At 30.0% G+C, this 144,179-nt stretch overlaps 6 protein-coding genes across 6 annotated transcripts in view; 2 read left to right on the forward strand and 4 right to left on the reverse strand.

Annotated features, from left to right (window-relative positions):
* LOC136985223 (TBC domain-containing protein kinase-like protein) overlaps positions 1–10,420 on the reverse strand; it is a 19,285-nt gene extending 8,865 nt beyond the window's left edge. The window contains exons 1-9 of the mRNA XM_067282456.1: positions 10,300–10,420; positions 10,155–10,228; positions 9,935–10,073; positions 9,747–9,816; positions 9,568–9,629; positions 8,625–8,686; positions 8,395–8,543; positions 3,046–3,175; positions 2,878–2,977 (exon numbers count right to left, since the gene is read on the reverse strand). Coding sequence (XP_067138557.1) covers positions 2,878–2,977; positions 3,046–3,175; positions 8,395–8,543; positions 8,625–8,686; positions 9,568–9,629; positions 9,747–9,816; positions 9,935–10,073; positions 10,155–10,192 — 750 coding nt within the window. The 5' untranslated portion in view covers positions 10,193–10,228; positions 10,300–10,420. The remainder of the gene's footprint in view (positions 1–2,877; positions 2,978–3,045; positions 3,176–8,394; positions 8,544–8,624; positions 8,687–9,567; positions 9,630–9,746; positions 9,817–9,934; positions 10,074–10,154; positions 10,229–10,299) is intronic.
* A 12,474-nt stretch (positions 10,421–22,894) lies between these two features.
* LOC136985218 (NF-X1-type zinc finger protein NFXL1-like) lies at positions 22,895–70,259 on the forward strand. Its single transcript, XM_067282452.1, has 18 exons — positions 22,895–22,945; positions 31,683–31,870; positions 32,362–32,535; positions 33,985–34,097; positions 35,892–36,025; positions 39,854–40,032; positions 43,161–43,322; positions 43,411–43,511; positions 49,196–49,310; positions 51,343–51,458; positions 53,023–53,154; positions 54,183–54,273; positions 54,357–54,477; positions 59,862–60,024; positions 62,087–62,197; positions 62,491–62,622; positions 66,119–66,355; positions 69,159–70,259. The coding sequence occupies exons 1-18, from the start codon at positions 22,926–22,928 to the stop codon at positions 69,585–69,587; spliced, it is 2,718 nt and encodes a 905-aa protein (XP_067138553.1). The 5' UTR covers positions 22,895–22,925; the 3' UTR covers positions 69,588–70,259.
* Positions 70,260–76,477: 6,218 nt separating this feature from the next.
* On the forward strand, positions 76,478–94,116 carry LOC136985226 (autophagy-related protein 13-like). Its single transcript, XM_067282459.1, has 6 exons — positions 76,478–76,952; positions 86,986–87,318; positions 87,486–87,712; positions 88,678–88,848; positions 90,737–91,034; positions 93,586–94,116. The coding sequence occupies exons 1-6, from the start codon at positions 76,797–76,799 to the stop codon at positions 93,796–93,798; spliced, it is 1,398 nt and encodes a 465-aa protein (XP_067138560.1). The 5' UTR covers positions 76,478–76,796; the 3' UTR covers positions 93,799–94,116.
* A 14,318-nt stretch (positions 94,117–108,434) lies between these two features.
* LOC136985170 (nicotinamide N-methyltransferase-like) lies at positions 108,435–109,691 on the reverse strand. Its single transcript, XM_067282378.1, has 2 exons — positions 109,540–109,691; positions 108,435–108,858 (listed from the first exon to the last, which is right to left on the reverse strand). The coding sequence occupies exons 1-2, from the start codon at positions 109,689–109,691 to the stop codon at positions 108,435–108,437; spliced, it is 576 nt and encodes a 191-aa protein (XP_067138479.1).
* A 4,196-nt stretch (positions 109,692–113,887) lies between these two features.
* LOC136985153 (nicotinamide N-methyltransferase-like) lies at positions 113,888–119,043 on the reverse strand. Its single transcript, XM_067282361.1, has 4 exons — positions 119,038–119,043; positions 116,876–117,053; positions 115,900–116,107; positions 113,888–114,350 (listed from the first exon to the last, which is right to left on the reverse strand). The coding sequence occupies exons 2-4, from the start codon at positions 117,021–117,023 to the stop codon at positions 113,921–113,923; spliced, it is 786 nt and encodes a 261-aa protein (XP_067138462.1). The 5' UTR covers positions 117,024–117,053; positions 119,038–119,043; the 3' UTR covers positions 113,888–113,920.
* A 24,217-nt stretch (positions 119,044–143,260) lies between these two features.
* LOC136985171 (nicotinamide N-methyltransferase-like) overlaps positions 143,261–144,179 on the reverse strand; it is a 3,403-nt gene continuing 2,484 nt past the window's right edge. Inside the window, exon 3 of the mRNA XM_067282379.1 lies at positions 143,261–143,684. Coding sequence (XP_067138480.1) covers positions 143,261–143,684 — 424 coding nt within the window. The remainder of the gene's footprint in view (positions 143,685–144,179) is intronic.

Consider the following 144,179-nt stretch of genomic DNA (forward strand, 5'->3'; position numbering starts at 1 on the left):
TTAGGCCCTGAGAATAGTTTTTTGTCTTTTTTATGCTTAAATAATTTTTCCTTCATGGCTCTCCAATGATTCTCATTTTGTCAACTGTAAATCTTTTACCAGCTGCACAATTTCCAATTTCTTTGCTGCACAATATAACTTTTCTTTTGAATTCAGCATCATATGTAAACTGTTTTTCCATTATCAGTGAGAATAAATAATAAAAAATTTAAAATTCAATTCTATATAGCTGCTATCAAACACAACTGGATTAAATCAGAAAAGTGCAAACGTGGAACACCAAATAAACTATTATCAATGGTTGTAATACTATGTGCATGCATAGAGTGTAAAGCAAAGGCAAAGTGTTGGGAAGAGGGAGATTAGCAGAAATAAGAAGTTAAAATATTTGCTGTGAATTTTGTCTTAAAAATCGAAATAAAAAGCTGCTAAATTTGAAGTAATAAGGTAATTAGTTGTCAATTATTTTATTTCTACAGAAAAAAATCCAGAACATTAGCATTTTCTAGAATATGATCTTAAAAACAAATTATCTGCCTTTGGTGAGGGGAGCAGTTGATAACATTTAAAAATTAAATAGAAAAATTTTTAACATGAAGCATGAAACATATTTTAACATAATCAACAGGCATGTAAGTATATGTAGTAATAATAATAATAATAATCATTTATTAAAATAGGCAATAGCCTATTTAGCCTAAATATTTATAGGCAATAGCCTATAAATATTCTATTATTATCATAATAGGCAATAGCCTGTTATTACAGGGAGTTATAACATAGAATGAACATTGATCATAGTAATAATTATAACATATTCAGTTTTTATCAGTTAGTATTATTACGTACAATGTTCGGATCAATTCAAATTCTTTCACCCTTTTAAGGATTGATTACAAAAGATTTTTGTATAATTATATAATTTGTAAATCATAGCAGTATTTGCACCTTGGAAGAAATGATACATTTGATTTTCTTCTGAAATGAAATTTAGTTGGTTTAAATCCATTTTAATTCTTAGTTCATAGCCTTTTTTACATCAACAGAAAACGTGAAACTTAGTGAATTATTCTTAACATCTTGGACAGCTACTTTTGGAAATTTCGTAGATTCTATTATTAATTATAACCATATTACTATTTAATCTCAGTTGAATGAAAAACTTCTTGACTGTAAATGACATATTAGATAACGTATAGTTATTATTGAAGGAGTAATTTAGCAATATTTTATACCATTTAGGCTCTCTTCTCTTATATATTTCTTCGATATCTTGAGCTAATGAGATTTCTAATGCATTATGTATTAGTTGTTTCCTTATAAAATCGCTAATTTCTGAATTTTCTAGTAATGGAGCTATAGAAACTCCATATTCATTGATTATATTCTTCATTTGACTAATCCAGGTATTTTTTGGGGTAAGTATATATAATTATATTTAGTTATTATTCAAATAATATTGATATTAAAAATTTTACAAATTATTTTATCTTAGCATTTTTTTTTTTTTATTCCTTGCTATCAAGTAATTGTATTAAACAATTCTATCACATCAAAATACAGAATTAATATGCTATATAATTCAAATACAAAAAGTAATTAGATGTAAATGAATACATAATCAATATAGTATTTGTAAAAAAGCATCTACATATATATGAAAACCTATAACACTCACTACAGATTTCAGCTAGAAAAAGATCTCATTCTCTGTAAGATGTCTGAGTAATTGAATTGTGACTAATTAATTTGATGTCTAAAATACCATATATAGATAAATATAAACCATCTTATAGTATTGTATCTTGTAGATGATAAAAAAAATAAATTAAACAACTTTTAATAGCTCAAGTACTTTTGTTATTATTAATACTTATAAGATTTTCAGTACAAAATCTTATAGTGATAGATTCTTAAGTATTTTAATATTTTGAAATCATTCCAGCATAGAATTTTTTTTAAATTAAAAAAAAAACAAATAAAATTTGAAATATCTTAAAAAATGAAGTGAACAGAATGTTTTAAAATCATTTTACTGTTATAACTAAGGAAAACATTTTTTCCTTCTTAAGATAATTCTATTTATCTATCAAGTACATCTGACACCATAAGACAATTTATTTTTATTTAGCTGAAACCATGAGACAATAGATAATAGAGAATATAAGTTATTCACATTTATAATTCCTATTTAGTATCATTTTGTTTCTACAAACCGCTATAATAAAAGTTCATTCTTTGCCATTTCTGGCTCCATTCTTTTACATTAACATACACAAAAAACACACTATTCTAGTAAAGGAATCTAATTTTTAATACAAGTTTTGATAAGAACTATAATAAAAATCATCTAGAAAAAGATATAATTTCATGTACTATTTATTGCTACTGTACTCTCAAAATATGTAGTAAAATGACAAATATCTTATATTTTAATTTACGATTTCCATTAAGTTTACATTTAACTCCTCTTTCCTCAATAAAAAGAATTTAATATTAAAGACTATTCAGAAATATTAGATAAACTTCAAATTATTACTTTAAAATGTATCTTAAATCAATATAGCTACTATTCAAATATTTAAATAACAGATTTCTTCATTTATGATTTTTAAGAAATCTGTTTATTAATGTATACTTTATAACAAATATATAAAACAATTATGCTTATCAATGTCTTAAAATCTACACTCTTATGGAAAAGCAATACAATATTTAAATCAAGACAATAAATATTTGTTTCACTAGCAATATATAAGTTATATTCCATCTTTTTAAATTTTAATATTGAACTAATATTCAAAATTTTCAACTTTTGAATATTCATAAAAAATTATAATCTTCAGAATTTAGATTTATTCTGAATAATCTAATTACCTGTCGTAATGTATCTAATGGTAGTATAATGAATGTGTCATTTAGTAGCATTCCTCTATCTTTCTTTTGACCAAATTCTTCTCCTTCTTCTAAAACTAATCTAAAAAATTTTGCAGTTTGTTTAAAATAATATACATTATGCAATTTGTTGATATAGGGATTATTTACTTTGGTAAAGAACATATAGGTGGCTTTGCTTTAATTAATCCTTGCTTACGAAATTCAGCTTCGACATCACCTCCAGCAAGTTGCCATAAATAATACACTTCTTCTAATGGACGATATGCTAAATGATCATCTAAATAAAAAATTCATTTTGATTATAATAAGCAATTTGTTAATAATAAACTGTAATAGAAATATTATTGTAAAAATTAAATAGAGAATATCTTAATATTAATAGCTATATTCAACAGGACTAAATGGATTATCTGTATACTCATTTGTTAATTATAAAATTTAAATTTATTCAAATAAAAAGATAAAGTACTTAATTCATTTGGAAAAAAAGTTTAATTATTTCTTAAGATTGTTTCATATTGCTTTATTCCATCTGAAAATTTCAAAATATATATTTTTGCAATCAAATAGATTTGAGTTATGTATGATAAATATAATCTATTCTTCTTACTTTTTAATCTTAAAGTATACGAAAAAATTATATTTTTCTTCCAGTTCTGACTTATGGATATTGTATAACTAAAAGCTTTTCTAAAACATTGTTAACACAATGAATAAAAAAGATTCCAGTTAAAAAGGTAAAAGGAAATCAACTTGCAGAGAAAAAACTTTTTATTTACTTTAACAAACTTCCCAAATGCATTTCGCCTCTTATGAAAGGCCTCTTCAGTAGGTTTGACCGTACACAGTTCATATTCCGACAATAACTTGTTAGGAGAAACCACTTATATAGTTCACAAAAAATTCCCAGCATTCCGCTGTTAGCATTCTCGTATTCAAATTTACACTGTTGTTTTGCATAACGATAGCAAAATGTTCCTTTACTTTCCGTTTTACATTGTTTTTTTCCCTAAAGACAATTTTTAACTTATTAGTATTGATCTGACAATTATTAATATTGCAGTGTTGGAAGATAGGAGAATTACTAATTTTTAACCTTACAGCAGCCAAGTGTTCTGACAGTCTGATCTTCAGTCTTCGTTTCGTTTCACCGATGTAAAAACTGGGGTTGTTACATGTGCATTCTATTCTATAAATGACGCCTTCTTCTTCTAATAAATCTTTTTTATTAGTGCTTCTTATAATCATCATATTTGATAACCTCTTATTTTGGGATGGAGCCAATCCAATAAATTTTTGATTAAAAAATTTATTATATTTCTCATAAATACCTTTTATGTACGGGAAGGATACATACTGCTTTATTTCTTGACGTTGTTTAATTAGCTTTAAGTCTATTTCTTAAAAATCGGTTGTACCAGTCATTTAGCAATCTTTTTGGGTATCCATTTAGGATATATTTCTTATGTGTATCTTCGACTTCTTTTTCTCTTTGATGTATATTTGTTATTCTAGAAAAAATCTTGTTATTTCCATTAAATATACATTATATTTTTGGTTTAAAGGACAATATGATTTAAAATTGATTACTTTCTTCGTATTACACAGTTTTTCAAATTTACAATATTCCAAATGATCGTCAAATCGTTTAATTGTTATATCTAAATAATTTAACTGATTATTTAATTCATGCTCTTGAGTAAATCTAATATTTAAGTTGATTTTGTTAGCTTGTTCCAAAATTTGCAAATGTGTTGTTACAGCATTATTATATATGTTATTATCTGGATCGTAAAGCAAGATATTATACAGGTAAATACAATAGAATTAATAAATTTATAAAAAAATATAATTTATGCCTATTAAAAGCTGATAAGTCAAATCAAATAGTTATTATGGATTTACACAAATTAGAAATTAAGAAACAAGAAATTGTATCGGAAGGAAACTTTGAAAAATTGGAAAACGACCCATTCATAGGAATACAACGAGCATTAACCAAGAAGTTAAAGAACTTGGTTAAAGAAGGTTATATCATGCCATATCAATGTAAAGAAATACTTTCAAAGGAAAATGTAAGAATTCCAAAATTAAACGTCCAAATTAAAACTCATAAACAAAACAAATGTAGACCAATTATAGACTTTCGATTTACATTGCTATATATAACCTGGAAATGTTTATTAAAAAGTTATTACAGGTTATACAAAACTCAGAATATACCATAAAAAATGCTGATGATTTATTATCAAGATTACAAAAGGGAGAAATTCTGCCAAACTATAAACTAATGAGCCTAGATATAACTTCTATGTACCCATCCATCAATAAGGATACAATTGTGAAAAGCTTATGTAAGTATGGTGTTTCTGACTATCTGAGAGATTTAATCACTTTTACATTAGATAATAATTATTTTACAGTAAATAAAAATTTTTATCATCAAACCGATGGCATTTCTATGGGTTCTGTAATAGGGCCAAAATTAGCTGAGATCTATATGTTGGATGTGGACAAGGTTTTATCAACATTGAACGGTATAAAGTTTTTTGCGAGGTACGTCAATGATATTTTGATCATGTATAATAGTGCTGTAACAACACATTTGCAAATTTTGGAACAAGCTAACAAAATCAACTTAAATATTAGATTTACTCAAGAGCATGAATTAAATAATCAGTTAAATTATTTAGATATAACAATTAAACGATTTGACGATCATTTGGAATATTGTAAATTTGAAAAACTGTGTAATACGAAGAAAGTAATCAATTTTAAATCATATTGTCCTTTAAACCAAAAATATAATGTATATTTAATGGAAATAACAAGATTTTTTCTAGAATAACAAATATACATCAAAGAGAAAAAGAAATTGAAGATACACATAAGAAATATATCCTAAATGGATACCCAAAAAGATTGCTAAATGACTGGTACAACCGATTTTTAAGAAATAGACTTAAAGCTAATTAAACAACGTCAAGAAATAAAGCAGTATGTATCCTTCCCGTACATAAAAGGTATTTATGAGAAATATAATAAATTTTTTAATCAAAAATTTATTGGATTGGCTCCATCCCAAAATAAGAGGTTATCAAATATGATGATTATAAGAAGCACTAATAAAAAAGATTTATTAGAAGAAGAAGGCGTCATTTATAGAATAGAATGCACATGTAACAACCCCAGTTTTTACATCGGTGAAACGAAACGAAGACTGAAGATCAGACTGTCAGAACACTTGGCTGCTGTAAGGTTAAAAATTAGTAATTCTCCTATCTTCCAACACTGCAATATTAATAATTGTCAGATCAATACTAATAAGTTAAAAATTGTCTTTAGGGAAAAAAACAATGTAAAACGGAAAGTAAAGGAACATTTTGCTATCGTTATGCAAAACAACAGTGTAAATTTGAATACGAGAATGCTAACAGCGGAATGCTGGGAATTTTTTGTGAACTATATAAGTGGTTTCTCCTAACAAGTTATTGTCGGAATATGAACTGTGTACGGTCAAACCTACTGAAGAGGCCTTTCATAAGAGGCGAAATGCATTTGGGAAGTTTGTTAAAGTAAATAAAAAGTTTTTTCTCTGCAAGTTGATTTCCTTTTACCTTTTTAACTGTAATCTTTTTTATTCATTGTTAACACAATGTTTTAGAAAATTTTTTAGTTATACAATATCCATAAGTCAGAACTGGAAGAAAAATATTTTTTCGTATACTTTAAGATTAACTGATTAATGGAAATAACAAGATTTTTTCTAGTAAAAATTAAAATAACATTAAATTAACAATAAACAATAAACAATAAAATTAAAATAATAGTAAAAATTAAAATAAGAATAAAAATTAAATTAAACAATTTTACATTAAAAGTTCTTTATTGTATTCAGATTTTACAAATGCCAGTGAAAACAAATATACACAAATTGTAGTTCATTTTAAACATCACTCAGTCCAAGTTGATTAACAAACAAAAGTACTGCATAATGTTTAAATAAAAGTAAGAAGAATAGAAAGTCTGACTCCATTGGTTTTTATAATTATTTTGGAAATATAATCTAATTATACCATAATTAGGGATGTCCTGATACCACAAAAATATTGATACCAGTATTGGTCTTAAAGTATCAATACCAGCCAGTATCGGAATTGGGTATCAAAACTGGAAACCTTGCTGGATTTCGCTGTTCAGTTTGTTGTGCCGCCTTCCAGTTATTTTTACTACTGAGGAGGTACACCTATCCTTCTTTTTGCACAGTGGATACAGTCCAAATATTACTATGTAACATTATTTAAGATTTATATAAAAACCACATTATTTCAAAATCATATAAAAATGGACCATGTAAAAAGAGAGATAGTTGCACTGTACTTATTACAATGAAGACCAAGTGGACCCCAGAGAAGAAATTAACATTTTTTTGTTTACTCTAGAAAACTGAATCCTGGCTATCTGGTTCAGAAGTTGGTGCGTCTGCCAGTACTTTAGTTTACACTCGTATGATGTCTTATGTACATAAAAGAAGCCCCAGATCTACAATCCTGCTAATGGGCTCTGTGGGTATTACTATACATGGAATAGGGGTGGATAAGAAATTGTTGGTCAAGAGGTAAAACAATGTTTTTACATTAAAAGTTCTTTATTGTATTCAGATTTTACAAATGCCAGTGAAAACAAATATATACAAATTGTAGTTCATTTTAAACATCACTCAGTCCAAGTTGATTAACAAACAAAAGTACTGCATAATGTTTAAATAAATAATTATTTATAAATAGTAAGTAGAACTCTAAGCATATACAGATTCTGTAAATGAAATTTGATGTAATATATTTATTGATTTTAGGACATTAATATTTTTATATAAGTTTAACTTAACTGAAAATAGTAAAATTCCATTTTCAGTTCTGATTCATCTGCAAAATCTGGTTTTGGTCAGACCTTACCTGTCTGTGAAAAATGTAACGATACCAGATTACCGTGGTAACCCATAGTAAAGTATCGATACTAGTATCAGTAATGGACCAAAAGTATTGAGTACAAAAAGTATTTGGTATCAAAGGAAAGTATTGATACAGTATCAGTAGTATTGGGACATATATTGGACACAGTAGTGGAACCCCATAATATAAAATTTATATAAGAAAATTATAATCAATTTATTAGTATTAGTAAAAAATCAAATAAAAGTTTTCATAATATAGATTTCATAAAAAATTATTAGTTCACCATGCTAAAATAATATCTAATTAAAGAACAAGATAACTACTGTCTATCAGCATTAAACAGTTTTTATTATAACATCATCGCACGCACTTTCAACATATTATCAATATCATCTTCAAGCAAAGAAAATAATGTAACTTAGGAACATCTGGAATTCCAATAGACTGTAGTTATCTCATTCTTTAATTGAATGTAGATCTCTTTAGTGAAAATTAATAATAATAAAATTTCAAATAATTTTACAATAATGTTATTACTTACAAATTATTGGAACATTTTTGGGTAAAACCAAAGAACGACATCTCAATTCAATAGAAGGAAAAGATTCTTTTATGATTTTTATTCTATGTGAATCATCTAATCCATGTTCTTTAAAAAATTCATGTTCTAGTAATTTAGATGCATTTGGTCTAAGAAAATAAAATCAACAGACATTAGAATAGCAAATATTTCATTGATTATATTAATATTTGTTAACTTAGATTTATTACCTCTTTAGTGGATCTGTTGTTAGACAAGATTCTAAAAATGATTTGAGAGTTGAAGGCATATTCTATAAGATAAATAAAATTTCAAAACTATATTATTATTATTAATTGAAGTTTTTATATAAAAATGTGTTTACTTTAGTAATTAAAAATAAATTAGTTGCATTTTTAAAATTACAAATAAAATTAATATTAAATCTTTTAAAACATTTTCATAGAATATCAATATTTTTCCATTATTTTGTTAATAATTTTTTTTAATCAGAACTATTACTTCTTTCAATTCTACTGAGAAATTCTGAGAAATATAAATAATTTACAAATGGAGAAAACTTTTGTATTTTACTAACTTAGAAACTTCTATATAAAACATTTTTATTTTATATAGAATGAATAAAATACCAACAATAAGTTTTATTAATACTTTAATAATGTAATCTTTTATAAAAGTCTAAGTTTTAGTTAATTTGTAATAAAAATAAAAGTAATAATCAAACTTATACAATTTTTAAAATCTTTGCAAATTATTTAACATTTTTACAGAGCAAAAACTCTTCTAGTCATCTTTCTCTACATTACATTTTCCAAGTAAAAATTAAATTAAACAAACAATATTTCTGAAGAAATTAATAATTTTAAAATTTTAGGAATCATTATAGATATTTTTATAAAAAATATTTATACATCTATGCTATTTATACTACATGTTTCAGCAAAGTGTTTTAACTTTCATTTACTTAATTTCACTTATGTTTTAACTTAGTATTTTTATTAACAGATACAGAAAAATTTAGAAAAGTTGAAAGTCCATATTTTTCTATATCATTAAAAGAGATATTATTGGAAAAAGGCTGTCACTTGTTCTCAAAAAATCATTGATTTAATGGAACAGTTTGATGTTAGATTTATTTGTAATTTTTACTTATTTCACTTAAAATTTTCTTACTTCTAGCTTTTGAATAACATCATGTTCTTTAGCTATTGTATATAAAACACTTTGACCAGTATCTGCAATAAATCAAAACAAATATATAAAACTTGAAATAAAATCTAAAATCACTAGTAATTAAATAATAATAACATAATAAACTACAATATTTCACAAGTAAAGAAATAGACACAAACCTAGTTTAACTAATAATAAAATTTCTTGAAATATTTCATCTATAATGCAATGTTCCCATAGTTCTTTACCCTTTGAAATAATTAATATTTCTATAATTAACTGAATTAAATAGATTCATAATTTATTATTCAAATTATAAATTATTAAAATAATTTATTTCAAATCATTAAAAAAACATTAAACATACTAAAACTAATTCTAAAATTATAATTCCTAAAGACCAGATATCACTTTTTGGTCCTGATGGTAAAGGATATGGAAAAGAATAATCGCTTTTGCCTGGAACATCGCCCATTAATGTTTCAGGAGCAAGATATTTAGGTATACTGAAATTAAGAAATAAGTAGAAAATCAAAAAAATGACTTAAAATTTCCAAATCTAAATTTAAAATTATGCATGATTTTACCCTATCGGAAATGACACACAAGCACCACATTCAGTCATATAATATAAACCATAATTTGCTAATTTTACATGATTCTGAAAATAATGTTTTTCAATTTAAAAAATAATTTTAACATAATTATTATTAATAATTTTTTAATTATTACCTCACTATCGAGTAAAATACAATTAGGAGAAAGACATCGATGAATTAGATCACTTTTGTGAAGAAATTCTAAAGCATCTAAAGTCTCAAAGGTTAATAATGCTAAATCTGATATATTTCTACAAAAGAATAAAATAAATAAGTAATTTTTTTCATAAAATTATTTATTATATTATTTATTTATTTTATTATTTTAATGTAGGATTAAAGTATTAAAAAAACTTACTCTTCAATATTTTTCTATTTTCTTTTTGTTGTATATTTTTCAATAATACTCACTCACAATCATTAATCTTTCTGTCAAACAAAAGATGAACTTAAGAATAACATTTTTTATAAAATAATAAATTACTTTTCGTTATAATTAAAAATATGGATAAATCATATTTAATAATTTGAAAGATAATTTTTTGTTGATAAATGAGTGCAGTTAAAAATTATCTACATTTGAAACATATTTTAAATCTCAACTAGAAAATGAGTTTTAAAGTATATCAAAAACAGTAAAGATAACTAAAGTTAATCTTTAATTTTCTTTTTTACAAAATTATAAAATAATTTACTATATTATATTATGTTGTTACATTATCAGTGGCGCACACAGCATTTAATTTTGGGGAACCAAGTTGAACAGATGAAAAATTTTTAATGCAAATTCATGAATTCAATAAAATTCCACCTTATGTGACTGCTAATTCATAATTCATTAGTAGTATAGAAATAGAAAATAAAACACAATATAAATAAAAAATTAAATTTTGATTAGGAAAAGATTTTTGAAAACTTTTCTAATTCCCCCCTTTATCTTTGGAGGGTGCTAGGGCCCCTTGGCTCTCCCCCTCTGGGTGTGCCACTATATTGTTGTCATGAATTCTTCAAATTTTTCAATAGGATCATCAATATCGGGAGAATGACTCCTTGCAACCTAGCTATATTGCTTAATATTTATGTAAATATATAATTTATAAATTAAAAACTATATAATACTGTATATTTATTTATTTAAAAAGTCTTGTTTCCAGCTGTGAATCAATTTGAAAAATACTTTAATATCTAAATTTAATCTTTTTTAAAATTTCACACAAATGTATTTTGTTTTAATAAAATTGTGTGTGTTTTAACAAACATTTTTTGATAACTCAAATCTACCTTTAAATCTGCATAATTCAAATGATTTGGAATATGTTCAAATTGTGTAGGTTTGAAGGTATTTCTGAATAGGCCAAAAACTTTTGCCAAAAGTATTCAAAATTTGCTTAAATAAAGTATTTTTGTCATAGAGGTATAAAAAAAGAAAGAAATAGCAGTGGTTATTGAACCAAAATAAAATGTTTACGTTTTTAATTTTTAAAAAGTATATTATTTTAAATTTACAAAAAAAACAAGCACTTATTTATTGTGACATTATCAAAATGCTGGGCTACAATTTTTAATCATATTTTTAATTTATTTAATTTAAAATTCTCTTCACCTCAGATTAGTAGCAACTTGCCCCTGTACATTATACTTTTCCTTTAACAAGAGAGTTGTGCCAGTCATCTATCTAACACCTTCATGGGAAAATTTCTGAACTAAAATAACGTGACTTCCGGTTCACATCGGAAGTTCTTATATAGTTAATCGGGGCCTCCTGCCCCTAACATTTCCATATCTGATCTCATCTTTCATCTATTTAACTCCATTCTAGAGATCTAGGAAAGACGGATGGATGGATGGACAACAGTGGGATTTATGTCTACAATTTTTCCAAATTGCAGCCCAAAAATGAAGATAAGAGAGTATGTATAGTTCATTAGATTATATTAAGCAAAATAGCATTAGTCAAATTTAATTTGATATTAAGCCCAACTATATACATTATTATTATAAACATTAATTAGTCATGTATGCAAATATTAATTTGCATCCATGACTAATTAATCATAATGCATATCAATCAATAGAGTAATTAAGTTCAAAGCAATTTTTAAAACTTAATATTATGTTTATGAAAAATTAACATCTTTCTTCATAATGAGTAGTATATGAAGAAATAAAAAACATTAATAATTATCTAAATTAATTTATCTAAGAAAACATTATAGGAAATGAGAAAAATGAGATGTCAAAAATGATGGATAGAAAAATATTAATTTCTTTGAATTGTAAATATATTTTGAGATATCTGTATATTTAATATAAGGTGGCCAGACATCCTGTTCTTGGCAGAACAGTCCCAATTTTTAACAATTTGTCCCGCGTCCCACGTTATTTTAAAAAAGTCCCATGTTTTGGAAAGATTAAGTTTTTGTCAATTATGTCATTAAATCTATGTCTTATGTTTAAGATTCATAAAGATCATTTTGTATCACATGTATCAGTACCAAAGTGTACAGTACATGAGCATCGGAAATAAAGAATGCTGCGCCAACAAAATCCTTTGTGTTCGTGGCAAAAACTGACAGAAAATGGTTTGGGACACATAGCTGCAACAATAGAGCAGCATGTGATCATAGGCTGTCCAAAAGAGCAAACATTTTGTTCATTGCATGCTACATGGTGCAGAATATAAAAATTATGGAATATGCGCTGTCCTCACCAGGAACTAATGCAGCGACTGAACACATTTTTTTCTACTGTAAATAAAGTGTGGACATCTGATAAATCACAGTTAAGTGTTGAGACTTTGAAAGCCATATTATGTGTGAAATATAATTTAACAAATTCTTGCAAAAAATTTCATGACAATTTAAATAAGTAAGCAATCTACTAAAAAAATTCACTCAACTGAGAAATATGAGAAAGAATAATGAGTTTTTAAAGATTTATAATAGTATATATATATTTATTATATTTGTGAATTTTACATATGTTGAAATTTAAAAAGTATAATACAATACAATTTTTGCATTCTTTGCTAATAAAATATTGTTGCTCTAGAATAATTTTTTTCAACAAGACAACCACTCCCCCTGTCAATTTTATCCCGCTTAATCTAATACCTAAAATAATATGTCACTTATCAATTAATTTTCAAACATTTTTAATATTGTTAGAAAAGTGACTGAGAATCTTTCCTTGCATTTGAAATAACAACATATTTAGTTATGAATATGTAGTTTTTCTTTACATGTAAAATTACATAAATGGTAAATCTTATTAACAACAAGAAAATAAAGTTATTGTATTGAAATTTCATATTATTATTTTAAACAATTAGAAAATTTTATACAGTTTTTTCATTTGTATAATAAAAAATTTAAATTTTACAAGTTTAAGGTCATCATCATTTTTTCTTGTTTGCAAAAATAAATATAAATTAGACATTATATTATTTTTATTCATATTTTTAAGTTTTCTTGTTGATAATTTTAACAATTATAAAAGTCTTACTGTACATCAAAGGTTGGAGATTTATCCAATTGCTTAAAAAGTAGCTTATAATAGAAAGTCAACTTGATATTGTGTGAAGTTAGTTGAGTGAAGTTACCTTGAATGTAGATTTAAAAAAAAAATTTTTTTTAAACAATTGACATTAATGGTTTTTCAATTAACGTGCAATAAAACCTAGATGTAAATAATTAAAAAAAATTTAAAAGTATAATTTTATGAAATATTTATTGAAAACAGGCTTAATTAAGAATAAAAATATCATGCTTAATTAAGTCTATATTATTTTTATTTTAGCATTTTCTATCCTGCATGCATTAAGAAAGTTTTTTTGATGTCCCTCATAAGTCTGCCAGACATATAACAGGTTGGCCAAACAACATGGGTGACACCCAACATATCCAAGTCAATTCCCCATGAAAATTTCAAGGCAGAGCAAAAGATTAGTATCTTTATCTTAAATGATGATCTGCTGGCCATCAATTAAACCCATATGATATTAAAAATATAAAGTTGTGCAATTTTCAATGCAATTCTAATGAGAATATAAGTCATTTTCATTAATATCACGATTATAACAGCCAGAAGGCTGGGATAATAAAATTAACCTAAGAAACCCAGATTCATGTCTGGGTCAGATCTTCAGAAATTTTTATGGGTAGTTTATCAGTTTGCTGGGTCTCATTTCTCACCACTTGGCCGAACTCATGAAAGACAGCGTTCACATGTTAAAAAGAGTTAGTAAAAAGTATTATTATAAAATTATTGTTTTTAAATTAAAACATAAAAAAATCATCTTACAATTTTAAATTGATATAAACAAACCTAAAAATCAAAATATGAAAACCTACAAAAAAACAATTCCAATTAATGATTATATTTTATATATTAATGTGTTGTTTCTTGATCAATCATTTACATATTGACTATTATATCATTAACTGAATTGCTCCCTGGCATTATAAATTGACTATAACAACATGCCTAACATTTATTCACCAGCCAAATTTGTAAAAAAAGCTTATTTTTACCAACAACCCTATGCAAGTTATTTCATAGTTAAGTTATAAAACAAAAAATTCTTTCCATTGTTCAACTACGAGATAATTCAATCAACTCACAAGGGGAGGTTATGATGTGGTCATCAGAGATTTCAATAATACTGCTTGTATGGATAAGCCTTGGTATAAACCTTTACTGAGCAAAAAGAGAAAGCATGAATCTCAGAGAATTTCAAGAAAATCAAAGCTAAAAATTCCCAAGCAACTTATAAGTAGTTTTACAAAACCTTCTCATTGAAGATTATGTGATTCTAGTGCAGTGTGCCTGATTCATATAATTTTCAAGATTCCTGGTTCACAATGTGTAAACTTTTTTGTATGATAAGATCTTTTACGATGATTGTCTAAGAACATGCACTATTAAGGTCATTCCTCTCAAGTGTACACCTTTACGCCAACCCAGAGATTTATTACTTGTCTATTTTTATAGACAAGTAATGAACTTTATCAAACATCTTCAAAATTGTTCATTCCTGATTAATCAAAAATGTAAAATACTATCCTAAGAAGATTCCATAAAAATTTATTTGTCCATCATCAACTGCCCAATTTTTTATTTTTAGATGTTTTGTTCTTGACATTCTTTTAGAACATCAAGACCCTGCAAATGTAAAAAACCACCATAATACGACCACTATTTGATGGAATTCATTATGTATGTAACCTGGGGTATACTTGTACTGTTTTATTCATTGTACAAAGCAATTTATGCTTGAATAAATAGATAATTTTTAAATTGTTTTAAAAATTGAATAAATTGGTTTCTAGATTAGTGTTTCCAAACTTCTGAAGATTTATCCTTGCTAATATCTGTAAATATTCTGTTAAAATTTTTAATTTATATTAATGATGCATATACTCATTTAAATGATTTTAAAACTAGAGAATGTGTTAACAACTTGGGTGTATTATAGATTACCACCTATGGAATTTCAGGACTTTGATTATATATTTGAACTCGGGGGACCAAGACGAGTTCAACGGTACCCTATTTTTGGACTGGAGACGAAAAGTAAAAAAGTTATCACACTTTTTAAGTTACCATACTTTTTTAATGCTCTCATGAAGACGGCACCATAGTTGCTAGTACTGTCATCTTGCGAGTAAAGTCTGCAAACCATGACGTCGGACTACGGTCATCTCTAAGAGGGTTAAACACGCGATACGAGAGCGGAGAGAGCGACGCAACTTCCGATCATCGCGCAATCGCCATTTCGGTTAATGTTACTTATGGCAGTGAACATGGCGGCCATTTCCACTGTTCGTGCTCCCGACTGACCTCCCGGAGGGGAGCCACCGGCAGGCCGCCATGTGCTAAACGTCACTAGTTATTGATTCATGGTAGTTCTTGAACAAAGTAAAAAAAAAGGAGAAAACGTCTACTAAAGGCAATTTTAACGGCAAGCGACGCGACTCCCAATCACAATAGCGAGACCGACTTAATGGAGAGAGCGACGCAACTCCCTATCATCGCATGATCGCTGGAAAAAAGTATGATAACTTTTTTATTTTTCATCTCCGGTCCAAAAGTAGGCTATCGTTGAACTCGTCTCAGTCTCCTGAGTTCAGATATATACCCAAAGACCCGAAATTCCATAGGTGGTAATCTATAGTATCCCCAACAACTTAAACAAATTTTTATTCTGTTTGATTTTAACTGAATGAACAACATATTCTCCAATTTTGCCTTGGATTTTCTCAGAATAAAATTCTAAAAACTTAAAATTCAAGAAATCCATTAATATATTTTATAAATCTAAATAGTTTTAAGCATATATTATGACATTAATAAATATTATATGAACAACAAAATTGATTTTTTTGATAATATAACATGAAATACTAGTTTCTAATTTAATCAAACTCATAAATTAAACAATAAAAAATGAATATAAAAATGTTTGATATTAATGGTTTAGAAATTTTGAAACATTAAATATATGCTTAAAAATGTTTAACTGTAAAATTATGTTTGTTGTAAAATTATAAAATGATTGTTTATTTTGATATAATTTATGTTTAATTACTCTATTTAAACAAATTAAACTTCAAATCTGAATAGTAACATAATATAATAGGTACTCATAAGTGACAGATTTTATACCAAGTTTTAAAAAATGAGTTCTTAATGAATACTCCATATACCAGAAAAATGTTAATTGCTAAGAATTTAAAATCTTAATTTAAAAAATAAAATTATATAACATACCATGTTTGCCTCTAATAACATCAAGATATTTACAAAGACGATCATGATTAAGAGTTTTCAATTTTTGAAAATGACCAAGAATTCGAATAGAATTGGGAGTTAATGGCAGACCATTTATTCCACAAATATCAACAGAATGTGGTGAAGCAAAAAATGTCCATGAACCTAATAAAGCTTGTCCTAAATTCTTCATTTCCTTTAAAAAATAACATTAAAATTTGTTTAGCTTTTTATATCCCTAATAATATACTATGTATTAGAATTATTATATGATTTCTATATAAACAAAATTACATGAGTTATTAATAATTTTTAATAACTCATATAATTTTAATTCATATTTAAAAAAACATATACAGCAAGTTGTCATTACTTAACATTGTCAATACATTCTTGGAAACTGATATTAAATGAAAGTGTCATATAACAAAACCAATTTTACCATAGGCTAAATGACAAACAAAATATTATTCAGTTAATATTATTCTTATTGAATAATGTTTGCAGTCTCCAGCAATAATTTCCCACCTCATAAAATCAATTTTACTATTTAAAAAGTAAAGTTAACAACTATAATAGTAAATAATTATATATGTAGTTGTATCTTTCCTCAACAACATTACAATGAAATAAGGTTGAGGACTTACTATATACATGTAAATTACAATATGTAAAAAAAAAATCACAAATCACTCAATAGTGTTGCCACCTTTGCAAAATTGCTGACCTGGACAGCAGGTCAGGTTTGTTCGAACAGAAGTTCCTGATGCATGCACAATGTTATTTTACAATGCAAAGAATAATGTGCATAGAAATAAAACACCTTAATTTGTTGCTGAGAAAAATATATAATTGAAAAACAAATGTTTTCAGTCCGATTAACAGGCCATGATCATGCTGGTTCTAAATCAGTTACAGTTAGGGACTAGGGACTTGCATAGAAGTAACATGCAAGCAGACAAAAAAAAAAAAGGCATGTCACACGTCAGCATAAACAGAGTAACATGGCAGAATGGCAGATGAGTTTCAGTGAGTGTGAGGTCTTTTGTTGTTCAAATGGTGTAAATTTATAACAATATTTGCAAGAACTTTGTTTCATTGTAATTTCACAATTTCTACGAAATTCCTGGACGAAATTAATAGTTCACCCGAACAGTGAGTCAATTCCTAGACTGTCCGGGTGAAAACCGGATGGGTGGTAACACTATCACTCAAACAGAAGCATAAAAACAAATAAGCAATGAGATCATTTGTAGAAACATATTAAAATATTAAAAACTTTTTCTTATCTTATTTTGTAAATAATCATTTATTTTGCTATTTTTTTAATTCAGAATGATAATAGTAGATTAATGAAGAACTGAATTGGAATTTAATGTTTGAGAACATCAAATTCAATTAATCTGCCAAAGAATTTGAAGATACAGCAAGTTCATTATATTACATTATAAAAATTTAACATTTTTATATTTTATGTAAGTAATAATTTAAAGAAATATGCTATATCAATCTTTAATTTAATAATTAATGATATAATTATAAGTGAATTGAAATATAGGCCTATATATATATATTCAGCATTGCACAAAGTAAATTTCAAATAACTATCATTCATGAGAGATTAAACTCATTGTTTTTTTCTTCATTTGGAAGGATTGAAAATTCTAGCAGTGTATTAATGGTTCCTAAACTACGATAAAAGTCATGAACGATTAACACACTGCTAGAATTTTAGATCTTTCCGATTTATACTTATTATAAATTAATATTCAATTTTGATATCACTGTACACTCAATGAAGCTAATTTGATTACATCTTAAGTTCAAATAGCTTGAATATTAAAAATTTCTTCACTTATTTTGTAATATTTCTAATGAAAATAAGACATATCATTGATAATATATCCTCGATACAATTTTATTCTGAATTATTCAGAGGACAAAATTTTAGCTCTATCAGTTTATTTAATAGTGTATTCTAACTATAAGTTACTTAAGATTAACGTAACACCTTTTAGTTTTCCAAAGTAAGGACAACGATGATAATACATGCACGGAAAGTCTGGGACAGCAATTTAACACACTGCAGGTGAATAAGTTTTCAGGGGAATGTTTTATGCACCTCACAGAAAAGCTCTTTTCATAAGTTTCGATGTGATATGGCTGAAAGATATTAAGTAATATATACTGGGTGCAATAACACTAAAAACACAAGATGTGGACATTATCTGCAACATCTTTTCATTTTTCCTATCCATTTTGTCATTAGGAAAGACATTTTATTACTAAATGACAATGGTCTTTACCAAATAAGGACAGATGGTAATACTACTTAAAATTGCATTAATATTTGATGCAATAAAATGAAAATGATTACTCGATAACATTTAAAAGATACAGTAAAGCTATTTTCACTTAAAAGATTTCATCAAAACATCCACGAGACATTTTAGAAAGTACAGAAAAAAGTAATAATGACGACTCATTTAATTGATAGATGTTTTTCCTTTGTCGTTCGGAATTGCGCTGTTTAATTAAGATTTTAAATGGCTTTCGTCCTTATATGTTCCGTTCTGTATAAACATGTGCATAAAACATCTTTTAAAATTTCCTAAAATAAGTAAAGATATTATGTTTCATTCATAAAAGTTCAAGATAACTTTCAACAGATTTAAGTGTATTTGAGTTGATAAATGTCATCTTTTCATGGATAGTTCCTATAATATAAATGTTTATCATCACATTAACATATTTATAAAAATCGTTTAAAAAAATACATCATTAAAATACTCTTGTGATACAAAACGAATGTGGGATATAAATTATAATTTCAAAAAACTTAAATCATTATAAGTACACATTAAAATCAATAAACATTCAAACTCAGTTGCTATAGACACCCACCTCCTCCTTGAAAATATATCAATATTTTTCGATTGATCATATATGTGTGATTCTTCAATTATTACGTTTTAATACGGTTTCTTTCTCTATAAAAAATATTTTTCGTCTTCATTTTTTCGAAGAGATGTTATTTAGCATTTATTTACAATGAAGAATTCTTTGGAAGTGGCAACGTTACGACTTTCCTCCATGATGTAATGATAATATTACGGACATATTTTAAATTAATTAAATCAAAATTATTATTTCGATAAAAAAATAGAAAAATAGATTAGGTATTGCGTAGAATCGTGAGAAGACATTGATGCTTTCTTTTTAAAATTCTAGTTACAAAATTTATATTTTTTCAGTCGTTAGAGGGAGTGCTACACCTAGAACCTCCATAATTTATGCGTTACTTAACATATTTAAAATATTTTTCAATGGTGGCCGCCTTACCGATCTACTTCGCATTGCAAATAGTACTATCGGCAGCCTAATAACGTACACCATCCCCAGTACAGCGACACTAACCAAGTTCCGAATGAATATCCTGGAGGCGATCCAGACACAATGCATCAAATTGAGCCTAGGCCTTCCCATTTCCACCAATAATAATCTCTCCCGTCGTAACAACTCGACTCTGATACAGTGGCGTAGCGAGGGGGTGCAAGGTGGTCTATCATGCACCGGGCGCCACCCGGAGAGGGACGTCCAAATGGTCTCCAAGACAAACTATGTGTTTCTGGAGGGAGGAGGGAGCGCCAATAAAGTGTCGTGCTCCGGGCGCCAGTTATGTTCGCTACGCCACTGCTCTGATACGGCGATTTTCACAAATATATAATAAATCAATACAGTACCTACTGCAAGAAAGCTTCAACGGACGTTCTCTTACATACCATCCTGCAAAATATCCGTAATAGCGCCGGTACCACTCTTGTCAGCATAGCTTTCATTCATTTTACTCGCAACTGGCTCAACTTATATAACCTACAAAATTCTCAATCACTTCAGTAATACACTTAGGCCCAGTGACACCTCCAATTATAACTTCCACATAGTGGACTTCCAGTTTCGAGACACCACTCTCCCTAATACTTTTATCGTACAATCCTTTTACGAATGGACAACCCAGCAAGGCACTACTACCATTGTGGTCACGGATGGGTCAAAAGACTCTAATAACGTGATGGCGACATATATAGACACCGCACAGCATACCTGGGCACACTTCATCCTCCACCAAGAAACCACGATCACCGCAGAGAACTTCGCAATTCTACAGGCAAAACCGATGACATTATATGTACTGATTCGAAGTCCATCCTCACAGCCCTGAACACCCACCATGACAAATCCTCTACCATAATTCATACTATCATCAGCAACCTCAGACATAGGCAAGCCTTCAACCTACACACCCGGCTCACAAAGGAATCCCCATTAACGAACAAGCGGAAAAAGCCGCCCTCAGAACTCCACCATAACCCAGTTTATAACCTCCGAAAACCTCATCAGTTTCTTAAATGCTGACAACATAAAACACATAAACCATGAATTATCCCAAAAACACTCAATTTCCTTGGTTCGCTAACGCTCCCGACATCACTATTCCCGAAACAAAAGATTGCCGTAACAGGATTTTAATCAATCTAGAACCAATTCCTTGTTAACTAAGCATTTTCTGCATATACGTAAACTCAGCACCACAAACCGCTGTAAATACTGTACAAATCAAAAGGATACTACTAGCCGTCGCTTTGACGATTGCACGAAATTTGACAACATAAGAAGGAAAATCTTATCCAACAACAGCCTAATAAGTAACAATCTTCACAAAATTAGCGAATGCCTGAAATTATCTGACATGTGCCTACAGAGCCTAATTACATTTAGACGGCCAAATGGCCGATCGGTCAAGGTGGCAACCTACCGCTCTGGGGAACCCGGGATCGAATCGAAAAATCCCCAGAAATTTTTCGGGGTGGTCCGTCTAGATATGTTGGACCTCGTCCCTCACCACCCGGCCGCCCTATTGTAGGCCTGGCCAAACCCATAACGGGCTTGCTAAAAGAGGCCCTCTTAGTGCCACAGGGCGGAAACAGTTATAAAAAAAGCCTAATTACATATTTCAACAAATATAAAAAAATATATAATTACTAACCACGTCGCATAGCACGTCCGTCGTACTTCACTACGGAACGCCATAGCCTAGCAGCTCTCGTCAACGTGAGGACAAGACAAGACAATTTTATGAGCTGAAGTGTGCGTCTTACAGTGTGATAAGTTTTACGATAAAATTGAACTGACAAAACAAAACAAGTTTATCTGAAAAATAAGCTTGATTTTACTCCAGGAAACCTACATTAAAAATTAACCTAACTAATAAGTAAAATATTATACTGTAATAAAATATAACTTTTTGTTATTAGATTAAAAAAAGTCTTTTACAGGAATTTATGTATTTATTTTTAAATAAAAGATGGCCTGTGTTTATCAGCTGCGGTTCCTGTGTCATGTTTTTACATCACGAAATTTTGGCCAGCCTACATATCACTATTAGTTCCCGTTGATGTCTTTAGGTAACTCTCCCGATTTTCACTTACAAGAAGAAGACTGTTATTGCAATATGTCTAGAGTATTCTAAGTATGTAGAGCACCCCAAACAAGGAAGAAACTTTTATGCCGCCATTCAAGCAGCTAATTTGAAAGGATGACAACATACTGTATTTTACATTAGAAACGAAAAAATATATATCTAAATTACAAAAATATGCTTTTAAAATTTTCTTCAAAAGCATATTTAACAAGATTTTTTTTCTAAGTTATGATTACAGTAAATCTCAACAATGAATTGTTTCATTTAAAAGTCCGAAGACTTCAAATTCAGGTATTATCTCAGTCGTGCTTTATCATTTTTTTTTATGTTTTATAAATTAAGTATCAAAATTTAAATTCAATATTATTATATTAATCCAAGTTATGATCATTAAATAAACTAAAATAATTAGATAAGAATTTCTAAAAAAATATCGAAAATCCTAAATTAAAATTCGCAAATAATCGAACGATAGATGGCGTCGATGCAACGACCGATTTCAATGGATGCCATTGATGTGGCAAAGGTAATTTTTCATGCAATATTTAACTTAATACAGTACTTGAAATTAGATAAATATTTTATTAATTTAACGTAAAGTATAACTTGAATGAAAAATTGATTTAATAGTTTACTTAAATTTTATTTAAAGAAAAAAAAATTGACATTTAAATAAAGTTTTCTTGCTTTTTGTATAGATAGATGCTATAGAACTACATTTAGTTCAGGCAATTTGGATGTTGTCGCTGAACCTTTAAAGAAATTCTTATTTGATGATTTGCATTAGTAGATTAATTCTGTTGATACTGTAACTCTATAATCCTTTATGTCAGGTATAGTATTTCATGCAGCCAACAAACATCCAAAGGTTTAACTACGCACAATTTATTAATTTTCTTGTTTACGTATGTATTTTGGGTTGATGTAAATCTTCGACCCCTCTTCAGTGCCATATAATTTGTATGTGCTTTTATTAAAGAACAAACATAGGTGAAAATTTAATTCCGAGTACAAGTGCATTTCCATTGTTTATAATTTTGAATACGTCTTAATCCATAGGTTGTGCATGGTTAAACTATTGGATATTGTTGGCTACAGGAAATACTATACCTGACGTAAAGAATTATAGAGTTAAACTAATGAAAAAAGTATTCAAAAATGATTCCTGTTTCTAAGCTTAACATGTTACTTTTGCTTTCCAAGCTCCAAACTGATAAGGCTATTGGCACTTGCATTAATTAGTATGCAAAACTGCTGGTGAAAAAAAATTTAGGGTGTACTATAGATTATTCCCTATGGAATTTTGGGACTTTGAGTACATATTTGAACTTGGGACTGAGATGAGTTCAACAATACCCTACTTTTGGACTGGAGACCAAAAATAAGAAAGTTATCGTATTTACAATTTCTTGCTTTTCACAATGCATTCTATACTGTTTTAGAGTTTTCCACTAGGTGGCGTTCGACCTATTGTGCTCCCAACAGACTGCTCCCAGAGGGGAGCCACCGGCAGACTGCCCAGTGTTTAACATCACTAGTTATTGATTCACGGTAGTTCTTGAACAAAAGAAAAAAAAAGGAAATGTATACTGAACTACAAGCAGCGCTACTTAGTGGAAAACTCTAAAATGGCATAGAATGCATTGTGAAAGCCAAGAAATTGTAAGTATAACTTTTTAATTTTTGGTCTCCAGTCCTAAAGTAGGGTATGGTTGAACTTGTCTTGGTCCCCTGAGTTCAGATATATACTCAATCTCGAAATTTCGTAGGGAGTAAGCTATAGAATATCCAAAATTTAAAACTGGTGAAATGGTTGGCAGTTTTTTTGTATTTTCCAGAGCAATCCGTAATTTACAATTACTCAAAATGCTGGTTGAATTATTTTCAAAACATACAACTATTAACCTTAATTTTAAATCCAGCAATTTTTAATTCAAGTGTGGCAAACGTTTTCAATCTGATGATAGATCTGCTTCGGATGTAGAAAGCTTAATATTCTGATTTGAAGCAGATCTGTTATTAGATTGGAAACATTTGTCAAACTATGAATTAAAGATTGTTGGATTTAAAATTAAGGCTAATAGTTGTATGTTGTAATTTTTTATATGACAAATTAAAAACTCATTTGTATATATATATACTGTATATGTGTGGGTTGAATGACTCGACTATAGTCTGCCTTTGGGTGAAAGGCTATGTGACCCTAACTTTTCCCACTATCTGTCAGGATAATGCGAGAAGTCTTTTAGACGTATGGGGTAGTGGATGCAGAGAGACTCGGAGACTGAATTGACAAAAGCTAACACACTTATTTGGTATAAAAAATGCATACAAAGGTGATGGATGATATGGCTGTTGTCTGGTGGAAAGGCATCACAGACAGAAGAGTACACTGGATAGTTCGTTTCCAGTGATGTAGGTCAATGTGCCAAAAAAGAAAGGGAAAGTTTATTTCTGATGGTTGTTGGTAGACTTGGAGGTTGGAGGGTTGGAAAAGTCATTACTGGGAAGTTGGGTCCCTAGTCCCTTCCATCCTTTTTCTGGAGATTTGGGTCGTCTTGGATAATCTGGGTTCGGTCTCTGGGACATTCGTTCTCGATCTCAACCTCCTTGTGTCCTTGGGACCTCTGGCTTTTATATCATTTTTACCTGAAATCCCACTTTTTGGTTGGTCAAAATGGTGGCCTCCTAACACTCGATTGGTCCTTGGTCTGTTGCCAGGGCCTCAGGGCTTGCCGAACACTGTTCCCCTCCGAAGTCAGGGCATGTCCCTCCCTGAGTGACAGTCCCATAAATTTCATCTAATGTGTTTTTCTGACTTGGAGAAGGTGCAGCTGGGTCCAATCGATCCCCAGACCACCGACCTTTCCGGGTAAAAAAGGTTAGAAGGGTTTCTTTTATTATTACAAGTTCCGGTGAATAGAGAGATTACATACCATCAAACTCTCCAGTGGTTGATCTCCTTATCACTTCCATGATGTATGACCAGGAATGTGTCAATTTAATCCAGGAATTAAATCACATCACACCCCGTTCCTCTGTAGCCCCACACCTTTTACAAAATAAGTCACCGATTGGCTTTAGCTTTAGTTTAAGGCTTTAATAAGGCTTTAGCTCGACAGCTAGTTTCCCATTGGGTCGGATTGGTGAGGCCTTGGCCTCATACATATATATAATTAATTTCTTTTTGAAATGTTAAAAATTAGTTTTTCTGATATTTCAAAACAGATCAACTTTATTACTAAAATAAATTTTTGTGTATTTTCCAAAAGTTAATTTTAACTTTACCCAATTGTACTATTAACCAGTACATAGAAAAATAATTCTCCTTTCTTTTCTGACTTTTGGAGGCTAAAAAATCCCAAATCTTTAATCCATTCACTCAAAGTGGAAAGTAGACTGGTATAAAAACAAAAGGACCAACAGGTTAACTTTAAGAGAAAAAATAATTTTTATTATTTTACATTATACTTAACTAATGTTAAGTCTACTTTCCACTTTGAGTGAATGGATTAAAGATTTGGGATTTTTTAGCCTCCAAAAGTCAGAAAAGAAAGGAGAATTATTTTTCTGTGTACTGGTTAATAGTACAATTGGGTAAAGACAGATTATCTGACTCCATCGGTTTGAAAAAAGAAAATTTTATTAAGTTAATTTTAATTTATTTATCTGTTCAGTTTGAAATGTCTTTAGTTTTAAAATACATAATGCTATAAGATTCAGTTCAGTATTATTGTTATTTTTGATTATATATATTGATTAGTGTAGCATATTTTTTAGGTGAAAGATAAAAATTAATTTTTTTTAGAATAAATAACAATCGGTTGTTGTTCTAAGAAAACTATATATTTTAATTCATGTATACATTGTAATAGTTGAAATGATAAATGAGCTGAAAGATAAATAAGATAGAGAGCTTCCCGGAATATATATATAATTTCATGCAGAGATAAATTGATGAGTCTGTCAAATAATTCATTTACTTACTGATAATGTTGTGAAATCTTAGCATTGATATATAAAAATCCTATTAATCCTTATTACAAACATATACATAATTAAAAATATATTCAAGTTTTAAATTTCCTTATAAAATGTTTGTACAAAATATAAAAAACCTCTGAATCTTCTTGAAACCTTTTAACCGGTGCTATATGCTCAAAGTTCGTAAGCGAACATTTTCGGCTCCCTCACTGGGTCCTTTCTCAAGCTATACTCTCTTTTTCGACCGTTATATCGAAGAAATGAAGTACCTGCAAGAAGTAGCGAAGAGGCACGGATATAACGGATTAATACAGAAGCTAGAGAGACAATATGAAGAAGGTATCCCTCAAGTGCCACCTATTAATGAGGGCAATGGACAACCGACACAACGAATGGTACCTGTATCGTACAACCCGCTGTTGGCATCATTATATAAAAGAATTGCGAAACAACAAGGATACGTCGCATGCAGACATCCGTCTATATTTCATATCCTACGTAACGATAAGGATAGGCCGGACAGGAACAAACTTCCAGGAGTGTGCACAGTCCCTTTAACGGACCATAGATTTAACAGAGAATTACTGTACATTGGCACTACGAAACGATCGGTAGAAGTTAGGTGGAAGGTGGAAGGAACATCAGCAAGACATTAGGAATAACAGAACCAGCACCTCACTGTCAGTATATGCCTCGGATCCAGAAATCACAGTGGACTTCATGAGCACTAAACTCCTCATCACCACACAGCACTGGACCACCTTAGATGGTTGGAGCAAGTAGAGATATGTAAGACTTTCCACTCCACCTGACCAATCAATTCGAGGGACGAGATAAAGTTGTCATTAGCATGGCAGGCCCTAATACAAAAGAGCGATATGGAGTAATGGAGGCAAAAAGATCAAAGATTTCCTTGCGAGATGTCGCCTTGATAAGGGATACGATCCGATTGAAAATAGATAATTATGCATGGCAAACGATTGTTTTTTAAGTAAATTTTAAATGTTGATCGTACGTGATTTCGATAGATTCAGAATTCGATAATTCAAATTTTTATCTGGAAAGTGGATAATCTTTGATATAATGGTCAAAAAAGAGAGTATAGCTTGAGAAAGGACCCAGTGAGGGAGCCGAAAACGTTCGCTTACGAACTTTGAGCATATAGCACTGGTTAAAAGGTTTCAAGAAGATCCAGTGGTTTCACCCTGGTGTGTATAGGTGGATTATTATAAAAAACCTGCTATATATATACTTATTGAAAAACTTTTTCTCAAGATTGCATTTTTATTAGAAGAAAAAACTAATCAGAGACAGTCCACAACTTTGTAAAAACAACAAAATTTTTAATTTAAGATAGGTCTGTTGTTTTTAATTTATGACTCACCCTACAAAGACTACACCAATAAAATGGAACAAACAGACTTCATTCAGCTGCTATTATATGCACTATGGTAGCTCAATCACATTCCACAAAACAGAGTCTTTTCTATTCTAAAATATTTGTATTTACTAATGGATCTCTGTCTTTGCTTTATTTTTAATTTATAATTAATAATTTATTTACTTAATATCTCATGATAATGATTATTATAATTCTTTAAACAGTTGATAACATGTTCTGAAAATGATAAGAGCTAAGAAAATAATTACATTATTTTTGATATGTTAAAATAGCTTATCTATTATCTATAAAAATGACAAAAGAGAAACAATTGCATTTTGGATTATTATGAAGAAATAATTTTGTTATTAGGAGAAAACAGCAATGAGAGTGATCATGTCTTGAATTATCTGGGTATACAAATTTTCAGAAATCTAAATAATAATGTATATAAATCACATAGAGGATATTTCTCTTGTAGTGTAATGGATGGATGGGTAGAGGTAAGTAGATTTGTCAACTAATGCAACAGAAAAAGCTATGTTTGTAATTAACAATTTTGCTCTTCACAAGGCCTGAAGGCAAGAATGGTCAAAAAAGTTGAAGCTACCAAATGAGACTTGATCTATATGACTCATGATAAATTAAGGGAGTCTGGATCATATTTTTCTGTAGCAATTGATTTAGGTCCTGTTGCTTAATTATTTGGATAATGATTCAAAGAGCATAAAATAGATATGGGATATTTATTAATATCCCATAAAATTTTATATATAGGATAAAAATAGTGAACTACGCTAACTGAATTTTCATATTTTATAAAAATTAGCATTCAGTCAGTTGTGATAATAATAGATAAAATTGCAATAATCTTAAAAGATAATTATGAAATACTCTGATTAATCATAGGTATATTGTATATATATAATTATTAGTTCTAATTTTAATAAATTTTATTTTTCAGTATCCAATTTTTTATTTATTATAGCATAAATGTTGTTTATTATTATGTTTTGAAATGTTTAAAAATTCTCTGAACTGTATTAAATAATAAATTATTTTTATACAGTGGAACCTCGCTTAATGAGCACCCCGCATAACGAGCAAAGCAAATTGTGAAAAAATGACTCGTTTAACGAGTGACATTTTGCATGACGAATGACCAAGAGAAGGGAAGTTCTAGATTATGTGCATGCTCCACTAGTTTGTGTTTAGCACTCGTTCTGCTGGTATCTTACTGTTGCTTGAGATCACACATTTTTTCAAACTTGAGTTCACACATATTATGTATAAACATCAACAACCATAGCCTGTTACATAATAGATACACCAAACAATCTCCAAATTCTTAGGCTATGTAAAGGCTATAATTAAATATTAGAAATTAAATAATTTGACTAGAAGTAGGCAGTTATGCTGTTATCTCATATTAAATTTAATGACCAATTCCAAATTAAATTTTAGAAATGTCTAAATTTAAAATTAATTATTTATAATTATTAAATTTAATACGAACTAGAAGCATAACTGCCTAACTCTAGTCAAATGAATCAATTTATAATATTTAATTTATAACCTTTACATAGCCCAAGAATTTGGCATATCGTTTGGCGTGTTTATCAGACATATTATCTGTGATTTTTTTTCTGTTTTCTGCAAATCAAATTTGCATTCCAGGTTGGTTCATTCTGTGCTAGAAGAAAAGATGATGATGATTCACGCTCCTTAACAATGTACATTGTATAATTTTCTTTGAATAAACGTTATACGTAAAATGTTTGAGTATTTTTTTTGTCATGGAACGCATTATCATATTTTACATTAATTTACTATGTACTCAAATATAATACACACTTGCATATAGGATGAGGTGTGACTTTAAAGATCAAAATAAAGAAAATTAGATTTATTAATACAATTCTAATTTTATTTCATTTAATAACAAAAAAAAATATCAAATGCATGTAAATGCACACATTGTCCTGCAATTACTGGCATTTTAAACTTCAAGGAAAAATCTTGTAAAATCGACAACATAATTTATTAATTTAAAGATGGACAATCAGGAAACTTTTTTGCCAATTCTTAACAGTAGAATTCACTCTTCGTTGATTACACTTATAAGTTTCTTCGAATTCTGATTTCCAAATAATCATTTGTTTTCATGTGGGAATGAATTAAAACTTATATCGGGCTCCCGTGTAATTTTGGAATTCAATTCAAAAGCTTTGTTTTTCCTATTGCTATTCATTTTTACTCCTGACAATACATAAGAACGATTGAAACGACCCAGATAAAATACTTTGGTTTTTAAACACCAGAAGGTGAGAATCTGGTAAAAAATGTGCTTACACGGTTTACAAAATTTATACAAAAATGAAAATAATCCTTCGCTTGCGCATATAGGACGATCTAGGTTTTTTGAAGCAGTGAAAAATGGATAAAAACCTCATCTTATATGCGAGTAAATACGGTATATGGGAAAAATTGTTTCGCTTAATGAGTGTTTTGCATTACAAGTAAGATTCTGGAATGAATTATGCTCGTTAAGTGAGGTTCCACTGTATTTTGTTCCAAATCTGAGGATACCATTATCTATTGAAAATGCTTAATTTGTATTAAAATAGATTTAATACATAATATCCATTTTTGAAACATAATTTACATAAAACATTATTGCAATTTAAAATAATGACTTAAGAGTAAACTCTTATGTCGTCATTTTAAATTGCAATAATGCAAATAAGCTTACATTAAATATAACTGATGTGAATGTGATGAAATATTATATTAAATATAATATTAAAGAAGGAAAAAATGAATCAAGATAGTGTTGAAGAATGGATTAAAAAGCAATGTAAACAATTAAATAAAACAAAATTTTATTGAATGATACTTGTCATTCCACTTATTGTGTTCAACAAAAAGAAAAATGTTATATATACATTCTATTCAATATAAATTTATTAATTGTCAATATTCAATTAAATTTTTGTTTAGTTTTTTTATTTTAATAATAATGCAGTATTATACTGTATGATGATGTACAGTACTGTATGTACAATGTAATAATAATATATAATGCATTATACATTATTATACATTAGAGCATACATTTTTATTTTAATGATAATATATTATTATTTTAAAAATATGTACATTAACTTTATGCATAAAAGCAAAAATATCTAATAGTATTAATTTTCAAGTCACAATTTAGTAGCTAAATTAAGAGACAAAGACAAGTTTATAACAAATATATTATTATTTTTTAAAATCTTTAAAATTCAATTTTTTTCATTACTGATTTCTAATAAATCAAAATTTTCCTGTATTTTGCATGTTTTTTCAGTTTAATATAAAGATTGATAGAAAAATAATGCTGGCAATAATAACAAAAAATCAACATATGTTGATTGATACAATAGCATTGCATATATGTATATATTAAGCACAAGCAACATTTTTTACTAAAAATTTTATAATAATTCTTTTGAACAAAACATTTATCATTATCAATGAATAATATTAATTTATAATAAAAATGTACAAGAGTGAAGGAAAAATATTCATTTGATTTTTACATTCTAAATAGAAACAAAATTTTTCTTTTATTTTTTTAATATGTTTTGTTTCATCATTTGTAATGTTTTTCTGTGTAGTCCAATTATTTAAATCTTTTTAAATCACTAAAATATGGAAGGAAATGTGAAATTGTTAATTATTTAATTAATATTTTTGAACAAAAAACTAATGTCTAACTTATTGCCAATTACTCAAAAGTAGAATTTATTATTGAAAATAGCAAAATTTTTTTAAGCTAGATTGTGTATATTTTAAATAATTTATGTAGTTTTCCTGGCATAACATTAAATTATAATAATTATTATTATTTTAGTATGGATAATCAGTTCAATAAATCTGAGAATGAAAGACGACCTAAATCCAAAGGACGAGGAAGAGGCTTTCGTCAAAACAGAAATTATTCGAGAGGAGAAAATGAAAGAAAATATCCTGCTAACAGTAATGCATTTCGTAGAAATTTAAATGATTCAGAAAGAAATAGGTCTACAGTTGTTGTTGATAGTAAGTTTATAAATTTTTTTATATTTATTGTTTAAATTTATTAACAATGTTACAAGTAATGAAATTCTTTTGAAGTAGTTTGCTCATATATCAAGTATAAATTCATTTAATAAAGTAAAGAATAAAACTATTTTGTTTTACTTTATTATTAAATTTGGAGTTATGATTTTTCATACATAAACAATAACTCTCTATTATTCACTAAAACTTTCATATAATAATCAGTCAAAATGCCATTGATTGATTGTGTTTTGAAAATTATTAATTTAGGAAAAAATAGTGTCATAATCATTTTTTCTTCTACTTCATAATGCAGTATAATTAATTATGTTAATAATAACTTGCATATTTAATGTAATCTGAATTAATTATGCTGAAGACAAATAATTGTGAAAGATGCAAAAAGTTAGTGAGTTTTAATTAAGTAAACAACTGTAGTTTCTAATAAAATTTATATGTAAAGAATTCATTTTTTCATCTTTATTTAAAAGGTGAGAATAAAACACCCGAAGAAAATTTCAATAGAAAATTTGAGGATGCATGTGCTAAAATTCAAGCATCACTTCAGCGATTTGTTAATGTACCAGAATTAGAAGATTCGTCAGAAGAAGAAGAAGAAATAGAAAAAGATAGTATTTTGAAAAATGTTCTAGGAGCTTATGGAGGTAATATATAAATATACTAGAATTAATTATATTCCACAGATATTTTTGTTAATAGTTTTGATTTAATTATTGGAAAACTAAGTAGAAAATCTTCAATCTTTAGAATGAGTAAATGTTATTTTTAATAATATATTAGACATTTGTAATTATTATAAATAATGCAGATTATATTCATGAGCTTATAATCAAAAATTGGTTCTTTCTTCCTTCTTCTTGTCTTCTTTGTTTGTATTGTTTTCAAAGCAGATTTTTCCATCTCTTCTTTAGACTATGCTGCATCTATGGTCATTTAATCTATATTATATAGCTTGACCATCATGAATTTTGTTATTAAATTTATTATAAAAGTAAAACTTTTGTTTATATACACTGCAAATGTTTAGGATAACAGAACCATTAGCTTTAGAAAAAGTTAATCAGAATGAGCACTGATATTTTTATCTCTCTCTCTCTCTCTGTGATTGCTTTTAATGATAAAACAAATCAAAATGGTGACAGGATTGAATGTATTCCAGAACTAACAGGATTGAACATGAAAGAAAGAGTTTGAGTTAAAAAATATCATTATCCAGTCACTATGAATAGTTTGCATCATGTTGTTCAAGTTAACATATTTCAATTATAGAAATATTTCTAATCCTGTCATATGCAATAATGCAAGATCTGACAAGAAAACAGACAATTATAAATAGACAGTTATTAACTTTTGAATATTTATTAACAAATTTTTATGTACAAGATTTCAAGCAACATAGTTTTCTATTTATGTTTGGAAGATGACATCATGCTAATGACCCAGATTTATGTGTAAATACTTTTCACATCTTTGAAGTATATCATGCTTATAGATGCACAACATATTTAGGTATGTTATTGATTGCATGATGAATTTTTGCCTTACCAGTTTCAATATTTTGTGACAAAGAGTGTGATATATGAAAATTGTTAAGGCAAAAACTTGTCACACAATGACCAAGAATATGCTGTCACTCTATGCATGATATACATGGAAGATGTGAAAAGTATTTATACATAAATGCAAGTCACTTGCATGATGTCATCTTCAAAACATAAATAGAAAAGTATGTTGTTTGAAATCTTGTATGTGAAAATTTGTTAATAAGTATTTAAAAGTTAATAACCATTTTTTTATAATCACCCATTTTCCCTGCTTAATCCTATATTCATTTTCCTTTTGACTAAATTAATTATTATGTAAAGAAACTGCATAATCTGTTTAATTAAATGTTAGTTTTCTGAATTTGATACAAATAAAAATTTTAAATAGAAACATTCAAAAGTAATTGTTAAAGTTATTTTACAGTGTTTTAACACAGAGAATAAAAGACAATAATTGATTTTTATTTAACATAAATTATTATAAATAAAAAATTGTTTAAAATTTTAACCAAATATATTTAAATATGTTGATTATTTTATTAATTATAGATAGTACAAAAAATGATGATTTGCAAAGAACACACCAGTTTCTGCTAGACACTTTGAATGCTGGTGCTTGTATTTGTCTTATTTGTATTGAATCTGTAAAAAGGAGTGAATCTGTAAGTAAAAAGTTTTCGTTTTAACTTGTTATTAAATTTCCTCCCTTATATAGGCTGCAGAGAGAGAATTTTTGCACTGTTAATAATAAAAATTAAAAAACTGACTAAAAAACTTATAAATGTTAGATTTGATGATTTTATACATTTAAAAAAAAATAAACAAACTTATATAAAAAACATTTATCATTAAAATTTACATTCTTTCTTAATTGATTTATTAAAATGTGTAAATTTTATTGATGAATAGAATTACAAATTTGTAAATTGTTTTGAAAATTGCTGTTGTTATTATTATTATTATTATTATTTTTATCTTTAAACTATGATTTAATTTTCTACTGCATTAAAATACAACAAATAGAAATTTCTTTCTCAAATCATGAGTTGTTTCTAAAGTTATTACAGAAAATCTTTGTTAGTTTAAAATTCAAGGGATGAAAAAATCATGACTTCAAATTATCGAGTTTTGAATTATCCAAGATTTTCATATATCTGTGCAAAATGCCATGTAACTGATGTAATCTATTAATTAAACAAACAGAATACAGAATGCTATTTTCATTAATTAATAATAAAAATATAAATGTGAAGAAAAACAGTACATGTCCAGTGAGAATTTGTAGATAGGTTTTATAAAAAGTAAAGCAGAATTCCTTGAAATGTAGTCCAAATTACTTTAAAAGTGGTCAAAAAAGTAGTAAGTTGCCCAAATCTAGTAACCTAGAGCCCTACAAATATTTCAATCTACTACTGGTAGCCCAATCTTGCAATCCTGAAAACCAGTTGGATTTTATGATAAATGAAAAAGGGTAGTCCATGAGTAAGGTGACACCCAAAAACATGTAACATGTTACTGTAAAAGCAAAGCTATATTCACTAGATTAGAGTTGTTCTTGGTCTATTGTTCTTTTGTAACATGGAGGCACTTCGATCTAAACAAATGAGTTAACATATGCATATCACAGTTTGGACAGAATTTTCACTTCAAATTTTGAAGTAGCTGTATTTCAAACTAACTGAATTCTTTAACATATATATCTCTGTATCCCCAGTCAGGACAAAAGTACAGTTACGAACTAACAGAGTTCTGAATTAACAAGGATTTCTTGCACAAGTAAATGTTAAAATTTTTTGACATTTTATTAATGATTTTTGATTACTGATTTAATTTTTGCTGTTTATTTAATATCATTGTAATAAAATATCATAATCATTTTCCATAAGCAAATCTGTGCAAATTACCATAAGTTGACTGCAAAAAATTGAATGATAGTTTTATTTATTTATTTATAAAATTATTCATTAATGCATTGATTTAATGTTAAATGTTTTCGTTTATATTTTTAAATAATCAATAAATAATATAAAATATATGAAAAAGAATCTTTTAATGGTGAATTCAGTTACATAGTTACATATATGCTGCCTTATTTATAAAAAAGGCACTTTTTTATACATATAAAAAAAGATGCTTTTTTACCTTATATACAATTAAATGTAAGAAAAAATAGATAGATATGTATTTAAATATTATCAATTAATCTTTTTATACATAAAATTTTGAGAATTTTTTTGTTTGGTGCAATTTAAGATAGTTATCAAACCTGAAAAAATTTTTATTTTTACCCAAACAATTACAATAGAAATATTTATGAAACAATGAATAGATTTAAAAAGAATCACAAAACTAAATTAGAATGTAATTTAATCAAATTTTTTATTTGAAAAATGATTTTACATATATATCAATTAATTTTCCCATTAAATATGTTTTTAAATTATATCTTTTAACAGGTTTGGTCTTGTAAAGGATGTTTTTGCATTTTTCATTTACATTGTGTTCAGAAATGGTCTAAAGATAGTATATATCATCAAACTACAGCATTTGAAAATTGTTCATTTCAACCTAAAGAATTATTTTGGTGTTGGTGAGTATTTTCTTTATAATTTATAAAGTTTATTTTTAATTTTTAACTATTAGTATTATTTTTTTATGCTCATATTTATTAATTTATAATAACAAAATACTGTTCAAGGTAAATTTGCACAAATAAATTATACAGTAGACCCTCAATTTAATGGACCTCAATGTAACAGATTACAGATTTAACAGACACTCCAGCAACCATATCTTACATTTCTTATTACGTTTGTTTTGGTCATTAAGTAAGGAATAAAGGGGAGTAGGCAGCATGTTGACAGGAAATTGTCCTTATTCATGAGCTGCCTAAGATCAACAAGTTGGTTCTATCCACTTGCTTTTTTTTTTTATCTTATTTTGTCTTAAGTAATCAAGCATTAATTGCACACAGTGTTTCCATGATTTAGAAATTTTTACTTTCTTGGTTAAGAAATTTTGTACAATTCTGTACAATTTAAAATGGCATCAACTGATACAGAACTTAAATGAAAGTGTGTGAACTTAAATGTGGCACAGAAATTAGAGCTAGTTGAAAAATTAGAACATATCTTCATTGTACAAATTCATATTTTTCTCCATAAATTCCATAAACTGTTTCTGATATTCATAAATCAAAAGCCAAATTGCTACAGTTTTCTTTAAAATACAATATGGATAGTTCCAAATGTGGTTTTACAGATGCTTTACTTTTCAAACTATGCAGATTTGTTCTTTATTATAATTTAATAAATTTATAATCTATGTTGTATTAAAGCTGATTTTGTATAAACAGTTATACTCCTGATTATTTGAGCTAATCACCTGTAATGGAGACACAGATAACACAGAAACTCAGATAATCTGCAAGTCTGTTTTAATGAAAAAATCAATTTTTTTTATTTAGTTTTTAATTTCATATAATTTGACATGAAATTAAAAACTAAATAAAATAAAAATTTTATTCATAATGTATAAACTATTATGTTAATTTTATAATATAATAATTTATACATTATGAATAAAATACTTTTTGAGAATGATAATTAATTAATTAATAATCTTTAGATGTAATCAGAATTGAATAAAACTTTCAATGTAAACAGAAAATTCAGAAAAACTTATCAAACTAGCACCTTATAGTTCAGTATCAATTCCTTGTTTTATTAACCGAGAACAACAGGTTGCCAGCTAGATATCATTATAGAGTGTCATTTTGCAATATTAGTGATTTATTGACAAGGAAATGATTCAAAATATTTTCTTCAAATAATTTTACAATGTGTTGGAAGTAGTTTTGATGCTCACCATACTATTTTAATAGCAAGAGTTAACAATTGCAGATATTTTTAATGCTAATATTTTGTATTACTGACAAATTTTTATTGAGATGTACGTATGCAAAGATAATCAAGAGTATACAGTATTTGTATTTCAGTTTGAAGAATAAAAATGATAAATGCCCTTTTTTTGTGACATTTGATTTTATGGACTTTCTGCATTGACAGACACACTTTCACCCCTATTAGTCCATTAAATTGAAGGTTTGCTGTATTTAAATATATGTAGGCTTATATATGAAAGGTTTCAAGAAATATTTTTCTTTCTTTTGTTGTGTTTTTAAATTTCTTTTCATCTGTCAATTATCATATTTGAGTTGGAATTTCAAATTATGATATAAAAAGCAATTCAATTTTAATTGTAACAATTTTATAATATTTAATAATTTTTTCCAGAATAGTCTAAATTATTTTATTTTATTTAAAATTAATATGTTGTTAAATTTAATACAAGATAGTAGCTTAACTGCCCACCTTTAGTTCAAATTACAAAGTATCTTATTATCTTAACAAACTTAACCCTTTTGCGCCGGACGGGGTACCGATCTATTGTAAGCCTAATTGTTAAGCAAACAGGCTGGGGTACCGATTGATCGTTACCCTGTTAACAATCGATTTTTATAAAATTTATCGACAACAGATGTCAGCATTTGACGGCAGCGTCTTGTTTATTGTCTGTTTCGCATTATTTTTGTCCAGGTGGTGTTTTGTTGACTTAAAAATTTTAATTATCGGTTTTTTTTCTTAATTTTTCATTTTCTGATAATTTTTTATTTCATTTTTAGCTTGTTCATGCAATAATATTAATATAAGTTTATTCAGCTATAATATGTTATTGCATTATAAATATTCAAGTTATGACCTTCAGTTCTGATATTTTATATATTTTTTTTAATTTTTAATTTTTTTTTTAATCTAAAATATCAGCAAATGTTACATCTATTGCTACTGGTAATCATATGTTTATTACAAAAATATATAATCTTGTTTGATATGAAATGAATAAAGTATATTAGTTCATTATATTAGTTGAAAGCAGAATAAAGTTTAGATTTCAAACAAATGTTTGATATAATGTGCGATAATTTCACAACGAATAAACGTACATGCATAAATGTTATATCAAATTGTACAGAACAATATTCTATGTTGTTCTGGCTCAGTGACAATAAGAATGAAGTAACCAGACAATGTTAATTTTGACAAAAAGTAACAAATTTTCAAGTCTGGATTTCAGTTATAATATTTTTTTTTTTTTCTCATAAATTTTTCTAATAAAATTTATTGAAAAATATCGTATTTAAAACTAAAGATATTAGTAAATGTCTGTAATTTTTTTCATATGAATATAATGATAATTTGATTTTTGGTAAATTTTTAAATAAATATTGCTTGACTGACCTTGACTGGCCTATATTGCCCTCGGTTGTTTTTCAAAATAAACGTAAACAAGGGGGCGGTACAATCGGCAGGCAAAGAGTTAATTAGCTAAATTCTAGCCCTGTAATTAATTCAGCCTTATACTGAAGAATCTTGTTTTAACGGATCTCTCAGGTTGCCAAAAATCATCTGTTGTTTCTAAAATCCATTATATCACAAACAATGGATTTTCCACATACCCAGGAAAATATCCATTATTTGAAAAAGTTTGTTTTTTAACCTCTTCATATAAGAAGTACCAGTACTTGAAATAATTCAGTCTCTTGAAATCTTTCTTTATCTTATAAAAACATGTACGTTTGTAACGTGTATATTATGCTATATATGATCATATATTATGCTGTACATGTGTACGACAAAGCTGACTGAAATTTTACATACTGTAGCATAAAAAGAAGTAAATTATGTATGCTAATTAAGACTTCACTTGACTTCATAATCTATTAAAAACTCTTCCATCTTTGTTTGTTTTGATGTGTTTTTCTGCCAATTGAATATAACAACTGCTTGGTATTAGCAATGTCATGTATAATCTGTTCATTTATGCTAAACTCATCAGGAAGGTTTTTATAACTTAGGATGACTCAATGGCCTTGCTAAATTTTGGCACTACACTTGACTACTGTCAGAATATTCACTAGATGGCTCTTCAATTGTATCAGTCTGCTTACTCTCTTCATACAATTCTTCAATTGCACATATCCCAGATATAACAAGTACATCATCAAACTCTACAAATTTCCAGAAACACCAAAGATGAACAAAATGTTGAAAAAGTGCAAAGTTTACAATAGATGGGGGTAGAAAAAATCTGTTATTCCAAGTAATCTGCTAAAAGGAGGTAAAATTACATTGATTTGGCAGAAAATGGAAAAAACTCTATTGTTCTGAGAAATTCATTGTTCCAAGATCTGTTAAAACAAGATTGTACTGTAATTTTTAAGTTTGAAATTTCATTTAGTCACAATTATTTTTTACCTTCAGGTAATTTCAAATTATGTTCAGATTAATATTCTGTAAAATTAAAATGCTAGTGAAATTATGATTACATATATTGTTTTATTTATTTTCTTTTATAGTCCAAAATGCAGAAAAGAGTACAGTAGGAAAGAACAACCTCAAGATTATTTTTGTTTTTGTGAAAAGAAAAAAAACCCCGAAGTTGATTTATGGCTTATTCCTCATTCTTGTGGACAAAAATGCAAGAAAAAATTAGAACCTCTATGTGGTCACGAATGTTTGCTTCTTTGTCATCCAGGTAATTTAATAAAATACAATTGAATCTGCGTATTATGCAGGGCTGTGGAATCAGAGTCAGAGTTGTCAAAAATCCCCCTGACTCCGATTCCTTTTTACTTTCTCATCTTGTTATGTATGTAAAACGGAAAAGTATTGGAATCGTGTCAAATTTGACCCTCCGAGTGTTTTTGTAAATTTACTCATCTGGAGACCTCCTGAACCCAAAAAATGTCAAATAAAGGAGGAAAATTCGCACACGTGTGTTGGCGTCAAATTTGTTTAATTTCGTTATTCTCCGTTCTGAAATATTAAACAATATCTCAGAATGGGTAAAGTTTAAGAAACGAAATTTGGCACCGTAGCTTGTGTATAAAGGGGCATTAATGCTATTAAATTTAGGTTCTTAATTTATAGATCGACAGGGTGGAGACATAGAAGGGGTCATGTGCCATATCTCCAGTGTGGTTGGACTTAATGAACAGTTTACTCGTTATTAGCATTCACAATTTTTTATAAAACTCGTTTCTCCTCTCAAAATTAAGCTCTTTGTCATTTTATAATAGTACAGCAAAACTCGGTTAAGATGTTCTCACTTGAGATGTTTCTTCTCCTAAGTCGTTCAAATTTGGCAGTATCATCATGTCCATAAGCAATGGTGGTGAAAGATGTCTCTGGCCCAGAGAAAAAGTGTACATGGGCCTCAGGAATGATTGAAAGAAAGTTGTGGGATGAAGTCCGGGGCCCAGTAAATTTTACCCCATCATCCCCATTTTTAACAAGAGTCTTATGGGCAGGACTGACGAAAGAATTAACATTCTTTCGTCAGTCCTGCCCATAAGACTCTTGTTAAAAATTCTGTTATGAGATGTTACAAAGTATTGATTCTATGAAAGTATAAGTAATAAGTAATAAAATAGACCTGGAAATTCTAATGTTATCATGTGACATTAAAATTTCCAGGTCTATTTTATTACCATTTGTGGTCGGAGTCGGGTGGTAAGGCAGAGATGGAGTATGGAGTTGGTATATTTTTACATGACTCCACAGCCCTGGTAATATGTGAAATTTTCTTCATTATCAACATGTCTTAAGTTTTCTTCTCTTATAATTTAAAATTTTAGATTTAAAAATGAGCCCAATTTTATCTTTTATTTTAAAAAGATACAATAGCAAATTAAAGTCATTTTTGAAATCTGAAATTATTTTCATCAGTAAAATAAAAATTCTTGCACATTATGATAAAAAAATAAAATATTCCGAACTAATGCATGATTAGAAATAAATTACATACAAGTTTTTGTTCATATTTTATAAATTATCATTATTTTTTTTTACTCTTTTCACCCTGAGAATACTAAGACATCCTTTTCTTTTTCTTTTTTTTTTTTTTTACCAAATCTATTATGGGTTTGGCCAAACCTACAATAAGGAATAGCTGGATGGTGAAGGACAATGCTCAATGTATTCAGGGACAGACCACCCATATAAAATTTTTGAATTTTCTGATCTGGACTCAAATCTAGATCCCCAAAGCAACAGGTTGGACATCTTTACTGCTTCAGCCATCCAGCTACCCAGAATAAATTATTTATATCTAATAGGAAAAATGTACAGAATTCTTATTTATGGAAAGAAAATAATTTGAGCTCTGTTTGTTATTAACAAACATTATTGCTATTCGTTTGTAAGTCAGCTACTACTATTTGGGAATAAATATAAATTACATCTTATTCTATTTGAAGCATATGTTTTAATATACAAAATAATAGTTTAATTATTAACTTGTTTTCTGTAAGAACTGTTATTAAATTTTAATTACATTTATAATTTTAAATCTGTAGAATTTTGTAAAGATATTACTTAGCAAAAATATTTAAAATGTGCTGAGAGAAATAATCTAAATTAAGCAACTTATTAAGTAAATAATTCTTGCTTATTTGTTTATTATAAAATCAATAAAAAGTTTTGATTAATGTGCCATAACATAAATGGTATGTTTGCTTTTAATCATATATTATAATTTATTAATTGTTATTTTCATATAAACAGATCTTGGAATTTTATGACCAATTTATTCTGTCAATGGATAATAAAAATGCTATTCTCAATTATTATTTCTTTTCCTTTTCATTTAATATTCTTGATAGATTTTTTTGAAGTTAATCAAGTAATTTTTTAAAATATTCTCTCTTTTAATATTTATGATTAACCTGTCCCATGTTATTCCCGACATATCTCAGGTCGTGACCTGCTAACCTTGACCAGTTCACCCAAGATATCTCATTTCAGCATCGGAATGCTTTTGAAACTAGGCGTCGCTAGTTGTCATAATTTTTATATTAAAAACTAACTTCCAAAATATAATTTTTTTTTTGTTTTTACATTTATTAATATATCTATTTTGTTTGTGCAAAATAAAAAAATAATTTCAGACAATAACCATGATTATTTTTCAAAAATGTATAATTTTCATTAGGTTTAACATCAACAAAAATTCAACATGGTGCAACTCAGAATAGAGAAAAATTTCAACATGGCATAGATTAATCAAATCATATTTGTAAAATGATTTTTAGTAGATCTTTTTATAGAGTAAAGCATTATAAGAATTTTCAGTCATTCATTGTGATGTTTGCTACACTTCATTTATAATAATATAAGTTACAGATGATTGAAATAATATAATTTTTATATATGCTTTAATAATATATTTATCAGAATTTAATATATATGAAAAGAAATGTAAATCAGTTGAAAAATATGAAATTCTATTGTATAAAGTATTCCAAGCACACTTGGGATTTTATGTTCAAAAAATTAGTTTTTGCTACAAATGCAAATTTTAAACATTTTATTTGAAATTTTTTACTACAATAATGATTGAAAAAGTTGTTAAATGCAAAGCAAAACATAAAAAGTATTTTTATGTTTTGCTTTGTTTTGAATACAGTAATATATACTATCTCAAATTTTAATATTAATATTTCTTAGTATATTTTTTGAAGTTATGAAATTTTTGAAGTTATGAATGTTTTTTGAAGTTATGAATGTATTAGATATAAAATTTAAAATTTTTCTTTGAATTAATAACAATTAATAAATCATAAGTATTTTTATAACTAATGTTTAAAAAATGTGGTTTTTTAGGTCCTTGTCCTCCATGTCCTAAAACTGTGAATGTGTCTTGCTTTTGTAAAAGGGAGAAACCGAAAATTAGACGATGTAGTGATAAAAATTGGTCATGTGGAAAAATCTGTGATAAATTACTTAGTTGTGGACAACATAAATGCAGCCAGTCATGTCATGATGGTAATTATAATTTTTAAATAGTAAAGTTTAAAAATTTATTATAAAATACTTTTTCTGTATATTCGAAATAAATTTTTACTCTGTTTAGATGATTGTGAAACTTGCCCTCATCAAAGTAACCAAAAATGTGTATGTGGTAAAGAATTATGTTTAAGACCATGTGCAAGTCCTGAATGGCAGTGCAACAAAGTAAGTAGTTTACAAAAAAAGTTATCATTCAAAATAAAAAAAAAAAAAACAAACATTTTTAGAAATTATTTTTTATTGTCTGTATAATATATTTTCATGTATTTAATCTCTTAAGACCTTCGATTGAAATTGAGTGAGTTTTCTACATGTCATATATATAATTTAAATCCATTGCAAAAGAACAAATCAATAATAAGAACTAAAGTTTATTCATTTGTCAAAAAGTGCTACTATGTAAACAGATAACAGTATTGATAACTTTATATTGTTTTTGAAAAAAGAAATCCATGACAAAATATTGAAAGATGATTTATGTTCAATGTATCAGTATATAGAGCAATATTGCCAGATTTATCAAATTTTTGTTTTTTAGTGCCTAAAAGCTTTTTTTTTTTACTTTTAGAATTAATGTAATTTGAAACACTAAGAAATCTGTACATAATTTTTGGAGATTTTTTTATATTAAACTCATTTAACATAATAAAGTTTTCTTAGAAAGTTTACAGGGATATCTTAGTGTTGCGAATTGCACTTATTAAAATTACAAAAATAAATAAATAAAATAATTACAATAAAGTATTCTGTATTATAAATAAATGACTGATCAGATAATATGGATACTCTTTAATAACACAAACTAAACACTTGCACATCCCGCTGGCTTCCTGGAGCTACAACATTGCTGATTCTTAACATTACTGTTAATACTACTTGACCATTTAACATGTCCCAAAAATGACTTTTGGTTAGGTTCTTCTATTTCATTTATACTCACTTTAGTTTTATAGACCTTTGTGTAATAACCTACTCTTTTGCACTTATTACACACTACCTTATGCACAGGACAGTTTGGTTTCGTATGTTTTACAGGTTTTCCATATCAATAACAGGAATTTGGAATTTTGTTTCCAGTAAATGAACTGTTGGTAGATTTTGGCTTTGAAAATACGTTCTTTTTATGTGCAGTTTTGCCAATGCATATATGTTGTTCCTGGAATTGTTCTTAAAAGCTTCCTACTGCTTTTTCACTGTTTCAGCCTGTCTCGCAATGTTTATTGCTTTTTCCAGAGTTAGTTCCATTTCTAGTTGCAAACATTTTGAAACCTTTTTGTCCTTAATGCCACAAACTATTCTGTCTCTAATAATTTCGTCTTGAAATGAAGCAGGGAATTAATGTTTTAACAAGACTGTATAATGAAGTAATGAAATTTCCACTGTTTCTCCTTGAAACTGAGAATAGAATTTATATCTTTTGTATATAACATTTTTAGTTAGACGAAGTATTTTTTGAATGCTGCCTTAACTTTGGAGTAGTCATTTCTATTCTTTTCTGGGAGACTAAATGACATTAAAATTTTCTCAGCTTTCTGTCCCATTAAGTATATTAAAGAATTTACCTGTTCAACTTTTTCTTTATTATAGAGTCCAGATGCTGTTTGAAATCATTCAAAATGCCCTATTCATGCTCTCCAATCTTAAACACTTCTGGCACTGAGAATCTGTTACATTAAGCTGAACATGTGCAGTGGCAACTTCTGCCAATTCTGTCTATATGTCTGTCTATATGCTCAAATAGAATATCTGTTTTAGAACATTGGAATTAGAACATTTTTTAAAACTGTAGATCTGATAATGGAATAACAGACCTTCTGAAATTGTTTATCTTTCCTTAATAAAAAGGTTTCCTCTGACTTTTTAATGAAATTTAAGTGTACATTTAATCTTTGCTGTAATCACATGGAGCAGTCTTATTCTCCAAAGCATTTACCTTAATACAGTCAAATCCTGCTCCAGTAATATTTAGCAGAACAAGTAAAAATATTGTTAGAGTGAGTGTTTTTAAACAAACTCATCTTCCTCATTTAACAGACAGATGTCAGACATTGAGTAGAGTTATTACAAAGTTAAACAATGAGAACAAAAAACATGTGTTATTAATCTTCTCTAGTACAAGATTTAAGTTATTTTATTGCATGTAATTTCTACAGTATATATAAACATCAAAATCCAAAATCAATCAGAACCTTAATCTTCCTAGGCAAAAATGAATTAAATAAGACAAACTAAAAAGAGTAAAAAAAATAAACTAATTCTAAATATATATAAGAAAGAATATGTAATATATGTTGGCAATTTAAATTAATTTAATGTTAAATTTAACTGTATATGCGAGAGGTTGCAACACTAGTTGAAAGGTTGTGGTGCGAAACAGCCATGTTGTAGCTCCAGGGAGCCACTGGATGTGCAAGTGTTTAGTTTGTGTTAATAAAGTGTTATCCATATTATCTGGTCAGTTCGAATCATTTATAATACATGGTGGCAGCTTAGAGGTTAAGTAGGCATAAAAATACTTTTTATAAAAGGACAGCTTATTAGCATTATTAATGTGTAAGCATAGTTAGTTGCTGTGATGTTGAAGGTTTTCTCCAATTCTGTAATAATACAGAATATTTAAAATATAATTTGTTTTCATATGAAAGCTTTCTTCTTGCGAAATGGATGTTCCGTTTGCATTAAAAACAGACTTACCCAGCCTTGCATAAACAATATCCAGCAAGAGTTTTACTATCCTTTTCAGAGGTTAACCAATACTGATATCTATCTCTGTTTTCTTGAATCATTATTAGCCAGGCTCTACTTCTCCATAAAACATATCTATTTGACCAAATGAAAATATCCTAAATTTTCCCATTGATGAAATAATTGTAAGCATCTGAGCTTTTATATGCTTTTAATGATTCTGCAATGTAAATTCTAGAAGAGTTTATCAAGTAGTTAATATATATATATATATATAATAATACAGTCAAACCTGTTTTCATGCGGGGGATAGGGACCGCATTAAAAAAAACGCATAAAAAGAAATCGCACGAAACTTCACGAATGGCTGTAAAAAATAGTTTTCGCAACACAATTAAAAAAATATTTTTTTTTTTTATGCGGTGAATAGGGAACGCATAAAAAAAGTCTCACGTAGAAAATAACTCAAAACCGTACGAAATAGAATTTATTGACAACAGATGTCAGCACTTGGCTGCATCGTCTGGTCTATCGTCTGTTTTACATATTTTTGTCCAGGTGGTGTTTTGTTGACTTAAAAAGTAAATTATTTCATTTTTCGCATATTCATGCAATAATATTACTATAATAAGTGCATTTATGCTATAATAAGTTTATTTAGCTATAATAAGTCAACGTGAGACATGACGAATCGCACGAGACTAGTCGCCAACTATACCGCACAAATAAAAATCGCACAAAAAAACCGCACAATAAAAATTCGCATTAAAAAAATCGCACATAAAAAGAGCGCATAAAAACAGGTTTGACTGTATATATATATATATATATATATATTAACTACTTGATATTTCTATATATAATTTTTGGTAATTGTCTTATCTTTGGGTTTCTGGACAATCTGGAGTCATAAAATGTCATCAAAGGATTGGGTGACAAACAGTAAGATATGGGTTTAATTTTGAGAGGTACCATTTTTTCCTTCAGTAGGGAGATCATTATAATAAGAAACAGATCTGGTTTATCTTGAAAATTCTAAACCTTTAAAAATGCCCAATGAAAAAGTTTTTAAAAACTAAAATTCTTTAATTAATAAATGTCATACCAGTCTGCTGTTAATCTTACTAAAATTAGAAACAAGCAGATTGATCTGATTTAAGATGAGTTCTTCTTGATGAAAAGTTAAAGTTGAATTTTTACCCTTCCAAGTCCATGAACTGGGAGTTCATGGACTTGGAAGGGTAAAAATCAACTTTAACTTTTTTAAATTTTAAGTTTATTGTATTGTTTATTATTGTACTAAGAAAGAAGCACATACAAGGTATATTACTATATCATATTTTTTATTTTTTTATTTTAATAAATGTATTTCTATATAACTGGTTTCCTTTGTAATTTTATTTTATCATTTAAAAACATTTTAAGGAGGTCCATGACCTTCACCTGACTAGAAAAGGGGTCCATGGAACAAAAAAGGTTAAGGATCCCCTGTTTTAAGATATAACCATTCTAATGCTTTATTAATGTTTATTGATAAAAGATAAGAAGTTTTATAGTTGTAAATTCTTTAAGTAGTAACAGATTAGGCAAAATATATTTACCATATATTTCAGCAGATAAGACGAGGTATAAATTTTTGTCGAATTTTTAGTTTTAGCATATATCTGTCCTATAAGACAACCCTGAAACTATCAATGGCCTATGAATTTAGTTTAGATCAGTGATAATCATCTGAATAATAACACTGTATAATGTATACAGAATATGTAATTTTTCAAATGAACAAATTTATTTTCTTGCATCTGGCAGCACTGCCTTGCGATTGTTACAAGCATTTGCACTGATTCGGCATTCGGGTAATGACCTTGACTAATCACAAAAACATCGTATGGGCTATTCTGTTTTGTGTACATACCCATTAATGTTAAATTTATGTAGTTAAAGTTTTAGTAGTTAAAGTTGGAAGGGTTGGGAGATATAAGGGGTCATGCATTTATCTTGAGTAGGGTTGGATGTAATGAAGATTTTACTTGTTGTTAGCATTTACAATTTTTTTTTATAAAACTCGCTTCTGCCCTCAAAGTTAAGCTTTTTGTCATTTTATAAAAAGTAATTATATAAAAAGTTTTAAAATAAAATATAACAGATAGCACCACACACAGTTTTAATGCTACAGGGAAAGTTATGCAATTCACTGCTGGATTTTTTTAAATTGCAATATTTTGTGCCTGGAATCAATGTTTTTTATTTTTTATCACAAACTTACCAATCTTTACAATTGTTTTATTTTTAAAATTTTGCTGCAAAGGTTAAAATTTTTACATAGAATCAGATTATAATCATTTTTTTTAAGTTAATTTATCAAACAAATCAAAAAAACCGGATTTAAATGGCAGTTACAGTAACTACTTGTAGGTCATGTGGCACAATGTTTTAGTCATGCATGGTTCCTATGCTTTATAGAATGTTTCTGATTAGTCTATTCCAGGAATGGCAAACGTTTTTGAGTCTGCATGCCACATAGTAAGCGTATTAAACATACTTATGTTTAAAAATGTTTATGCGTGCAGAAGTTTCAGACTTGGAGTAACTATATTTAAATTTGGCTGAATGGCCGAGTGGTCAAAGTGGTATCTTATCGCTCTTGTGGACCCGAGATCAAATCCGGACGGATCGAAAAAGCCCCAGAAAATTTTCAGGTGGTGATCTGTTCCTCACCACCCATCTATCCCATTGTGGGCTTGCTAGATAAAAAAGCCCTCTTAGTGTCTACAGGGCAAAAAGAGTTTTAAAAAACTATATTTAAATGAATAAAATAATATGCTGTAATTAGAGTAAATGTAAAGAAGCTGATTGAAAAAAATGATAAACTGAAATCGTATAATACGTTACGTGCCAGATGATTTCTCCGAAGGGCCACTTTGGGCACACGTGTCACAGGTTCACCACCTCTGGTCTATTCGATAAATGAATGTTAATTATTTATTTAAATTAAAATTTCAGAGAATTTATAAAAATACATATATTGCATCGATTAGAAATTTCAAAAAGTACTTACGAAACTGATGAGAATTTTGTTATCTAAAATAATTTTTTATGTGAAACTAATCTATTAATTTTAACGATGCAATGAAATTGATTGAATATATATATTTTTTCTCTAGGTCTGTAATAATAAATTCTCTTGTGGATTTCATTATTGTGATAAAGTATGTCATAAAGGACCTTGTGGTGACTGTCCTAGAGCTGCTCATAGATATTGCCCATGTGGTAAAACATGTATGTATAACTTTATAGATAAATATTAATATAAACATCTTTACGAAACCTGATACACTACAATAAAGCTACAACAACCGCTGTATGTCATATGACAGTTGTTGTAGCTTGATAAATATTAAATGATAATTCACTAAAGTTTTATTTTATATTATTAGATACATGACTAATCTTAAAATGGAACTGAAATTAAACTAAAAAAAATTATAAAGTTTAATATTGAAGACCACCAAAGCTAAAGTCTTGCTTTTTGCCTAGAGGAATGGAATTTATATGGGTCATTTGCTGTTATAGCCCATTTAACAATGTGCAGTGAGACATAGACATGCTATTCTGCATCTCTGAATGAACCACTCACTGGACATTGTTACATCATAGACCAGCAATTTTGTTGGTCTATGGTCTTTGTTTTTATAAACAGTTGTATACCAATTGGTGTGAACAATCCTCTTGATTCTCCTTTGACCCTTCTTGTCAAGCTGTTGTCAGCTGCAGGCCTGTCTCCACTGGAAATTGGTCATTTCATTGTTCTTGGTACACTCCAGAAACTGTAATTCAAGAAAAGCCAGAAAGGTTGGCAATTTCTGTGACTAGAACCACTGCATCACGCACAGACAATCATACCATGTTCAAGCTCACTTAAATCTCTTTCTCTCCAAGAATGGGATATATATTTATTTATATATCTTATTCTTATATTTAAACTCAAGCAAATTAAAGCTATTAGTCAATGATGTGATACTTGACTGCAGTCATGTAATTTCCTGTCATGTGTCATTTCTGCACAGATTGATTTCTCAATAGGTGGTGTACTTAATGAAGTAGCCACTCAATATATATGTAATGTAGATAATGAATTTTTAGGTAGCTTCTGAGCTATTAAAAAAGAACTAAAATAACTAAGATATTTTAAAAGAACTATAAATGAATTTAAGTTTTCTTTTAATAGATCAGAAGCCACCTTAAAATTAATTTATAGTTGGCTTCTGATTATGATATTTTTGGTAACTTGTATTTAGTTTCTCTGTAAACATTGTTGGAACTAAAAAAAATTTTAAATATTTTTGTAGGAACAAAATTGAAACAAGAAAGTAATAGATTCTTAATCTTATTGTTTAAATAATGAAAAATGTTTTTATTAATTGTTTAAAATAAAAAATGCATACTATATATAAAATTATATAAAGTTTGATTTTTGAAATTAATTCATAAAAATTTTTGAAAATTTATTGTAGTAGATCAATAATTATAATAATAATAATCTTATTATTTAAATAAAATGCCATACTAAAATGAAATAAAATGTGTATAATATTGAACATTATAATAATGAATAATTCTTTAGATTTCAATTAAATTTGAGTTAAATTTAGTGACCGTTAAATCTAAAATTTGTCTTGTATGTAATATTTAGAATTTTAAGCAGTGACATGAATTAGCATTTTAATAAATAATAAAAGAATTAAGAATCTGCATATGTTTTGTACAACCTTTTAATGACAAATTAATAAATAAATAAAAATATTATGGACTAACTAGAAGTCTAAATATTTTCATATAGAAAAATAGTTATAAATAAACAATCACATTGAAACCCAATACATTATAAACTACAAGCCAACTAATTACATGACTGCAGTCCAGTATCACATCATTGGCTAATTGCTGTAATTCGCTTGAGTTTAAATGTAAGAATGGGAAGAGAAAGAGATTTAAGTGAGCTTGAACATGGCATGATTGTCTAGCCAGTTAATATATGCCATTAGTTGGCTTGTAGAAGAATAGTTGTTTAAAACTTTAAATTTCAAAATAAATAAAGTATTTTATTTTTTATATAAATATTTATCATCTGAAATAATGAGCAAAAATTTAATAATTTTCTAAGCAAACATTTTTATTTTCTTTAAAAATCATATAATTATTGTAGTATGATGATTATTTATTACATAGTACAATGGAATTAGTGGCAAAAATCTTATATTTATTATTATTGAACAATTGAATTCAAAAAATATTTTATATATATTGATAGCAATGCAGTTACCTTGTACTGAAGACATTCCGACTTGTGGAGATACTTGTGAAAAACTCTTATCATGTGGAATTCATCATTGCAGTCAAAGATGTCATGTTGGACCATGTGATCAAGTAAATATTTTCATTTTGTTATAATTTTATTTATTTTTTAATAGATTTCGTACGTAATTGATAAAGTTGCGTGTGAAAAATAGTAAATAATGATTTTTGTCATTTTCATTTTGTGCATATAATATATATATATATATATATATAAAATTTTTTATATGCTGTTATGGATTTTAAATGAGAAAAAGAAATAAATACTTAAGAAGAGTGAATTAATAAAAACTATTATAAATTCAACTTCTTTAAAAAGTTTTAATAAATATTTTTTATAGATGAAATTCTCTGTTTGCGTATTTAAAATTACATATAGGAAATACAATAAAACAATTTAAAAATAATAAAAACTATTTTAAATAATATTTTTAAGTAATAAATGTATTTTCAAATTAAAATATAATAAAGGAATTATGACAGAGTATGCTTTATGGATTGTGTAATCATCTATATATATAATCTGTGTATAATCATTTTCATGCACAATAACTGAATTTGCAGTTATGGATATTGATGCACAAATAGTTCATAAATTCTACCAGCTTTTTTAATGTTTCAGCTGATCAATGAAAAGAAAAATGTATTTGAAAAATTTTTATTTATAGAAATGAAATTGTCATACCAACATGACAAAAGTTTTTAACAGAAATAAATTCCTTTATTCATTAACATGTAAATGTTAGAAAATAATTAAACAGAAAACAGTAGATGAAATGATTACAATTACAAACTAATGTATTTTAAGCATACCTAGTACATATGATGGCATAATAGAAATATATAATAATGATAATTTGAACTACATGCTACATGATCATTGTCTCTAATAATTATAAAATATAGCATATTAATATTAATTACCAAAAAGCAATAATTACATTTAACTTTCATTGAATTGGAATAGTAATTTAAGATTATCATTATGATGCTTTATTTCAAAATTTAATTTTGAAAGAATTTTGATCTGCTTATTATTTTAGATTAATCAAGATGTCAAGATTAAATATAAATGGAGAATATCAAAATAGAAATTAGATGTTGTGTAAATGGCGGAATGTTAAAAAAATTTTGTTTAGATTTTTATGTATAGTTGAAATTGAAATGATAATTACGAAAATTGCAAATTGGAGTTACCTTAATAATTTACTAAATTTAACATTAATGCATATTTTGTGTATTTCCTTTTTGTAAATTTTGTTTTATGTAATTATTTTGTTAAATTTTAAAATTAGAAAAAAATACTACAATACTAAAAAATTTTTATTAGAATATAAAAATTTATATTAAAAAAATATTATATATATATATATATATATAAGTTATAAGTTTAGTTACTTTATATATAATGTAGTATATACAGTATACACTACATTAAAATAATCATACTCTGGCAACACTTTTATAAGTGTTTGTTTCTTTTATTTATTATTATTATTATTATTCTGAAATTGTTTTTAAATTAATCTGTTTATAAATTAAATTTATTTATTTACAAACTTAATTGAAATTTTAAATTTTATATGAATGTTGGTTACATTTTATAAGTTAAACAGTTTATGTAATTTATTCTTAGTGTCTTCAGATGAGAGTGAAAAGATGTCGTTGTGGTGTAAAAGAGAAATCAGTTCCTTGTTCTAAAGAATATTTATGTGAAACAAAGTGTAAAAATATTAGAGATTGTAAAAGGCATCCTTGCAGTAGAAAGGTAAAAGAAAATTTGATAAGCATATAAATTCTTAATATATAAATGATTTAGATGATTTTTGTTTAATTTCTACTCAATATCTGTTCATTGGCTTAAACTTAATCTAAATTTTATTGCAATATTCAGATTGCAGACCTATACATTCCCACTGTCCTCCATTTATTCTTTTTAATCTCAAAATCAGCGTTAGAGAGATGAAAATCAAGACCACATATGGAAAGCTTGGGGACTGGCGGTTCAAATTAACTATATATGAACTTCCAGTCTGAATCATGCGATTTTTTAAAAGTAAAAGATGATTAAAAATTAGTCTGTCATTGTGACAATGTCACAATAATACATATTCAATTTTTGCTTAAATGTCTTATGATTTCAATATAGTTTTTGATCACATTTTAGATATAGTTTAACTATTAATGGTTGATTAGAAAGAAACTTGATTTATTAGTTTGATATTGTGTAATATTGAATACTTCACAAATATAATATTTTTTGAAACATACATAACACTTATGAAAATATAATCAATAAAACTCAAAATTAAATTTGTTTTAACTTTGTTGTATTAATCATAAATACATTTCTAAAATAAAAATAGCAAATTAATTTATCGAATATACCATATATATTAATTATCTAAACATTATAAATGGCTCTTGCTTGGACTTATCACACTATTGAGAAATCACTGAGAAACAGATGAACATTATTTATTTGTAACCACGGTATGCATTTTGGGCAGACAAGCTGTCCCTATTACAGCCATTACAATCACTAAATTACAAGCATATAATTGGTATATCTTATATCAACAACTTTCCATTAACCATTTGGTTAAAGGAAATGTAAAGAATTTTAATTTTTGTCATTTAATCTATAGCTATTGTTTAATGATTGTAGCAGCTGAAGAGGGACAGCTTGTCTGCTCAAAATGCGTACTGTAGTTACAAATAAATAATTAATGTTTATCCATATTAAGTGATTTCTCAATAGTGTGTGATATCTTATATAATTAAATATATTTTCAGTGCTGTGATGGAAATTGTCCATCATGTGAACAATTATGCGGACGCACATTAAATTGCAAAAATCACAAATGTAGTAGCCGATGTCATTTAGGTATAATTTATTTTCTTTGTTAATATTTTTTTTTTATAAAATGATTTATAACATAATAATTGTAATGTCAATTTATACATTAGGTCCCTGCTTTCCTTGCCCAAAAAGGATTGATGTAACATGTAATTGTGGTTTTAGTAAAATTGTTGTACCGTGTGGGAGACAGAAAACTACAAAACCTCCAAATTGTAAACAGCTTTGCAAGTAAGTGATAAAATTATCTATTTTTCAATATTTTACTAATGTCATTTCTTTTTAAAAGTTTATAATATTCTATAGTTATAAAGTTTATTAATTTTTTAATTTTACTGAATCTAAGTGACATAAAAATCATGGAAACAGTTCTTCAAATTAAAATAAAGTATTGTAAAGTTTATTTATATTGATGCTAATTTTGAAAATATGGGATGAAAATTCAATTGTAGCTTTTAAGAAAAATTATTTATTGAATATAATATGTTATATCTGTGTCTTGAGTTACATAATATTTAAATCATTTTCTCAAAGTGTAACATGTACTCCTGGGATACACAAAAGATCTTCATGGAACATAGCAATTTTTGCTATGTACAAGTGGCACAAGAATCATTATAAAGAAAAAATGCTTCAGTAATGTGAGGATAGCCAGGGGTAGAGAGTCTGGGTTAGACTTTCCATCACTTAATTGGCAACAGGATGGTAAATCCTGTCCCTGAGTTGTAGGATGGTGATTTTATGTGGATTAATTTTAAAGAAGACTGTAAGATCGTGAAATCTCAGTCTTTGTCAGGCTCCCGACACCAGAAAAGGATTCGCACCCTATCACGCGTATAGAAATTCAGAATAGGAAGGCTACTATAATGATGAGTGGGGAAACCACAGATATGCGATAAGATCGTGACTAATCGACAAGGCCATGATAAAACAATAACAAAATTTAATGAAACAAATGAAGTGGAATACAAAATACTGAGAGACCACCAAATTCCTATATTACTCTAGTCACGAGAGAGAGAGTTTACAATACTTAAATTATACTACCTCACTTATGTAGTATTTGTCAAATTCTTCTGAGTATGGAGAATTACAGGAGGACAATGAATTTGCAGGAATTATCTTCTTCTTTATGCAAGTGCACAAGTTAAATTATTACTGAGACTTTCTATATGGCAGTGAACTGTCTGGAGTTATATGGCAATTTGGGGACTTGGAGAACTGCCTCTCTTATGGTAAGATCAATGTTATGATGAACTGCCAAGGTTATGTGGCAGTTACAATTATGATGAACTGCCCCGAATGGCAGGAAAATTCCCTTTTTAATGGGCTATCTGCCCAGTAGCGTCCAAGGAATCGCTGTTACTCTGGGCTGTGTGCTGACATATAGAGGGGATAGAGAGACATATGGCAGTCAGAATTTGAAGATAAGAGCTTGTGAGAAAGGAAGTTGATTTCTTCTTTCTCCTTAACTACAAGTGCAACTTTCCCTCTTGTAAACAATTTTTATAAAATTTTATGCATTTTCCAAGCTAAATTAATGATATAAATCCTGATTCTCACAAGTAATAAATTATTTTATTTACTTGTATTTATTTTTCAATAAATTATATATTTTGTATGAAATTCTCGTACTCAAGTTGTGATAAGTGCTACATTTGAGTACTCTTTGCAAAGTTTTTTTTTTCACAAGGCGATACAAAAATTTAAAAAAGGGTACTCAAAACTTTAGGAAACACTGATTTAAACAATAGAAACTGAATCACTTTTTATACAAACTGAAAGTTTTAATTATTGCTTATAGTAATTAAGTAAAGAATATCAGAATTCTTATAAGTGGCCGTGACAAATTTTTATCTTTGGTCTACCCCTCCTCCTGAAATTGCTATGTCTGATTAATAGAATTAAGTTTAGAATAGTCAATAAAACAAAGTTAACATTTTAATCAGAAATTTGAATATTCTGCATTAGCATTTTTCATTATTCCTATAATCTCTGGATAAAGTTCACTGAGTTCAGCATTAATAAGGTTCCTCTATCACAAGTACTTTTGATGAATATATAACCATTGTCCTCAGGCAAAATGAACAATTTAAAGAAGAGAGCATGCAGAATGTTCCAAGAAGAACAGAATTTCTTAAATTCAAACCAAACGTCCAGTAAATGCTGTTAAGAATGTGCAACAAGTTTTTAACATGTTTGAAATTATTAAAACTATGGTGCGGGCGGCGCATGTGTGGAACTAAAGCCATGTTAGCAATTTGATGTTAGGCGCGTTTCGGTGCTTAAACACTGATACAGGGCTACCCATATGCTGGGCAATTCAAGGGTCGGAACGTTGCATTCATCCGTAGTTGCTGTGAGAAGCGTTTCCCAAATAAACACAAGCCTTCGATTACTACAGCCTTTGAGTATTATTGTTCTGGACCACAGCGGGTTATAACCCTGCTTGAGAACTTTTTTGGTGAGCTCTGTGGTATGTCTTCCTTTAGCTACATCGTCCTGATGCTCTGGAAGGCGGCAGGCAAGCATTCTTGTCATTGCTCCTACATATCTTGTAATTGCTCTTGTTGCCAGATTTTCTAGCTGTACTGCATAAACCCCTGATTTTTCTAAGGCAGAGAACTTAGCTCGATTGTTGCATATGCTCCAGCGAAGATTTGGTAGGGGTTAGCGGTAGAGTAAAGTTATGCTGCCAAAAGATGCGGCTGATGCGTATAGACGGTGGTCCGAGATATGGTAACAATGACTGGACCGTGGATGTTTCTTTCTTGCTGCACAGCATGGTACATGGGAATAGGGATTCTTTTACCCTATGAAGTACATGTGCAAATTTGGCTTGCGTGAATCCAGCATAATACACCGCCAATCTGATGACATCTAATCCGATTTTTGTTAGTGCCTGCAATGACGGAAGTAGTAAGGCCCTTCTAACAAGAGCGGCGATGGCGGCATTGACATACCGTGTGATGGTTGAAAAGCATCTGCGAGGATGATGTATGGCAACATGTTAGATTTATGATGAACTGCAAACTGTGGCTTCTCAAACGACTTTCGTATACACAAATCTAAGAACGTTATTGATTCATCAAGCTCCTTCTCCCAAGTGAAACTGATGGTAGGATATATGCTTGAGAGCTGCTGCATAAACTTGAAGAACTCCTCTTCTGTGTTTTCCCATATTATTAGGATGTCATCAACATAGCGCAAGTATAGTTACAGATAACAGATGGCAAGCAGGGAGTTGAAAGTTCTATGTTCAATTTCTCTCATAACGAGCTCAACAAAAACTGCAGATTATCCAGAGATTATACAACTTTTGGCATGAGTTTTTAAATTTCACTTCTCATTATTCCTTCAGAACTCCTCATATATCTTTACCATAGACCTCTTCAGATCATGTAATCATCCAATATATATTCTCTTTGTAGAAGGCCATTAGTAACATGAAAGCATTTAGTCAATAAATAAAATTTTAACAATCAGTTATATATATATTTTCTTCAATATAACATTCATAATTATTTAAGATGGTTGACATTTTTATAGAAAGTTTCAGTGCATTTTTATTATTCTGAAGACTATGATTATTAGCTATCTATTTAATGTTTGCTGAAATTTTAAGCAGCTAAGCATGTTTAAAAATCTCATGTTTTAAATTTTAAAAATTGTTTACTACTATATTTTTTATATTTACTATCAGAATTTTAGTTTATTTATATGTTTTGCAATTAATAATTATTTTTTCTATGATCTTGTTTTATCTGAAATATGGTAGTTCTATAGAAAATAATACAATAGTATTTGTGCTTATATAAGTTAAAGTTTTATAAGGTTTGAATGAAAAAACAAGTTTAAATTTCTAGATCCTATACAATTTATCAGATTTTCATAAAGTTTGTTATTTTACACCTTACTAAATTTACAAAACAAAATTATTCTTATTTGAAGATTAAAAATAATAATCATTACCAAAATACTGTACACGGTGTTTATAATTAAACTGGAGGTATTTAATTATTTTTGAAGTGTAATTATTTTAGAGTTCTGTAGAAAGAACTAATGGCTTAAATGCATCCAAATTTGCATTCTGTCCTGATCATGGGATTTCAATTTTGCATATATGGAATTTATTTCCATATATGCAAAATTGTTGCCACTAATGTTGCTGCAATTTGCATATTATTGCAGCAACATTATATATACAAATTTGGATGCTTTTAAGCCATTAGTTCTCTCTACACTGAACTCTAAGCATCTTCTGTTTAATTATAACATCCCTGTATATAAACATAACTAATTTGGTAATATATTCCAATTTGTCCATTGAATTGTTAATTTTAATTTATGTAATTTGATTTATTCAGTTATTGTTTATGTAGATTATGTAAGTTAAAAATTATGCCATTTAAATTGTCATGTAAATTGAAATTTTTTTTCTTGATGGCATTTCATTGTTAAAAATTATTGGAATAAAAGAATCTAAATTAATATTAGAACAGTCAAAGCTGTCAAATTGACAGTTTTTTAAACTGTTTTCTACATTGGAAGAATTGAAATTTCTAATTTTATCATTTTATATAATTGTTAAAATGTTTTAAATTTAAAAGTTAAGCAATTTTAAAGTTATATGTATGTTTTTTAAAAAGTTAAACTGACACTTTGATAGTTAAACAAAATAACACTCATTTTTCTTTTTTAAGAAACTTTCAAGAATTTTATCTTTAGTTAAATAAAAACTGGTGTAATATCAACAATTTGTGTTTTCATTAACATGTTTATTTATTAGTCTTCATTTTTGCTGTATTTTCGATGAAATATATAATCATTTTTAAACAGTTCACAGAATAAATGGTTGTTTTTCACATTTAATAATTTTTGAAATTTATACTGTATTTACTCACGTATAAGACAAGGTGTTACTTTAAAGATCAAAATAAAGAAAATTAGCTGTATTAATACAATTCTAATTTTATTTCATGTAATCACAAATAAAATATTATCAAATGCATGTAAAAGTATGCATTGTGCCGCAAAAATTAATGGCATTTTAATTTTTAAGAAAAATCTTGTAAAATCGACAACGTAATTTGTTTATGTAAAGCTGGACAATCAGGGAACCTTTTTTGCCAATTCTTAAGTCAAATCCACTCTCTGTCGATTACACTTATGAGTTTCCTCGATTTCTGAATAATCATCTGTTTTTACGTGGGAATGGTTTAAAAATTATATTGGGCTCCTATATGATTTTGGAATTTCAATTTGAAATTCAATTTAAAAGCTTTGCTTTTTCTAATGCTATTCATCTTTACTCCTGACAATATACAAGAACAATTTAAACAACCCAGATAAAATACTTTTGTTTTTAAACCAGAAGGTGAGAGTCTGGTAAAAAATGCGAATACACGGTTCACAAAAATTATTGCAAAAACGCAAAGAATCCTTCACTTGCGCATATAGGACAACCTAGGTTTTTGAAGCAGTGAAAAATGATAAAAACCTCATCTTATATGCAAGTAAAACAGTATATTGCTATTAATAATTTGTACTATTTGGTAAGTTGTTTGTCAACTTATAAAATAAAGTTTTTAATTTAAAATATTTATTATTATTAGAGTGCCTCCTGCTTGTAACCATGAAACTCGTGATCCTCACAGATGTCATTTTGGTAATTGCCCTCAATGTACACAGATTTGCAACAAGGTTTTGGAACCTTGTAAACATATTTGTAATTCTAGATGTCATATGGCAGTGTTGACATTAGTAACTCCTTCACAAGTAAGTTAATTTTTACAACTTAAAATGTTTACAGTTTCTTAAAATAGACTAATAGAAAACAACAACATATTAAAGATTTTGAATAGTAAATTCATTTACATGAATAAAATTTTTATTTATTTAATAAGATAAACTAAGATTCAAATCATTAAAAATTATGTTTAGAATCATTGCCTTGGACAGATTTGTCTATTCATTAATTAATAGTATTTAAATTTTATTAAAATAAATTTTTAAGAAATATATAGAATAAATTATAGATAAAATTAAAAGTTTGCAATTAATTTTTTTAAATTGATTATTATTAGTTTTGTAAATGTTATATATTATGCATTTAATGATAATGTATCAAGAAATTTAGTTTTAGAAATTGACTAAAAAAAAGATCATTTTTAATGGTTGTGAGGAATTTCATTTCTTTAAATATGATTACCATGTCATTTTAAAAATCAATGATTGTGCAAAAGCATATGGGAAAAGAAAGTTATGAAGGAAAGTGTGTAATGTAGAAAATTTATGTACAACATATGAAAAATATCTTGGAAAAATTATACAAATTAAACTTTAATGCTGATGATTTAATTTTTATAGAAATAAATTTGAATCATTAGTTTGTAAAGTACTTACTACAAATTACTACAATATTCAAGAGCATGCTGTTGCTATGTGTAGATTTTCTTAAAAACAAGTGACAGCATTTTTGTATGATTTTTTTCTTTTTTTTTTGTGGTCACATACTTCATCAGTAAATATGAAATTAGTATCATTGTACCATAGTAGATCTAAGTTAACAATGATGATAATAAGGAATGAGGACTTTTAACTCTTCCATCATTTTTTGCTATTGCATCTATTTTTATATATCTTGGCAGATTGATGAGCATTCTTGTCAGTTACTATATGAAATATGATATTCATCTTACAACTACTTCAATGGAAAACCATATTCCATACTGTGATGCACAACAAATAGTTGAATACATGTTCTGACATGTAATTTGAATTGATTTAAATGCTGCTGTTTATTTAAATTATATGAATGATCTAAATGTAATAAAATGTCTCAAAAAACATTTTATTATGATTACAAGTACATCTCTGTACTACTAAAAGCTTTAACCATTAATTGATCTTGATTAAGACAAGTAATTTATCACTAAGAAAATGAATTATTTTGATAATTTAAGTACAGTAGTCCCGCTAATCTGAACGTCCACCTAATCCGAACATGTTTCAGTAGGTGGAGAGGAAATTTTTAGCTCGCAAAATATATGTTTTTTGTATTTTCCAGTTGAATTTAAATGGTATTAATGGTACGAAAAGATTTAGTATTCCATAACAAAAAAAAATTGTCTTTTATTGTCATACTGTATTAATACTGTACAAAATTAATAAATCAGTGTTTGACATGGCCTATTAAAACAGCAGATCTATACTGTACTTACATACAAAACAAACAAAAGTCATTGATGGCGTTGAATCTATATAAACCGGACCTGTTTTACTGCTTGCTTCTGCATTATTTCAATTATTCGGCTAATCCAAACAGGGCTCGGTCCCAGTTAGTTTGGACTAGCGGGACTCTACTGTATAAAAATAACATAAGATGTCAGAAACATTTTATATGAAATATTATTTTCATAATAGAACAAACTTAGAACAAGTTATTTTGCAATATAATAAATTATTTGTAACTTTATTTAACAGTAGATATTGATGAGGGAAAAATGATCAGATATCTTCCTTGAAACTAATTTTTATTTAGTCAATTATACCCCAACAATGTTAAAGATTAAGATTATAGAGAGAACCATAATTGCATATTTTGTGTGATTTTTAACTTCTGTAACAGTTTATTTTATATAACTTAGTATTATTTTATCATTATCTATTGGAATATTAGAATATATAATTTTTAAAAAATTCTGGTAATTTTTCTAAAAAAATAGCAGAACATTTAGCAGAAATAGCAGAAATTTTAATTATAATATATATAAATGTGTGTATAATAAACTTTAAATTAATTATCTATCATAATAGATTTATGAAATTTTCTATATAGAAAAGAGCTGGTCCTTGGGAACCAGCTCCAATGCCCTATACAGAAATCCAAGATCGACCTTGTCCTCCTTGTATGGTTCCTATTCCAGTTACATGTTCAGGAGGTCATGAGGTTTGTAAATATGTAATTTTTGTATTTTGTACATGAATATAATTTTTTAAAAGTTTTCTTAAATCTATAAATTATCTAGCAACATATATTGTATATTAATATCATATATAATTAGAAAAAATTTAATAGTAGTACAGTAACAGTAACAAAATTTTTTTTAATTAAATTTAATTTCATTAAACTATTATTGATACTTTAAAAAATCATTAAATATTATTTTATAGGTAGAATTCAATAATCCAAATTATATAATTTTGTATACAATAAATAAATTAAAATATTTATTTCTGCAGACACACAATTTTCCGTGTTCTGAAGCTCGTCCTTGGTCTTGTGGTAGAAAGTGTGGACGTTTATTGGCATGTAGCAACCATACTTGTTTGCAAGAATGTCATAAAATAGAAAATCCTAAAAGTTCATACGAGGTTAGTTATAATGCAACATTATATTAAATGTTTTTAATATACTTCTGAATATAAGGGTGTTTTGAAATTCCTATTAAAAACTTATAAGACAGATTCCTTAAGAAAAACTAAAAATTTTCAGTAACATTTTACAAATAAAGCCTTTATTAAGGAATTATAGATCTTTCTAGTTTTGGATCATCTTCAGTTGATATTTGCCATTTTTAAATCTCCTATACCATTCATATACCTTTGAACAAGACATGATATGACCTCAAACGCTGTTTGCAACATTTTAAATGTTTCTGCACTGCTTTTTTCAAGTTTCCAACAAAATTTAATGCAAATTATTACCTCAAACATATTTAAAACCAAAAATCACAAAACCGATATAATTGTTAATCAACTGCTACTTGAATACTAATGGATAAATTACTACAAAACTCAAGCAGTTTACAGCAGGAAGTTGGCAGTGTCTTCCCATCAAAACAAAATTTCTGATGTCAATTCTAATGCTCTCTATGGTACATGTCCTCAAACTATGTGAGCACACCTTGTTTCTTGGATAACTTTAAAAGCATTCATATTTTTGTAGGCTTAAAGATGCTTGAATTGTTGTCAAGCAAAAATGATTTGCTGTTTAAAATATTTATCATAATATTAGTAGCGTTTTTATGTGAGAACGTCATATGCTTTGAAAATTTTACATAATGTTAAACAACCGGTTAATGTTTTAAATTAAATAAATAATCTGTAATTTTTTTCATTAGAAAGAATGAAATTAGTGATTTTACAAGTGAAAAAATGATTCTAATTTGAAAACAATTTTTTTTCATATTTAAAATTAGAATGGGATTCAATTCTTTATAAATATTTTTTGTACTATAAAAATCAAAAAAATATGAGGCAAGATGATAGTCATATATTTTGTAAATAAGTAAGCTCTGAAACTTTCTATGTAACAATAATATATTTTGTTTTTATATTAAGTATTATGTGCTTATACATTTTATGCACACAAAAATTACCATTAATATGAGTTAGTTAATAAAAGGCATTGGGACATTCTTCATAATCATTAGGATTATGTTAATGGATATTTATTTCATGTAAATCAGAAATATAATAATAAAATTTAAAGTAAAAATATATGAAATATATAAATATATCATTTATAAAATTTAGTTTAATATAAATAAATCATACACTCATGTTTGTAAAAATTGCAACACCATGAAGGAATCATGCAAATAAACTGAAACTTACAGGAAATGAAAAGCAGAATATGGCATGCAAATGATTAGAATATCAGGCACTATAAATAGAGGGCACTAGCAGAAAGTTTCATGAGAAGTTCCTATGCCTTGTTGACAACAAAGGGTGTCATATAAGCAGGTTACGGAGCTTGGACAGGGGTGAATGATCATCCTGCATAAAGGGAGATTTTCTTATTGTAAAATTGCAGTTTGTGTGGGTGTAATGCCATCATAGTGATGCAAGTGTGGAAGCAGTGGGCTGAAGAGTATCAGAATTCTAGGTTTGGCAGTGGATAATGAAATGTTACATCAGTATGGAACGACAAACACTCAATCCGCACAACAATTACAGACCATACAGCTTCACCTTGACAGTACAACATTGGAGCACTTCTACAGGTATGCCATTGTCTGCATCCACAGTTTGCTGATGTCTGCTGTGCCATGAATTGCATGCAGGTATTCCTTTGTGTAGGATTTCCCTGATACAAAACCATTTGACACCTGCAGCTACAATGGACTCATCAACACAGCCACTGGCGTGCCAATTGGCAACTAATCATCTTTTCTGATGAATCCTATTTCAATTTAGAATACAGCGATGGCCGAGTATGCATTAGACACTATAGAACTGAATGCCATCTTCCACATTATCCAGCATCATACTTGGCAATCACAAAGTGTGATGGTCTGGGCCACTATTGGATATCATGGGCAATCTTGGCTGCTCAGAATTGCGGATACTCTCAACAGCAACTGCTACATAAAGGAAGTTGTGGAGCCCAAAGTCATACCCTTTCTTTAATGCAATCCTGAGCTGTATTTCAACAGGACAGGCACTGTTTTGTTGAAATACAGCTCCAGGAATCTGGAATAGTGGTATCTGTCATACTGAGAAGTCATCTAGAACATTCCTAGCAATATATCTGTCCACATGTTGCTAGGAATGTTCTAGATGACTTCTCAACATGACAGATACCGCTTCCTTCTTGGCCTGCCCATTCACCCTACATGTTTCCATTGAACATGTCTGGGATTTCATGAGTTGGAAACTCGCTGGTGATGCTCATCCTGCAGCCAATACAGATGAACTTTTGGTTCAGATAAAAGCAATCTAGAATGCTATTCCTCAGGTAGACATTCAAAACCTGTTTGATTCAATGCCATGACATTTAGAAGCTCTTATTGCAGTGCTTGGCAGCTTCATAAAGTACTGATTGTTGGCATATAATATTGTTTGATTGCTCTGTAAATTTAGGGTATGTTTGTAAAGTCAAACAAGTTAAACGCATTAGTAACGAATCATTCGAAAAGTAGTAGTATCACTCAGTGCACATGCTCTGCAGTGATGACGTTTCAAACGAAGTTCACGAAGGAAAGAGTTAGTTTACTTCGTTAAGAAAATGGCACCCGACAATATCGATGTTTCTAAATCTACTTGAGTGTTTGAATTATGAAGTAAAAGGTGAAATGATTGAAATAACTGTCCACCCGAAGCAATCTAAGAAAAATATTTCGGATAAGGCTGCACTAGCAACATTTATATCTTCGATTTTAGAAACAGCCATTTAGTTATAAACGAATCATTCAAAAAGTCTAACGAAATAAGAATAACGATGATGACATTCTTGTTTAACTTGTTCGACTTTACAAACATACCCTTAATTGTTTCATTATATCACTACAGGTTACAAGTGGAATAAATTTTATTAATTTCTTTTAAAATTTCATTCATTTATATTCAAATTGTATAAATATTGAGCTAAATTTATAATTAGTAAAATTTTTATATATTCAAAATTTAAAAAAAAAAAGTGATTTCATTGAATTATATATAAACCCTTTTAAATTTTATTTAAAATCATTTCCTTTTTTTTTAAATATTGTGTTGAAGATGAGATGATAAAAAAATAATTTAAGTTTTCTACAGTTAAGCCATAACTTGTCATTTATTTAATTTTTTACCTTTTTTAATTTTTTTTAATAATTTCTTATAGAAATTCTTATAAGAATACTTATATGATGAATGAACATTTTCAAAAAATTTTAATAACAAGATTATAATACTCTTAATAAACTGAATGATTGCAAGATAACAAAAAGTATATGCCAAACAAAATTTCAAGATGATAATGAATAAAATATCCTAATTTTTAATCAGTTCAATAAATTTGTTTTTATTTCAAAATAATTTTATATTACATTATAATATAAATACTAAGCAATAATAAGAGTTTAATAATGAATATCAAATTACATAGGCTGGAGATAGTTGTCAAACATGTGAAGATCCTTGCATGTTACCAAGACCTGATGGCTGTACCCATCCTTGTAAAAAACCTTGTCATCCTAGTCCCTGCTCAATTTGTAATCAACATCTTCGACTTCGTTGTCATTGCCAACTGAATTTTTTATATATTGTTTGCTTTGAATGGACTAGTGCTAATGACCAAAGAAAAATGGAAATGTTATCGTGTCAAAATAGATGTCCCAAAGAGGTAAGTTTATGTTAAGTCTATTATTTGTTGTCTATAAATATAGTGTGATTGTGATTTATGCAGTCTTTACAGAATTTTTAAATAATGTGATCTTATAATACAAATGGTAATAAATGGATTTTTATGTATAATAATGTGAAGTTAACCGAGGGTAGGAGGTGGAAGATGATTCTTACCTTCTCTACCTCTTAACAGCACAAGACCTTGAGGTCCGACCTCGTTTGTCGAAAGGATGACTAGGGATCGAGCGGTCAAAGTTATTTATGGACAAGGATCGTAAGATCCTGTTCACGTCAGGAACTGACATCAATCTATCAAACTTCTCGCGGATAGATACGCGTTATTTTCCGAATCGTGGGATGCCGGATGATGGCAATGGAGGAAGAAACGCACACTCTTCTAATATTAAACAAAAATACCCGTTTATTTTGAGATTGATAGGGAATACATCAATTAACATATTTGGAAGTATTTATATCATCGAATCAAATTATTAAACCGCGTCTCGATTGATTGGAGAGAGAGAGTTTACAAAACATCGCGAGTAGGATAAATACCTTAGTGATCCTGAGATTTGTTGATAAAGTCCGAAGAACGAGAGTTCGCTTGAATATAAGAGTCTATGGACTGAAGATAGATGGGATGGACGGCTTCAACGGCGGGAGACGATAATCCACGCCACACACACACTTGACAGTTGTTGAAACTTTTTCTCTCCCTGTGTCATCGTTCGTTTTCCTTTTATTTCGGGATCTCGGGTGATTTTGTGAAGTACGTCAAGGGTGGAAGTCCTTTTTGACCAATGGTGAATTACATGATACAATTATTTTTCAACAGTTAACTCATCTTCTACATGGAAGTATTATTGTGGGAACGAAGGTTTATGATTAATTTTTACGAGAAAATTTGTCGGGTGTTTTTCCGTTTTTTGTTTCTGTGTTTGATTTAACCCCAACTTTCGAAAATCGGTTGGCAAATAAAATAAAAATTTTTAAATCGAATCTCGTTATTCTTATATTCGGGTCTTCACAATAATTAAAATAGCATGTATATTCTCAAAAGGTAAAAATAATAATAATCTTATACATTTGACCAACCAGTAATGAAAGAAGTCAAAAGATTGCAATAAGACTTTTTTCCAGATTCTGGAAAGAAATGTTGCTCATTATATGATGTTTACAGAAGTTTAGCTGTATTCTGTTTTTCTATGTACAGTATTTTAAAAAATATTTTACTCATATTCTACATCAAAATTTTCATTAAAAAATTCCTTTAATATCATTTTATTTAGGTTAATTATTAATTTATCTGAATGAAATAATCTTAGAAGTTGTTAGGCTAATAATTTGTGTATATAAAGAATGTATCTCTCAAATTTTAATATATTTCTTAAACTGGTTTTAATTTATATTAATCTTTGTTTATGTAACATTTAAAAAATGTTCTCAAATTAAAATATGAAGTTTTTCATTATTATGCTATTATGATTTATATGAAATTGCAGTATTAATTTGATTAAATATTGATTTTAGATAACACTTACTTAGTTTGAGGTTTATTTTGCAGTTAAGATTTTCAGTTATTTATATATTTACAATAATTTTTATAATAATTTAAACCTTTCTTAATGCAATTTTTATGACAGAGAAATAAAAAGGAATCATTGTATATAGACTATTCTAATAAAAATTTAATATGTGTAGTTTAATTCTTAAAATATTCAATATAAAATTTTAAAATATTGCAGTAAGATTTTTTTTGTCTTATTAATTATTTGTTAAGCAAAATTTCCTTTTCCTTTTTTATTTTTAACAAGAGGTACTGATGTTTATTACAAGTTTAATCCAGTCATGTAATTTATACTAGTTACAGTGTATTTTTACTTTACATAATAATAATAATGCCTTTGCAAAATTATTCAAATACAGTTAAAAAAAAATTCACTGGCAATAAGCCCAATAATTAAAAATATACATTCCTGGTGATTGGACATATAAATATGTGGAGACATTTTAGTATTCTTCAATGTATACCGTATTTTACGGATTATAAGACGCACTTTTTTCTTCAAAAAATTGCCTCCAAAATTCAGGTGCGTCTTATAGTCTGTAGCGTCTTATAGTCCGTAAAATACGGTATATATTTTTAAAGTTGTACAATTCATTCAAAAACAAATAAGTATGGCTAACACTTTGCAATTATTTATGATTCTATTTAACATACATCTGGGCTACATTGGAAGTGGTATGATAAAATACTTTGTCAGTGAAGATTTTCTAAGAAAGACAGTGATTCCTTTCTAGAAACAAAATTGTTGACATTTCTCTTTTCTTAAGCATAAAAACCAGTCTTTATGACTGAGATTTGCAATATTGTTAGGATTATATCACAAATCATCTTATGATAAAATTTTTTATCTATGCTATCATGTAAATTCTTGTATTGTTTTATATGAAATGGTGACAATTTGGCAGCTTAAAATAGCCAAGATAAATTGAATTTAGCTTCAGTTAGTAATATTTTTTAACCATGCAAATGAATGATAGTTAGTCATATGCAAACTTAAAAAAAGATATTAAATTCATTTGAAAATATGTGAAAGTAAAAGTTAGAAAAAGTAAATAGTTTGCAAAAACATAAATAGAATTCTCTTATTGGGAAAGTTGTTAGGAAATTATATCTTTATAATGTTTATTATGATTTTAATTTTAAAATATTATAATAAGATAGAAATAATTTGCAATTAAACTTAAACAAATATATGAGTGTTCAAAAATAATTTTATTTTTCTATTTACCCATAGTTGTCATGTGGTCATCGCTGTCCTCAAACTTGTCATCCCAATGAGTGCCCATCAAATGAAGTATGCAAAAAGAAAGTCACTGTTCGATGTTCTTGTAAACGAATCAAACGTGAATATTTATGTAATGTGGTTACATCTAATAATATCACAATTGAATGTGATGAAGTATGTAAAGAATTACTGGAAAAGGAAAGGGCAGCATTACTAGAAGAGGAAAAGAGAAGAAAGGAAGAGGAAGAGAAAAAACAACAAGAGGAATTAGAAGAATTTAAACGGAAAATGGAGGGAAAGAAAAGAAGATCAAAGAAAGTAAAAGAAATAGAAGACAAAGTTCCTTGGTGGAAAAATCATTGGAAGAAAATAGTTATAGTTTTAGGTGGAGTAGCAATTAGTGTATTTATAACTCATGTTATAAAATTTTCTAACTAAAAATAGCACTAAGGAAAAACATAGATTAAAATTTAATTACGTTAAGTTTTAAACGAAATTTACAAAAATATAGTTTGAAAATAAGGTAACATTAATAGAACAATAAATTTTAAATTTCAATTTATCTTATTATTTAAAAAATGATATGTTATCATTTTAAATCAAATACAGTTTTAAAAATAAAACAAAAAATTTGTTTTTTGAAAGAAATGTACGCTACTAATCGACATATTTTACTTTATAATGTATATAAACAATTTTTAAGTCATGCACCATAGGAGAATAAGTATCTTTCATATATAATCCAATAACTTAAATATCTGCTGTAGAGAAAGATATTTTGTATGTGATATAATATAACAAATATTGATATTCATGTTATCTATAAATCAAGTGATTGATCAAATCTGAATGTTTATTTTAAACAATTTTTAATTCTGTGAAAAATCCATATTACATTTTTTACTATAATTCAAATTTGAGGAATTTATTATTTAAAAAAATAAAAATATCAGTTGTAGAATTGTTGGAAAAGATAGTTTCAGATGTATTAGGAGAGGAATTAGAAATTTAATTTTTTTGAAAACAATCTTATTGCAAATAATCTTATAATGCAAATAATTTCTATAGGAGCATTTTTTTATTAAAAAATCAGTTGAGGAGAGAAACATTTTTTTTGAGAATATTTAAAAACACAAATAATTTATTTTTTTATATGCATAAAAATATGAACAATTATTTTTCTATTATTATTTACTGAAAATAGCATACAATATACTTTAAAATGAAAAACTTTGCTTTTTTTTAGTGAAAATTATCACAATAACATATTCATTATTATTTGACAATATTACTATACAAACAAATTATATCTTTTGTTTGATTTTACTATAGTAGTTAATATTTATAGATATTCTTGAATTATTAATTACTTAATTATAAAAATTAATGAAGAAGATAATTCTCATATCTCTAGTGACACATTTATCATTATGATAAAAATAGTTTGAAAAAAGTTCAATAGTGTGTTTATTATTGGTTACTAACATCAACATCATAACATAGATGACATAAACAGTTTCTTATATATAAATATATTGAATTTATTCAGATTATCCAATAATTCAATATCATGGGAATCCAATATCAGATCTGCTCTTCCAAACTATTTCCCTTCTATGGTACATGATTAAGAGAATGCGGCTTATATATGATAGTAGCATACAGTGATTTACAGCTTATATATTAGCAGCATACACAATTGTAATTGCATTGTTGATCATGAGATATTGTTCAAAATTAGATCATATCTTTAATGATTAATTAGTTGTTATTAAACTAATTAATCATTAAAGATGTATTATTAATAATACAGTATTCAATTTATAGGAAATCTTATTGCTAAATTTAAAGTTTGTATGTGAAGTTTTAACTTCAGTGGTTTGCAGCAAATTTGGTTAATTATTGGTCTCTGGTCTTCAGTTTTTTTCAGAAAATTGAGTGAATGGGGGAAAAGACTATATTTGAAAAATAAAATTATAACAGAATTTTTGCTGTCGTTATTTATTTGAGTTCTTGCTGTTTGCTATTAAATGTAATTAGAATTAAAAAGGCGCTTTAATTTTTTCACTTGCGTAATATAAACAAAAAATAATTGCTGTTTTTGTAAATTTTCAATAAATGTTTTAATTTTTATAAATTAAAATTAAATCGTACGAAAGAAAATTTATATACAGGCAGTTTAGTAAGATAGCTGCAGAACACTAAAATAGGATGGCGATTTGATGTGTATTACAGTAAAATTGCCTAAACGGGAAAAATTCTTCGGAGAAGAGCGTTTTTTTTAATGTTAAAAAAAACGGGGGAAAATTGCCGTGCGATTCCGGTTTACACAGGTTTTTACTGTATATTGTCGAATCGGGGTTTTTTACGATGTGAAGCCTACAGTGTAAAGATACACTTATTAAAAAATTAGCAACGAATTGCTTAACTTTCCCGGCAACATTTAGTGCGCCATCTGTTGTTACATTTTATTTTAAAAACTTTATTTTTAACTATTATAAAATTGCCAAAAGCTTGATTTTGAGGGTAGGGATGAGTTTTATAAAATTGTAAATGTAAATAACGAGTAAAATCATCATTAAGTCCGACCTTTAAACAAACCTCCCTGCAAAATTTCAGAAATTTTCGACAAAAGCACAGGCGTTATTAAGCCTCAAAGAGAAGAAGAAAATCATGCCCTCTCACTAATATCCATACAGAAAAAAATCCAGGAAATTTGCGTTTCTCACCGTTTCAAGGTGTTCCGAGTCCAAAATTGTAAAAATTTTGGTGGGTCAGTTTTTGACCGATCGCCATATTTTTCCTCATACATAACAGCCGGAAAAGCATAAAATTCGGAAGTAAATAATTTATTGAAGAAAAATTTTGTTTTGCCACCCGAAAGAAGTCTTATCGGGATTTCTCGAGATCCTCTGGCTACTACTATCTTATTTCCCGAATTAATCTAATATTAGTTCGTTTTTTATTAGTTTGTTTTACTAATCAAATAATAAATGAAAAAAGAATTGATTTGAGAGTACTATGTGAATTATACGAGAAGACTGGATATGTGCCCCTCTATTCATAAATCTGTAGGCAAATAAAGTTTAAATTCTGCACGATTACACGATTACAGTCGTCACGATTCACTTTTGCCGCGGCCGGATGGCCGAGCGGTCAAGGTTAGCAGTCTGCCGCCCTGGGGGACCCGGAATCGAATCCTGACGGGTCGAAAAATCCCCAGGAATTTTTTGGGGGGTGGTGCATCCGGATATGTCGGTCCCCGTCCCTCACCACCCGGCCACCCCATTCTGGGCCTGGCCGAACCCATAATGGGCTTGCTATAAGAGGCCCTCTTAGTGCCCACAGAGCGGAAAAAGTTTAAAAAAAAAAAAGATTCACTTTTGCCTTGGAAATTCTATTCATATGTAAATAAGACAAGGCTAAGAGTCAATCCTCTTCGAAAACCATAAAAATATATCAATAAAACCATTACGAATAAAAACAGATTTTCATCAGAAACTAGTTGAGTCGTAAAAGCGCGGATGTTTGCTATACTGATAATTTCAGATTATCAAATATTCCTTTGATTATTCAAAAAGTAGTGTAATACAGTATAAATATTCAATTAGTAAGTGGCCGGATGGCCGAGCGGTCAAGGTAGCAGCCTCCCGCTCTGGGAGACCCGGCATCGAATCCGAACGGGTCGAGAAATCCTCAGGAATTTTTCAGGGGGTGGTCCGTTCGAATATGTCGGGCCCCGTCCCTCACCACCCGGTCGCCCCATTGTGGGCCTGGCTGAACCCATTATGAGCCTACTAATAGAGGCCCTCCTAGTGTCCACAGGGCGGAAAGAGTAGACGGCCGGATGGCCGAGCGGTAAAGGTGGCAGCCTACCGCTCTGGGGGACCCGGGATCAAATCCGAACGGGTCGAATAATCCCCAGGAATTTTTCGGGGGGTGGTCCGTTCGGATATGTCGGGCCCCGTCCCTCACCACCCGGTCGCCCCATTGTGGGCCTGGCCGAACCCATAATGGGCCTACTAAAACAGGCCCTCTTAGTGCCCACAGGGCGGAAAGAGTTAAAAAAAAAAAAAAAAAAAAAAAAAAAAAAAAAAAAAAGGGCGGAAAGAGTTAAAAATTATATATATATATTTAATTAGTAATAATAATAATATATTTTCATGGAAAAGAGATGGATGAGGCAATAAGGTAAGGCTTCAGCCTATTGTTCTGAAGAACCCGGGATCGAATTCTAACAAGCAGCTTCCCGAGAATTTTTTGGGGAGTGGTCTGTCTTGGATGTATCGGACCTCGCCCGTCTTCCTCCATTATTAGTCTGGCCGAGCTCACTATGGGTATAATTTAAAAATTCCTCTTAGGGTTTCAAATTTCCCGAATTTGCCAAATTTTTTGGCAAAAAGTTTTAAATTTTAGGATTCTTAAATTGAGTATATTTCCAGGGCCGATGAGAGAGGATGGATAATGGGGTAAAATTCCCTGGACCCGAGGCTTACAGGAGCCCGGACATCATCTCACAATTTATTATTTTACGCGTTAATTAATCGTAGAAGGGCGGTGCCGAATATTAAAGTACAAAGCGGGTAATAAATTGTCCAATCGTTTAACTTTAAAATTATGTAGAAAATTGGGACTTTACTTAGAGCCCACGTAAATTTTTTACCGGGTTCGTCAATCTCTCTCGACGCCCTGCATATTCTTTCAGTATTTTCTCGACAACGTGATAAACTTTTGTGTTTTATATTAAAATAGACTGATAGGCGATAGCATTTTGATATTGCCGACAGTAAGAAAGGTCAAATCTACTGAAATTTTTTACTCCTGAATAAAATACTTTCGGATTCAACTCTTCGGGAGTTGGTAAATTTATTACCTAGAATGACAAAAGAGAGAAAACAAAAAAATGGAAAAAAGCAGAAAATATAAATTTCTAATCTTGATTTTTTGTTTTTATATATTTTTATATATACGTAAGATTATATCGGACGAAAATCTTACGTTTAAAAAGAGGACTTGCTCAGGAAAAAGACATATAAAGTAATTCCTCATAATTCCTATTGAGAGAATATTTTGCATTTTGAAATGTAACGTTCACTAGCTTAGCGTTATTCAAAAGTAAAAGATTATCCCAATATAATTGTTGGCTTATTCCTCTTTTAACAATTCTCATATAGGCTAAATATGCAGCAAATTTTATTTTTAAAAAAGAGAGAGAGAGAGAGAGAGAGAGAGAAACCTATAACGTTCTTCTGTAATAACATGTAAAATTACATCTTTTCCGACAAAATTTATATCACGTAATTTTGAAATTTGTATGAATGAATGAAAATATGAATTATAATATAAATGTCTGTATATTCATCTATCTATACCAGCGGTTCTCAAACTTTTTCGATCCACCGCCCCTTTGTTCCATAAAGTTATACCCAACGCCCCCAGCGCCGGATTAAGCCTCTAGCGGGCCCTAGACAAAATTTAAATTGGGGCCCCATTTAAATAAGTTGCTTCTAAACAAATCTTATATAATGTGACATTAGTGTAGGTAGCATGGGTGTCACCCGGTGCGGATATCGTGATGTCATCCTTTTTAACTCTTTTATAAAACACTATTGAATTGTAATATCTTCGCACTCGAGCAACTTGAACGCTATATCAAATATGCGATGTCGCGACGTATAAGTTTAGATTTAGAAAATAAATCATAACCACACATCAGTACTACCACGAGAGGCGGCCCTAGGAAGATTTCTAGATGGTGCGAGAGATCTCGTGGCGTACATTACTTCTGACGCACGGGTGGCTGTTGACCTTTTTTTTTTTTTCAATGGCGTATGGCGTCGACCGCAGCTTACTAACCATTGTTAAATACAGCCTTTTCTGTCCTATCGAATTTCTTAAATAATTTTTAACTCGTTTTGAAACAGAAATCTTCTGCACTGAAGCCGGGCCCCTCCGAATTACGGGCCCTAGACATTTGTCTACTTTGCCTATTCGATAATCAGGCCCTGACGCCCCCTAACCCATCAGTGACCCCAACTTTTGCCTTTGGTCACCGTTCAGTACCTTGCCTCCAGCGCCTCGTATATTTACTCACTGCCCACAGGGGGGCGGTAACGCCCACTTTGAGAACCCCTGATCTGTACTAATATTATAAAGAGGTAAAGTTTGTAAGTTTGGATGTAGGAGATAATCTCTGAAACTACTCATCCGATTTCAAAAATTCTTTCACCAATATTTAGAATGGACCTTCAGGGTTGACATTATTCCGTTAAACATTCATAGAAATTAAAAGGTATCATCTAAGTAAGCGTTATATTTTTGGTGTCAGCGGGTGGCGAGGGGCAAGACGCGTACGTATACGAGATAGGTAACTGCGTGGCGCAGTCGCGTGGTCGGCGAGATACGCGATGCAGTGTCCGAACTTGAAATCTATATAAATAAAAATGTAAATGTTCGTTTGGTCCTAATCTCAAATCTCCGAAAGTTCTTCACCGATTGTTTTGAAATTTTGACACAACGTTGCATTCGAATACGCGCATGTTTTTATATAATATAGATGTCGAAATTTCCCGCGCGAAGAAGTGTTATACATTTATAATAGATACATTTTGAACCACAACAGCGCGTGACTGGGTCTGCTAGTATTGTAGAAATCTTCCTCACCTATAATACGAATGTTGTAGCCTATCGGCTTTGTTTCTTACAGTTCTTTTTATTGTAGAAATCTTTCGATAATTCTTGTTTTTATTTTCATGAAAGCCGTCACGTTGCAACGGTTTGTTTATGCAATTGCTTTTTATTATCGGGACTTGTCATTTTGTGTCATTTTCCTATAATTTTCGGTTTAGATATCGGAAACATCATCGTAATTACTCATTATTTGTTTCTGCAGATAAAGTATACACTTATTCATTATATTAAAATAAATACGTTCTTATGCATCACGCATTTAAAACATAATTATGATTAATGCCCACCAGGCAGAAAGAAAGGGGAAAAACGTACTGCTATTTAGCAAAATTACGAAAATAACAGTTTAAATTTAAATTTTAACACATACATAATGAGCATTTACAATTAATTAAATTAAAAACATATTTAATATTTATCCGATGACGCGATAAATTACCATAATCACTTATAAATTGAACGACGGTGTGTTCAAAAACCGAATTAATATTAATACATATTTTATTTTTTAAATAATTTCTATTATATTTAATCCGTTTTTTAAATTAAAATTCTTAAAATTACAATTAAATGATTGTAAACAAAATTATGATAATTTTTTGGTGCAGTTTCGTTGTCATCGTCTGATTGGCCAAGAAAAGTCGACGTTGGCAAATGAAATGAAAGTTTTGATTGGGTAACATCGGACGAAAATGGCTACCGTTTCGATTGACAATATGCAGCAATGTGTGCGCGGTCGTAACGGTCAAGATTTACAAAAATCAGATATAAAGATTACAATGAGAAGTAAGTTAATTCTGTACGAAAGCAAGTTTCATCGAATTATTGCCTTAACTTGACTATATTTTTGATAATTTCGAACTATATGGTTTAAGTTTTAAGCCTAAACACGCCTGTCATAACCCAACGGAATGTGTTATTAGAATATTAAGCAATTGGAAGATTATATTTTTGAAAATGTCTGCCGGAATTAAAGTATCCGTACAAGATCGTAAGGAAGTGGAAAGGTTCATACGTTTTATTGTTTTGAAAACTGTTCAAGTCGTCGTACAATCTCGCTTAGGAGATAAAATCAGAACTAAGTCTAAACCCCATTCTTCAGGTTCCGATTGGGTAAGTCAACCGTTTAATAATTCCAATTGAAAACCAAGATTATATAAATCCTACCAAATTAGAATTCTAAATGTGATATGGTCTGTTCCACATGTTTGAAACAAATGGCTTGAGTCCAGAATTAAGAGATTACATTGACTCTTATGTAATTTCATTCACTTATCTCAAGGACTTAAAAATATAATATAATTTTCTCTGATTAAATCCTAAATCTTATCAGTTCCCCCCCCCGTTAATAATGAATTCAATGTTAAGTTTATAGTTTTGTAATTTGATATAAAAATTTTGATTAAAATAACCTATTTCTATGTATAAATGAATGTAAACGAAGAGAAGGTCTTGTTAAAATACGGAACGAGCGGAAAGAACCGAATTTTTGATTATTTTAATGCCGGCCGCAGAAAGTAGGTCGCTCAGTTTTTAATTCGGTAAACAGAAATAGCTCCCGTTACTATAAAGTAATTAGGATGTGACGTAAACGGCGTGTCAAATAATTACAAAAATTTTTGATATTTAAAATATGTAATTTTTTAGAATTTCTGATTGTTAGATTGATGTGTGTAATTATTCGGAACTTTAGAGAAACTTTCCTGTATATGTGAAAACCTGGATGTGGATAAAATTAATTGGGTACTTTTCCATTAACTGGGCGCCACTCATTTTTTACTACTATTTTTAGTGAAATCAAATATGTTGTAATATTAAACGAATGTGTTTATACACATATTTATAAGGTTTATCTGTAAAAAAAATGTGAAATTAAACATCATTTTTTTTCTAAAACTGGATTGAAAATTGAATGGTGCCCAGTTAATGAAAAAGTACCATGAATCAACTGAATTAAAATTTAATATTTATAGTATGAGATTTGAATAAGAATAATTCTTGCTCGTGTATAGGCCTACGTAATAAATCTATCAATGTATAATATTTATTAGTTAAAAAATGTTACTTTATATATTATTTTGCTTCGTGATTACGGTATATGTTGAATTTAGAAAATAACAACGAAATGACACAGAAAGCTGATTTTTCTATATACTTGTCGATTTCAGATTAAAGATTGGTTTAAATTTTACTACTATTCAATTTTCTTTAGTGAATACAGTATTTGGGAAAATGTCTTAAAATGAATGGTACTGATATTTATCGAACTTTTGAATTTTTATCGTAGATTATTCCAAAAAAAAAGAGAGGTTTTAATATGAACTGCAAGCTTGCTAATATCTAAAAAATCACAAAATAAATTAAATGTAAATAAAACATTCTTTATATAATCTTCAGTAGAAATGATGTAGGTTGTATTCATAAAAATTGATGTAGTAGAAACTTCATTATCTGATGCAAATGGGGATTAGGTGTATCAGTTATTCAGATATTCTTGTTATCTAAATGATACGATTACTTTGGAATCAACTGATAATTACATTAAAACTTTCAAGGTCAACTAGGAACAGGAACTGTGATGGTTGAATGTTTGTTTTGAGAGAAGCTGGGTAGTAATTAAACAAAAGCTTAAAAAATACTTTCAACTATACATCAGAAAATATTCTGTCCATAAATTTTATCATCTTTAATTGAAAATGTCAGTTGCCAAAACTTTCTGAATAAATTGATGCAGGATGACAGTTTTTACTTCAATAATTTATTTACTTTCATAATAAATTTCAAGAACTCGATCCAAATTTTTTATTGTTATAAAAGTTAAATGAAATTTAAAGTATTACAAATATTAAAAAATATTATCTAAAAATATAATTGAGTTTTTACTTGAAAAGGGAATTTTTTGAAATTTTGCTGATTTATGATAAATGCTTTGCTTTATTATAAAAATTAATAATTATTTCACTAAATTTTGAAAAATATCTTTTTAATATTTAATGGATAATGCGTAGATTAAAAATATGATAGAAATTTATTTTGTACTCAGAAAATGATTCAAATAGTCATGATCTAAAGTCTTGTTTGAATTTAAACATCTGAAAACGGTTTTTAAAACTATTAATTGAAGCACGAAATAATTTGCATATACAGTATAGAATTTTTAACTACCGTATTTACTTGCATATAAGATGAGGTTTTCATTCGTTTTTCACTGCTTCAAAAACCTAGGTCGTCTTATACACGCGAGTGAAGGATTTTTTGCATTTTTGCAATAATTTCTGTAAACTGTGTCTAGTTCATGCTGCCATTATAGATCTACAGTCTATTTATCATAAGTTGGAACCTACTGTAAACAAATTAAGACACGTTCTGCTTTGTTTGTTGGTTTAATACTCCGTCCATCAATAAAAAACCGTGTTGCATCTCATTTTTCCCAGATCATAGTTCCCCATTACTTATAAAATCATTAATGAAATACAAATCACTTAGCAATGATTATAAATATAGTTTATTTTATATATGTTAAATTGTTATTTTTAATGAATATTAGCACATTCTGAATCATTAAAAGTAAATTTTTTCTGGTCAGGCTTATTATAGTGTTTTGGTTTTGTTTTCCATTCATCACCTATTAAGGAAAACATGGTTGTTTGCCTTGATACATGCATTTGATAATATTTTATTTGTGATTATACAAAATAGATTTATTAATAAAATTCTGATTTTTCTTCTTTATTTTGATGTTTAAAGTCACACCTCGTCCTATAAGCGAGTAAATACGGTATTAGAAAATTCAAATATTCAGAACATTTTGAATTTGCCTTATGTTTAACTATAAACATATGATCTTTTAGAGCTGATGAGTAAAAATTTTTAATTTTAAAATTCTAATTTATGCATTTCAAATTTCGTGTTTTTAATCTTATATTAAATCATCAAATATTTCATTTCTAAATATCATAAACAGATAGATATAGCTATATAACAGGAAGTAGCAATTTTTCAATTTCAGCAATAGTTATCTAGAATTTTTTTTGTTTAAATTTAATCAGGAATTCTCCTGGAGTTTTGAAACTGTTTCTAAACATCCTTTAAATATAATAAAAGTATAAATATATATGAATTATTTCAATTTGAATTTGTTTTTTTCAAAACTTTATTAATATTAGATAAATTTTGTTTCTAATTGTATATTTGTAAATCAAATTAGTTAATGTTGATAATTTTTGTGAAACAGAATATATTGATTTTTATTAGTTTATTTATTTTAATTCATATGTTACATACACGTTCCAAAGGTTCTTAATTAAATTTTATAGTTTTAGTTTCTAGAACTTTATTAAAAGTGCATCTATGCAAACCTTATTAGATTCATAAAAATTCTTATAGTAATTAATACTTGTAAAATACTTCTCTTATACTCTTTTTTTAATCTTCTGAGATATTTGTTAATAATTATCTATATCGGTGATGGCAAACCTTTGTCTGGGCGCCATACAGTAAGCATGCTTATCTTTAAAAATGTTTATGCATGCCAAAGTTTTAGACTTCCAATAACAATATCTTTAAATAAATGAAATGAATATCCTTTAATTAGAATAAATGTAAAGAAGCTGATTGAAAAAAGAATAATTGGGTGATTAAACTGAAAGGGCAATTGAAAAAAGACAGGCCACATGATCCGTTATGTGCCAAATGATTTCTCTTGACATGCTATGGCTTTCCCATTTTTGATATATATAATTTACTGTACTATTGAAATAATGCTTATTTTTAAAATTTTAAATTAGCTTGTTTTAGAGTACATGGTGTTTCATTAGATTTTAGATTTATATTTTTACATAGTAAAAGAACTATGTTTACTGTAAATGAATTTCAAAACTGTATTTGTACATCAGTAAATTGATACACAAATTATTAATTCTGTTTTGATTTTAATTAAAAAGTTAAATGAGAGGTTTTATTAAATTATTTAACACATTTAAATTAAATTTTTTTAAAGTAGTTATCACTGATGTTTATGTATGTGTTAATCAGTACACGGGAATGTCATTTGATAATTATAAACAAATCAAAATAGAAATCTATTAATCAAGATAACATAGACTTAAAAGTTAGATATACTTTTTTAATTAAATCTAAATGGAAGATTAGAAAAATGTTTCTATTTTGTCTCACTTGTCATGTAATGAATGAATATGTATATTATTATTTTTTATTATTTGTAAATGAAGATTTTGTTAAACAAATTCATCAAAATTTAAGTACAGTAGAGAGTCGTTAATCGGAACTCCGGTAATCGGAACGATTTTCAGTCGGACTGTGTCGTGCTGAATCGAACATTTTTGATACTAGATTTACTTCTAAAGTATAATTTTTATATTTTTCAATATATTTATTTTGTTTGTACAAAATGCAGAAATAATTTCTAACGATACGATAGCCTCGATGATTATTATAAAAATTTTCGTTAGGCTTAAAATCGACGAAAATTCAACACGAAGCAACACGCAACAGAGAAAAATTTGAACATCGGACAGGTTAATATATTTATTCGTACATAATGGGTAATCGGAACAAATGACTAATCGGAACAACCCCAGTCTCCAATTAATTCCGATTTCTGACTCTCTACTGCAGTTTTAACAGTTATAAGTACTGTTTTTATATATGAAATGTTTTAAAATTTAAATCTTTTGTACATATACTTTTAAAATTTTTGTAAATTACTATTGAAAAGAATCAGATAAATTCCAAGAAGTTTTTTTAGAAACTATTAACTTTTGTTAAATATAGTATCCAAAAGATAGGTTATAGATATTTACATAATTTTTTTTAATGTTTTTAGTTTATTAACACTTTTTGCTTTATATTTATTTACCTAATGTCTTTATTAAATTGCAGATTAAAAGATAAGATCAAATAATACAAGACTTTCATACAATAAACATTTATCATTAATACAGGTATACCTCGAGTTACGTCGTTTAGAGTTAAGTTGTTCTCGATTATACGTTGTTTGTCAAAAAAGTATATGGGAAAATAAAAATCAACTTTAAGTCATTTTATTCGACTTTACATCCGACCGCCACAAATATTGAAGTCGTAATATGACTAGAAAAGCATTAAAAGCACATATAAAATCATATTAAAATGTGTACATTTACAGTAAATGTTAATATAATCATCATAAATCCTAGAGAACGAAACATGAGATCATCTGTGTTTCTGTGTTGACATCTTATTTAGCAGTCTTTAAGTGCTCATTGTTAGCGTTTTCCACCGTAGTTTTGACTTACGTCGTAACTACACAAGTAAGTTCGACTTACGTCGCCTCTCCTGGAACCAATTACTGACGTAAGGTGAGGTATACCTGTATTTTCATTTAATTCTATACCCATTTATTAATCTTAGTGTTTTAGGCTGCAATTTTTTCAGATTGCAGCCCAAAAAGCTGTTATCTGTCTGTCTTTCCTTAATCTCAAAAAACAGAGTTAGTTAGATAAAATCTGAGACCAGATATGAAAACCGTAGGATCAGGAGGCTCCAATTAACTATATGCAAACTTCTGATGCTAACTGGATGTCATGTTATTTCAGTTCAAAAATTTCCCTTAAAAGGAGTTGGAGTTAGATGACTGGCACTACTGAATTGCTAAGGGAAAAGTATGATGTACAGGAGCAAGACACTACTAATTTGAAGATGGAGAGCATGTATTTTAAATTAAATAAATTAAAAAATATGATTAAAATTTACAGCCTGGCATTGTGACAATGTCACAATAAAATAATTGCTCATTATTCTTATATTTTACTATATATGTAATATTATTATGAAAAATTGATTGCACACTATTGATTTTTATGTATAATTTTAGAAGTTATTCGATGAAGCATTAGCTTCCACAATGGATTTGAATATTATATGCAAGTCATGTTACCAACCTTTAACAAATGAGTGTATATATAAACCACTTTTTTTAATATGAAGAATTATTGACCTTTTTATTTTTTTATTTCTTAGTCAAAATTATATATGAGGGTAATCCCATAAGTAAGGTCTCCTAGTTTTTAAAAAATACAAAGAAATGTTTATTTTCAATACTGTTCATATCATTTTATAGCTTGAACATTCATCTATTTTTCTGCATAATTACCATTTCAGTCAATGCATTTTTTTTTTTAGCTACTGTCGCAATTTTTGTATGTCTGTCATACCAGCTCGCTGCCATGTCATGTCAAACCAATTGAAATTCATCGCCAATTGACAGAAATGTATGGCGAGCCGTGCATAGATGTCAAAAACGTCCTGAAGTGGTGTAGAGAGTTTACAGCTGATCGTACTGAAATTCATGACAAAGAAAGAAGTGGGAGACCATCAATTTCCGACGAGACAATTGCGAAGATTGAGCAAACCATTCATGAAGATTGGCGAATCACTCTGGATGATGTCTGCATTTTGATTCTTGGGCTTTCCCGATGCTCACCAATCATAGAATTTGAACAGAAAAGTTGCAATATCAAAAAGTGCACAAGATGGGTCCTGCGATGTGGCAGTGAGCTGGTGTAACATGGGCATACAAAAATTGCCACATTGCCTACAAAAATCCATCGACTGAAATGGTGATTATGTAGAAAAATAGATAAATGTTCAAGCTTTAAAATATGAACATTATTGAAAATAAACGTTTCTTTGTATTTTTGAAAAAATAGGAGACCTTACTTTTGAGATTACCTTCGTATATATGGATTTGTGATTTGCTTTTTGTCCTTGTGTTATAATATGAATCTATGAGCACTAAGTTTTGGCTCTGTGCTGGACTTATCACACACTAGTGACATTTGTAGGAATAATCACACAGAAGTGGGTAGACATGGGTTTATTATGATGATGGTATGCATATCAGACAGGTTGTGTGTCCCTCTTTAGCTGTACAGAGTATTTGTTACAATTTGGTGAGTTTACAGACATCTACAAAAATACAACTGGTTTTTCATTAAACATTTGGGTTTATATATAAAAAATTAATTTTGAACTATTACCTGTGTTAAATCATATATACTGTACATTTAGAAATTATCAAAATCCACAATAACATAAGAATGAAAGAATGAACAAAAACAGAAGTACAACTAGATCCCATCTGGCATCTTTATTTAAATGTCTGAAACCTATTAGACAGCAGATAATACTTATATTACCAAAACTGGATACCACCCTAAAGTAGCATTGCTTCTGTAGTAGAAAACATTGTATAATCTGATTGACTGCAAAAATGTAACCTTTCTTAAAACAGCTCTTACTTTTGTAACTAATCCTGTTTGACTTTGTGTTATGTTCATTTCCTTAATTTATTTATTTCACAATTAATTTCATTAAGTAAGAATTTTAATCTCTGGTTGCTATTTGTATGGAAAACATAATATAATGTCCGAAAATGAAATCGTCCACACATCAGCAACAAAATAAAATACCTTTTACGTATGTACAAAAATGTAATTTTGAACTATTTTAATCATAAACCCAAATGTTTTGTAATGAAAAACTGCTCTGCTTGTATTTTGTAGATGCCTGTAAACCCACCAAATTGTAATAAATATGGCAAAATGCATACCATTGTCATAATAAACCTGTGTCTACCCACTTCTGATATATATATATATGGGATTTAATTTATAAGATTGTTTATAAAAATCAAGATTGATTTTTATAGAGACCTGTTTTATGCTTATACTACATTGTAAGGAATATATTGCATCTAGTTCTTATAATTTATAATTAAGCAGAATTTTAGATATTTCAAGCTCTTTTGGTATTTCTGTTGTTAAATTTTTAAATAACATAATTTATCTAATTAATATTATATTTTAATATAGATAAGAATGATATTAGAGAAATTTTATATAAGAAAATTTGAATACACATTCTCTAAAACATTTTTGTTCTAATAATAATTTTAAAATTGGCTTATTTCCCAAAAAGTTTGTTGACCCTGTATGATATAAACAAATAATTAGTATCACAAAACAAGAAATTGCTTGGAAAAAAGGAAAAATAATAATTATTATTAAAATAAAATAAAATGTAATAAGTTACTATTGAAATGAAAAGCAAAGTAATAAATAATATATAATTTTCAAACAAAGTATGTTACTATTAATATATGTTACACAATGCACTGATGTAAATAATAGATATAATCTCTTCTGATAAGAAAAAAGAAGTATTATTTTAAATTATTTCCTTCTAATAGTTGTTTATTCTTATCATACATATACTTCATAAATAAGTTAATCACTAGAGAGAAGTTCAGTACATAAAATATTTCTAACTGAATATAATGAAATTTCAAAACAATTATTTAATTTGATATTATTTCTAATGTAAATAAAACTTGTCAGATCATTATAAAAGTTCAATTACTCTATTATTAATGAATTTTACTGTAATAAATAGTCTTTCTAAATTAACACTGTAGTTATTGGTTAAGCACAGTCTGCATTAATGCAAAGCAGATTTGCTGGCCCCTGACAAGGGAGGATAGACATTTCAATGTTAACTAGTCTAGCTAACTAGTAATACAAAGAGCCAAGTTTTAAGTTTTTTTGACTTTTTATTAACATGATTTGATTGTACAAATAAAATAAACTGTTTTTTAATATATATAATATTATATATCATCAATAAAATGACTGTAAAAAATTTGCAAAATTTAATACTAAAAATTTTTAATTTAAAGAGAGACTGTTTTAGTTTACAAATTATTTTCCATTCAGTGTATCTAAATTTTTTTATTTCATTGTTCATGTAATTTTTATAAAAGTAGTTCTATCCATAGTAAAGTACTCTTTTTACTACATTGCATATATTCAGTAATGTTTCTTCATTTCAAATCATTGTTTTTTTTTTTAAGTTTGTTGCTGCTGATCAAAATTATAAATTATATTGGTCAAGTTGTCTTTTAATTCATAAGTAGAATTATTTCTGATCAGTTTATACAACATAAAAATTATTGAAAATTAAAACTCATTCTTGCTAATAACAGTATATGTATCCAATATGATTTTTCTTTACAGCAAAAAATTCCTATTTGTCAAATTTTGATTATGATGTCTTTGATTATATTCTTCATATTCACTACGTTCTTATTTATTTATAATAAATTTATAGATTTATATAAATAAAAAAGTCAAAATTATAAAACCAGCTTGTATCATTTTAGATATTGTTATTGATGAAAGTCAGAAATAAGATCGTTCAGCAATATTTAAACTTTTCAATCATAACTGGGTGGGGTAAGTCCTGACTATAAAAATTCAGGTCATCCCATCAACAGATTTGACCCAGTTTTCTCTGCCAGCAGTTAAATGTCTTAGTAATAATGTGTTTTTTAATATTATAAAATATATTTCAAAAATAAAAACTACTGCAAGTGATAACAAAAAAAAATAATTTATCAAATAATTTTTTTTCTGTTTTTAGTCAGTTAAGTAATTGAAATAATGATGATGCTATAAAAGAATTACACAAGTAAATTTTACTTGTACAGAATTTTGCAATAATTTTTGAAAATTTCTATATATATTAAATTAAAAATAGATAAACCAGGAAAAATTTTAAAAGAATTCAAGGTTTTATAACATTTTAGATTAAATTTTCTTGTTACTTTAGTAAATCATTTTCTTTTTTATATTATGTCTGTGAAAAAATTAAAATGATTACATTAACTACGTTTTGATGGCCTATTTACTGTTTTTATAGTAGATAATTCATTTATTAACTAATAACTATTATTACTATTACATTATTAAGATCAAAGCATTTTTGTTAAGTAAAATTTTTTTTTTTTTTTTTGTTTTGTATCAGATTTTTACAAAAATTGAGAATAATAATAATTTTTTCTTAATTTTTGATACATATTTAAAAGAAATTTGATATAAGATTCAATTACAAAATATTAAATTTCTTGTAAAAATATAAAAACAGCTATTTATTTTTAATCAAATAGAAAATGATAATCATGCAAAATATTTAAACTGTTCCAGTCATTCAAAAAATTTTTTAAAATATATTAATTAGTAAATATAGAAATTGTAAATGATTAATACTTTATATATTTTTACACTTTTTAAATTTTTATCAATTTCAGTTTAATCTATCCATTACTGACTTACCAGAAATTACAGCTGAAACTAAAAAAGCAATGGCAGGTCGCATTCCAACAATAGGACTAAGCATGTGTTGTGAAATTTCTTTGAAAACCTCAGATGGTGATAGTATGGTGCTAGAAACATGGACAATTGATGTTGATGGAAGGTTTGATCCTCGTGGAAAAGCTTCCTATGCTCTTTATAGCCGTCTAAGTTTATTATTAAAATCTGCTATTGCCATTGCTAGAGTTACCCCTGCCTATAAATTATCTTCTCAACAGGGTCCTGATTCTTATGTAATATGTTATCGAACATATATGGGAGAGCCTCAGGTAATACTTGATTGGCAATTGGGGGGTTAAAATAAAATTAAGAAAAATTTTATTTTTGTGTTATAATTTCTTAATTTTGTTAAAATGTGTTATGGTTTTAATTTTCTTGTTTACATCACAAGCATTAATTCTCATAAAATAAATGTTATTTTTTTTTCTTTGTTTAGTATCACATGCTTGGTGAAGATTATCAAGAAACTAAAGTAGGACAAGTTATAACTGCTCTTGGGGTTCTCAGTCTAGTTATTGCTTACAGAACAAAAATGACAATTACTCCTCAAAAAGTAGAAAAAGAAAGTCCTTTTATGGTAAAAAGTGATTATTTTAAAGTAGATATGAGTCCCAAAAATTCTCATCCAATAGAGCATAATGGAATTGGGCTTCATTCAGAAAGGTACTTACAATAATTTATCTTAATACAGCAGAGCATTGATTATCTGAAACAATTCAGGACTGGGGTTGTTTGGATAACTGATCATTTACAAAAAAAATGTATTAAACACAAAACTGTTCTGTATATAATTTGTATCACATGTCTTACAAATAAATACCTTACATAATGTAGTGCACTAAATTAGGCCTACAGTTTAGGTTGGCAGTGAGGGGGAGAGTGCTGCAGTGTCACAGCACTAGCAGAAATTTGAATTTGCTGACTGGAACACTTTTGGTTGATCGGTATTCAGATAATCAATGCTGTACTGTATTATAATATTTAAAACTGACAAAAAAGTCATTCTATTTTAAACTTTTAATTTTTTTTCCACTTGATATTCTGTTTATGAAATACTTTAACACTAAAAATTTGTTTATATCACAAGCATTGAACTAGTGAATCAACATCTGAGATTTATAGCTATTAAACCAATTACATGTTTTGGCATTTTATATTTCCAGCATAATTCAAGATTTTGTGTGTAATTCGGTTTTAATAAATCACAGCTTTGTCCATTGATGATAAAAAAATTTGTTTTGCAAACTTGTTTGTATATGCTTGTTAGTATTTAATTTAACATGCATATAGTACTAACCTAATTAGTTAAAGATGAAACAGCAAATGTGGCTTAGAAAGTAAATGATGATGACAATCAATTATTTCATTTTTTACCATAGATAAATTTGATTAAAAAAAATAACTTATGCTAGATATTATTTATATATCTTGTTGGATCACTTGTTGGATTGTATGTTGTCTGCAAAGTTACTATTTATTTTGCTGAGTTTAATAAAACTTTTTCTATAAAGATTAAAATGTGACAAGTAAAAATTTTCACATTTAATATAGAATTTTTTTTTATAAATAATAATTCATAATGTCTTAAGTAGTGTGTATATTAATTGTAAATAAATTTTTTATTGCAGTTTGGAGAAAAATAATATACATTATGGACATATGATAAAATTTGATAAAATTAAAGAACAAAAGAATGAACTACTAGTTAAATTGCCACAAGCACTTGTTATTGCTGATAAGAAAGAAAATGATGAACATGTTTTACAAAATGGGATATGCAATGATAGTCATATTCAAAAGTAAGAAATTTAAAGGATATAATTTCTTAATATCCATTAATTATAATTTCAAATATTTAGTGATTTATAAGATTTAATTTTAATTTTATAATGTTCAAAAACTTTTGATATTCAGTTTTAATCTGTTCATTACATTGTTCAAAAAATTTTTTTTCTTTTTAAAATGTACAGTACATACCAGTATCAAGTTCTTATCTCTTATACCAAGGCTTCTTAAACTTTTTTTATTCATGACCCCATTTATGATTGTGATTTTTTTCGTGACCTCCCCCCAAAAAATAAAATAAAGATACATAAATATTTTGCAATATACATATGAAATACAATGAAAATATACATATATATTGAAGATATATACAAATTTACAAAAACAATAATGGTGTACTACCACAGTTCACTCTTGTGTTACAATGGAACAAAGACAACTGAATACACTGAAAAGCAACAACACTACACTAGTTCACACTACAATCAGTGTTGCTGAATCGTTGTCTCGGTGCACCAGAAGTGACACAAAGTGTAACTGACGAAACCTACGACACAAAGCATGACATTTTCAAACTCTCACAAATTATTTTCAAGATTTTGCTGAGTGACCCCAAATGGGGTTGCGACCCATAGTTTAAGAAGCCCTGTCTTATACAGTGACTTAATAATTCAGTTCATTGTGTTCATTTCAAATTGTCAACTTAATAATTTGTGTAGATGATCCTAATATACTCAGTTGGGATAGACTATTACATCAGGATGACTGACACCAGTTAGTTTTTGGAAAACTAACTTTGACCGTGTATATATTTTTTTATTTTTCTTTCACAGGCACATGAATGATTCTTGATGAGATGATGAGACCAGGTTCTTTCTGCTAAAAATAAATTTAACAATTTTTGTCAGTTATGTGCATTTTTGGCAAAGGCTGCCATATGATGGACTGAGATGAAATGTGGAATTAGGATGATCTTTTTCTGTCCTTTTGCATGAACTACTTTTTCCAGAGAAGTTACAATTATTTGGCTTTCCCCTTTCTTGCTTTATAAAGAGATTCTAGTTTCTACAAAGAACAGTTAAATGTTTAATAATTCTGTGTACAATTTGACAAGATTTAATTTCTTATTATTATTGAAACTTTGGTCCCATTATCTGTCATGTCATCACATCTAGTGAGGCTGACTTCACAATTGAATCACTCATGCTTCTGAAGAATGCATATTTACAAAATTTAGTTGCCATCATATTGTGTAATTTCATTGCAAATGAAACATGACACACAACTTATTGTTTTTTCATATTTCAGTTTACTGATTTTGTTTGCAGGAATATCTAATTTGTATGTGTGCTACGAATTCATACAATAGTACTAACAGATATTCTACTAAGTTGTTAGTAATTTATTTTTTACTACATTGAGAAATGTGCTTGATATTCAACATATTTTTTTTCTATTTATTGATTTAATCTCTATTTATTTCAATGTTAATTTCTAGCTGTCTATCTGATGATTAATGGTGAATGAAAATTTATTGTAAAATTTTTTGTTGGTAGTTATGTTTACTTTTTAAAATAGCAAGATTGAATTTTTTCAACCAGACAAAATATGAAAGTAATAAATAGATTTATTGGTGAAAACTAAATAGACCAGTGCTAAATAATACAGAACAAGCTGCAAAAAAATATTAATGTTGAATTTAATATGAATTTATGATATATTTTTTTTTAATCATGTAGCTTTTAGATTTTTTAACTACTAATGGGCAATCTTTTAATGATTTTTGTAAGGAATAATTTATCAATTACTAAAAATGTTGTTTTACTCAATGTAATAATTTAATATTGACTCGTTTAGATTTTTAAAATGAAAAAATCATAACATATTTTTAAACTTTTTTAGCTTGGAATGTCAAACTAATATGTGGGAATCTAAGAAAGTTGGTGCTTTTGCAAGTTGTGAAAAAGATACTGATCCAAGTCTTCTTCCAGATATGTTATTACCAGATACACCATTTCTAGATTTATTAAAGCATGAGTGTGACAATATTGTAAATAATGACCAGAAATATTCTGATAAAAATGCTAATATAGAGCAGAATGAACTTATTGACTGCAACAAAAATCAGAATGGTGATGTGATGAATAAATCAACTGGAAGTGATGATTCCATATCAGATGATTTTGTGATGGTTGAACTGGTAATTGTTTTTTCTTTTCTGTTTAAAATTTTTATATACATGCATGCAATCTTACAATCTGAAGAGTATATACACATATATCTTTATTATCTCAGAGTGCAAGAATTATGTAATATATACATATTATACATATAATTCTTGCTCAAATATTTATATAGCAATTTGACTGTGCACTGTGGTGTACATTGTGACAGTTATACATACACTGCATAAGATGTCCTGAAGGAGTTGTACTTTGTCATGTTGTAAATTTAACATCATACTCATACCTCACACTCAAATTGCCATGCAGCCTTTCAGCATGTTGTGTTAGTTGCAGATAGCAGCAGAATGGATGCAGGTCATAGCAGCATAATATCCAAAGCATTTGTGTCTGCTGCCACCCTTAACCTAACCTAACCAATGCTGGTAAGATTTTTTTGCTCCTGGATAGATGTGTTAAGTGAACACCCTCTATACGTATTAACCCTTTTATTATGATGTGGTCAGTTGTACTTTACCCTTCAAAACAGTGATCCAAACTGCAGTCACTCAAGGTCACACTATGTATTTTATTTTATAAATTCACCAAAAATCAAATTTTTATCATAGAGATATGAAAAAATCATATATATTTATTTTTTTTAAGTAGTTTTTGGCACAATAGTGTATAATTGTTTGGAGTAAAAATTACAAAAAAAGAAATTGTTAAATTATAACCTAAATTTTTGATGTTATAAATTGCTTTACTTTGATAAAAAAAAATTCTCTGATTTCATTATTTGTTTTTGGCACCAAGCCAGCACAAAAGAATATTATTTTGTTCACGATGATATTAGATATATTCATATTTATCTATTTTTTGTGAACAAGATCACTTTATATGAAACAGTCTATATATACTAGTTTTCTGTTTCTCTTCAATAAACTCTCAGGTTAGTGGGACATTTCATTTTAGGCAGTAAGCGGAAATACCAAAACTATAGAACAATAAAACACACTACACAAAGAAAATCGATTAGTGAATGTGTTTTATTTGTTCGAGAAAATAAATAAATAAAATAAAACTAGAACAAAAATAAGAAAAATCATAAATAACTATATATATAAACTTATAGGCAATAAGCAGTAAATACTGAAATTATAAAAGAATAAAATGACTACAGAAAAAATTCAACTGGTGCACATGTTTCCTTTGTTTCAAATAAAAAATAAATACAAGTAAAACAGCAAGGCCGTATTTGGGACAAGACTATGTTTCGGAGACTCACACTACTAAGTGGGATCACTTTGATGCTCACGGCAGGTCTCGTTCTCATTCTCCAATCATCTTTGGTATCGCTGGTTTTGAGCGTGATCATTCAAACTTTGCCAGCCACAGTCATCCATGAAGCATTTTCACTGAAATTAACCTTTCCAATGTTGAAATTTCTCTCCGTTGCATGATGCCCCAGGTTGAATTTTTGTCAATGAGAAAATTTCCCATTTTTGAAAAAAATAATGGTGGCTATTGTATTGTCCAAAATTATTTTTTTATTTTGCACAAATGAAATATATATATTAATAAATGTAAAAAGAAAAAATAATTATATTTTGGAAGTTAGTGTTAATATAAAATTAAAAAATTATAACAACGAGCCATCTAGTTTCAAAAACGTTCTGATGATGAAACGAGATATCTCCAGTCAATCAGTCAAGGTTAGCATGTGGCGACCAGAAATATGTGGGGAATAACACGGGTCAGGTAAATGGGTTTTTTCAAAGATTCGTTTGTCAAAATTCGATTTCACAATATTCATATTTCCAACTTCCCAACAAGCAACGCATATGCAAATCTCGTACTACTGCCTGTTTGTAGTGTGTGTTGCCATTTTGTATTTTATTTTGACTTGGTTCTTGGTCCCCTGACTACCTACAAATCTGGTTTTTTTTTTATGTGCACATGATTTGGGCACCTAATACTCTGTGCCAAATTGCAACTCTTGACATGTACTTCTTCATACCTCTAAGCTGGTAACACAGCAGGCAGTACGATTTTATAAACAAGACAGTTTTGTCAAAAATTAAGACTAAAAATTATAAAAATAATAAAATACATATACCTATATATATAACTTATAGGCAGTGAGCAGCAGTAAAATATCACCAAACACAAGTAAAATGACAGAATTTTTGATTAAAATTAAACATTTTTTAAAATGACGAAATATCATTTCATATGTTTCAGCTGAAATGGAACTGATGATATATAGTCATGTTGTTGTAAAAAGGTTAGTGTAAGTCAATTCGACTATCGTATACAAATAGAACTGCTACCTCATAAAACCAAAAACTGAAATAAAACAGAGGCCAAAGTCATTCTGGATTAAAAATTACAAATGTAAAGCTTTATATGGTTGCACCTTTATTCCTTTTTTTATACTTTAGTGAATTTAACCATATGTAAAAGCAATAAATTTGAATAATTTATTATACAACTAAGATATATATATAATGTACTTAACATATTTTCTAACCAAAATTTACAATAATAAATATTTGAATACTAAATTATATCTAAATTTTTTTTCAGAGGCCACCATTTGCAGAATGTGACAGTAATAGTGACTTGGGTGCCTTCTTTTATGAATGTCAGTGTGCTCCGCCTCTCGCTTCCTTTACCAATCAGCCAACTTTGGAAGAACAAGTTACCGAAATCAGCTGTCAATTGGCAAAATTTGAAACAAGCAGGCTCGATTTTGACGATTTTGTAGATTCCTTATGTCAAGTAGATAGTCAAAAATGATTATTATGAAGAACTTTGTTATTTATCACATTTTTCACTGTCATATTATCATAACCATTGTCACGATCATCATCATTGTTATTATTAAATAAGAACTGTCTAATAGAACAGTTGCAGTGTCTTCAGATCTTTAATAATCTATTAACTGAAAATCCTCAAATACACCTGTAAAAAAATTACTATAGAGGAAAGCTTTAGATATAATCTAGTATGGATTGTTCTTAATGAATTCACATTTCAAATTTATAAAAATGCTAGTCTCTAAAATAATATACCAGAATAATTAAAATAATAATAAATACTATAAATAAACTGCAAGTGTTTGCATTCATATTTTTGTTGATTTTGTTAAATTTTTACTTTAAATATTAAGTTGTATAAATTTATTTAGAAGAAAAGAATGGAAGCTTGATTTTAATATGAATATATTATTTTTTAAGATTTATTTATTTTTTCCTTGTTCCAATACACTATAGATTTTTAGCTTGGACTGATATATATATGTATGCATAGTAAATTGGCTTATTTCTAAAATGTGTTTTTCCAAAAACATGGTGTGTGCACCTGTGTGTTTGTTTATATATATATATATATATATATATATTGGTATATTTGGTATATTAGTATATATATATTGGAAAAGGTATATTTTAGAAATTGCCACATTTTTCTTGCTCACAAATATTTTAACTTGAAACATATTTTTTTTATCAAATAATAATATATATTTGTATTTAGGATTTTCAGATTAAAATATTTGAGTTTCTCAATATTTTAATTCTGCTAATCCATAGATTTAAATTTAAACAGTTTACAATAATCATGAAATTTTTCAGTGTTTCAATCTGCTTAGTTAGCAGCTTAATTATTATAATTAAGAAGATTGTTTGAAGAATTTATATTGATTTATATAATAATAATACCACCAATAAACTGTTATAAATACTGTTCATAAGTTTTTATCATTAAACTAATGTAGATGAGAGAGGCAATATATTCTTATATGGAACTGTTTCTTTTATTTATTAGAAAGTAGATTTTACTATAAATTACTAAACAATTTTCTAGGAAAAAAAATTAATTTTGTTAACTTTTACACCGAAGTTTTCAAAATCTTTTATTAAACTATTTTAACAGCTTAAGTCTTTAGGAATATAGTTTAAATTTAAAGTGATTACGATTAAAATTTAAAGAATATAATAATATATCTGATAATTTAGCAATACATGGCATAAATACTTCGGAAATTGTTGTGTATTCATTCTATTATCAATATATTCTTCACTACTTCGAAATGAACTTTGTAAAATTGAAGCCATTACGATTAAAATTTATGGAGATGCATGAAAATAGCAATACTCCTATATGACATATTGTACTACATACTAATTATGATTATTACGAACAGTCTATTAACAAACATGATCATTTAAAATGAATATATTGAAAATATAATGTTTATACTTATTTTGAAGATAGAGGAATATATCGCAATTTTCATTCGCCCCGCATTCCTAACAATCACGAAACTAAGTGCTGCAAGGCGTCAGTAATTTAAAAATTGCCGAAATTCTTTTAAACTATTTTTGTCAATCTGTGTTATTTTTGTGCGCGCGCCCTGTCGGCACTAAGAGGGCCTTTTCAATCGTGCCCATTGTGGATCGGGCAGGCTCACAAAAAGGCGGGACTCAACATATTGGACGAAAATTTCCTGAGATTTCTCGTTCCGGAGTTCCCAGAGCTGTAGCCTGACACCTAAACCGGCTCTGAAACTAATTTTAAGGCAAAAAGTTGATTTAAAACAAACTTCTATTCAAATAAAAAAACGTTACATTATTTTCTGTTGAAATTTTTTAATTTTTGGTAATTAATATTTAGTTATTTTTTCCACTTCAGATTAATTCCATACAAGCAATAAGTTACATATTGAAGTTTTTTTTTCATTTTGGTTTCTCTCCAAATATTATCTTTAAAATTAACTAGATTGTTTGAACACCAAGATCAAAGAACTTCGTTCAAAATTTGCCAAAGTCCGATCCTCCACCACAGCTCGCCAGCACACAGAAAAGACGAGCTTCGAGAAGCTGGGTTGGGAGGTCCACCTTAAAGCTCAGCTTAGCGCTAACTGACAACCATTTACTTCGCTCCCTGTAAAATCATAGTGCTAATATACAGTTCAATGACAATACCCGACGCTCGAGATTTTCTTCGAAGAAAGTCCCGTCATTCTATGCTCACGCGATTTGAAAGTTCGTAGCAGAGGTGGCTATATTTGATTGCAGTGGCGTGCCGTGACATTTGATGATAGGGAAGCTGTTTCTGTAAGAAGCCGACTTCCAGGGGCAATCAGTTAATTGCGCGTCAGTAATGGTCTAGGGTAAATTCGTACATGGATGGTGGCTGTAGAGACAAAGACAAGTATCTGACAAAAACCGTTTATTTTAACATAAAATAAACATACACTATGTACAAAATAGTTTGCTTTAGGACAATCGGCCGTTCGGACGTCCTGAGCGTCGATGTGGTTCTTCGATGGTCGATCGAAGGTGGCCCCGGGACAGTGGCGTTGACGAGTCTGTAAGGCACGGGGAGACTTCGTCTGTTGGAGTCGGGGACACGGTCAAAGTCCGAACTGGCACGGGTTACAGGTTGGCACAATAGACGAGAAATTTTTTTTTTGCGCGTTGATACACGACGTTATGGTTATTCGGAACGTTAACCGAGTGCCAGGTGTCCTCGATTGTCGGAAATTATATCAATCTCCGTTCTTTCTTTCATCCATTTTGATTGGTTGTTCTCTCTCAATCACGCTTCGCGAGTGGTTGGTCCCTGGTTACTAAACGTAACGAGACTCTTACCTGGAAAGTGGGAAAAGTCAAAATCGAAGATGAATTCCATCTTCCATGGATCATAAGACGACTTCCTTCCGCGATTTATTGTTTCTGCCTGGCAGTTTAATATAAACAATGGTTGTCCGACTACAAGCGACTTTTACCTATTTTTTTTAAACTAATAAATTTTTCTCTAAATTAACCGTTTCTTCGCGTCTTTCGTGACGGGTCACGAAAGATACCGTAAGTACCTGTCCGGTCTTTTATGGAAATGACAAAAATAATATTTGTATTTTAGAACTGAAATACATAAAATACATACATAATACAAATTGATACGATACAAACAATGATAGAAAAACTTATTTTTTTAAATTTTTTATAAACTAATTCTATTCGACGATTTTGTCCGCAAAGTCGTTAATTACTTTATCATAAAAGTCGCTGGTCGTCGATCCATCAACGTATTTAAAAGCACTTTTTACATCGAAAGCAACGCTGGCGACGACAATTTTTCCTCCAACCGAGTGTTCCTGGCCAATGTATGAGTTCGCTTCGTGCGTTCAACAGACCCACCGGTAGATGGTACCGTAAATATTAATGATATTAAATCATATAATTCTTTTAGTACGTCTTTGTTCGGATCGACATTAATTATAATGTGTTTTATGTCTAAGAGTTACTTGTCAATATAGTCCGGACACGAATATAAATATTGCGATTCGCTACGTAATTTAGATAAATCAAAAAATTTCCCATAAAATTTACTTAATTTAATGAATTAAAACACGCTCGGAAAAATTGTTAATAATTTTAATATATAAAAACATCTAAAAGTGATAAAAATTCTAAAGATTTTATGTCTGTAAATCTGTCAATATAATTATAATTTTCTTTTAATTATACTGTAATTAAATGTAACTTTGCGATAAAACGTACATAAAAATAACATTGAATACTCTTTATGTGAATTGTTTAAGATTTAAAAAGTAGTCAGATAACTCCCTGCCAGTGGCAAAGAGATAGAATCGTTGGAAGCGTTACGCGTGTGTAGTTTCCACCGGCTAAACCGGCCGAGGTTGGTGCTCTGCAAAGCGCATGCGCCAATGCCCTCTGGCTGATTTACACCATTCGGTTATTCTCGCCGTGAAAGCCATCTCGGAAGCGCTTCCATTCCGCCACTGACATTCGAATATACGATAGTAATCTTATCGTTTTTTCACATATAGTATAGAATTTTTTAATAAGATAGATAATGCAGTTATAAAATATTAATTTTAATTAATTCAAAGTACGTTAAAATATCAAAATTTATATTTTAGAAAATACAAGGGAAGGTCATCGGAAGGTGGATCGGCGCTTCCACCGCTTCCAATGACGGCACGCCACTGCAAACGACGGGTGCAATCTTGCATCATCAAAGACACTTCGTTTCCCATCGTCAGCAATCATCAGAAACAAACGAATCCTTTTCCCCGTAAACTAAACTGACCATATTTTGGTACAATCAAAATGCGGGAGTCAGTCCCCACTTCCTTTTCCCATTCTAAACAAAACTGAATTAGTGGGAGGGTTTCGAACGACGTAATGTACGCGAATTGCCGAGCGGAGTAAGGAAAAAACTGCCAGTGAGGCAGCATTTAAATCGACTTTGTGCTCGCTTATAACGGCACCTTAAATAAAAAAATTCCAAAAAGAAAGATGCGCATTAGAATCGAGAAAGTAAATACTAACACGAATTTTATTAGAAATTATTTCTTATTGTCTGCCATCTACGTGATTTTATTACGTTTATCTGAATAAATTTTCTTTTTAGCGGAGTTTTATTTTTAAGAAATATTTTGCCAAATTCGAGATAAAAAAATTTGTTGAAAAGAAAGTTTCCTTTAAAAAATGCAATTAAAATCCACGGAATATCATATCTATGACGTAGAATGCGTGACGTAACGCGTGACGCATTGCAACGTTCGACTGATTCGAATTCGTTCCATTTCGTATTCTCCGGCGCCATTTTGAAATAGAAAGTTTTCCGGAATTTGCGAGTTATTTTTCCCTCCATTTTGACATTTATCGAACGAATTTTAATAACAAAAGCCTACGAAACGTAGGTAACTTCATATTTTTCGATTAATAATTTATCAAAATTGAATAACTTAATTTAAATTAGAAATGCTTTAAACCTAGATTTGCGGCCTGTAACATTTAATAATTTTATTTATTACAATTTCCTTAACGATATTTTACAAAAAAGGGGACTATTTTAGCATTTTAAACGAAACATTTGCAATAGGTTAATATTCTGACGTATAACTTATGACGTAACGCGTAACGCAATAATTGGTAACGTTCTGCAGATTCGAATTCGTTCCATTTTGTATTCTCCGGCGCCATCTTGAAATAGAAAGTTTTCCGGAATTTGTGAGTTATTTTTCCCTCCATTTTGACATTTTTTGTACGAATTTTAATAACGAAAGCTAGCGTAACGTAGGTAACTTAATATTTCTTGATTAATAATTTATCAAAATTGAATAACTTAATTTAAATCAGAAATGCTTTAAACTTACATTTGCTGCCTGTAAAAATGCAGAATAAGTTTTTGCAATTTTATTTATTAAAATTTCTTAGCAATATTTTCGAAAAAAAGGACTACTTTAGCATTTTGAACAAAATATTTACAATAAGTTAATATTCTGACGTATAACTTATGACGTAACGCGTGACCCAATAATTGGTAACGTTCCGCAGATTCGAATTCGTTCCATTTCGTATTCTCCGACGCCATCTTGAAATAGAAAGTTTCCTGAAAATTGCGAGTTATTTTTCTGGTTTTAGATTTATATTTTCATAAATAATATTTAACGTTGTTTTCATTTAGCATCGAATTAAATTAATTTATCAGATTATAAATAATATTTGTTTGGATATTGTATTATATTCTTTACAATGAGACAATAAATGCGCTGTATTAGAAAATTATTTTCATATTTAATTAATTAATCAATCATCTGGATCTTTTCTTTTCTTAATAATTAAATTCTTAAATTATTCTAGGAAAAAGTATCATTTTCAAATGTTATAATCGATTTTCCAAAGAAAGGTAGAAACAATTTGGAAACTTCTTGTGCTCAAACAATTAACAAGCAGCAAAACAACAGACAGGTAAAGTGTTTTAATTTTAATTCTATGTTTTAATACATTGATGCAGTAAAAAAACGGTATATAAAAGTTAGAATCTTTTGCCCAGATATGAGTTTATTATTCTAACATGATGCTTGAAAAGTAATGTTATTCATTCACGCATTTCGCTATTCCAGTGAAAGACAATCTTCTAGTCCCTCTGTCCAATGAACATACGATTGCAGATGAAAGATTTATATTAGTCTAATAACTAAGGTCCGGATATTTGGGCGTCGCGCTAACTTCGATTTTTGAAAGGAACAGAGCGTAAAAAGACAAACTAAGTTAATTTTAATGTAGTAGGCCCAATCATTGCCAACTTGTTTACCTCCTAAATGCACCCAAATCGCAAACCAGCCCCAAAACACTGACTAGCACCCAAACAATATATTTTGCAACCAGCTTCCCCCTTTCTTACATTTTCAAAGAATATGTTGACAACTATTTCTTTTTTTGGTGGATTTGTGGGTTCAAACAACCGGACAAGACGACATACACAGGATATGACGAAGAATTGGAGTGTCGGAGCACTTTATGCGGTCCGGCGGGAAAGTGGTGGGTTCAAACAACCGGACAAGACTTTACCCACAGGACATGACGAAAAATTGGAGTGTCGGAGCGCTTTATGCGGTCCGGCGAGAAAGTGGTGGGTTCAAACAACCGAACAAGACATTACACACAGTACACGACGAAGACGGCCTACGTCTGAAACTAGAACAGAAAAGTTCAATAGTGATTACACTTTTTAGACATCAATATCACCTTTAAGAGAGGGCATCTATCCACTAACGTGTATACTGAATCAACGAATAGCCCACTCTACATCCTGCCACAGTCAAATGATCCATTTCGTTATAAATTGGCAGCGTTTAGTGCCTTAGTCAGAAGAGTTTTTACTTATTGCGACAACGTTATGGACAGGGTTAACGAAATCGACAGGATCATGCAAATAGCAGAGATTTTGGGCTACAGAAAAAAACGTAATTAATGGTATCGTGAGGAAGTTTGAAATGAGTGACACAAGAACCTCTAAACAAAGACCTAGTGAATATACTAAGTTTACATCAACAAAAATGTAAGAGGCGTTATGAAGGAGATTGCGGACATTAAAAATCAACATTGATCTTAAAGCGAGTCCCGAACCTCTACAAAATTCTAAGAACTGATAAAGGGGAGATTTAGAAAGAGGATACAGCTGGGGTCTATAGGATCCCTTATGAAAACCAGCAATTAGGATTAAAACAGGAGTATATAGGGGTCACAACGAGAAACCTAGGTGTAAGAGTCAAAGAACACAAATATGATGTGAGGAAAAGTTCGAACACAACGGTACTGGCCCAGATGGCCCAGGCCGAAGGATCCGTCGTTGGATGGGAAGAGGCGCAAATCGTCAGACAAATATATTCCCCAACTTAAGCAAAGACGGCGGAAAAAATGAAAATTTACAAGAGTAGACTCGATAATAGATGCATTAACGCCAGGGACGCGGAGGGATTACCGTCAGCTTGGAAGTTTGCAATTAAGAGACTTACAAATGGCTCATGATTTGTGACGTGTTTCGTATTTGGAGAACCTTAATATTTTATTATCTGTTAAATGGTGTTAGCTTGTACTAATAACTTTGGAATTGTTATGTGTCTGTTATTTTACATTTGTGTATTTTTTACGCTTTAATTCTCATTTTAATTAGTTTCTCCGTTGTCGGTATTTTTGAATTTAAATATGTTGTGTTCTATTCTATGGAATTATTTTTTGTTCGTCAATTTAAACCTGAAGATGATCTATGGAATAGATCGAAAACGTTAGTTTTCTTAATTAAAAATTCCCTCGGCTACTTATAAGGTGGTGGTTACTGGAGTAGCTACATATTCAGAGGCTTGGAAAATTGAATCGGTTCGTTTTCTTGTTCATGGGAAGATTTCTCGCGAAATGTATTTTGAATATTTAATTAAAAAATATGTTTTAGTATTTTGATTTAAAACCTTACTTAATAACAATTTATTTTAGATTCGAGGCATTTAAACAATAAGATATTTGATTTAATAAATCTTATAATATAATCGAGATGGGTTGATAATAAAAATGATAATAATAATAGTAAGTGCAGGGCTTAAAGGGTTAGGAATTGAAAGTTGAAATTTGGTACACAGTTATTGTACGCCATGCCAATGCATCCTAAGAAGGGATTTTTAGAAATTTTCTAATGGGGAGGAAGAGGGTTAAGGATTACTCTGAAGAATTTAGCTTCTACTGTACTATTTTAGACGCGGTATTTCGCGTTTTTGCGAGAAATCGAGCATCTTTTTAGAACCATCTAAAAATTTTCTAATTATTCTGGGAAGAGGAGAATCTAATTCTTGCACCCAGTGAAAACGAGTAAGATCGCCTATAATCTAATAATCTTAATCTTTGCTATCGTTACTTTTTTCCTAGCAACGCCGGGCTTATCTGCTACTACAATTATAAATATAATAATAAAACAAATAATAATAAACTCGCTTTTTCGTCTGCAAATCGGTCAATCACTTTCTTTAGATCAAGTTGACAAGCTATTGTTTTTTCAATTGATATAGTCAGGGGCGAATCTAGATTTTTCGGGGCATTGGGCTTATTGAAGTCCAATTGAAATCCATTTTTTGTTATTACAAATAATACTATAAATTATCATTATTATATTACTATTAATATTTTTACTATACGATAAATGCTCATTGTTAATGAAAAAGTATTAAAAATTATGATGATAATTCCATTTTTGTGGGCCCTTGACACTTGGAGGACCCAGGGCTAAGCCCTATTAGTCCCTACGTAGATCCGCTTATGAATATAGTAACCAGAGTTAGTGTTGTGACATGCTGCCGCTTAAATAAGTTTTGATTAATTTTAGTTTTGAAAAACTTCGTTCTGCTGTCGTTTTCATCGCCCGTAAAGTTAGACCAGGAACACACATGCGTAAAATTGTGTGACAGAAAACTGAATCAGAAATCAGCTTTCAGTTCAGTTTCTGTTTTACGCTTTTATGCCAGAACACACATACGTAAAAATTCTGGCCGAATAGGAAACACCACTGCCACCAACAGTGCTAATTTTATTAATTTTTTCCTCTCATATAGGCTATCTATCCCTTTGTACCTTCCATTTTATCTCCACTTCCTCTGCTATAATATAGAAAATTTAAATTAATAGACTTATATTCCGAATTCAAATAAAGAACGTGTGATCTAAATACTAGGCCTATATGTCGATTCTACTAGACCTACCTGTTGTTTGAAATTTTGCAACTATAGCCATCCATAAACGTTGTTTAAATACAGTGTCTTTATGCATGACACTTATGCGGTCGAACGGATTCAATAAACTCCTCTATTTCATTTATTTTTCGTTTTTTCGAGACCGTTACAATTGTAGGGTTAACCCTCATTGCCGCCATTATTAGAATAAAAACCACGTGTCTACTTTGACGTCACAGAAAAGACTTCTCTTTATTGGTGGAATTTTGGCGTAAAAATTTTACGGCATAAAAAGTAGAGACATGCTCTACTCTTTTTTCAGTTCTGTTTCAGCCAAAATTTCAGAAAAATTTTTACGTTTTCTGTTTTATGATAGATTTTACGATAAATTTTACGCATGTGTGTTCCTAGCCTTAAAAAAATGAGGCATGCTGTAATAATATCGGATAACCTATTAGAGGCTGCGATGTGAAATGAAAGTAATTCAGCAATTTCGCTTATAGAAGCAATTTCTTTTACCTGACTATAAAAACACATTTTAAATCGAAGCAGTTGAGGTCCAAAACTAGACGAATGTCGAAGGGATATGCCAATTATAACAATTCTGATTGTTCCGGAATATTTTTATCAGATGACGTGACAAGATATGCAGGCGATAAGCACTTGAAAACTGTACATAACTGTCCAACGGATTCAAATCTAATAGTTAATTGATTAATTATTAAATCCAAAAATTTTTTACAAATGTTTTTACAAGTTTTTATTTTGCCATTTCTAACTTGACGCCCTCGTGATTCGTGCGCCTGGAGCAGTTTGCTCCAATTGCTCCACGGTAGCTACGCCTCTGATCTGGCTGCTTTACACCATTCAAATATTTTCGCTGTGGAAGCTGGTTTCGTATTCGACAATACAGCGCTTCCATTGGGAATGCGTATACGATTTATATTCGAATATAAAATAACAATCTTATTGTTTTATTCACATGTAGTATAGAAATTTGTAATAAGATTGCTTCTAACTAGCCTATTATATGTTCGGCCAGGTCCACGACGAAGCGCCCGAGTCGTAAAGGACTAACACCCGAAAATTTTCGACCCGTCCAGATTAGATACCGTCATTAAAGGCGTGTCATTAAAGGTTAATTAAACTCGCAATAAAATTTTTTCGCGCGGGTAAAAATTTTTCAAAAAATTTGGAGACTTAGAAAACATCCGAAAAATCAAAAAAAAAAAAAAATTTTTTTAGGGGTCCTAAAGGACCCCATTTTTTGTAACGCTATACAACTTGCCCGAGATATCTCGGGCTAAGAGCTGAACGCGTTAAGTGTTGATTTGACTTCCGTAACGACAGCGAATGGAACAAAACGTCACGTAAAAAAAATTAATTGCAAACTCCAACCAAGTTTAAAACTGGCATTATATATTTATACGAATTGATATTATTGCACGATCCAGAGTGTGTGTAGTTGGAGAATTCCTTGCCGACGAGGAATAAACTTGGACGGACTTGTATACAACAACGTGAAAGAAGTTCATATCACCAAAACTCAATTGAAAGAAGTTTTAATTCTTATCAAAAATTTCATTAAATAAAAAAACTGAATTCAAAGGAAATATAATGTAATATTCTTGCAAGTATGTTGATTATTACGTAGTAAGAAATATTGACATCGTAACGTAAAACTAAAATTAAAAGTTTCTTGACTTAAATGATTTCTATACAAGACTGGAAATTCTGGTAAGTGGTATTTTTTGAGAGTTTATACTTCTCATCTGTTTCGGTATTCCAATGATTGTCCATATCAGCCGAAAAATTAACCTAAAATCAAACGATAAAATGTTTTACAATTCCAAGAATTTTATTGAAAATATTATCAAATATATTTATTTAAAAAGGATTTTATTTCTGTAACACGGGTTCTCAAATAGTCACACCTCCAGAATTGTATTATAAAAAAAAAATAAAATTGTTTATAAAATTTAAGTTTTAAACTTTTGCTATTCAAACTATCGACGTTAGAATTTTTTCTTAGTTAAAATTCAAATTAACGTAATATTTAATGATGTAAATATTTGTTGTTTCTACGTGATATTAATATAATAGTAAATTTAAAATAAGAATTCTTAACCAGTTTACAAGTGTTGCTAGCATGGTCCGAGAGCATGCTTAATAGACAGACTGAGCTTTCCCTTATTGCAAGGGGTGCCCAGGCCTATTAGAGGAAGAAGGTACAGAGACGAGGTTTTATAACTTCATATGAAATTTTTGCGAATGGATGAAGAATTCTTTATATGAACAATAATACCCTCAAACACAAGGTTGCACTCGTCAGCGATTTTCTTGGCATCAACTATATTTGTCACATAAAATGGTCAGCAGATCTCTGGACCCAAATCCCATAGAACGTGTGGAATACTGTAAGAAGACGAGTTGCATATTCGAAATTCCAAAATAATACTTCGGAACTTTTTTACATATAATAAAACTTGGATGTGCAAAAATAAATTATTGTATAGAAAATTTTACATCTCGCAATAAACGTTTCATAAAATCTGTTCACTGCATTGTAGAATTAATGAGATAAGGCAAGGATGACATGCGAAGGGAAATCCCTCCCGGAAAAACTTTCTATGGGAGGAAAATTCGAAAGCACCGTTGGCAAAGTGCAATCCTACGAACAACTGCCAGGGTTTAAGTGATTTATTTTTACTCGTTCACTATGGACGAAATTAGTTTATAAGTAATGAATATAGAGAGATTTCCTCTGTCCATAAATTTCATTGTTATAAAATGAGTTTTTACATGGAAATATCAAAGTTCATAAACGAAATTGACGAAAATTGCATATCGCGTAATGATAATTACTAATTTTGTACAAAATATTTTACACTTAGATAAAATATCACAAGAATATCGGATTATACAGGAAATCTTTATTTTGATACGCGGATATATAAATTACTTCATTTTTATATTTGTAATGTTTATGATTTTATTAAATAAAACGTGCCCAGCAAAAATTATATAAACAAAATCTAACACCTTATCTTCGCTGAGAAAGTTTAATTTTAAACAAACGTTTTCGGCCTATTCTATAGGCCATCATCAGGCTAAAAAATCGAATAGTATCGTTCCATAAGAACGATTACAAATATTTAAACTTTAAATTAACAACGGATTAATACAAATATTTAAATATTTGTATTCGTTCTTATGGAACGATACTATTCGATTTTTTAGCCTGATGATGGCCTATAGAATAGGCCGAAAACGTTTGTTTAAAATTAAACTTTCTCAGCGAAGATAAGGTGTTAGATTTTGTTTTTATGATTTTAGTTTATTTGAAACGTTATTAAGATCAGTTCGTTGACCAATATTAAACCGTAATGATGATGAAATTGACTACACTCAATCTTTAAACAACAATTACGTGAATTCAGTTTTTTTTCTTTTACTTGAAATAAGTCTATTCACTAATCATCCTTGGACTGGATAATAATACCTGGATTTGACGAATCCGGAGTATTCGTCATATCCAGGTATTATTATCCTGTCACAGATAGGGTATAATCTCTCTTTCACAAGAAATGACCGAGATCCGTCTCACAATTTTATACATTTTCGTTTATTCTCTCAAAACAATCGACAAATTGTTTCTAAAAATGCTTTAAATTTCTTCCTTACAGCTTCGGTCATATTAGCAGCCTGCATACCAGGACTGTAAAAATAAATTTAAATTTAAATATTTCGTCAATGAATGAAGCGAACTAAGCGAATGCGTAATTTGTCAAAATGGCGCTTACTCGAAAGGCCGTTCGTAAGAGAAACGAGTTTTGGATTTCTAGGCCCTACCGAAGCAACAACGAGAGAAGATCCAGTTTATCTTCAACTTCTTACTTTGCGGAGGACCTCCGAACATTGCGCGCTGGAAATTTGCTTCGTCCTCCAACTCCTTTTCGAACTGACCGAAAGCCTTTCTCAATCCGGCTATCTCGGTCTTGTCCCAATATATCTTGGGGTCGTCCCGCTCTATACTTTCGGAATGACGTGTCGAGGACCCCGAAGAAAACCAACTGACGTCTGGATCGTTCTGAATTTCCGAGGACTCTGACGGAAGTCCTCCAACTTCTGGATCATAAGGATATTCCGACGATTGTGCCGGAAGCCCGCTGACGTCTGCATCCTGTGGAGGATCATTTGTCTCCAACTCCTTTTCGAACTTAACGAAAGCCTTTCTCAATCCGGCTATCTCGGTCTTGTCCCAATATATCTTGGGGTCGTCCCGCTCTGCATCCTGTGGAGGATCATTTGTCTCCTCCACTCTCCGCTCACTCCTGTCTTGAATTGGAGGTCTTCGTCCGAAGATCCTATCAATCCACCTCCAAAAAAATTTTGTCTTTTGACTCATCTTTCTTTAAAATCGCGTAAAACAAGTCTCTTCGATATAACAATCGGAAAACAAAGATATTGTTGTCGCATGTCATCAATTGTTGTCTGTGGAAACGGTTAATTTTAGAAATTCTGTTTTCTACAACTTATGTGGTCTTATACGAGTGATTTATTATAATTTTATCACTCACAAGCCGATTAATTTCATTTTATTAATTTCAAAAATGTAAGATTTGGAGAGAGATCAACAAAATGTTTCAGATTTTGAAATTGTTTTGTATTATGATCGCTTGATGAAAATAAACTTTTGTAAATACTTTTGTATGACAACGATATAGCAGTCTCCTATGTAGCCCCATTGTAGTAAAACGCTAATGATTACTTTCGAATGATTTTCTCCACTGTGCGTGAATTCGTAAATGCTTTATTTTGCATTTCAAACCAGTCTTATGAAGAAATCAGATGGCTTTCAAATCTCCAAACTTCTATATACCACGAATAATCAACCAATACCGACACCATCCGGTGGATAACCGCCCAGAATATCATACTCACTGAGACGCGTTATAGATTCATGGGGCCCAGGAAAATTTAAATTGCGGGGCCTAAGAACCGGCGCAACTAAATGTACAGGTTGTTTACTGCACAATGACGCTAGTTAACGAAAGGCTGACGTGTGGGTGACTTTAAAGTAATAACTGTAAGAATAAACGTCGTGACAACCATTGGCGTAGCCAGGGTATTGTTATGGGGGGCCTAGTAGAGGTCAGCCTGACACAAAATTGATTATTTCAAATTATTTTTCATTAAATTGGAATTTCCATAGGAATCGACAATAACTTAACACACATATAATATGAAACTTCCTTTAATCACACGTTCTCGTAACATTAATATCAAACTCTGGTTAATTTTTAAGGCATTGCTAATCATTTTTTAACCATTCTTTAATATAGTTCACCGTCTTTAATCTAGATCTAGACTTTCAATAGGCAATTCATAAAATCGGTTAAACCGATTTAATTGCCGATAATATTAAGATACCGCTACATTCGCCAAGTTCACGATTGTTTTCCATAAAATAATAATGCTTTTTAATGAATCCCGCTTCCTTCAATACTTCATTTACATACTCTTTACTTACTGGGAGACATGGAAGTCTATTATTTCCTACATAATAATAGGAAGTATCCAATGTCGTTACCATTACTAATCCACCATTTGGCAAAAGGTAATTGCTGAAATTTTTAACAGCGAATTTAAAATCTTCTAATGTGACGCAAGCCGATTCTAAGCATAAAGAGGTAAACAACACATCAAACTTTCCTACGTCCGAGGAAATGATGTCTTTTTGCAAGACGTCGCAAGGAATTACTTCTTTTATTTTTTGTCTCAATCGAAGTTTGATTTCATTTATTCCTTCGTCCACGTTTCTGTTAAATAAATAATTAAAATTAAATAAAAGTGATTACCTCAATAAAATATATAACTTATATTTAAAAAATTATAACATTAATATTATTGTGATTAATTTGAAATGCATTATTAATTACAGTTAATATACTTAGGCTACAAACGATGGGATTTTAGAAAGTAATGTTGCTGTTATTACGTTGGAATGTGATAAAATATAGTCCAGACGCAAAGTTTGGAACCATTTTTCTTTCGTTTATTACAATTAACCAACGCGAAGGAATTCACAAAGCAGTATTTAACTCGATACGTAGTTTTTCAAATGTCATAAATTCTAGAGAACAGATTTTGGTATGTATATAGAAATATCGGTAGATAGCCCAGTATAGTGCTATCCGCCAAGGAGGATACCACGCAGGAGATTTTCTAATAAGAAAGTGTATTATTATATTATTAAATTAAGTATGCTTCTAGCTTAAATACACATTGAACGAATAGCCTATCAAATTATAGCTACAATAAAAAGGCTATTCGTTTAATGTCTAATGTACGAAGCACTTATTTATGTGCAAACTCTGAATTACACTGGAGGAGTACAGTATAGTTCAGGGTAAAATTTAATCACATACATGTTAAATATTGAATGAATTATTTCTGGAATTTTATAAAAATTAAATAAATATTTACATAATGAAACATACCGAAATCCTTCAAGTAATACTTCTATCGGCATCAAAGTATCCCAATCCTTCGCCGACGATTCGTTTTTTATCCATTTGCGAACCGCTTCACGATTGTGCTCAGAATAATCAGATAAAACGATTTCCGAGAAATATTCACTTGGGGCTGCCATTCTGTGAACAGTCGGGCCACACCCTACGTCGAGAATTCTCTCGCCTCGAAAGGCTTCTGTTAAAATAAAAAGTCAGCAACCAGTTGAGTAACTTCCTCGGAGAAAATTTTTATATTTAAGAAACAGTAAGTTACATTTGTACGAAGTTAAACTCTGTTTTGCTTAATCTGCTATGAACCATTATTGAAATAGAAGCTTTGTCTTATTAATTAATATTGTGGGAACGCCGGGAGGTAGGACGGAGTCGTACCTCCTTTTTTTCGGCGAACAGGTCGGCAAGACCCACCCCACTGTCACGAATGGCTAAATGTTTATGATATCCCGGCTTGTCGGGATTGGGTAATTATTTGTTAGATCGAGTGGAGGAAGTGTGTGGGTTCGTCGATAAGTTTAAGGCGATATTCGAAATAACGGAACCAGGATTAAAACAAATAACGATTTATTTGACGGATAAACAAAATACAAAAAAATAGATCTACGCTGACGCGTCCGGTTCCTAACCGCGGGGGAGAGAGAGAGTTTACAAATTTCGGGGTCATACCTCTTCTTAGGATATATCGGCTGTAATCGTAGGAGTATGGATGGCAGGAGGATCGGTCGTTCTCCGGTCGTGGAGGTTGGTAGGAGGATCGGTCGTGATGGCTCGTCGTCAGCGGGCTTCGGGGTCCTCGGGTTTCGGCCCTCGATTCTCGACTCGAATCAGACGGGACGTGCGTCTTCTTCGGACCTTCAGCGACTCCGTTATCAGCCTTTTCCTTCCTTATATACTACAGGTCACGTTATCACGTTATCTTTGATCACTAATCGTGATAGTTGGTTAATCGCTGATGATTCGATCTCCATGACTAAGAGTTTGGATCCAGAGAGAAAGGAAGTGCTTTTCGACGGCGGAAGGCTACACATCCTTTGAATTTCGACTTTTCCTACAATTTCCCACGATGGGATTTGAACAACAACAAAAAATTTTGGGCCGGGTTAAACCCGGTCCTCACAATATAAAAAGATAAGAACAACATAATGTTGAGGATAGAGATGAGTTTCTAAAAATACTGTAAACGCCAATGACGAGTAAAATTTTCGAGATATTACACATATCCACTTCTATCTCCCCATCCGTGAACCTTTAATCACCAAAAATGAATAGCATCAATGACCCTGACATACAAGTTATCGAGCGAAATTTTGTTTCTTAGTCTTTAACCCATCTTCAGATATTAAACCAGATAGACGCCAACACAATCATACTTAAATACATATTTTGGAAATCAATTTTTTTATTTACTTTTTTGAGTTCAGAGGGTCTCAAAACATCGATATTCCAGAAGCCCGACGGGTCAATTGTTAAACACGATTGCAATGTTTCATTATAACAGCTGGGAAAGTAAACAGAACATTTTCTTTAATTCTTGAGATGCGCCAAAAACTCTAGCTTCATTTTTCGTCTATTTGTTGTTTAATTAGGAAAAAATGGATTGATTTCAACATATATATTTTCAAATTGCAAAAATGAAAAAACACTCGTTTGTAGAGCCAAAAATGTAAAACACTCCTTACAAAATTCCATATGTGTATGTATTTTATCGTCTATTTTATATTATATCTCAGGACTGGTTAAACCAAAACTTTGAAACTTGGTGGGGTTATTTCTATGAGTTGGAATTCATTCATTTAAACTATGGTAATTACAGGTCAAGGGATGGAAAATTGATCGTAGAAAGGAATCATACGTCATATCTGAAGTGAATTAGACTTAATGAAAATTTTACCCGTATATGGATTTTCAACTTTTTATAAAAGCAGGGATCTAAATGAAGTCTCTTGCCATATTGCAATAAGTAATAATGTAAAACAATTTCAATAAAATCAAATAACACACTGGTTTCTAAACGTTTCCTAGACACCGCCGCTCGGTTCCATAAACTTAAACTAAACGCCCCAACTAGTTTTTCCTTGTGTGGAAGGAGTCTTAGAAAAGTTTTCTATCAACCTCACGCATTGTGTAGTTACTGTACATTATTCTTTACATGTGGAAAACCATCAAACGCAACGTTTCTTTTCCGTTTTTAATGGAGGAAAGAGAGATTATTAGTGATCCGATCCCTCGCCTACGGCCACTGTTCGGTCGGGACCGCTTTAGTGCCCTCTCCCACACCCTTGCTTATTTTCACTCTGTAAATTTACTCACCGCCTTCAGAAAGTGTAGAGCTCACTTTGGAAACACTGATATGGAGCCGTGCATAAATTACGTAAGGTATTTTGAGGTGGGTGGAGGTCAAGGATTTCTTACGATTTCTTACTCAGGGAGTAGGAGGGAAATAGATCTCGTTTGTATCGCATAGCATCGGTTGTATGGCCCCATTATATAGAGTTTTATAAGCTTTATGATTTAATCCCCCGGTGCACCTAGCACATTTTAGCAGCATGTAGTTTATTTTCTTGGCCTTAGCCAAGATGTAATTAATATGGCAACGGAATGTGGTTTCTATTCTCTCTTGTTTTATTTTGTATGACGTTTCTGTTTACACGTGCTAGTCGATCTGTCAAAGTATTTTGCGTCTTTTTGTGAAAATTAAAATTAATATAAAAATGAAGGCAGTGGTGCCTAGTATAACGTACGCCTCGAATAACGAATTACGAAAAATTTTGTAATTTATTAAAAATAAACTAAAATATTTTATGTGCAAATTATTTTGTAGGAAGAAGATTGTTTTTAATCAGAATTTAATAATCTAATAGAGAAAACGTGGGCCATTACGATTTACACAGGTGTTTCTGTATTGGATTTTTTATACTAAATATATTTATACTAAACTAAGTATAATTGAACTAATTAAACATTCTTAGCAGCATGTTTGTAGGAGTTTCTTATAAAGTTTCTTCTTATTTATTAAAATTATTCTTTCATTAATTATTTGATGAAAATTATTAACTGAAGAAAATTAGTGATAAGTAAACGTTATAAAAAAGTTAAAACTAACTTAAAAAAACTAAATTATTAACTTGCGTAATAAAGAAATAAATAGGGTTTCTCAAACGGGATCGCGGTTGTTTTATAACCCGGGAAATATCCCGGGAAATCCGCAAATTTCTTAAAAATTCACGTTTTTCTTATTTTATGTTAAGGTCTGTCTTTTCTTAAATGTATTAAAGACGATTTCACTTAATGAATTGAATCGGAAAGGGCATTCTCGGTAGCAGCAGTTTTAATTAGTTAAATAAGAACCAGATCGAGTGATTGGAGTATTGACCATCTTTGCTTTTTAAAATCTTATTATAAAAATTGGTTAATGTGAGCCTAGGTATACAAAATGGCTGCGCTTCCGGTAACCTCGATGGCAAGTGTTTTTAGAACAGAAATGTAGATGGCAATATAGTAATGATGCCTTCGTATGCAGTTTCCGGCAAACTTCAATAAATTTTTTCTATTTGTGAAAATTTCTACGTAATTCAAAGGTACTTTTTAATGTATATCTTTCACAGCATTATTAATATGATTTCGGAGGTTGCGGAACTTATTAAATTAATTTGAAAAACGAAAAATAATTATATCATTTGATTTCAACACATTTTGTATATCTTAAAAATAATTAATTTTGTCCCGGATCCCGGGACAAACAAAAGACCGGGAAATGAGAAACCCTAGAAATCCGACTTAAATTTTTCTTTGAACTCGAAAAACTTTTTCATAGTTCAACCGAAATTCACCAATCTCTGTAAAAATATGAAGCAACTGTCTGACTATATTCTAAAAAAACCGCACCCAAAAATTTCAAAATACTTCTTTGTTATTAAGTGTCAAAATTAAGCGTTTTTTGAATATATCTTATCTGAGTATTAGTTATATCTTTCAAAACATAATTTAGCACACGACAAGGTTATATTGAACACTTTCCCACCAAAATCATCAAAATGTAACGTGGGAATTTTTTTAAAACCACGGACAATAAAGTGCAAACGTAACCCCAATAGCCTGGGCAAATTATATCATATATAAAATAGCATAAGACCATAAAACCAAAAAAATAAAATATTGCATTAAGAACAATAATATCATTATTGTTACACATATACAAGTATTTATGCTTAAATTTCTTCTTTAGATATACCGCGGAGTCGCGCTTTTATCTCATTCAAATTAAAATTAATACATTCATATTCCATTCTAAAATTTAAAACTTAATTAGTTTGTTTTACAATGTACATTAAGTGTAGGCAATTTATTAAATATCTTAATTTGATTTAATAGCAGATAATATTAAGTATCCGCTAAAGTCACAAACCGGATGCTGTTCATTGTTTTCTATAAGAAAACAATGCTTTTTGATGAATCCAGCTTGCTTCAATGTTTCGTTTACAAACTCTTGACTTACTGTAAGACCTGGAAGTTTATGATTTCCTACAAAATAATAGGTAACGTTCAATATTACCACCATTACTAATCCACCATTTGGCAAAATGTAATTGCTGAAATTTTTTACGGCTGCTTTAAAATCTTCTAATGTGGTGCAAGCCCCTTCTAAGCATAAAGAGGTGAACAACACATCAAACTTTCCGACGTCCGCGGAAATGATGGCTTTTTGCAAGACGTCGCAAGGAATTACTTCTTTTATTTTTTGTCTCAATCGAAGCTTAATTTCATTTATTCCTTCTTCGACGTTTCTGTTTAAATAAATAAGTAAAATTAAATAAGTGAATGAATTACATGTTTATTCACAATACCTATTATAAGTTATTAAATTAAGTATGCCAACGTTATAATGTAAATTACTTTATCATCACGAAAAGAAGTAATATCAACGCTATTATAATTATGATGTAATCGATTTTTATATGTGTGTTATACAAATAATGATAATTTAAGAAAATAATGCTACTCTTTTTATACTCCAATTTGAAAAAATGTAGTACGGAAGGAATAGCCGGAATTAGTTTTTTTATTCGTTGTCAATGATGAAAATCAACAAAGCAGTATTTTAATTAATATGTAAGTTTCTAGAAAATTAAACGTTGAACAGAGCAGATTTTGATACGTGTCTAAGAATATAAATTAATAGAATATATTTTTACCGTACTACACAACGCTACGTGGAGATCTTCTGTATCTCAGGGTAACTGGAGGGATTGCTTTACGTGTTAAGTCTAATGATTCAATCTCTCGTGAAAAGTTGACGATTTTTATATTTTTACTTTCCCGACTGTTAAAGTGACAGAGGAAAAATATTAAAATCGGTGAAATTTTGATTTTTTGGGACTTTTGCATTTTGCTACGTTTTAGTGTTTCGTGGTGATAAAAATATAAAACAAAGGAAAACAATTTTTTACGTATTTTTGTATGCATATAAACGTATAGGCCTGTATTTGCTTTATAGGTAAGACTTCTACGAATTTGACAGGAATATATCAAGCATTGATGTTTGGCGGCTAGTAGCCTACAAAGAAAGGTCGGTCGCCAGGATTGTATTGTCTAAAGCACAGAAAATTAATGGTGGTCCATGTCTGAGCGAACTACGTCTTAAAATAATTTTTTTAAAAATCTAAATTACCGAAATTCCATCCTAGTTCCCATAATCTCCTAACCACAAGCAGAGAAAGTACAAGAGTGTTGCCAATCTTTTCATGAACGAAAATGATATTGTATTTGCTAGTTTTGTGCTAACACTATTTTAAAAGAAAATGCATTTCATGATAGACATATTTCACTGCTATATAAACAATATATAAAAATTTCTACTTAAATTCTTTTATTTCTGCTGCTGAATCTGAAAATAAAATCGGAGATTTTTCTGTACATATTTTTATATCATTTATTACTCTGTATACCATTTATAGTTGTAGTGTAAAAACGTCTTTACTGGGTGCCGTTCCTACAAATATATACTACAACTATTGCTTTTTCAATAACTTTGTTAATCTTGAATTATTAAATTTAAGTATATTAATGTGAACAATGACTTAAAATACTTTTGTTATTTTATAACAACCAAAAAATACATTAAAACTTCTCTAACTCAAATGTCGGTAACTTGAGTATTTCTTTAACTCGGAGAAACGCAGGTCTCAATGGAATAGCATAGGGATTTCATAGGGAATCTCTTAACTCGAATTTTCTCCAACTCGAAGATATTTTTGCCCCTTGGAGCTTCGACTTAGAGATGCTTCACTATCTTAATAAATTCTATACAATATGAAATCAATCAATAAAACATACCCATATCCCTCAAATAATGCTTCCATTCGCATGAAAGTATTCCAATCCTTTGCCGATGATTCGTTTTTTAACCATTCTCGAATAGCTTCACGGTTGTGCTCGGAATAATCGGACAAAATAATTTCCGAGAAGTATTCGCTCGGTGCTGCCATTCTGTGAACAGTCGGGCCACATCCTACGTCCAGAATTCTCTTGCCTCGAAAGGCTTCTGTTAGAATGAAAAGGAATATTTACTTTAGTTTTCAAAATGAGTCAAAACACTAAATGAATTCTTTTGTATTGTTTTACTAGAATAGAAAACTTCAACTCTAAGCTATCTTTAAAATAAAAACATAAAAAATATCCTCGGAGTGCAATAATTAATTTAAAAAATTTCAATACAAATTTCTTCAAATTTTTCTACGTGAATTTTCATGTAAATATATCATTAAAATGTATATTATTTATTTTGATATTTGTATTATTTATTCAGTACAGAAGCAAGTTTATTACATTTTAACCAAATTTAATATAATTTTTATTATTATATTTGAACAATAAAATTAAAATGCTCGGCTAGTAAACAGTTAATCAGAGTGTAATTTGTCCAAAACTGTAATATAATCGTTTTTCTTACAATAAAATTTTCATTATTATTTTGTATTTATACGCAATTATTACAGAATTACAGAATAGAGTTATTCTACAAGAAACACTTTAATAATATTTTCTGTAAGATAATTAGTAGAGCGATAAGCAAGCCTATGTAATGTGTAATTAAAATATAATTTACTTTTTATACAGAATAATTGATTAAACATAAACACGTGTTATTATCCGTTTTTACCTCTGTAGTTATAAGATGTCAATTTATTTGTTTAATAATAGAAATTTTGTGATTTCGTGATTTTTTTCTTTGTCTAATACATTTAGGTGATTTCATTAAAAAGAAACTAAATATTTTCCAATATAATTTGCTATTAAAATTAAAACTTACCATCGCAAAATATTTGATGCAGACAAAATGAAACAAATTCTTCTATTTCTACCATTTTATTGAGAACAGTACTTCGATAATTGTCGGTAAAATTTCGATCTTTGTACAATTTGGAGAAAACATATTTATCTTCAGAGACAATTTCCATTATTGCTGTTGATAACGTACACAAGCGAGTCTAAATTAAAGAGCAACTCTGCATTAAGTAAATATCATTACGAGGAACGGCAAGTAAATTGACAATATAGGCCTATATTTAAATATAATACCAAACGCGATAACTATACAATAAAACATTAAATTGATTTATACAATTATAATAGTACCAATTTTAATGGTTCAAGTCGATTGTGTAGCGAAGAAATCTCTCTTTTCGCAGGTTCAAATAATATTTCAATTATTTGAATATACGAAATTAAACATATAGAAACTTGAAGCTTTAGAAGACACATAAATAATATAATTTCTTTCCAGTCTATTATTTTTATTCTTTTCACAGTTCAACTGAGAAATAACAGCAAACTGGCTTGAAGATATAACTAAATCTTTTTTATAACAATAATCACAAATTATTAAAACGTTTACTCAGTTAAAAATGATGAAATCGCCGCCCTTTTATTTTATGATTTGGCGTTTTCTCACTAAAACAACGATTAAAAAATTTTCACAATATATACTGTGTCTTGTAACCATAGAATTTTAACTGGTTCGAAGTCTCTGGTGTCTTAACTACAATTTTTGTGATTATCCGAAAGGACCATCAGAGGATTCGAAGCAGTTAAAATGCTACGGCTACAAGACACAGTGTATATTGTGAAAACTTTTTATCGTTGTTTTAGTGACAAAACGCCAAATCATAAAATAAAAGGGCGGCGATTTCATCATTTTTAACTGAGTAAACGTTTTAATAATTTGTGATTATTGTTATAACGAAGATTTAGTTATATCTTCAAGCCAGTTTGCTGTTAATTCTGAGTTAAATTGTAAAAAAGATAATAAAAAAACTCGAAATAAATTATATTTTAATGTAAGTCTACTGAAGCTTCAATTAAAGATAATCGTAGGTTATGTCGTCTTTATGGAAATAATGTATGATTTTTAGGCAAAAATATAGAAAATTAATTTCTATTTAAAATTTATTTGAAAATTAAAAAAAAAAAAAATGTAAGAAACTAACATAATCTGGTGCTAGAACAGAATAAAATAAATAAAACTGTGAATTTCAAAAATATGATCATTACTACAATAAATTTAGAAAAGAAGAATGTGACGTATAAATATAATTGCAGTTCTATAAATACAAATGCATATTGTTTGTTTTAAAAAAGTCTTTCAAAAAATTGATAAAAATCCAATACAAAAAAGAAATTTTCAATGAAACGGATATAAAAAAAGAAAGAATAAAAATAGCTGCGTTTTAAAGTCTAGGTCTTTGATTTAGTACGGATATTTGAAAAAAAAAGATGTAAGGATTTTTCCAAAACCTTGTGATAACGAGGAAAGTGAAATTAGTATTCCTATTGTTAAAATAATAAATGTAGAGAGCGACTCGTTCTGAAGACTAACATACAAACATATAGAAATCAATTAAAATAAAAAGGGGGAATATTAATAAATGATAGCAAGGCTGGTAGAATTAAAATCTTGATATAATTATTTAAACATCAGAGAGGGCGATATGATGTCAAGTTAATTGTTGTATTGGAGTATTTTTATTCTATTGTACAATGATACATATGGGTTATCGGAATTTTAGTCTAAATAATATGCTATGTTCCGTCGTCCTTTTTGGTCGTCATATAAGTAATAGTGGAATTATTCTTTTCGAATGTAGTTTATGGCCGATTTTAAGTAAATACCGACAGGAAATAAAGTATGGAAAAAATTAATAATTATTTAATTAATTAAAATTAAAATTAAAAGTTTCTATACTATACTGTTTGTCAAAAGACGTAAATAGCATAATAGACTGAGTATGAAAAATATGTGTTGTGGCGTATATACAGTTCAAAAAAGTTACCAGCTTCCTCGAAATATAAATTAATTTTAAACTATCCATATGTAGAACAAAAATACATACTGACATGTTTCGAATTTATATTTAATAGATTTATATCAGAAAATTATATCTAATTTTACATTATTGAAAGTTTTCAACTTACACGAGACTCGAGAAGTGTTAACAAATGTTTCTAGATTGAATTTCAAGTCAATAGATTACGCAAGCAATGTTGTTATATTTTTAAATGAAAGCGTAAGAATTATCTACTTATCTTCATCTTATCATGTTTAAAGGGGCGTAGCGAAGGAGGACAGACGGGTAAAATATGTCCTGGGTGCTAAGTAACAGTACTGAGATTTCTAATAGATAAATAATAATTTTAAAAATTTGGCCACAAAAATTATGTATTATGCTAATATTAATATTGAAAATGTTAAAAATTCGCCGATTTATTCATCGTTAGTGCAATGTGATAAATTGTGTACAGTTATACGACGACAGTCGAAACTAAATAGTCAGGTGAAATAATGCCAAATGCAAACACTGACCGCGGTGTTTCGATTTACCTGCCGATGCAAATTTACCAACAGTTGCGTGTGAAACTATGCAAATACTTAAAATAAGACTCTAAAACCCATTGTGCTGTTTTCTGGCAAGTAAAATTTAGGGAACAATGCCTAAGTGATCGAAAACGACCTGTTCAAATGTAAGTAGTCATATCCATAAATCGTCATTCAAATTCGAAAAAAAAATCAATTTACTCAGTCTCCTGTTGTCTCCAGTAGGGTCAGATTTAATGACAATTTTAATCGTATTAACATTTACAATTTTATAAAACTTCTCCCTACTTTGAAGATTGAGCTTTTGGCTACGTTGTAATAGTTAAAAATGTAAAAAGCTTTTTAATAAAATATGATAACAACGGCGCCACCAAATGTTGCCTGGAATGTTAAGCAACTCGATTCTGGCCCTTTTTTTAAAATCATTTTATTTCTAATATAAATGTATTTTGAATCACAGCAGATTAGTGATTCCTCTTTGGTATTATATTCAATTATTCGTGTAACAAACCATTCTCGACTGATGTTCATATTCTATTATTGGGATACGTTTGATGACTACCGTATAACTATACATGTAACTGACGTATCTATTAAATGATATTCGAAGGCTTTGACAATTAATCACTGGTGAAATTCTTCTGATGACTATGGTGCTTATACTGTATAACCAGACTTAATTTACAGTGGGTTTTATAAGAACAATAGGACATATACTGTACTAACGTATATATAGTAAATGTAGCCATCACCAGCAGTTAAATGTAAATACTGTTGAAAATTCTTGAAGATATAAAATATATGATTATATACTGTATATATACAGTACTGTAGTCGTCAGACGTATCTTACTAAGAAATAAGTGTGAACTCATTCGAATATTACTAGAAAACGTGTTTTTTTACACCAGTAATTTGATTTTAATACTGAACAGGAATCACTAAGACGGTGTAATTCGAAATGCATTTATATTAGACAGAGAATAATAAAAAATGTGTCAATACTAGATTCGTTACGTGGTTTGCTGCAATTCTAGATAATTGACACGCGGAATAAAAATTCTGTACCAAAATCACTTTGTTGGTTTACGAATTAAATAAAAAAAATCTGTTATTTATTGTGACATCGTTATAATTCTGGGCTGCAATTTTTAATCGTATTTTAATTTAAAAATTAGTAAGGCCAATCTACCAGATTTTCGACTACTTCGGTCTTGATCTTGCTCCATTCATCGAATAAAGTCGTCCAATAAACTTACAGACTTTTCCTCTTAAATTTTAGGATTCTTCGAACCAGTTTCTTCCAAAGATGTTCGGTGGAATTCAAATCCCGACTTTGGGGTCTTCGAAAGCCAAAAATATTCGATAAGCTTGGACGAATGCTTCGAGTTGTTGTTATTGTTACGAGCTGTGGGGCTCGGGATATAAATTGACAGCCCAGTTTCCGAAATTTACACTTCTTAGATACACTAACAACAAATTAAACTTTAAAATAGTTCGTTAAAAGAACAAAAAAAAAAAAAAAAATTCTCCACCGTTCTTTTATTCTCCTTTCTCCTCTCGAATCCTCTTCCCAACTTCCGATAAAAACGTTCTATGTTCTTTTTTTTCAAAAATCGTTCTCTTTTTTTTTTTACTCTCCACACCACGGCGCTCGTCTTTTTTTTGGAGCCGGCGTGACACTATGTTGAAACACAAAATCGTTGTTGATGCCCATATCTTCCGCCGATGATTGTTTTCTAATATTGCAATATACATTTTCGCAATCATTAAACCACCGATTTCCGCCAGAAACACCCTGTACCATCATATATTGGAAGTGCTTTACGGTCCCAATGCAGTTAGCAGGTTTGTAGACAATGTTCTTCATTCCCACACAATTTAGTACGCAAGCTCAAATTTCGATTCGTCGTACCTAATAACGTTACAGCAAAACTTAAGATATTTTTTTAATGAGCCTTGGTAAAGGCTAGCCTCTTCGCAATGTTCACCTTCGAAATGAACAGAACTCGACATGCGATACATCTTTTAAAACAAACCTCATACTCGTAACGTTGTGCATCGTGGCCAGATAGAACGATGACGATTTTGAAAGGTGCCGAACTTCTCCATCTTTATAACCTTGAGAACGTCTTCAAACGATAAATTTTCCTTTCTCTCGCGATTGCCCTAATGCTTTACCAACAAAACGATCATCAACAGAGAAAGTTCTCCAGATTTTGGCCTCTCGTGGTTTGATTATTCTACCCAAACTTGTCCAACACGGTATAACTTTACTGAAAATTCGCCTATTCGCTTTCTAGCAGTGTTAAAACGACTTTGACTAATCAACTTGATTCCTTTCCGAATTTGAATGACGAATTATGGATGTGACTACTTACTTTTGATCAGGTCGTTTTAGATCACATAGGCATTGTTCTCCAAATTTTACTTGCCAAAAACCAACATAATGGATATTATGGTGTTGTTCTAAATATTTGCATAGTTTGACACGCAACTGTTGGTAAATTTGCATCGGCAGGTAACTCAAAAAACCGCGTTAAGTGTTAGCATTTGTCATTATTTTCACCCGACCACTTATCTTTGATTGCCGCTGTATAACTGTACACATTTTATCACAATGCACTAAAGATGAAAATGTTAAAATTTGCTAATTTATTTAATATCAATATTAGCATAATACATAATTTTTTGTGGCCAAATTTTTTAAATTATTATTCATCTATTATAAATCTCAGTACTTAGCACTCAGAACATATTTTATAGGCCTGTCCTCCCTCGCTAGGCCTCTTTAAATTTGATAAGATGAAGATAAGTAGGTAATTTTTAAACCTTAATTCTAAAATCGAAAACTGATAATCTATATATATAATCGAGACGAGTTGATAATAATAATAATAATAATAATCAGCGTAGAGCCCAAACGATAAGGGGTTCAAACTTGTGTATCGATTGAATGTTTCATGTAATCATAGCGCCAAATATTTAAGATATATGTTATGTATTAGTATAGTTTTTAAAAAGTATATCGAGTGAATGTTATATAAAATTAGAATGTGAAATATTACTAAAATTCTAGCTTATATACTAATCGGAATAAGAAAAAACCTGGTTATTACTTATCAAAATCCTTAAATTAAATATTACGATATTAAATTAAAAGAAGGTGTAAAAATCATGCTACTTATCGTGATTCTACCGTCTGGTGTCGGAAAGAAAATTGTTCAAGTTAAATTTTAATTTGAAAGTCGTTAACCGAAAGTAATATTTTTGTAAAAATTTTTGTATTTTGCGTAAAAAATGATAATGTACATAAAATATATTAAGAGAACTAAGATTATTTATTCAACTGATTCCTGTCTAAACTATTGCACATTTACCGCACCTTCATTTTAATAATTTGAGAGTTATTATCTTAATTTGAACGAAAATAAGCTGGAATATAACAAAAATCTGTATATAAATCAATCTCGCTAATTTAATTCAGCAATAATTTGTATAAATATCTCAACTTGAAGACAAATATGTTTCGGGTCGATGCTCTATTAGAATTTATACTCAATATTAATTATATAAATAAAAACAAAGGATTACTTACTTCGGTGAGACTTGCCGAAACAGAATTCAGTTGAAAACCTTCTGAAAAGAAACAACAATAAAAATTAAATACAAACAATATGAAAAAGAACAATTGTAAAGTATTGTTAGTTGAGTATTACCTCGCATCAAGCGCGTCACTTATTATGTCGAAATTTCTAAGATAAACCATTTAAGTCATTACTACAAATATTTAATAAGCTTTTAATTTCGTATAATTCAGATACGAGGGATTATCTGTGCACGACATTTTAATTATGTTTACAGTTCGTAACGTCGTAAGGAATAGCGTAACGATAATTTTACGTCCCTTCTGTTAAAAAGTTGTAGGGAATGCACAGGTGAAAGGCGATAAAAGCGTAATTTTGTTTCAGAAAGTTACGAAATCACCGAAAAAAAAAAAAAAAATAGAAAAAATTGTTGGCGTCGGACTGTTCGGAGTTCGAAAGTTTTCGGGAAATACGGGTAAAGTTCACACTACTATTTCCTCGGTCACACTACTATTTCGGTACTTAGTCACAGTGTTGATTTGCGCCCGTAAACGGGCGCAAATCAACACTGTGACTAAGTACCGAAATAGGTGAAAAAGGTTTCGAAATAGTAGTGTGACGGAATGTCATCCTGCAACACACATCGTGGTACACATATTGTCCGATAGAAAGCATAAAGAGATCGTAATTGGAAGATAGTAATAAATTTGCGAGAAAATGCCAGTGTGAGTGGTGAATTCGTGGAAAATCGTGTGCATTATAGAAAACTACAAAAATACCTATGAAATTTTGTTTCAAATATAAGTTACGTAGTTATATCGGAAGAGCTCAGAATTAGTGGCGTAGCGTAGTGGGGGCGGCAGGGGTTCCCCACCCCGGGCGGCACTTATAGGGGGCGGCAAAATTTCACAATAATAATATCTTGTAAAAATACCTAAATAAAAGGGCGGCGAAATTTTCCTCCGCCCCGGGCGGCTGACACCCACGCTACGCCACTGCTCAGAATAGGTCTCCAGGGGACCTATTTTGAGCTCTTCCGATAACTCAACGAGAGCGATACACGGGACATTCCATAAGTCCCCGTAGCGAAAGGCAGTTAACAAACCTTAGACAAATCGCTATTCTATGCTCCACGTTAAGTGAGTTTCGCTACGGGCAGTCGGTCGAAATGCGTCTGGGTTCCATGCTATCAATAGCTATTACGCTTTAACCAATCACAGTTTAGTTAACATTGTATTTTTGCCACGTGACTGCAACCCGCCGTTTTCAAAGTTTTTAGTATTCTGTAGCCTAAGATTTTGTTAAAATATCATCAAAGAAGGAATAACACAGCCAGCGAACTACAACTTGTCAGTTCGAGATATTAATTAAAACACTTCGGTTCTAGTCAGGGTCGGATTTATGTATTTCGAGGCTCTCGAAACCGTGTGAGGCCCCTTACCAACCCTTTACAATTTTAAAAGTCGATCACACAAAAAAGATAATTAATTTTAATCATAAATGTTTCATTGTTTAAAAGTATTTGCAACATATTAGAAAATAAGATACCGTACAATTCAAAAAGGAAAACACTAAAAATTTCGTTTTCGTCACTTTTCGATGACAAAAAAGCTGCTAAAAGTTAAGAAAATCTACCTATAAAAATCAAATAAATTTTATATTAAAAAGATGGGATCACTAGAAATATAATATAAACAATACTGGTTATTAATATAATTAAATACTACACAAAATAAAAAGTAACGTATATTTTGTTGGTTTGTAAAAAACAAATTACAAAATTTGACTTCAATTTTCTTTTTGTACAAATTTTTGAGCTCCTTTGAAACTCGAGGTCTTAAGCTATAGCTTACATAGCTTACTTGTAAATTCGGCCCTAGCTCTAGCTTTTTTCGTAATTCATTGCATAAATGTAAAAGTAATGGCTTCGAAAAACGACAAAGTTCTTTAAAGCTTGTATCATTCAGCCGAAAAGCATTATCTCGAAGACGAAAAACCAAGATTCATGACGTCCAATGCTAATTTTCTCTATCTCCAATTGCTCGTGAAGTAATATCATCCTTACACCTAAAGTCGCCATGTTCTTTTTACTTTCGTTACGTTCCTAAAACGGCACCTCGAGAGTGATCGATAAGAAAAGCTTAGTCATCGCACGTGGCTATAGGAACCGAAAACGAAACGTGCTGTACGACTCAGAATAGCATTTTCACAGTTGATTAAATGCCAATCACGTGGTTCCGATAGAAATTGATTTTTATCATATTCGTTGGTTTAACGATACAACTCAGAATAGGTCCCCTGGATACAAACATTGGAAGCGTTATACGTGTGTAGCTTCCACCAGCTAAACCGGGGTGAGGTTGGTGCTCTGTAAAGCGCATGCGCAAATGCCTATAATCTGGCTACTTGGAAGCGTTATACGTGTGTAACTTCCACCAGCTAATCCGTGTGAGGTTGGTGCTCTGTAAAGCGCTTTGCATCTCCGCTACTACGGAAGTGCGCTGCTGTTTGTAGCCATTTAGGAACGCGTGACGGTGAAAGAAAGAAAGATGGCGGCGCCCATAGTATCATGATAGAGGGATCTATGATTTTAAAATCGTAAGTCGAAGTTATTTTGATGTAGAAGGCTTCATAAAATCTAACAAATTCGTCTGACGGCTCAAAGATTTTTTTTTCTCCCACAAAATTTCCTCGTAACATGCTAATAATTTTTTTATTTCTCGTTTTGTAGAAGAAATGCGCTCTTCGTTGGAGTCTATATTTTCTAAAATTTGTAGCCCCTTTTCAATTGAACTGAGGCGTTCTGTCAAGTTTTCACAGCTTCGAGAATTTTTTCTTTACCTTTTGTAATTGTTCTGACCGTCGATTCCGGTAGATCAAACTTCTTTGCCAATTCATAAATTTTCATTTTTGTATCGACGTCTTCAATAATGTTAACTTTACATTCCAAAGATAAAGTTTTTCTTTTCTTGTTTGATGCAGAAGAATCAGTTCTACTTCGTTTGGATGACATAGTAGAGTCTCTCGAGTCTCCGTAGATATAACAAACACAGAAATAAACTGTAGCTATGCGTCGATTCCGCGCGACATGTCCAAACATGTAAGCTGAACAATAGTGTGGGGGGAGTGAGTAATCAAGAGTTGCGTGGTGCTCAAACAAAAGACGAATCGTCGAGATTTGGAAATCGCGTAACTCCGGGTTCGCGTAAGTCGAGATATTACTGTATACATGTATTATATCATTGTTTATATTACATAAAATAAGCACTGTTTTATTGTGATTGCTAGTTGTTGCAATCAACAGCAAAGACTCAATACAGTAAAATCCTTTGCATTTTAGTCGATTATTAGAATCATATCACGAATATTAAAATCGATTTATCAGTATTTTACTTTCCCCGGCTGTTATATATAATTGAGAAAAAGTGTGGCTATTGGTCAAAAAAGACCTTTCCAAGATTTTTTCATTTATGGATTCAAGGGAACCTTAAAACGTCGAGGGGAAACGATTTTTTCTTACTGTGTATGGGTGTTGGTGTGTGCGTGTCTACGGTGGGTTGCAGAGATTTGTTCACCCAGTTTGAAGTCTAATAATTCTTGTGTCTTTTGTCGAAAATTATTGAAATTTTGTATGGATAATTGTGTATTAGGATCATTAATGCTGTTAAATTTTGGTACTTAGAGGATTGGGGAAATAGAGAGGGTCGTGTGTCACGTCTGGAATGGGATCGGACTTAATGAAGAATTTACTCGTTATTAGCATTTACAATTTTTTTTTTCCATAAAATTCATCTCTGCCCTGAAAATAAGCTTTTTGCCATTTTATATTAATAATCTAAAAATTTTTAAAATAGAATCTCTTGACAGATGGCACTACACACAATTTTAACTTTTTTCCCGGGAAAGCAACACATCTCGTTGCTGGATTTTTTGTAAAGTAACCTGTTATTTTCATAATCATAATATAGTAAAACCTCGGTTTAACGGAATAATTCGGACGAGATGTCCGTTAAAGCCGAAAATTAGTTATACAATATGAAATAACGTTTCCAAATGCGTTGGTCATGGATTCACGACGCGCCAAAATTAGGAAATCTCCACGTGGCCAGCCCATGGGGAATTCCCCGTTTGTAACACTTATGGGCAGTCTCCCATAGAAAGTCCTCCCGGAAGGCATTCCTAGGCGAATCGCCTATGTGTCGCGTTGCCGTATACAAACAAACCAATCGATATGAAATATACGAAATTCAAACATAATAGATTGAAATTGTTTATAGATTTAAAAATTGTATTTACAAGTAATTCAAGAATAAAATTATTATAACCTGTAGAAAATTTTATATAAACTCTACTTAAAATCTGTTCACAACAAATTAACACGAATTTGGTTTATCCATTCATCATTTCATTGCTATTAAATGAAATTTTTATGTCGGAATATGAAAAACAGAAAACAAAATTATTCAAAATTGCAAATTCCACAATGACGATTAATAATTTCCTTCCGGATACTTTAAATTTAGATTAAAAATTACACAGAATGCAGAAATACAGAATTTATTTTTTATTATACTGTATATTCATTTATAAATACGGTTATGTACGAATTTTGAAATTTATGACTTTACAATCTACTTGAAGCATTATCAAAATCGATTCGTTGGCTAATGTAAAATTGCAGAACAGAGACAGAACTATCTATCAATTCGTCTTTAAACAACAAATATCAGAAGTGATTGCTGTTATATTAGAATATCCATTTACGTTTCATCCTTCCGTCACATCCGGGATTTCAACGTCATATATCGTAGGTGTGGGTGCCGGGAGGCGGCCAAAGTCTCGTTCCTCCTTTTTGTCGGCTAACAGGTCCGTGAGACCTGCCCACGTCAAGATGGCGGTTCGGATGAGTTACGCGTTACGCGTTTTTATGCGAGTGGAGGAAGTGAATGGGGTCGACGGTAGAGCGGCGGATGATAATATTCGAATAAAAGACACTACAACGGATAATAACAACAACAATGATTTATTAAAGCTAACATGACAATTACAAAAACGGCGAGCGTCTGTCGCCTGAGTTCGGATTCGCGGAGGGAGAGTTCACAGGAAATGGGGTCATACCTCGTGATCCGGGTCGGTCCTTCCTCTAGGTCGAGGTATCATCGGCAAGGTATGCCTTTCGTTCGGGCGGGTTCCGTCGGGACTCGGGACGCTCACGCTCTGTCTAATCGACACTACGTAACCGACCTGGGGTCGATCGGACGGACTCTATGTAACCGACCCCCTTTTTCCGCTCTCGTTGCCCTTTTATTGAGGTGGTCACGTTGTTCAGCTTCACCAATCTGCACCTTTCGTCGGTTGTTCCTTCTGATTCATTTTTTTTTCCCTTTGACTCATATCCCTTTTCCTTCTACACGCGCGGAAAAGGATGTATCATTACCGGCTTAATTCCGGTGGGTTCGAACTTTCGAAAGTTCGAAGTTCCGGTGGGTTCGAACTTTCACATAGGTAAACTGTCACATTCAGGTTATTTGTCAAATCCGGGTGTTACTGTCAAGTCCGGGTTAAATGTCCAATCCGGAAGTCTGTCACAAATCGATAAAATTCTTTCCACTTGACCGGCGTCTGCTTTAAGGAGGTACTGTGCCAGAGGATCTCTTTCTCTCAAAACATGTGCCAATTTTCTTTTCAAATTACTCCGCAATGTCTGCAAAATTAAATCCAAGATTAAATATTTCGTCAAAGAAAGAATCGAATGAAGAGAATCTGCCAAAATGTGCACTTACCTAAATATTGGCTATCGTATCCCTGGTTGCAATATTGTTGGAAGTTGTTTGAATGAACATCGGCTTTGGATTTCTCGCCTCTGCCGAAACAACAGCAAGTGAAGTTCCAGATTATTTTGGACTTCTCTTTATTTTCTGACGGACTTCTGGACATTGCATCCTGGAAATTGGCTTTGATTTCCAGCTCCTTTTCGTACTCCACGAAAGCCTGTTTGAGTCTTGCTAGCTTGGCTTTGTCCCAATAAATCTCGGGATTCTCCGGCTCTGTAGGTTCGAAAGACTCCCAAGACTCTGAAGAAGACTCTGAAGAAGGCCCACTGACGCCTGGATCCTTCTGACACTCCGAGGGCTCTGACGAAAGTCCTCCATCTTCTGGAACCTTCGGATTTTCCGAAGATTCTGACGGAAGTCCACAGACTTCTGCCTTTTTCTCTCTCTCTTCAACCTTCTCTTCACTCGGAGGTCTTCGTCCGAAGATCCTTCCAATCCACTTCCAAAAACAATTCTTTTTTTCACTCATTTTCCTGAAAACTCGCAAGAAAGCTCAACGACAAATGAAAGCGCTTCGAAATAATCGAAAAAGAAAGATTGTTGGCGCGCGTCAACAATTAAAATATCTGTTGTCCGCAGAACTTAATTAATTTTAGAAATTCCGTTTTATACCTTCACAAGGACATGCACTACATTTAAAATTTTTTAACACTCACAAATCAACAAATTTTTTCCAACAATTTCAAAAACAAAAAAAAAAAAAGTTTTTCGAGAGAAATAATCACAAACGAGAAGAAATTATGTATTTTCATATCTCTAAGAACATAAACCCTTTTTTCAATATCTCTGAACGACAAGGATACAATTGATATACCCTCCTTCTAAATAGCGCCGTTCTCCTAAAGCAGCGGTCCCCATCTAGGGATCCGCGTATCCTCGGGTATGCAAAAAAAATAATAATGGCGGATACACTATAAAAAATATTCGGATTCTGCGTTGAGGCCTTTGGCGACGTCATGGCACTCGATGCTTAGTTTTAAATAAAAACATAATCACATTTTTATTATATTTATCTGTGTCCTTTCCCACAATTTTCAATTTGAAACCTAAGTTTTGTATTTAACTAAACAAATAGATAATATTCTTAAAAAATAGAAATAAAAAAAATTAAATTTGACAAAATTACAAAAGAAAAAAAAGATATTTAGTCGTCTTCGTATGATGATATATCGAGACGCTCCCGTTATGGCGTAAAGTTAAGTGCCGTGACTCTTATTTGAAAAAAAAACCTGTTTATTTGAAAAAAAACCTGTGACTTGTAATTTTTTTAGTCTGCAAATATGAAATAAATAAATAAAAAGTTACTTACTACATTTATTTCTCTTATCGTTTTCGAAAATTTAAAAGAATTGGAAAAAACCTATTAATCAGTTATTTTTCCAATTTAATAATCTATTAAAGATCTCGCGGGCCGGATAGAAACTTTTCGCGAGCTGTAGCTGGCCCGCCGTTGATCTAGTCTATTCATGATTCACATAATCAGGCGAGGGCGGCCGAATATGTAGCAGGCAGGCGGCTAACAGCCCACAACCGGTCCGGGATATAAAATTGGACGCTTTATGCGTGTGTTGCTTCTACGAGCTAAACCGGGTGAGGTTGGTGCACTGTTAACCGCATGTGCTAATGCCTATATAATCTGGCTGATTGGAGACTCACCCGGTTTCGACATTCCTTCCGCCACCGAATTATTCGAATATACAATAGCAATCTTATCGTTTTTTTTTTCACGTGTAGTATAGAAATTTGTAAAAGATACATAATGCAGTTATAATAAATTATTACTTTCAATTAATTCAAAGTACATTAAAATATGAAAATTTATATTTTATAAAATACAAGGGAAGGCCATTGGAAGGTGGAAGCGGCGCTTCCATCGCTTCCAATGACGGCACGCCACTGGTGTCAACAATGGAAGCGTTAAGTAACAATGGAAATGTTAAGAGCCCAAACGGTTAAGAGTTGAAAGTTGAAATTTGGTACACGGTTACGGTACGTCACGAAAACATACACTAAGAGGGGATTTTTCGAAATTCCTCCCTACGGGGAGAGGGACAGGATTAAGGCTTAACACTTCCATCAACAATGGAAGTGTTAAGTAACAATAGAGAACAAGAGAAAGCGACGTGCAAGATTTACGGGCGCTGGAGGTAAAAAAAGAAAAAGAGTAATATGTTAAAACATATTCGATTTTCAAATTTAAACAGATTAGTTCGGTTTTCCTCGACTTTTCTTCTTTAGAACATTCGATGAAAATCGAACGATATAATCAGAACACGTCGTGAAAATCGAACAATATTAGAATATTCGATTTTCAAATTCGACTTTTCTTTAGAAATATTTAGTTTGTTGATGAAATTACTCTTTTTCTTCTGTGACTATAACGTAATAATCTTAATTTTCGCTATCGTTACTTTTGCCCGAGCAACGCCGGGCCTATCTGCTAGTATAATAATATTTCTACATTGCTTGCGTAATCTGTTGACTTGAAATTCAATTTAGAAACGTTTGTTAACACTTCTCGAGTCTGCAGTAAGTAGAAAACATTCAATAATGTAAAATTAAAAATAGTTTTCTGATATAAAGCTGTTAAATATCAATTCGAAATATGTCAGTATGCACCTTTGTTCTATATATTGATAATTTAAAATTAATTTATATTTCGAGGCAGCTGGTAACTTTTTGAACCTTATATAAAGACATAATTCTTATTTGTTCTTATTTTGGGCATATACTTTATTTGATCTTTGTGTACAACTAAAGTCATAAATTAAGTGATTTATACATCGTTGTTGATACAAGAAATCCGCGTAAGCGTCACTTTGCCTTAAATAAGTTTATATCACAGTTGTATCAATTCCTGAAGAACGCATGTTCTACAAAAATCTCGGGAAGATTTCACCAATATAACTGACTGTTACTTATAAGCTCAAAAATAATTGGAAAGTTCGCATTCCCGAGAAAAGCCCTTAAACGATTAAATATATTATTCTGTTATTAAGTTTAGTCAGTATTAAATATAGTAATTACACGAGTACAACTTATAACAAACCTTCACACAGAAAAATCTTATAGGTTGTTATATGAAATATTATCATTTTTTGTTGCTGCTATAAAGTTTGGTTTTTATGCTTACGGGGTATTCATGTATTAAATTTCAATCTTAACATTGTTTACAAATATATAAATGACGAGAAACCTAACGGTTACAGACATAATTATTATTCATTGACAAACAACTCGATTTTCCGTGAGAGGAACTCTGGTTTACATCACAACATTTTACATTCTGTTGGTTTACACAATACGTGACAAAACTATAATTATGCAAATTTTTTTAAAAAGAAACATTTATAATATATTGTCACTAACGTATTTATCTTTAACTTTTCCTTCCATCTCGCAATGAAACACTTTTATTGATCACACGAGAGCATGAGCCGTAACAAGGACGACGCCAGCCAATGGGTAAGGGGGGGCAAGATGATGTAAATTGATAGAAGATATGAATTGTATGTAGGTAAAATAGAAACGATTCATAAAGTTTTAATCATTTACTATGTACCGGAAAAGAAATATCTCAAATAAAACATTTTCTTTAACTTACAAGAAGCCTAAGAAGATTATTTTAATTAAAACTTAGCATTTAAATAACTTTTTCGAATTTCTAGGGGAGGGCAACTACCCCTCCGCCCCTCCCTCTGGCGACGCCCTTGAGCCGTAACATTCGTCCAAGATTACAATGTATCATTTTGTATTTGTTTTATGCGCATTCACGTTTTTACGATACAAAATTATAAATTTTTTACATTACTTAACCCAGGGGTGTCCAACCTTTTTGTTTCATTGGGCCGCATTGGAAGAAGTCATGGAGTTATGGGCCACAAGTATATATAATATACTTGTGGCCCAATCCTTAAATAAACAAGTACATTTAAGGATTAACATATTTAGATTGTAGTAATAAGTATTAAAACTTTATCAGGAAAAAAAATATTTAAAAAAATTACTTCTACAGACACTTTCGATTTTTACTTAGAAATAGATAAATTCATTTATTATAAAGGAGACAAAAAAATTTATTTGAAAAACACAAATATTTGTTTTATTTGGGTCTCTAATTAATAAAAAACGACGAAACACCCTTTTAAAGTGCATTTTTATTCGACTAATATATTTGTAAATAATATATAGCCCAAAAAGTAGCCAATGCGCCAAATGATATTTTTACGCCAAACTGAAAAAGGTAGCCAAATTTGGCGCAAAGTAGCCAAATCTTGCAATACTGGACGGAATACTAAATAAAGCTGGAGTTGGGACTCAAAGGATTATGGACCCAAATGCAGGGAAAGGAGAGGAAAAACAAAAGATAAAGAAGTGAGGAAGGTTGGAAAATTAATATTTGTCAATATTTGCATAACAGAAGATCTATTTAACCTTTCTCACTACTTTTCATCTTTTGGCCTTTCTTTGTTTTTCCTTGATTTGGGGTCTATAATCCTTTCAGTCACAACTCCAGCTTTATTTAGTATTCCTTCCTCATTCACACATTTTCAAATATTTGAAAATATTTCTTTTCCACTCAAAAATAAAATATGTATAAACGTTTACGGCTTTGTGAAACTTCTTTGTTAAATTTATGCTGTTGAAATAAATAAATAATAAAAAAATATAAAAAATTGTCGGTTTTGTTTACACGTTTATTGGGCCGCATGCGGCCCGTGGGCCGCGGGTTGGACACCCCTGACTTAACCACTATTATTTTCGTTAATACCATTGAACATAATTATTTATTCAGTATTAATGATTTTTTACCAAATTTTATTTAAATTACTGTATGTTCAAAATTAAAATTTATTAATAATCGTGTCGTTCCATCTTTTTTGCAAATACATGCCCTGTGAGTACTAAGATTTAGCTTCTAACTAGCCTATTATATGTTCGGCCAGGTCCACGACGAAGCGCCCGAGTCGTAAAGGACTAACACCCGAAAATTGTCGACCCGTCCAGATTAGATCCCGGGTCACTCGGACTGTCGTCCAACCACTTAACACCACTTGTCCAATCTACCCCTTGTTTCATCGGTATATTTTCTAGGAGTTTTCGTTTTAATGAATGTTTCGCATTCCAATATTGCAATCTTGGTGCTATCTATATTATACGGTGACGAAAGTAGGCTCTTTTCGACCGTTACTGTGACTCCATATACTTCCGGCGTATAGAATCACGTATATAAGAGTATATTCAATCGGGTATTCAGGGTTTGCAGCGCCAGTGGGCCAGCATGGATCCTAATTAAGTGTTGATTTGAGATTCGTAACGACAGACAATGGAACAAAACGTCACGTAAAAAAAAATTAATTGCAAACTCCAACCAAGTTTAAAACTGGCATTATATATTTATACGAATTGATATTATTGCACGATCCAGAGTGTGTGTAGTTGGAGAATTCCTTGCCGACGAGGAATAAACTTGGACGGACTTGTATACAACAACGTGAAAGAAGTTCATATCACCAAAACTCAATTGAAAGAAGTTTTAATTCTTATCAAAAATTTCATTAAATAAAAAAACTGAATTCAAAGGAAATATAATGTAATATTCTTGCAAGTATGTTGATTATTACGTAGTAAGAAATATTGACATCGTAACGTAAAACTAAAATTAAAAGTTTCTTGACTTAAATAATTTCTATACAAGACTGGAAATTCTGGTAAGTGGTATTTTTTGAGAATTTATACTTCTCATCTGTTTCGGTATTCAAATGATTGTCCATATCAGCCGAAAAATTAACCTAAAATCAAACGATAAAATGTTTTACAGTTCCAAGAATTTTATTGAAAATATTGTCAAATATATTTATTTAAAAAGGATTTTATTTCTGTAACACGGGTTCTCAAATAGTCACACCTCCGGAATTGTATTATAAAAAAAATAAAATTGTTTGTAAAATTTAAGTTTTAAACTTTTGCTATTCAAACTATCGACGTTAAAATTATTTTCGTAGTTAAAATTCAAATTAACGTAATATTTAATGATGTAAATATCTGTTGTTTCTACGTGATATTAATATAATAGTAAATTTAAAATAAGCATTCATAATTGAAAATTAATTACTGAACAAGTAACCGTATGAAATGAAAGCAGTGTGAAGAGCAATTTTGTCTAATATTTAAAGTAAAATGAAATAAATAAAGTTATTAACAATTTTTTCAATATTTTACAGCGATAATTTAAAACTTAACAATTAAATAATAATTAATTTTATGCATTAGCTTATTTAAAATTGTTAATAATTTTATATAAAGTATTATCGTTATTATTATTTTAATTTTATATGCTGTATAGCCTTAGCGGTGACTTTGTTGAAAAATAAGTACAGTGGTGCCTCAGATAACGTACTTAATCCGTTCCAGGTGCACGTCCGTTAAGTGAAACGTCCGTTATACGAAACGCATTTTCCCATAGAAATACATGTTAAAACATCTAATTCGTTCCGCAGCATAAAATAACCGTACTGTATCATAAAAAAATGAACTCGGGGTGCGTTCTTTTATTCCTTCGCGTAACTCTGCGCGAGCGACATCCGTTTAAAAATTCCTGCGGAACGCGTTCCTAAATTCCGGAGGGAGTGCGCGCCGTCGAACGGCAAAAACGGCCGCTTGTAGCAGTAGTTTACGGTGGAAAGGAACATGGCGTCCTCCATGGCCAGAGTCGGTAGATTAACTGGTCTTTCGACTACCTATCTTCGCTAGTAGCTAAAATCAACTAGAGACAAATGTTACCACCAGGGGCATTGCAATCACTACAAGAGCGCTAGATCGAATATTTTTTTTTAATTGAAAGTTATATAACCTTCGAGTTCAATTTCATAATTTTCTATGAATTTTATTATAAGAATGAAAAGGCTTTTATTTAAACCCAAAACCAGGTTTATGGATAAATAAATGACACTTAATAAAACATTAAACACCTTCCATCGCTGAGAAATGTTTATTTAATAAAGATTGATATTCAGTTAAATAAATGACAAGGAACAAAACTGAAATAATAGTACAATTATTAAATTGTGCTATTATGCCAATTTATTATACGTTAAAAATTTATTATACATACAAACAAATTATATTACACATAATTATAATTATAATAATAATTATTATTATTTGCGCTATTAAAATTTACTTTAAGTGAGAAATTTTTCTGTTTTTTACTTTCAATTGATGAAATAAATGATTGATTAATCGTTCGCGTGAAAAAATGCAATCGACAGGTAACAAAAAAGTGCAAAAATCTGGAGGTCAAGTAGGACTTGTGACCAGCATTGTGGCATCCTATCATCAATGTAACAGAACACTGATTTAATATAATATCCATTATTGAAAAATAAACATTCATGTTTGGGTTTGTTAATTGTTCACATACTTTGCTTTCTGCCCAGTACATCAATTGGCAAAGCTTATAGCTTGGATATAACAAACCTCCTCGAGATTTGATGAATGTAAATGTCTTCTCTGGTGCAGCATCTTCAGGTTTTGCTGTTAATATATTTTTGCATTCATCACAACCAAGTGATGGCAGCAGATGACGAACAATGTAACCTCCTAAATAATGTAAAATAAACTTAAATGTTTCTGGTGCACAATAATTGTGATCTAATAATTCATTATCAGTAGGATCTCCACAGGGCAGGCTTGGATTACAAAGCAAATTTTGTAAATGTTCTTCCAATTGTTCTTGAACTTCCTTAAATGGTTTTTTATGACTCTGAAGAAGATTTTTTAAAGTAACAAGGGAAGATCCAGGATCAGTTTGAACTGATGCTCGTTTGGGAGGACGAACCAAACTGTACACAGTCATCAGTCTATACAGGTATAAGAACTGTACTGTTGTGGGATGAGAATTGCTTCCACTTCCTTGTCTTATCATTCCAAAGAAACGCTAATTGAAAAGAAAACATAAGTTAAGAGTTTAATACAAGATTATATAATCATTACACTAAGTCAGTTTTACCTCTAATGGGTCCTGATTAAAGTGAGCTGTCAAGATATAATATGAGTTTGGAAGCAATTGTTTAATGAGTGCTGAGATACTAGTTAGCGTCAAGCGTAGATTTTCTGCTGTCTGGTGGCTCAAAAATCCCTTTTGATCACTGCTTTCAATCTATAATCTGAATGTTTCCCATCTATTTAACCATTCTAGAGATTCTTCAATAACCTATTTTAAAAAAGTTGTTTATTAAAACATTTATAGTTTTTCCTAGTGAATCATTACTATTACCTTGAGATCATTTGAATCATGTCTGATTCCATCCTGTGGCAATCTGCGATTTAAAGCATCAAAAAGAGCATTGATGCGACGTATGAAACTTATTGTAACATCTGCATTCTTTAGGCTAGCAACCTCACACTGTTTATAAAACAGCATAGCATCAGCAAAAGTATTACTAAATATCTATAAAGAAATGAGATAAATAAAAGTATTCTTATCAAATCAGATTATATAAGTAAAAAAAAAAAAGTGTTACTTGAGCTGCCAGCAATACACTCATTCTCTGGAAGTTATTGGGATTAACATGTATTTCAGTTACTTTGGGACATGCCTTTAATCCCTTTGGTAATTTGGAATCTTCATCAACAACTGCTTTAAAATGCTGTAATTCAACCCTTCCTTCAGGAAACTAAAAGTAAAAATGAAGAATAATGCAATGGCTTATATTATAAATTAGGTGAAAACACTTTATTTTCTTAGTTTTACCTGAAAGTATCTACTTTTCAAAAGATTGTTTCGCATACATTTTAAAATATGTGGTACATCAATAATTGCCAGTACTTGTCTATCTGCAGCAGGATTTGTAAATGAGCATTGTACATTATTTGTGTCTGCACAAATTCCTAAAGCTTTTAAAGCTGCTTTGTTTGTGCTGGCACCATCACAAACTATTGCATTGACTATTATACCACACTGCTCTAAATGAATAATTGCTTGCAAAATAAGTTTTGCAACAGTAGAACCTGGGACAGAGCTTTTTGAACAGAATGTGCCAATACATTGTACCCAACTAGCAAAGTGAGGTCTGAACATAAACACTAGGCCATGATCACTTGCTGTAAATTCACTCTGTGGCAACACAGAATTATCACCACAATCAACAAGTCCAATCATTTCACCAGTAGCTTTTGAAAGTTCTATATGTTTTTGAAGTGTAATTTCATCAAAAATTAAAACTCCCTGGCATTCTGTTTGTGGAATAGTCTCCAATTTTGACTTTAAAATAACAAAAAGATCTTCATCAAATCCAAATTTGGCATTAATGCCTCTGATATATTGATGCAGTGTAGACTGACAAGGTAAAGGCAAGTAATCATTATTTCTCAAAAATTCATAGACAGATGGTGACCTAATTTTTAAAAGCAAACAGTCAAGTAACCAATTAATGTCATATCTCATACCCTTTTTGCTTTTTATATGGCATGCTTTCAGCATGTGCTCTATTACAAGTTTCTGTCTCGGTGGTAAGGAATCAAGTTTATCAGCTGACAACTGTTTTATTTTAAGTTCAGCATTTTCTTGATGAAGCTTGAGATTTTCTGTTTGAAGAGTTTTCAGTTTCTTCTTATAGATCATCTTTTGCTTTCTGCACCGATACAAATCCTCTTTGACTTTTAACAATTCAGACTGCAAAGCAGAGATTTTATTGACATATAACAGCTCAGGATGCTGTGTAGTTGCTGCTTCAGATGTGGAGGGTTCTTCTATTTCATTTTCTACAGTTGTTACTTGAGAGTGTGTATCATGCAAATCTAATGATTGATAAAAAAATATAAAAAAAATCAGACAATTAATCTTAAAGTAGTTATAAGAAAAGTTAGGCCACAGAGAGATAGCCCTCAGTGAATCACAGTGGGTCTCACAAACCCAGCTCAATCTTTAGTTAGCATTTTTTAAATATAAAATGTTCCTTAAAAATACTGAAAAAATTTATATTTTTCCAACTTTTCGGCCCGATCAACATGAGATTAGAACGTTTTTTTATTTGATTTTACTTAGACTAGATGTCTTAAGCTTCCAATCGAAAAATTTATATTAAAACACAGGGTCCGAGAGACCCACTGCAACTCAGGCAAGGGCAAAAAGTTACATGGCTCACTAAGGATTAAGATTACATAAAAAACATATAAATATTTACATTTGGTATTGACTTTTCGGTATCTCTTCGTAGATGGTTCTTCATTTCTTGTGAGATATCGCGTTGATCGTTTTTGAGGTACAGACTTACTAATGTACTTAGGACAATTAGGGAAGTTTGATGGATATGCATCTGACGTTAATGCCCAGCGATCTCGTGGAATTTCTACTTTCTCTCCATTTATAACATGGGAGTAGGTTTTTAAAATAAATCTACTCGCAAAATGTACGTCACAAACATAACATTTACTTGTTAGCTTCTTGTCGTCTCGTGAAATGCATCGCATCCACTTCTCAATCTTATCGCTAGGAACACGGAAGAAATGTCTCTTCTCGTTCGATGACTTATATCCTGCCTTGCATCCTGGCACAAAGCACGTTGGCATTTTTATGTAGCTAAAAAAAACAATTATTATAGGTCGAAATCACTGAGTTCTGTATATCCAAAGCAAGAACAAGGCTCTTCTGCCAACAGTGGCGCCAACTAGCGGCAAAAATTGGCTCTAGCTAAGTTTGAACTATGAGTCGAAAGACCAGTTAATCTACCGACTCTGTCCATGGCTAAGATAGTTTCGTTTCCGGGTCCATTATGTGGTTTTATGAATGAAAATTTAGAAATTGTGAAGGCGCGAGTTAGCGCACGTGGTGATGTAAGTGTCTTTTCGAATGGTAGCCGGCATTCTAATTTTTTCGTGGCTATTTTGAATGCTCTTTCAACAAATAATCCATTTTATGGTTAAATTTTACAATTGGGATCCTTCTTTTGCCTTTAAAAGCTCATATTTCAGAAATATAGATTCCTCCATCACGATACTATCGATAGTGCCATCTTTCTTTCTTTCACCGTCGTTCCTAAATGCCTACAAACAGCAGCGCACTCCCGTAGTAACGGAGACGCAGAGCGACCGCTGTTAAAGAACGCACCCATGGTGCAGTCACCAATTACGCCGGAAACTCCGTTGTTCGCAGCCAGTCCGTTGCTCGAGTTACGTAACGGCCAAACAGAAAGTCCGTTGTTCGCAGTGTCCGTTATTCGAGGCGTACGTTATACGAGGCACCGTTGTATATGATTTTAAAGCTTAAGAATTGTACTTTAATGTACCTTTTGCCCGATATTGCTATTTGTTTTTGTTCGTGTTCTGCAAGAATGTGTGCATTACTTTTCAGCCTACCCTTGTAAAAATTCTTCAAATTGTGTACAGTAGGGGAATAAAGAATTTTTCTAATAGATGAATAATAATTTTAGAAAATTGGCCGTGAGAAATTACATATCACGCTAACATTATTGTTAACCAGTTTACAGGTGTTGCTAGCATGGTCCGAGAGCATGCTTAATAGCCAGACTGAGCTCCCCCTTATTGCAAGGGGCCTATTAGAGGAAGAAGGTACAGAGACGAGGTTTTAAAACTTCGTATGAAATTTTTGCGAATTAATAAAGGTTTCTTTATATGAACAATAATACCCTCAAACACAAGGTTGCACTCGTCAGCGATTTTCTTGGCATCAACTATATTTGTCACATAAAATGGTCAGCAGATCTCTGGACCCAAATCCCATAGAACGTGTGGAATACTGTAAGAAGACGAGTTGCATATTCGAAATTCCAAAATAATACTTCGGAACTTTTTTACATATAATAAAACTTGGATGTGCAAAAATAAATTATTGTATAGAAAATTTTACATCTCGCAATAAACGTTTCATAAAATCTGTTCACCGCATTGTAGAATTAATGAGATAAAACAAGGATGATATGCGAAGGGAAATCCCTCCCGGAAAAACTTTCTGTGGGAGGAAAATTCGAAAGCACCGTTGGCAAAGTGCAATCCTACGAACAACTGCCAGGGTTTAAGTGATTTATTTTTACTCGTTCACTATGGACGAAGTTAGTTTATAAGTAATGAATATAGAGAGATTTCCTCTGTCCATAAATTTCATTGTTATAAAATGAGTTTTTACATGGAAATATCAAAGTTCATAAACGAAATTGACGAAAATTGCATATCGCGTAATGATAATTACTAATTTTGTACAAAATATTTTACACTTAGATAAAATATCACAAGAAATTCGGATTATACAGGAAATCTTAATTTTGATACGCGAATATATAAATACAAATATGAAAATGGAGTAAATGTTTACGATTTTAGTTTATTTGAAACGTTATTAAGATCAGTTCGTTGACCAATATTAAACCGTAATGATGATGAAATTGACTACACTCAATCTTTAAACAACAATTACGTGAATTCAGTTTTTTTTTCTTTTACTTGAAATAAGTCTATTCACTAATCATCCTTGGACTGGATAATAATACCTGGATTTGACGAATCCGGAGTATTCGTCATATCCAGGTATTATTATCCTGTCACAGATAGGGTATAATCTCCCTTTCACAAGAAATGACCGAGATCCGTCTCACAGTTTTATACATTTTCGTTTATTCTCTCAAAACAATCGACAAATTGTTTCTAAAAATGCTTTAAATTTCTTCCTTACAGCTTCGATCATATTAGCAGCCTGCATACCAGGACTGTAAAAATAAATTTAAATTTAAATATTTCGTCAATGAATGAAGCGAACTAAGCGAATGCGTAATTTGTCAAAATGGCGCTTACTCGAAAGGCCGTTCGTAAGAGAAACGAGTTTTGGATTTCTAGGCCCTACCGAAGCAACAACGAGAGAAGATCCAGTTTATCTTCAACTTCTTACTTTGAGAAGGACCTCCGAACATTGCGCGCTGGAAATTTGCTTCGTCCTCCAACTCCTTTTCGAACTGAACGAAAGCCTTTCTCAATCCGGCTATCTCGGTCTTGTCCCAATATATCTTGGGGTCATCCCGCTCTATAAGTTCGGGATCACGTGTCGAGGACCCCGAAGAAAACCAACTGACGTCTGGATCGTTCTGAATTTCCGAGGACTCTGACGGAAGTCCTCCAACTTCTGGATCATAAGGATATTCCGACGATTGTGCCGGAAGCCAGCTGACGTCTGCATCCTGTGGAGGATCATTTGTCTCCAACTCCTTTTCGAACTTAACGAAAGCCTTTCTCAATCCGGCTATCTCGGTCTTGTCCCAATATATCTTGGGGTCGTCCCGCTCTGCATCCTGTGGAGGATCATTTGTCTCCTCCACTCTCCACTCACTCCTGTCTTGAATTGGAGATCTTCGTCCGAAGATCCTACCAATCCACCTCCAAAAAAATTTTGTCTTTTGACTCATCTTTCTTTAAAATCGCGTAAAACAAGTCTCTTCGATATAACAATCGGAAAACAAAGATATTGTTGTCGCATGTCATCAATTGTTGTCTGTGGAAACGGTTAATTTTAGAAATTCTGTTTTCTACAACTTATGTGGTCTTATACGAGTGATTTATTATAATTTTATCACTCACAAGCCGATTAATTTCATTTTATTAATTTCAAAAATGTAAGATTTGGAGAGAGATCAACAAAATGTTTTAGATTTTGAAATTGTTTTGTATTATGATCGCTTGATGAAAATAAACTTTTGTAAATACTTTTGTATGACAACGATATAGCAGTCTCCTATGTAGCCCCATTGTAGTAAAACGCTAATGATTACTTTCGAATGATTTTCTCCACTGTGCGTGAATTCGTAAATGCTTTATTTTGCATTTCAAACCAGTCTTATGAAGAAATCAGATGGCTTTCAAATCTCCAAACTTCTATATACCACGAATAATCAACCAATACCGACACCATCCGGTGGATAACCGCCCAGAATATCATACTCACTGAGACGCGTTATAGATTCATGGGGCCCAGGAAAATTTAAATTGCGGGGCCTAAGAACCGGCGCAACTAAATGTACAGGTTGTTTACTGCACAATGACGCTAGTTAACGAAAGGCTGACGTGTGGGTGACTTTAAAGTAATAACTGTAATAATAAACGTCGTGACAACCATTGGCGCAGCCAGGGTATTGTTATGGGGGGGCCTAGTAGAGGTCAGCCTGGCACAAAATTGATTATTTCAAATTATTGTTCATTAAATTAGAATTTCCATAGGAATCGACAATAACTTAACACACATATAATATGAAACTTCCTTTAATCACACGTTCTCGTAACATTAATATCAAACTCTGGTTAATTTTTAAGGCATTGCTAATCATTTTTTAACCATTCTTTAATATAGTTCACCGTCTTTAATCTAGATCTAGACTTTCAATAGGCAATTCATAAAATCGGTTAAATCGATTTAACTGCCGATAATATTAAGATGCCGCTACATTCGCCAAGTTCACGATTGTTTTCCATAAAATAATAATGCTTTTTAATGAATCCCGCTTCCTTCAATACTTCATTTACATACTCTTTACTTACTGGGAGACATGGAAGTCTATTATTTCCTACATAATAATAGGAAGTATCCAATGTCGTTACCATTACTAATCCACCATTTGGCAAAAGGTAATTGCTGAAATTTTTAACAGCGAATTTAAAATCTTCTAATGTGACGCAAGCCGATTCTAAGCATAAAGAGGTAAACAACACATCAAACTTTCCTACGTCCGAGGAAATGATGTCTTTTTGCAAGACGTCGCAAGGAATTACTTCTTTTATTTTTTGTCTCAATCGAAGTTTGATTTCATTTATTCCTTCGTCCACGTTTCTGTTAAATAAATAATTAAAATTAAATAAAAGTGATTACCTCAATAAAATATATAACTTATATTTAAAAAATTATAACATTAATATTATTGTGATTAATTTGAAATGCATTATTAATTACAGTTAATATACTTAGGCTACAAACGATGGGATTTTAGAAAGTAATGTTGCTGTTATTACGTTGGAATGTGATAAAATATAGTCCAGACGCAAAGTTTGGAACCATTTTTCTTTCGTTTATTACAATTAACCAACGCGAAGGAATTCACAAAGCAGTATTTAACTCGATACGTAGTTTTTCAAATGTCATAAATTCTAGAGAACAGATTTTGGTATGTATATAGAAATATCGGTAGATAGCCCAGTATAGTGCTATCCGCCAAGGAGGATACCACGCAGGAGATTTTCTAATAAGAAAGTGTATTATTATATTATTAAATTAAGTATGCTTCTAGCTTAAATACACATTGAACGAATAGCCTATCAAATTATAGCT

This window comes from Centruroides vittatus, unplaced genomic scaffold (assembly GCF_030686945.1).
Source record: "Centruroides vittatus isolate TY-2023 unplaced genomic scaffold, ASM3068694v2 contig_955, whole genome shotgun sequence".
NCBI lineage: Eukaryota > Metazoa > Arthropoda > Arachnida > Scorpiones > Buthidae > Centruroides > Centruroides vittatus.

What these genes read in the sequence shown, in the direction of transcription:
- LOC136985170 (XM_067282378.1), bottom strand. Translation starts at nt 109,691, where the DNA reads ATGGCAGCCCCAAGTGAATATTTCTCGGAAATCGTTTTATCTGATTAT. An exon ending in GTATTACTTGAAGGATTTCG is followed by an intron (nt 108,859 to 109,539) that starts GTATGTTTCATT and finishes TTTATTTAACAG; the next exon opens with AAACGTGGACGAAGGAATAA.
- LOC136985218 (XM_067282452.1), top strand. Translation starts at nt 22,926, where the DNA reads ATGCCATTGATGTGGCAAAG. An exon ending in CAGCCAGTCATGTCATGATG is followed by an intron (nt 43,323 to 43,410) that starts GTAATTATAATT and finishes TACTCTGTTTAG; the next exon opens with ATGATTGTGAAACTTGCCCT. An exon ending in CTGAATGGCAGTGCAACAAA is followed by an intron (nt 43,512 to 49,195) that starts GTAAGTAGTTTA and finishes TTTTTTCTCTAG; the next exon opens with GTCTGTAATAATAAATTCTC.
- LOC136985153 (XM_067282361.1), bottom strand. Translation starts at nt 117,023, where the DNA reads ATGGAAATTGTCTCTGAAGATAAATATGTTTTCTCCAAATTGTACAAA. An exon ending in GCATCAAATATTTTGCGATG is followed by an intron (nt 116,108 to 116,875) that starts GTAAGTTTTAAT and finishes TCATTCTAACAG; the next exon opens with AAGCCTTTCGAGGCAAGAGA. An exon ending in GCATTATTTGAGGGATATGG is followed by an intron (nt 114,351 to 115,899) that starts GTATGTTTTATT and finishes TTATTTAAACAG; the next exon opens with AAACGTCGAAGAAGGAATAA.
- LOC136985226 (XM_067282459.1), top strand. Translation starts at nt 76,797, where the DNA reads ATGTCTGCCGGAATTAAAGTATCCGTACAAGATCGTAAGGAAGTGGAA. An exon ending in AATGATAGTCATATTCAAAA is followed by an intron (nt 88,849 to 90,736) that starts GTAAGAAATTTA and finishes AAACTTTTTTAG; the next exon opens with CTTGGAATGTCAAACTAATA. An exon ending in ATTTTGTGATGGTTGAACTG is followed by an intron (nt 91,035 to 93,585) that starts GTAATTGTTTTT and finishes ATTTTTTTTCAG; the next exon opens with AGGCCACCATTTGCAGAATG.